The sequence below is a fragment of the Bufo gargarizans genome, chromosome 4, assembly GCF_014858855.1.
Source record: "Bufo gargarizans isolate SCDJY-AF-19 chromosome 4, ASM1485885v1, whole genome shotgun sequence".
NCBI lineage: Eukaryota > Metazoa > Chordata > Amphibia > Anura > Bufonidae > Bufo > Bufo gargarizans.
In genome coordinates this window covers 66,155,085-66,294,059 of record NC_058083.1, presented here as the reverse complement: position 1 = coordinate 66,294,059, position 138,975 = coordinate 66,155,085, and the positions used below count along the sequence as shown (strand labels likewise).

General features: G+C 49.5%; 3 protein-coding genes across 4 annotated transcripts; 2 read left to right on the top strand and 1 right to left on the bottom strand.

The window, feature by feature from the left end:
* Positions 1-149: 149 nt before the first annotated feature.
* LOC122935044 (protein phosphatase 1G-like) lies at positions 150-3,991 on the top strand. The gene is made up of 6 exons (XM_044290765.1): positions 150-731; positions 1,054-1,185; positions 1,361-1,595; positions 1,672-1,801; positions 1,870-1,972; positions 3,392-3,991. The coding sequence occupies exons 1-6, from the start codon at positions 165-167 to the stop codon at positions 3,578-3,580; spliced, it is 1,356 nt and encodes a 451-aa protein (XP_044146700.1). The 5' UTR covers positions 150-164; the 3' UTR covers positions 3,581-3,991.
* A 14,128-nt stretch (positions 3,992-18,119) lies between these two features.
* LOC122935332 (zinc finger protein 513-like) lies at positions 18,120-89,849 on the top strand. Of its 2 annotated transcripts, XM_044291098.1 has the most exons (4): positions 18,120-18,242; positions 45,237-45,359; positions 69,520-70,224; positions 88,688-89,849. In XM_044291098.1, the coding sequence occupies exons 1-4, from the start codon at positions 18,203-18,205 to the stop codon at positions 89,464-89,466; spliced, it is 1,647 nt and encodes a 548-aa protein (XP_044147033.1). In that variant the 5' UTR covers positions 18,120-18,202; the 3' UTR covers positions 89,467-89,849. The 2 variants fall into 2 exon arrangements, with proteins under 2 accessions (XP_044147033.1, XP_044147034.1); XM_044291099.1 differs by lacking the exon at positions 45,237-45,359.
* An 11,531-nt stretch (positions 89,850-101,380) lies between these two features.
* On the bottom strand, positions 101,381-117,782 carry SNX17 (sorting nexin 17). The gene is made up of 16 exons (XM_044289479.1): positions 117,655-117,782; positions 116,156-116,263; positions 113,339-113,413; positions 112,859-112,976; positions 111,280-111,344; positions 107,578-107,688; positions 107,409-107,499; positions 107,191-107,278; positions 104,468-104,537; positions 104,271-104,363; positions 103,968-104,171; positions 103,326-103,442; positions 102,974-103,051; positions 102,672-102,746; positions 102,508-102,549; positions 101,381-102,262 (listed from the first exon to the last, which is right to left on the bottom strand). Exons 2-16 carry the CDS (start codon positions 116,213-116,215, stop codon positions 102,143-102,145), a joined length of 1,407 nt encoding a protein of 468 aa, XP_044145414.1. The 5' UTR covers positions 116,216-116,263; positions 117,655-117,782; the 3' UTR covers positions 101,381-102,142.
* Positions 117,783-138,975: the final 21,193 nt, after the last annotated feature.

The window sequence follows — 138,975 nt, the reverse complement described above, 5'->3', positions numbered from 1 at the left end:
TAACAGCAGTAAACCCAGCGCGGTCTGATCGTGTAGTCGCGCGTTCTTCCTCTACTCCCCGCTGTACTTAACAATTCCCACCATGCCCTGCTGTAGGCTGATGCCGGGAGTTGTAGTTTTGCAACATCTGGAGAGCCTCAGGTTGGCCATCCCTGGCCTAGGGAATGTTGTGTTACCATGGAGACACATCGTTCTGCGTTGGAGCTGCAGACCCAAAACGACATTTTCTAATGATAATCTGTGACCGTTTGGTTTACGACTCATTGTGGAGGGTTCTTCTCATGTTCTCTCTGCCGTCTTCTATGCCAGTGGACAACGAGGAAGCCGTGCTGCTTCATGAGGAGGCCACCATGACCATCGAGGAGCTGCTCACACGTTATGGCCAGAACTGCGGGAAGGGGGCTCGGAATAAGTTGTGTCCACATAATGCAGATAAGACGGACACTGACGACAAGACCACAACTGTTAACGGGGACCTGGAACCAGATGTTAAGTGCAAGAACGGCGAGAAAGAAACCTCCGTGGCAGCAGTCTCCTCATCGGATGAAGGAGGCAGCGGCTCTGGAAGCTCCTCACACCGCAAGGCAGCCAGCGAGGCAGTGTCTTCTTCCACCGGTGAGGCTGGACCTTCCTGTTCCTCCTGCCCCACACAGCCACCAGCTACAGAAAAGTCCAAGTTCTTTGAGGACAGTGAAGAGTCTGAGGCTGAAGATGAGGAGGACGACAGTGAGGTGAGGTTTGGAGAGGGGCAAAATGGGAGGACGGTGGTGATTTGTATGACTGCCGTTGCTGCCGTTCATCCCCAGGAACATGCTGCTGTCCATGGAGAGTAGTGACCCCTTCATCACACTTCCTTCCAACATACATATGACATCAGTTCCAACACGTTTCATGCTCACATTCCACATCTCTGTCTGGATACTGGACGCTTGGAGCCCCCATTAATTAATTTGCCATCTTGCCATGCTTTGTGGTGTCAGCCATGAATATAAAGTGTGGCCCCAGGGCCACGACACTGCCTGGCTTTTTGACTGATCTTGTCTTGTCCCTCAGGAGTGCAGCGAAGAGGAATACAGCAGCGAGGAGGCGGAGAATGAGGAAGACAGCGAGGCTGAGGAGGAGGAGGAGGAGGAGGAAGAGGATGAGGAAGATGAAATGCTTCCTGGCATGGACGGGAAAGAGGAGGTTGGTGGCCGCTTATATTTTATTCACACTGCGTGCTTTACCTTCTCAATGACTAATAGTCGTTAGTGTGGCGCCAGTATAAGCCACACCCCTAGTCATTTTCAGAAACCGCCATCATGTTACATTTATATGGTGGTCAACATTCATAGAGCTCCACGTGTCTGTCTCCCCGCAGCCCGGCTCTGACAGTGGCACCACGGCTGTTGTCGCCCTGATCAGGGGGAAGCAGCTGATTGTGGCTAATGCCGGTGACTCCCGATGTGTTGTGTCTGAGGGAGGCAAAGCCGTGGACATGTCCTACGACCATAAACCAGAGGATGAGCTGGAGCTGGCACGGATTAAGAATGCTGGTGGGAAAGTTACCATGGACGGCAGAGTGAACGGAGGCCTGAACCTGTCAAGGGCCATAGGTAGGCATTGTCCATGGCTATCAGCATGTGGGATACTGACATCAAAACCAGTACAACGGGTCCATGTTACTTCTAGGTGATCACTTCTACAAGAGGAACAGGAACCTCCCCCCGGAGGAGCAGATGATATCCGCTTTACCTGACATCAAGGTGCTGACTTTGAATGAGGAGCACGAGTTCATGGTGATCGCCTGTGATGGAATCTGGTAGGTGCTCAGATTCCAGGAGACATTCAATCAGGCATTGGCCGACACTAATGTGTTCTTCATTTCAGGAATGTCATGAGCAGCCAGGAAGTTGTGGACTTCATCCATGAGAGGATCAGCCAGCATGATCAGAGTGGGGAACCAGTGAACCTCTCGTCTATAGTGGAAGAGGTGAGGGATCCGAGAGGAGCTATGTTCCTGGAGTGACTCTAGATCACTGGTCAGGACACGGATTTGTCTGTACTTTGTGGATGACATAATGGTGGATTATGGGTCAGATCATGGAGTTTGCTATACTATGTGGATGGATTGATGGGGTTGGATCATGGAGTTGGCTCTGCTATGTGGACAAGATGATGGGTGATTGGTCAGATCATGGAGTTAGGTGTACTGTGTGTGCTGGATGGTGGTTAATGATGGGTCAGATCATGCAGTCGGCTGTACTGTGTGGACAGGATAATGGTAGATGATGGGTGGAGTCACTGAGATGGCTGTACTGTTTTGGACTTGGTTGATGACAGGTTAGATCATAAAGTTAGCTGTACTGTGTGGGCAGGATGGTGGTTGATAGGTTGGGTCATGGAATTAGCTGTACTGTGTGAACAGATGGTGGTTGGTGATGAGTCAGATGATTGATTTGGCTGTACTGTGTGGAAAGGATGATTGTAGATGATGGGTTGTCATAAGATGGCTGTATTCTGTGGACAGGATGATTTTTATAGTGTTTTTATTTTTTTTTCTATGTTTCATTTAATTATTGATGATCGATGTACAAACCAGTTGTAGCCGCCGGATGGTGCTCATGTGCAGGGGAGCAATTACTTTATGTATAGTTTTGTAATCATTGGTTAATGGAGTTGGTTGTGCTATGTGGACTTGATGATGGTTGATGGGTCAGATCGTGGACTTGGCTGTGCTATGTGGACTTGATGATGGTTGATGGGTCAGATCGTGGACTTGGCTGTGCTATGTGGACGTGATGATGGTTGATGGGTCGGATCATGGACTTGGCTGTGCTATGTGGACTTGATGATGGTTGATGGGTCGAATCATGGACTTGGCTGTGCTATGTGGACTTGATGATGGTTGATGGGTCAGATCGTGGACTTGGCTGTGCTATGTGGACTTGATGATGGTTGATGGGTCAGATCGTGGACTTGGCTGTGCTATGTGGACTTGATGATGGTTGATGGGTCAGATCGTGGACTTGGCTGTGCTATGTGGACGTGATGATGGTTGATGGGTCGGATCGTGGACTTGGCTGTGCTATGTGGACTTGATGATTGTTGATGGGTCAGATCGTGGACTTGGCTGTGCTATGTGGACGTGATGATGGTTGATGGGTCGGATCATGGACTTGGCTGTGCTATGTGGACGTGATGATGGTTGATGGGTCGGATCATGGACTTGGCTGTGCTACGTGGACGTGATGATGGTTGATGGGTCGGATCATGAAGTTGGTTGTGCTATGTGGATGTGATGATGGTTGATGGACAGATATATCACAGACTTCACTGTAATATGTTTGGGGTAAAGGCTGCACTGGAAGAACATGTGTATTTAGGTTATTGATGGGAGTCTCGTTTCCAGCTCTTGGACCAGTGCTTGGCTCCAGACACCTCTGGGGATGGAACAGGATGTGACAACATGACCTGCATCATTGTCCGCTTCCAGCCGTATTCTCACAGTAGTGCCGAAGGCAGCAAGCGAAAACTGGAAGTTGTGGAGGCAGTGACTGAGAACTGCAATGACGGCAGCAAGAAGGCAAAGACAGACTAGTCGCCGACCCACTGCTGCCCACATTGGACTTTGACCTAACGATCTTCAGACTTTTACGAGTATTGTCAGTTTTGTTTTTTTGTTCTTTTTTTTTTTTTATTATTGATGATCGATGTACAAACCTGTTGAGTTGTAGCTGCCGGATGGTGCTCGTGTGTGGGGTGGGGGAGGGGGGGGGGGGGGGGAGAAGCTATCACTTTGTGTATAATTTTGTAATCATTCCATGACCCCTGTTCCTTCAGCCCCTGGAACCTGTGGAAGAATTTTAACAAGGCTTTTTATAAATGAGTGTGTTGCCTGGCTCACTGTGGTTGGGTGGAGCAGTCACTGGGGTTGGTTTGCACTATATACAGTCCGTCTGATTTTGGGTGTCATCTCCCGGGTAGGGACTATGGCAAATATTAAATGGTTAATCAGACCTGTGTGTTTACAACCGTTCATAACCTAAAAACTGCAGACTCTAAAATACAACTGCACACAACCATTTGATATACGAGGGGATGAGAGAGCTACACCATTGACATGGAGTGCTCTGCTCCTCTATAGTGTCACCTCCAGCCTCACTGCTGCCTCTCCTGACCTTCATGTACCCCTGTATGTGACCTCCACCCTCACCGCTGCTTCTCCTGACCTTCATGTACTCCTGTATGTGACCTCCACCCTCACCGCTGCTTCTCCTGACCTTCATGTACTCCTGTATGTGACCTCCACCCTCACTGCTGCTTCTCCTAACCTCCATGTACTCCTGTATGTGACCTCCACCCTCACCGCTGCTTCTCCTAACCTCCCATGTACTCCTGTATGTGACCTCCACCCTCACCGCTGCTTCTCCTAACCTCACATATGCCTCTGCCTTCATTACTGCTTGGCCTCACTGCCGCCTCTCCCGACCACCCTATATTCCTCCTGGCCTCACTGCCGCCTCTCCCGACCACCCTATATTCCTCCTGGCCTCACTGCCGCCTCTCCCGACCACCCTATATTCCTCCTGGCCTCACTGCCGCCTCTCCCGACCACCCTATATTCCTCCTGGCCTCACCGCCACCTGTCCTGACCGCCCTATCTTTCTCTGGCCTCACCGCCACCTGTCCTGACCGCCCTATCTTTCTCTGGCCTCACCGCCACCTGTCCTGACCGCCCTATCTTTCTCTGGCCTCACCGCCACCTGTCCTGACCGCCCTATCTTTCTCTGGCCTCACCGCCACCTGTCCTGACCGCCCTAACCACCTTGTATTCCTGATCACTCACTTTGTGGTTAATTTTCTCCCTAGGTGTTTTTTATATATTCATGCGCCAGGATTTTGCTAGTCCTCTTGGCTCACAGATACAGAATTCCACTGTGTGACTGATACCGAAGGGACATTTCCCAGAGAGCCGATTACTGCTGACCGTAACACTCAGTCTCTGTGCCTCCATAGATGTGAGCATTTTATAGTCTTGGATAACCCCTTTAAGCCAAAACATTTTTTCCACTTCACCACCATGATGGCCCAGAGAGATTGACCCCTGACCTCTGTAGGGGCAGGAACAGAGATAGGTTTAAAAGGACCCCTCCCACCACCCATTCACCAGTGTGTTCCTGCCCCTATAGCGGCCAGGACAGAGAAAAGTCCTCTCTGGCTTCAGGGAGGTGAAGTGGACCTCGTTTTTTATTTTCAAAAGTACCTGGGTGACCGCATTGGCGGTCCTTGTGGCCTCCCTTACGGGTCCATCATCCTAGGTAAGCGTCCCCTGCTCTCCGGCGGACTAGTTCCAAAGCTGGCAGGGTGACGCCGGGGTCACGCTCCCTACATGTGGGAAGCCTGCCCTGAGCTGCCGCAGGTCGCCTACCTCCTTGTGGGGGAGCCGACCGGAAGGACGCTCTGCATAGTCGCGCGCGTCTGACGTCACTTCCGGGTTGCCGGCGAAACCCGGAAGTAGACGGGGCCTCTCAATAAAGCGCTCCCAGCACTCTTTCCCGCGGCGTTCTCTGCATCGATCGCTCACCAGACATGTCGGACCAGGAGAGGGAGAAAGAGCCGCAGCAAAAGGAGCCACAGCTGAAGGAGCAGACCGCTTCAGAGCGCCCCTGCGTGAGTAGCCCACCTGGGCAGCTGGCAGCTTCACAGACGAGGGGGGGGGTCCTGTATGTGTGCACACCCTTGTGTATTCACTGTTCCTTCTCCCTGGGGGTCTGCGGGTATACTGCACTAAGTTATGCTCCTATACCTGACTGGCATAATTAATGGGCTGCCTCTCTCACTTTAGGCCAAACTACCTTTAAAAAAGTCAAAGAAGACCGCCAGATGCCTCCAGTGCTCCGTCCGGCTTCCTGAGGGCTATACAAAAAAACTTTGCTTGGATTGCATCGCTAAAATAGTGAGAGAGGAACAGCCCTCAATTATGCAGGAGTTCAGATCCATGATTCAGGAAGAGGTTAAGTCTTCCCTGACCTCCCTCCGCGAGGATATCCGGGGGTCTCGCCCCTCTAAACGACCCAGAATGGTGGATATTTCTGACTCAGAGGATTTAGAGGACAATGCCTCATCCCCTAGAAAAGAGGACGAGGACCCCCTATCTGAGGGCGAGATCGTTGAGGACACTAAGAAATATTTCTTTACCTCCAGCGAGATGAGTGACCTTTTTAAAGGCCGTCAGGGATACCATGGGGGTGGAGGATATCCAGCAACCCCATACAATTCAGGAGGAGATGTTTGGTGGATTGAAGGTCAAACGCTCCAGGGTCTTCCCCATAAACGAAAACGTTAAGGAAATGGTGATGGATGAATGGGCCCATCCTGAAAAGAAACTGGGAATTTCCAAGGAGTTCAGGAACCGCCTTGTGTTTGACCCGTCAGATTCTAAGATTTTTGATGAGGTTCCTAGAATTGATGTCCAGGTAGCCAAGGTTAATAAAAAAACCTCACTTCCATTTGAGGATTCCTGTCAGTTAAGGGACACTATGGAAAGGAAGGCTGACAGTTTGTTAAAAAAGTCTTGGGAGGCAGCAATGTTTAGCGTCAGGACTAACATAGCTGCTACTTCAGTCGCCAGGTCTATGTACCTATGGCTGAATGAACTAGAAAATCATCTAGTTAACAGGACATCTAGGGACCAGATTCTCGATACTATTCCCCTACTAAAATCTGCCACAGGCTTTCTGGCGGATGCCTCCGCAGAGACTATTAGGTTCTCAGCCAAGGACGCCGCTTTGTCCAATGCTGCCCGACGGGCACTTTGGATGAAATCTTGGTCGGGGGACATCTCTTCCAAGATGAAGTTATGTTCTATAGCCTTCTCAGGGGAATACGTGTTCGGTCCTGTTCTGGACAGGATCCTTGAGAAGGCTACAGATAAAAAAAGGGGTTCCCTGAAGAGAAGACCGCTAAAAGGAAGACTTCCTTTCGTGGTCAATTTTCCCAGAATAGCTCCTTTCGTGGCAGGGGTAAAACCGGACGTTGGAGTTTCCCAAAAGGGGGGAGGGGTAGAGGTTTCCTCCTTAATCCCCAAAACAAGGGAGGTGAGAAGCAGTGACGCCAGGATAGGGGGAAGACTATCCCAGTTTTTTGCTCAGTGGCAACAGACTTCTTCCAGCCCCTGGGCTCAAAATCTTGTCAGAATCGGTTACAGGATAGAGTTATCTTCCCCCCCTCCAAATGTGTTTCTGGTTTCTCACCACCCATCTCCTTGTCAGCTCAGCCAGATCTGGAAGGAGGTTCAGAATCTCCGGGACTTAGGAGTGGTGATTCCTGTTCCCGAGCTTCAGCGGGGGCAGGGTTTCTACTCCAGCCTTTTCTTGGTAAAGAAACCCGGGGGTTCCTTCCGTATGATCATAAACCTCAAAAGGCTAAACAAATTCGTTACCTACAAAAAATTCAAGATGGAATCCCTAAATTCCACCATTCCTTTAATTCAAAAAAATGCGTCCCTCTGTACAATCGACTTAAAGGACGCATACTATCATGTTCCTATTCACCTCCAGTCTCAAAGATTCCTGCGATTCGCAATAAGGGATCACAGAGGGTCTGTTCACCACTTCCAGTTCGTGGCTCTCCCCTTTGGGCTGGCATCAGCCCCAAGGATTTTCACGAAACTGGTGGTGGAGATGGTCGCCTCCCTGAGACCTCAGGGGGTGACGGTCGTCCCGTATTTAGACGATTTTCTACTAATTTCCAACTCTGTGGATCAGTCCATAGCAGACCGAGACATCTTCTGCTCCCTTCTGACATCCCTGGGGTGGGTGATAAACCTAAAAAAGTCATCCCTAGTTCCAAATACCAGGGTAAAATTCCTGGGGGTCCTGTTAGATTCAGAAAAACTAACAACCTTTCTCCCAGCAGAAAGAATCCAGAACCTGCAGTCGGCTATCAGAGCCTTCCTAGGACGTCGATCCTTCTCGTGCAGAGAAGCGATGAGTCTCTTAGGTCAGATGACAGCCTGCATAGTAGCAGTCCCTTGGTGCCAGGCCCATTACAGAACCCTTCAGTCCTGGCTTCTCAGGAAGTGGGACAGGAACCTATCTTCTTTGGACAAGAAAATCCTGATCCCGGGCCACATAAAATCCTCAGTACGGTGGTGGCTTCAAACAAAAAACCTAACGAAGGGCATGGCCTGGTTCAGAACCCCAGCAGTGCTTATCCATACCGACGCCAGCGTAAAGGGGTGGGGCGCAAAAATTGCTTCCGACCTCTACCAGGGAGACTGGCCTCAAAGTATTGCAGCCCAGTCTTCAAACTACAGGGAGCTCAGGGCAGTTTGGGAGACAATACAGGTAGCCGCTCCAAAATTAAGAAACCAACATATAAAGGTCTATTCAGACAATGTAACGACCGTGTCCTACCTCAAACATCAGGGGGGCACACGATCTCAGAAGCTAGAAAGTCTGTCCAAAAAGATATTCCTCTGGGGGGAAAAGAACGTAAAGTCGATATCTGCAATTCATTTAAAAGGAAGCCTAAACTGTGCAGCAGACTTCCTCAGCAGGACTACCATAGACCAGGGGGAATGGTCTTTAAACAGGGACGTCTTCAATCTGATTGTCCAGAGGTGGGGCCTCCCTCTGGTAGACCTATTTGCTACAAGAATAAACGCAAAGGTATCAACCTTTTGCTCCCTAAACCCAAGGGACAGGCCCCTAGCGATCGACGCCTTCTCCCTACACTGGAACTGGGACATTGCATATGCCTTCCCTCCGTTCCCATTAATCCCAAAAGTCCTCCAGAAAATCATCAGGGACAGAGCCAGAGTAATCTTGGTCACTCCGTACTGGCCCAAGAGGAGCTGGTTCTCAATTCTAACCAAACTCTCCTCTCAGGAAGCTTTTATTCTCCCAAGGAGGAAGGATATCCTGATCCAGGGGCCGGTTCTCCATCCCCATCCGGAAATCTTCAGTCTCTCGGCTTGGATCCTGAGTCCAACCTTCTAAGACGTAGAGGTCTCTCTGAGGGGGTTATTTCTACCTTGAAAGCCAGCAGAAAGAAGGTGACAAACGCCATTTATTTAAAGATCTGGAAGAGGTTCTGCACCTGGTCGGGCGACAAAGCCCCAGATCAAACCAGACCGAATATACTGAAGATTTTGGATTTCCTGCAGAAGGGCCTAGAGTCGGGGTTAAGTCCTTCTACCCTTAGAGTCCAGGTCTCAGCACTTAGTGCATATTTTGATTCCGAACTAGCCAACCATAGATGGATCCAAAGATTCCTGAGATCTGCAGCCAGACTAAGACCTTCTCTCAAATCAAAGGTGCCTACCTGGGACTTAAACACCGTCCTTAACGGACTCACAGGTCCGCCTTACGAACCCCTGGACTCAAGTTCTCTGAAGCATCTTTCCCAGAAGGCGGCCTTTCTTATTGCTATAACATCAGCAAAAAGATTGAGCGAGATCCAAGCATTGTCAATAAGACAACCATACCTCACAATTCAGGACGACCGTGTCACCTTGAGGCTAGACCCGACGTTTTTACCAAAAGTAGTAACCGACTTCCATAGGAACCAGGAGATCATTCTTCCCTCCTTCTGTGAAAACCCTAAGAATTCTGGAGAAGAACGCTTCCATACCCTGGACGTTAAACGAACAGTGCTAAAGTACCTAGAGGTCACTAGAAACCTGAGGAAAGTGGACAACTTACTAGTGCTATTTTGCGGTAAAAATAAGGGGAAGGCAGCTTCCAGATCTACCATTGCCCGGATGGGTAAAACAGACTATTACAGACTGCTACAGGATCGAGGGCATCAGTTGTCCAGAGGTCATTCGGGCTCACTCTACGAGAGCCATGTCGGCCTCTTTTGCTGAAAGAGCAGGAGCTTCCCTAGACCAAATATGCCGGGCTGCAACCTGGTCTAGTGTAAATACCTTCACTAAACATTACAGACTTGAGTTATCAAGGTCCTCTGACCTGGCTTTTGGTCGCAAGGTCCTTCAGGCCGTTGCCCCACCCTAAGACGTATATAATTTGTTATGTCTCTCTGGGCCGTCATGGTGGTGAAGTGGAAAGCCGGAATTAGACTTACCGGTAATTCATTTTCCACGAATCCACCATGACGGCATGATATCCCACCCTGAAAATACATTTTACTCCAAAATTTGGTATGAACTTAATACCAAAAAAAAAACAAAAAAACAAAAAACACTTTGTGATTTTTCACTCATTAACTGGTGATTGTGGCACTATAATCTGGAACTCACTGGTGAATGGTGGTGGGAGGGGTCCTTTTAAACCTATCTCTGTTCCTGCCCCTACAGAGGTCAGGGGTCAATCTCTCTGGGCCGTCATGGTGGATTCGTGGAAAATGAATTACCGGTAAGTCTAATTCCGGCTTTTCTTTTCATCTTTTACATTTACAAAATTATAAAATGGGAAAAGGGCCTGAAGCAAAACTTTTGGCCCCTGCATGGTTAGTGCTTAGTAACACCCTCTTTTAACAAGCTTCTAAATGCTTTTTGTAGCAGGCAAGAGTCTTTCAGTTCTTGTTTGAGGGACTTTTCCCCCATTCTTCTTGCAGACATCTTCCAGTTGTGTGAGATTCCTGGGCTGTCTTGCATTCCCTGCTCTTCTGGGGTCTATCCACAGATTTTCAATGAAGTTCAGATCAGGGGGCTGTGAGGGCCACGGTAAAACCTTCAGCAGATGAAGGGACTGTGAGGGCCAAGGTAAAAGCTTCAGCAGATCAGGGGACTGTGAGGGCCACGGTAAAAGCTTCAGCAGATCAGGGGACTGTGAGGGCCTAGGTAAAAGCTTCAGCAGATCAGGGGACTGTGAGGGCCACGGTAAAAGCTTCAGCAGATCAGGGGACTGTGAGGGCCACGGTAAAAGCTTCAGCAGATCAGGGGACTGTGAGGGCCACGGTAAAAGCTTCAGCAGATCAGGGGACTGTGAGGGCCAAGGTAAAAGCTTCTGCAGATCAGGGGATTGTGAGGGCCACGGTAAAAGCTTCAGCTTGCGCCTTTTGAGGTTGTCTATTGTGGATTTTGAGGTGGGTTTAGGATCTATCCGTTTGTAGAAGCCATCCTCTTTTCACCTTCACCTTTTTTTATAAGCTGGTGTTATGTTTTCTTCCAGAATGTGGTGGAATTTCATTGGATCCATTTTTCCCATGGCTGCAAGACAACCCCAATGCATGATTGATCCACCCCATGCTTAATGGTTGGAGAGGGGTTCTTTTCATGAAATTCTGTGCCTTTTTTTCTCCAAACATACCTTTGCTTATTGTGGACAAAGAGTTCTCTTTTATCCTCATCGGTTCACAGGATTTGTTTCCAAAATACATCGGGCTTGTTTAGACGTTCTTTTGCAAACTTCTGATGCGGAGTTTTGTGGTGAGGACACAAGAAAAGTTTTCTTCTGATGACTGTTCTGTGAAGGCCACATTTGTCAAGGTGTAGCTGAACAGCAGAACAATGTACCAAAACTCTAGACTCTGCTAAATCTTCCTGAAGGTCTTTTATAGTCAAGCGGGGGTTCTGATTTGACTTTCTAGCAATCTTACGTGCAGCTGTCTCTGAAATTTGTCTTGATCTTCCAGACCTTCTCTTGACCTCCACTGTTCCTGGTAACTGCCATTTCTTATTTACATTCCGAACTTATGAAAATGAAACTTGAGAACGCTTTATTCCCTAAACGGCAGCACAACTGCGGTATTACTGCCCCTGCGGACAATCAGGACAGGTGGAAATGTTATTAATTAAATCAAATAAAGTGGTAATTACCAGATAGGCCCCTATAAAGCCCTCCTCCAACACACATCCTGTGCGATTTTCTTTTCTTTCCCCTCTTGCGGACAGAAGGGACGGGTGGTGGTCTCTGAGACCAGGATCTCTACTTTTTTTATTTTTTTTATTTATCCTGCAGCGCGGTTCCTCTCGCTACGTTCTCCCCCCCCCCCACTTTTACCTTTAGCTGTCCGTTCCAGTAACAGACAAGCTCTTAGGTACAGCCTTAGTGCAGTAGAGGAAATTACCTTCCTGCGCCTCTGTCGTCGGTGTATCCAGCTTCCAGGAGAAGCTTCACTTCTGCGCTCTGCGCCCCCTGCTGGTCGGAGGAGGCTGCACTTAACCGGCCGCTCTCAGCGGCGCGAGGGGGAGAGGGTTTAGGAAACTGCCAAACTTCTGGTCCAGCTTTGGACCGGAAGCATTGCTGTAGAATTAGTTAGATTTTTCCTGGTAGAAAACACTGTTTTCTGTACTTTCACTCCGTTTTACAACATAAGAGTCTCTTTCTCCTATTACTCGGATGTATTAAAAAAAAAAAAAAAGGGGGGTGTAAGAATTAGGTCCCCTCCCCTCTTGGCTATGTAAGAAGCGCTTTTCCTTCGGCTGTCTCTCTGGTCTGAGAGTTGCTGACACTGTACTGCTAACACGGTTGCGCACGCGCAGGATCCTCAGATGTCGCTACCTGCGATTTCTTCAGCCGCCGCGGCTACTGCTGCTAACCACTTCAGCCTGAGACGTCTTCTCCGGGCTCCGGGAAGGTGTCCTCTTCTGGAAGGATGTCCGCCTCCAAGCGCAGGCACTTGTCATGTTGGGGCTGTGGCACCCTGCTGCCTGACGACCATCTTTATTATTATAGGGGCAGTGTATGGGGTGTTATTATTATAGGGGCAGTGTATGGGGTGTTATTATTATAGGGGCAGTGTATGGGGTGTTATTATTATAGGGGCAGTGTATGGGGTGTTATTATAGGGGCAGTGTATGGGGTGTTAGTGTTAGTACAGGGGCAGTGTATGGGGTGTTAGTGTCATTACAGGGGCAGTGTATGGGGTGTTATTATTATAGGGGCAGTGTATGGGGTGTTATTATTATAGGGGCAGTGTATGGTGTGTTATTATTATAGGGGCAGTGTATGGGGTGTTATTATTATAGGGGCAGTGTATGGGGTGTTATTATTATAGGGCAGTGTATGGGGTGTTATTATAGGGGCAGTGTATGGGGTGTTATTATAGGGGCAGTGTATGGAGTGTTAGTGTTATTATAGGGGCAGTGTATGGGGTGTTATTATTATAGGGGCAGTGTATGGGGTGTTATTATTATAGGGGCAGTGTATGGGGTGTTATTATTATAGGGGCAGTGTATGGGGTGTTATTATTATAGGGGCAGTGTATGGGGTGTTATTATTATAGGGGCAGTGTATGGGGTATTATTACAGGGGCAGTGTATGGGGTGTTATTACAGGGGCATTGTATGGGGTGTTATTACAGGGGCAGTGTATGGAGTGTTATTACAGGGGCAGTGTATGGAGTGTTATTACAGGGGCAGTGTATGGAGTGTTATTACAGGGGCAGTGTATGGAGTGTTATTACAGGGGCAGTGTATGGAGTGTTATTACAGGGGCAGTGTATGGAGTGTTATTACAGGGGCAGTGTATGGAGTGTTAGTGTTATTATAGGGGCAGTGTATGGAGTGTTAGTGTTATTATAGGGGCAGTGTATGGGGTGTTATTACAGGGGCAGTGTATGGGGTGTTAGTGTTATTACAGGGGCAGTGTATGGAGTGTTAGTGTTATTACAGGGGCAGTGTATGGGGTGTTATTACAGGGGCAGTGTATGGGGTGTTATTACAGGGGCAGTGTATGGGGTGTTATTACAGGGGCAGTGTATGGGGTGTTATTACAGGGGCAGTGTATGGGGTGTTATTACAGGGGCAGTGTATGGGGTATTATTATAGGGGCAGTGTATGGGGTGTTGGTGGTATTACAGGGGCAGTGTATGGGGTGTTGGTGGTATTACAGGGGCAGTGTATGGGGTTTTGGTGGTATTACAGGGGCAGTGTATGGGGTGTTGGTGGTATTACAGGGGCAGTGTATGGGGTGTTGGTGGTATTACAGGGGCAGTGTATGGGGTGTTGGTGGTATTACAGGGGCAGTGTATGGGGTGTTGTTATTACAGGGGCAGCGTATGGGGTGTTATTACAGGGGCAGTGTATGGGGTGTTATTATTACAGGGGCAGCGTATGGGGTGTTAGTGTTATTACAGGGGCAGCGTATGGGGTGTTAGTGTTATTACAGGGGCAGCGTATGGGGTGTTATTACAGGGGCAGTGTATGGGGTGTTAGTGTTATTACAGGGGCAGTGTATGGAGTGTTAGTGTTATTACAGGGGCAGCGTATGGGGTGTTATTACAGGGGCAGTGTATGGGGTGTTATTACAGGGGCAGTGTATGGAGTGTTAGTGTTATTACAGGGGCAGTGTATGGGGTGTTATTACAGGGGCAGTGTATGGAGTGTTAGTGTTATTACAGGGGCAGTGTATGGGGTGTTATTATTACAGGGGCAGTGTATGGGGTGTTATTATTACAGTGGCAGCGTATGGGGTGTTATTATTACAGGGGCAGCGTATGGGGTGTTGTTATTACAGGGGCAGCGTATGGGTGTTATTACAGGGGCAGCGTATGGGGTGTTATTACAGGGAAAGTGTATGGAGTGTTAGTGTTATTACAGGGGCAGTGTATGGGGTGTTATTACAGGGGCAGTGTATGGAGTGTTAGTGTTATTACAGGGGCAGTGTATGGGGTGTTATTACAGGGGCAGTGTATGGAGTGTTAGTGTTATCACAGGGGCAGTGTATGGGGTGTTATCACAGGGGCAGTGTATGGGGTGTTGGTGTTATCACAGGGGCAGTGTATGGGGTGTTGTTATTACAGGGGCAGTGTATGGGGTGTTGGTGTTATTACAGTGGCAGCGTATGGGGTGTTATTATTACAGGGGCAGCGTATGGGGTGTTATTATTACAGTGGCAGCGTATGGGGTGTTATTATTACAGGGGCAGCGTATGGGGTGTTATTATTACAGTGGCAGCGTATGGGGTGTTGTTATTACAGGGGCAGCGTATGGGGTGTTGTTATTACAGGGGCAGTGTATGGGGGGGGGCAGTGTATGGGGTGTTAGTGTTATTACAGGGGCAGCGTATGGGGTGTTGTTATTACAGGGGCAGCGTATGGGGTGTTGTTATTACAGGGGCAGCGTATGGGGTGTTGTTATTACAGGGGCAGCGTATGGGGTGTTGTTATTACAGGGGCAGCGTATGGGGTGTTTGTTATTACAGGGGCAGCGTATGGGGTGTTGTTATTACAGGGGCAGCGTATGGGGTGTTATTACAGGGGCAGCGTATGGGGTGTTATTACAGGGGCAGCGTATGGGGTGTTATTACAGGGGCAGTGTATGGGGTGTTAGTGTTATTACAGGGGCAGCGTATGGGGTGTTGTTATTACAGGGGCAGCGTAAGGGGTGTTATTACAGGGGCAGCGTATGGGGTGTTATTACAGGGGCAGCGTATGGGGTGTTATTACAGGGGCAGTGTATGGGGTGTTATTACAGGGGCAGTGTATGGAGTGTTAGTGTTATTACAGGGGCAGTGTATGGGGTGTTATTATTACAGGGGCAGCGTATGGGGTGTTATTATTACAGGGGCAGCGTATGGGGTGTTATTATTACAGTGGCAGCGTATGGGGTGTTATTATTACAGGGGCAGCGTATGGGGTGTTATCACAGGGGCAGTGTATGGGGTGTTATCACAGGGGCAGTGTATGGGGTGTTGGTGTTATCACAGGGGCAGTGTATGGGGTGTTGTTATTACAGGGGCAGTGTATGGGGTGTTGGTGTTATTACAGTGGCAGCGTATGGGGTGTTATTATTACAGGGGCAGCGTATGGGGTGTTATTATTACAGTGGCAGCGTATGGGGTGTTATTATTACAGTGGCAGCGTATGGGGTGTTATTATTACAGGGGCAGCGTATGGGGTGTTATTATTACAGTGGCAGCGTATGGGGTGTTGTTATTACAGGGGCAGCGTATGGGGTGTTATTACAGGGGCAGCGTATGGGGTGTTATTACAGGGGCAGTGTATGGGGTGTTATCACAGGGGCAGTGTATGGGGTGTTGGTGTTATCACAGGGGCAGTGTATGGGGTGTTGGTGTTATCACAGGGGCAGTGTATGGGGTGTTGGTGTTATCACAGGGGCAGTGTATGGGGTGTTATTATTACAGGGGCAGCGTATGGGGTGTTATTATTACAGGGGCAGCGTATGGGGTGTTATTATTACAGTGGCAGCGTATGGGGTGTTATTATTACAGTGGCAGCGTATGGGGTGTTGTTATTACCGGGGCAGCGTATGGGGTGTTGTTATTACAGGGGCAGTGTATGGGGGGGGGCAGTGTATGGGGTGTTAGTGTTATTACAGGGGCAGCGTATGGGGTGTTGTTTTTACAGGGGCAGTGTATGGGGTGTTGTCATTACAGGGGCAGTGTATGGGGTGTTGTCATTACAGGGGCAGTGTATGGGGTGTTATTATTACAGGGGCAGCGTATGGGGTGTTATTATTACAGGGGCAGCGTATGGGGTGTTATTATTACAGGGGCAGCGTATGGGGTGTTATCACAGGGGCAGTGTATGGGGTGTTGGTGTTATCACAGGGGCAGTGTATGGGGTGTTGGTGTTATCACAGGGGCAGTGTATGGGGTGTTGGTGTTATTACAGGGGCAGTGTATGGGGTGTTATTATTACAGGGGCAGCGTATGGGGTGTTATTATTACAGGGGCAGCGTATGGGGTGTTGTTATTACAGGGGCAGCGTATGGGGTGTTGTTATTACAGGGGCAGCGTATGGGGTGTTGTTATTACAGGGGCAGCGTATGGGGTGTTGTTATTACAGGGGCAGCGTATGGGGTGTTGTTATTACAGGGGCAGCGTATGGGGTGTTGTTATTACAGGGGCAGCGTATGGGGTGTTGTTATTACAGGGGCAGTGTATGGGGGGGGGGCAGTGTATGGGGGGGGGGGCAGTGTATGGGGGGGGGGCAGTGTATGGGGGGGGGGCAGTGTATGGGGTGTTGTTATTACAGGGGCAGTGTATGGGGGGGGGGGCAGTGTATGGGGTGTTAGTGTTATTACAGGGGCAGCGTATGGGGTGTTGTTTTTACAGGGGCAGTGTATGGGGTGTTGTCATTACAGGGGCAGCGTATGGGGTGTTGTCATTACAGGGGCAGTGTATGGGGTGTTATTATTACAGGGGCAGTGTATGGGGTGTTATTATTACAGGGGCAGCGTATGGGGTGTTATTATTACAGGGGCAGCGTATGGGGTGTTATCACAGGGGCAGTGTATGGGGTGTTGGTGTTATCACAGGGGCAGTGTATGGGGGGTGTTATTATAGGGGCAGTGTATGGGGTGTTGGTGTTATCACAGGGGCAGTGTATGGGGTGTTGGTGTTATTACAGGGGCAGTGTATGGGGTGTTATTATTACAGGGGCAGCGTATGGGGTGTTATTATTACAGGGGCAGCGTATGGGGTGTTGTTATTACAGGGGCAGCGTATGGGGTGTTGTTATTACAGGGGCAGCGTATGGGGTGTTGTTATTACAGGGCAGCGTATGGGGTGTTGTTATTACAGGGGCAGCGTATGGGGTGTTTGTTATTACAGGGGCAGCGTATGGGGTGTTGTTATTACAGGGGCAGTGTATGGGGGGGGGGCAGTGTATGGGGGGGGGGCAGTGTATGGGGGGGGGCAGTGTATGGGGGGGGGGCAGTGTATGGGGGGGGGCAGTGTATGGGGTGTTAGTGTTATTACAGGGGCAGCGTATGGGGTGTTGTTTTTACAGGGGCAGCGTATGGGGTGTTGTTTTTACAGGGGCAGTGTATGGGGTGTTGTCATTACAGGGGCAGTGTATGGGGTGTTGTCATTACAGGGGCAGTGTATGGGGTGTTGTCATTACAGGGGCAGTGTATGGGGTGTTATTATATGAGCCCCTAGACTCATATAACCTTTGTGCATTGCTATTTCGTCACTCTTGAATCATCATGACGTCACTGCTATAAGGGGCGGAGCTTCATATAGACCGTTGTACAGCGCTAAAGAGAGGTTGTGGCCTCAGCCACCAATCACGTCACAGTTCTGTTGGTTACCAGGGTGATGAGCCGGTTGCTATGGCATCTAGTGCCTCTGTTCGTACTCGCCAGGGGGGCAGCCATTACCGGGTGTGGAGCCCTAAGGAACTACATCTCCCAGCATTCCTCGGGCCAGCACCGGAAGTCAGCGCTACGCAGCGGAAGTGACGAGAATACTCTTTCCGGCCGGAAACATGAGGGTGCCCAACTGAAGACTGCACACCGGAAATACCGAGAGCGGCGCCGGAAGTACCGGGGGAGGGAGGAGCCATGCCGAGGAGAAAGCAGTCCAACCCCCAGCCGGTGAAATGTGAGGGCCCCGCCGGTGTCTGTGTGTGGAAGTGTGCAGCCCGTGCCCTGCCGTGTACCCCAAAATATACTCCCCATATCCGGCTGTGTACCCCAAAATATACTGCCCCCTTTCCTGCTGTGTACCCCCATATATACACCCGTCCTGTGTACCCCCATATATACACCCCCTGTCCTGCCGTGTACCCCCATATATACACCCGTCCTGTGTACCCCCATATATACACCCCCTGTCCTGCTGTGTACCCCCATATATACGCCCCCTGGCCTGCTGTGTACCCCCATATATACACCCGTCCTGTGTACCCCCATATATACACCCCCTGTCCTGCCGTGTACCCCCATATATACACCCCCTGTCCTGCCGTGTACCCCCATATATACACCCGTCCTGTGTACCCCCATATATACGCCCCCTGTCCTGCTGTGTACCCCCATATATACACCCTGTGTCCTGCTGTGTACCCCCATATATACACCCCGTGTCCTGCTGTGTACCCCCATATATACACCCCGTGTCCTGCTGTGTACCCCCATTTATACACCCCGTGTCCTGCTGTGTACCCCCATTTATACACCCTGTGTCCTGCTGTGTACCCCCATTTATACACCCCGTGTCCTGCTGTGTACCCCCATTTATACACCCCCTGTCCTGCTGTGTACCCCCATATATACTCCCCGTGTCCTGCTGTGTACCCCCGTATATACACCCCCTGTCCTGCTGTGTACCCCCATATATATACACCCCGTGTCCTGCTGTGTACCCCCGTATATATATATATATATATATATATACACACCCCCTGTCCTGCTGTGTACCCCCATATATACTCCCCGTGTCCTGCTGTGTACCCCCATATATACACCCCGTTGTCCTGCTGTGTACCCCCATATATACTCCCCGTGTCCTGCTGTGTACCCCCGTATATATATATACACCCCCTGTCCTGCCGTGTACCCCCATATATACACCCCTGTCCTGTGTACCCCCATATATACACCCGTGTCCTGCTGTGTACCCCCATATATACACCCCGTGTCCTGCTGTGTACCCCCATTTATACACCCCCTGTCCTGCTGTGTACCCCCATATATACACCCCGTGTCCTGCTGTGTACCCCCGTATATACACCCCCTGTCCTGCTGTGTACCCACATATATACACCCCGTGTCCTGCTGTGTACCCCCATATATACACCCCGTGTCCTGCTGTGTACCCCCATATATACACCCCCTGTCCTGCTGTGTACCTCCATATATACACCCCCTGTCCTGCTGTGTACCCCCATATATACACCCCCATCTCCTGTGTACCCCCATATATATACACCCCCTGTCCTGCTGTGTACCCCCATATATACACCCCCTGTCCTGCTGTGTACCCCCATATACACACCCCCTGCCCTGCTGTGTACCTCCATATATACACCCCCTGTCCTGCTGTGTACCTCCATATATACACCCCCTGTCCTGCTGTGTACCCCCATATATACACCCCCATCTCCTGTGTACCCCCATATATATACACCCCCTGTCCTGCCGTGTACCCCCATATATACACCCCTGTCCTGTGTACCCCCATATATACACCCGTGTCCTGCTGTGTACCCCCATATATACACCCCGTGTCCTGCTGTGTACCCCCATTTATACACCCCCTGTCCTGCTGTGTACCCCCATATATACACCCCGTGTCCTGCTGTGTACCCCCGTATATACACCCCCTGTCCTGCTGTGTACCCACATATATACACCCCGTGTCCTGCTGTGTACCCCCGTATATATACACCCCCTGCCCTGCTGTGTACCCCCATATATACACCCCCTGCCCTGCTGTGTACCCCAAATATACACCCCCTGTCCTGCTGTGTACCCCTATTTATATACACCCCATGTCCTGTGTACCCCCGTATATATACACCCCGTGTCCTGCTGTGTACCCCCGTATATATACACCCCGTGTCCTGCTGTGTACCCCCGTATATATACACCCCCTGCCCTGCTGTGTACCCCCATATATACACCCCGTGTCCTGCTGTGTACCCCAAATATACACCCCCTGTCCTGCTGTGTACCCCTTTTTATATACACCCCCTGTCCTGTGTACCCCCATATATACACCCCCTGCCCTGCTGTGTACCCCTATATATACACCCCGTGTCCTGCTGTGTACCCCCATATATACACCCCGTGTCCTGCTGTGTACCCCCATATATACACCCCGTGTCCTGCTGTGTACCCCTATTTATATACACCCCATGTCCTGTGTACCCCCATATATACACCCCGTGTCCTGTGTACCCTGCGGTGCTCTTCCTCCTCGGTGTTCCCGCTGCTGGTCCTGGATTGAGTGGTTCCTGTGTCTCCATCACGTCCTCTGGTAGCGGCTTTGTCATCCTCCACCAATACTCACCTATCAGGCGCCGTCCTCTGTCCGTTCTTCATCTCCCTTGAACCCATATACTCTTGTGTGGGACATGTCTGGATGCTGTCACTGATGTGTTACTGTTTTTATCAATGAACAAAATGCAAAGAGAAGGAAATGTAAATCCCTTCAGTGTCTGGGGTGACCGCCTAGGGACACCTGCACAGTTTCTGAAGGCGCAGAGGTTGTTGTGAACATCTTGGAGAACTAAGCCCAGATCTTCTGGATGTAGGCCTGCTCAGATCCTTCTGTCTCTTCATGTAATGACAGGCTGGATGTTGCTGAGGTCAGGGCTCTGTGGGGGACATATCATCACCTCCTTGTTCTTCTTTACACTGAAGATAGTTCTTAATGACATTGGCTGGATGTTTAGGGTTGTTGTCCTGCTGCAGAATACATCTGGAACCAATCAGAAGCCTCCCTGATCTCAGCATCGTCCAGTCTGTCTGGGATTACATGGAGAGACAAAGGTATGAGCAAGCCTACATCCACAGAAGATTTGGAGTTCTCCAAAGTACCTTCTGATGTCTACCCCAATATACAGATATATGCGCCCCATGTCCTGTGCCGCCACAGTGAGAACAGAAGTATTTGAACACCCTGAGATTTTGCAAGCTCTCCGACTTAGAAATCATGGAGGGGTCTGACATTCACATTGTAGGTGCATTCCCATCTGAGAGACAGAATTAAAAAATTATTCAGGAAATTGCATTGTATGATTTTTGAAGAATGTACTTGTCTTGCACTGCTGAACAGAAGTATCCGAACACCTGAGAATCAGCAAGAATTCTGCCTCTCAATTACCTGTTACTGCGCCTTTAAAAAGTCCACCTCTACTCCACTCATTAATCTAACTTAGTAGCACCTGTCTGAGCTCTTTAACCACCTCCCGACCGCCTAACGCACATGTGCGTTCCGGAGGTGGCAGGCTGACGCACAGTCACGCATATATGCGTCATCTCGCGAGACGCGAGATTTCCTGTGAACGCGCGCACACAGGCGCGCGCGCTCACAGGAACGGAAGGTAAGCGAGTGGATCTCCAGCATGCCAGCGGCGATCACTCGCTGGCAGGCTGGAGATCCGAATTTTTTAACCCCTAACAGGTATATTAGACGCTGTTTTGATAACAGCGTCTAATATACCTCCTACCTGGTCCTCTGGTGGTCCCTTTTGTTAGGATCGACCACCAGAGGACTCAGGTAGGTCAGTACAGTCACACCAAACACTACACTACACTACACTACACCCCCCCCCCCCCCCGTCACTTATTAACCCCTTATAAACCCCTGATCACCCATGATCACCCCATATAAACTCCCTGATCACCGCCCTGTCATTGATCACCGCCCTGTCATTGATCACCGCCCTGTCATTGATCACCCCCCTGTCATTGATCGCCCCCCTGTCAGGCTCCGTTCAGACGTCCGTATGATTTTTACGGATCCACGGATACATGGATCGGATCCGCAAAACGCATACGGACGTCTAAATGGAGCCTTACAGGGGGGTTATCAATGACAGGGGGGTAATCACCCATATACACTCCCTGATCACCCCCTGTCATTGATCACCCCCCTGTAAGGCTCCATTCAGACGTCCGCATGTGTTTTGCGGATCCGATCCATGGATCCGTAAAAATTATACGGACGTCTGAATGGAGCCTTACAGGGGGGTTATCAATGACAGGGGGGTGATCCGGGAGTCTATATGGGTGATTACCCCCCTGTCATTGATCACCCCCCTGTCATTGATCACCCCCCTGTCATTGATCACCCCCCCCTGTAAGGCTCCATTCAGACATTTTTTTGGGCACAAGTTAGCGGAAATTTTTTGTTTGTTTTTGTTTTTTCTTACAAAGTCTCATATTCTACTAACTTGTGTCAAAAAATAAAATCTCCCATGAACTCACCATACCCCTCACGGAATCCAAATGCGTAAACATTTTTAGACATTCATATTCCAGACTTCTTCTCACGCTTTAGGGCCCCTAAAAAGCCAGGGCAGTATAAATACCCCACATGTGACCCCATGCTGGGTGAGAAAAATATCTTGGTCAAATGCCAACTTTGTATAAAAAAATAGGAAAAGTTGTCTTTTGCCAAGATATTTCTCTCACCCAGCATGGGTATATGTAAAATGACACCCCAAAACACATTCCCCAACTTCTCCTGAGTACGGCGATACCAGATGTGTGACACTTTTTTGCTGCCAAGGTGGGCAAAGGGGCACATATTCCAAAGTGCACCTTTCAGATTTTGCAGGGCATTTTTTACACATTTTGATTGCAAAGTTCTTCTCACACATTTGGGCCCCTAAATTGCCAGGGCAGTATAACTACGCCACAAGTGACCCCATTTTGGAAAGAAGACACCCCAATGTATTCCGTGAGCGGCATGGCGAGTTCCTAGAATTTTTTATTTTTTGTCGCAAGTTAGTGGAATATGAGACTTTGTAAGGAAAAAAGAGAAAAAAAAAAAGATCATCATTTTCCGCTAACTTGTGACAAAAAATAAAAAATTCTAGGAACTCGCCGTGCCCCTCACGGAATACCTTGGGGTGTCTTCTTTCCAAAATGGGGTCACTTGTGGGGTAGTTATACTGCCCTGGCAATTTAGGGGCCCAAATGTGTGAGAAGTACCTTGCAATCAAAATCTGTAAAAAATGGCCTGCAAAATCTGAAAGGTGCACTTTGGAATATGTGCCCCTTTGCCCACCTTGGCAGCAAAAAAGTGTGACACATCTGGTATCGCCGTACTCAGGAGAAGTTGGGGAATGTGTTTTGGGGTGTCATTTTACATATACCCATGCTGGGTGAGAGAAATATCTTGGCAAAAGACAACTTTTCCCATTTTTTTATACAAAGTTGGCATTTGACCAAGATATTTTTCTCACCCAGCATGGGTATATGTAAAATGACACCCCAAAACACATTCCCCAACTTCTCCTGAGTACGACGATACCACATGTGTGACACTTTTTTGCTGCCAAGGTGGGCAAAGGGGCACATATTCCAAAGTGCACCTTTTGGATTTCACCGGTCATTTTTTACAGATTTTGATTGCAAAGTTCTTCTCACACATTAGGGCCCCTAAATTGCCAGGGCAGTATAACTACCCCACAAGTGACCCCATTTCGGAAAGAAGACCCCCCAAGGTATTCCGTGAGGGGCATGGCGAGTTCCTAGAATTTTTTATTTTTTTGTCGCAAGTTAGTGGAATATGAGACTTTGTAAGAAAAAATAAAAAATAAAAAATCATCATCATTTTCCGCTAACTTGTGACAAAAAATAAAAAGTTCTATGAACTCACTATGCCCATCAGCGAATACCTTAGGGTGTCTACTTTCCGAAATGGGGTCATTTGTGGGGGTTTTCTACTGTCTGGGCATTGTAGAACCTCAGGAAACATGACAGGTGCTCAGAAAGTCAGAGCTGTTTCAAAAAGCGGAAATTCACATTTTTGTACCATAGTTTGTAAATGCTATAACTTTTACCCAAACCATTTTTTTTTTTGCCCAAACATTTTTTTTTTTATCAAAGACATGTAGAACTATAAATTTGGCGAAAAATTTATATATGGATGTCGTTTTTTTTGCAAAATTTTACAGCTGAAAGTGAAAAATGTCATTTTTTTGCAAAAAAATCGTTACATTTTGATTAATAACAAAAAAAGTAAAAATGTCAGCAGCAATGAAATACCACCAAATGAAAGCTCCATTAGTGAGAAGAAAAGGAGGTAAAATTCATTTGGGTGGTAAGTTGCATGACCGAGCGATAAACGGTGAAAGTAGTGTAGTGCAGAAGTGTAAAAAGTGGCCTGGTCATGAAGGGGGTTTCACCTAGCGGGGCTGAAGTGGTTAAAGACCCCCTGTCCACCCCACAGTCCGTCAGACGCCAACTACTACCATGGGCAAGACCAAATAGTTGTCAAAAGACACCAGAGACAAAATTGTGGACCTGCACAAGGCTAGAAAGGGCTACGGGGCAATTGCCGAGCAGCTTGGTGAAAATAGATCAACCGTTGGAGCAATTGTTAGAAAATGGAAGAGGCTAAAGACGACTGTCAGTCTCGCTCGGACAGGGGCTCCATGCAAGATCTCACCTCGTGGGGTATCACTGATGATAAGAAAGGTGAGGAATCAGCCCAGAACTACAAGGGAGGAGCTGGTCAATGACATGAAGAGAGCTGGGACCATAGTTTCTAAGGTCACTGTCGGTAGAACACTACGCCGTCATGGTTTCAAATCATGCGTTGCATGGAAGGTTCCCCTGCTCAAGTTATCACATGTCCAGGCCCGTCTGAAGTTTGCCAATGACCATCTGGATGATCCAGAGGAGGCCGGGGAGAAAGTCATGTGTCAGATGAGACCAAAGTAGAACTTTTTGGTCTAAACTTGGAGGAAAAAGAAGGATGAGTTGCATCCCAAGAACACCATCCCTACTGTGAAGCATGGGGGGGGGGGGGGGTAGCATCATGCTTTGGGTGGGCTTTTCTGCGAAGGAGACAGGACAACTGTGATGAGGCCATTTATTGTGAGATTTTGAGCAACAACCTCCTTCCCTCAGTCAGAGCATTAAAGATGGGTCGTGGCTGGGTCTTCCAACATGACAAGGACCCGAAGCACACAGCCAGGATAACCAAGGAGCGGCCCATAAGAAGCATATCAAGGTTCTGGAGTGGCCTAGCCAGTCTCTAGACCTGAATCCAATAGAACATCTTTGGAGGGAGCTGAAACTCAATGTAGCCCAGTGACTGCCCCGAAACCTGAAAGATCTGGAGAAGATCTGTGTGGAGGAGTGGGCCAAAATCCCTGCTGCAGTGTGTGCAAACCTGGTCAAGAACTACAGGAGACGTCTGACCAAAGGCTTCTGGACCAAATATTAACACAGATTTTCTCAGGTGTTCAGATACTTCTGTTCAGCCGTGCAAGACAGATACATTCTGGAAAAATCTTACAATGTGATTTCCTGAATATTTTTTTTTTATTCTGTCTCTCAGATGGGAATGCACCTACAATGTGAACGTCAGACCCTCCATGATTTCTAAGTAGGAGAACTTGCAAAATGGCAGGGTGTTCAGATACTTCTGTTCCCCACTGTACGTGTGATGTAAAACTATATGAACCGTATACGCCACTGTGATATCTTTTACGGCAGACTTGCCCCCCTTGGTGCATGCAGGATATTATATATTATACATACAGGTGACAGGGCGCGCCCGTATGAGAGCTCGGCTGCAGCCAGTCCGTGTCCGTGGAACAGCAGCCAGTCTGCCAGGTGCACCCCGGTGGCGAGGAGAGACATTCAGGTTCCCACCTCAGAAGCTTGTGGCCGTGACCAGCCCTGTGGCTAGTAAATGGTTTTCAGTCTACAAGGCCCACACATGCCGGGGGTGCCGCAGCTTATATATTGATTAAATGGCCAAAGAGAAAGGGGGAGAAGGCGCTCCTAGGTGGTGGTGGACAAGATATGTTGTTATTTGCTCCTAGCCAGGGTGAGTGGTTGCTACTCACCTTGGTTTGGTTGTACTTCATGTAGTACAATTCTGGTGGAGGTAAAATCGTAGGGGTGATCTGGGTTGGTGCAGCCGAATATCGTCCAAGTTGACCATGGGCGGGAGCCAAGCCGCCACTTTGGTGCGTATTGTGGTATATGGGGGGGAGCTCGTCTGCACTTGGTTCGTGCGGTGAGCGGATGGACACAATGCACAATTCACAACCCAGTTGAGGATACAAAGTATTTTTTATTTTATAACCAAAAAATAAAAAATACTTTGTGTCCGCAGCTCATATATGGCTGGATGCTGTATACACTCACTGACAGAAATACACTGCCCCCAGACTGGAAGGTTGGATTGCTGCAGTTCTGTCTCAGGTGTATGATTAGACACTGGGTCTTACCACAAGGGGAAGTAAAAGTGCTCCCCCCACTGCCCTTTTGAAAGGCTCCCAGAGGCCACTTTTGGGTAGTGTACCTCTTGGTGGGAGATCATTGGACTGAAAGAAGCCGAATGGTTGTTTTGACAAATTTCCTGCCCTCTAGGCTGCCCTGCCGAAGCTGTTGGGAGCAGTGGTAATGTGACGGCAGGCACACACGGTGAACAGGATCTGAACGCCTCAGACAGACCTCCCGTAGAGAGGATCTGCTGACAAGCACAAGCAGCTCCCATTGTTTTATTGTCCGCCATCCAGACACAGGTAGCCCCTTCATTACACACCCGTCTCTGCCCGGACCATCTCCAGGAGCATAGCAGAAGGAAATTTGGTGCCATGACACCCATTAAATGTCCTGTCATTGACCACCAGCCACCGTCATCTTCATTTGCAGTGGTACAGACTGGAACCATATCATCTTTAGTGATGAATCCAGGTTCTGTTTGGGATCCCAGATTGGTCAGGTTGGAGAATGGAGGCCTCGGGGTGAGCGCTTCAATCCTGCATTTGCTTCCTCTTGTATCTGGGCTAGAGGTCATATTTCATCCTGTATCCAGGCTGGAGACAGTATCTCATCTTGTATCCAGGCTAGAGGCCGTATCTCATCTTGTATCCAGGCTAGAGGCCGTATCTAATCTCGTGTCCAGGCTGGAAACCGTATCTCATGTTTTATCCAGGCTGGAGACCGTATCTCATGTTCTATCCAGGCTAGAGGCCGTATCTCATCTCGTATCCAGGCTGGAGACCGTATCTCATGTTCTATCTAGGCTGGAGGCCGTATCCCATCTTGTATCCAGGCTAGAGAGCGTATCTCATCTTGTATCCAGGCTAGAGGTCATATCTCATCTTCTATCCAGGCTAGAGGCTGTATCTCATCTTCTATCCGGGCTAGAGGTCATATCTCATCTTCTATCCAGGCTAGAGGCCGTATCTCATCTTGTATCCGAGCTAGAGGTCATATCTCATCTTCTATCCAGGCTAGAGGTCATATCTCATCCTGTATCCAGGCTGGAGGCCGTATCTCATGTTCTATCCAGGCTGGAGACCATATCTCATGTTCTATCCAGGCTAGAGGCCGTGTCTCATCTTGTATCCAGGGTAGAGGCCGTGTCTCATCTTGTATCCAGGGTAGAGGCCGTGTCTCATCTTGTATCCAGGGTAGAGGCCGTGTCTCATCTTGTATCCAGGGTAGAGGCCGTGTCTCATCTTGTATCCAGGGTAGAGGCCGTGTCTCATCTTGTATCCAGGGTAGAGGCCGTGTCTCATCTTGTATCCAGGGTAGAGGCCGTGTCTCATCTTGTATCCAGGGTAGAGGCCGTGTCTCATCTTGTATCCAGGGTAGAGGCCGTGTCTCATCTTGTATCCAGGGTAGAGGCCGTGTCTCATCTTGTATCCAGGGTAGAGGCCGTGTCTCATCTTGTATCCAGGGTAGAGGCCGTGTCTCATCTTGTATCCAGGGTAGAGGCCGTGTCTCATCTTGTATCCAGGGTAGAGGCCGTGTCTCATCTTGTATCCAGGGTAGAGGCCGTATCTCATCTTGTATCCAGGCTAGAGGCCGTGTCTCATCTTGTATCCAGGGTAGAGGCCGTGTCTCATCTTGTATCTGGGCTAGAGGCCGTGTATCTCATCTTGTATCCAGGGTAGAGGCCGTGTCTCATCTTGTATCCAGGGTAGAGGCCGTGTCTCATCTTGTATCCAGGGTAGAGGCCGTGTCTCATCTTGTATCCAGGGTAGAGGCCGTGTCTCATCTTGTATCCAGGGTAGAGGCCGTGTCTCATCTTGTATCCAGGGTAGAGGCCGTATCTCATCTTGTATCCAGGGTAGAGGCCGTGTCTCATCTTGTATCCAGGGTAGAGGCCGTGTCTCATCTTGTATCCAGGGTAGAGGCCGTGTCTCATCTTGTATCCAGGGTAGAGGCCGTGTCTCATCTTGTATCCAGGGTAGAGGCCGTATCTCATCTTGTATCCAGGGTAGAGGCCGTGTCTCATCTTGTATCCAGGGTAGAGGCCGTGTCTCATCTTGTATCCAGGGTAGAGGCCGTGTCTCATCTTGTATCCAGGGTAGAGGCCGTATCTCATCTTGTATCCAGGGTAGAGGCCGTATCTCATCTTGTATCCAGGGTAGAGGCCGTATCTCATCTTGTATCCAGGGTAGAGGCCGTGTCTCATCTTGTATCCAGGCTAGAGGCCGTATCTCATCTTGTATCTAGGCTAGAGGCCGTATCTTATCCTGTGTCCAAGCTAGAGCTGACCAGTTGGGTCCTATACCTTTCTCTCAGTTGTACAGTGTTTCCAGTAATCTTCTCCTGTCCTCTATAATCTCTTACGTTTCTCATCGTTACAGTCACATCCAAGATACACGTTTGTAAGCCATATTCAGGACATCAAAAAAAGAGGTCCTTCAATAGAGGGTGGGCACAAATCTATGTGTGATAAATGATAATAAAGTTTTGTTTGCATTCAAGGCTATTAACCCGTTCGCTACCAGCGCCGTACATGTACAGCGCTGGAGCGATGTGTAAATATGGTGCCCGCTTGCACGTACAACGGGCGCCTTGGCCGGCAGATCTCTGCTGTTTCAAAGAGTAGAGACCTGCGGCTAATTACCGTGACCGGCAATAATGCTGATCGCGGTAATTAAATTTTTTAGATGCCGTGACCAAGTAAGATCACGGTATCTAAATGCACAAAAACCCAGAAGCTCGCTTTCAGGCTTCCTACCGATGCCCCGTGTGGCCAATTGGGGCCTCGGTAGTTGTGCCGAACACTTTCAGCTTAGCATTTTTTCATTGCTTCTCTTACCCCCAAAAATTGGATCAAAAAGTCACGCACACTCCAAAATGGTATCAATAAAAACTACAGATTGTTCCGCAAAAAATGAGCCTCTAAACAGCTCAGTAGACATAAGTATAAAAAAGTTATGGAGGTCAGAATATGGTGATTAAAAAATGTCAATGTATTTTTTACACTATTTATGACCAAAGAAACCAACCAATAACCCGAAAGGGAATGAAGAGAACACTCATATAAAATATATGCAGATTTATTAATACATGAAATATACACAAAATGACATAAGGCACAAGGTCATGGGAGGACGGGACCCCCTGTGTATCGGGGCAACAATCCCCACCCTCGCATGTACCGTACTAACAGGGAAACAAAGCAGAGAATCCAAGGATACTAAACCACACACTGGCGGGTCTAATGTAAGTTACCCAGAATAACATATGACTAGATGCAAATCCAAAATGTGCATAGTAGACATACTGGAAAACTAATACATATAGACACTAGCAGCAAACATAGGAGTGCGTCAATTACTCATAACGTGTGGAAGCACCGGATGTCTGCACAGAGCTGTACCTCGACGCGCGTTTCGCCAGGAGGTGGAAAATGTACACAGGTGTCCATCTTATATAGTGAGGTCCACACCAGGTATTATTAGTGCGCATGGTGAATCCGACATCATAGGAGCGCGTCACCAGAGAACCACGTACAGCGCACTCCAGCCGCGGGGTGAGGCCACGCACAAACAATGCTCGGCACAATACCCTCTAGCTCGATCGCACAGCCCCGGAGCGCGCATCACCCGGCTCCCCTGGAGACCAGCAAAATGGAGCGCTCCCGCGATATCACACCGCAGCGCACCAATGCGCTTATAGCTGATGGAGATAATAAGAGCAGAACAAGTAAAGGGGCAATTGTCACAATGTCATCTCGGCAGGGGTATAGATAGGGTTCAACGCTGGATTTCCATCTAGTCATATGTTATTCTGGGTAACTTACATTAGACCCGCCAGTGTGTGGTTTAGTATCCTTGGATTCTCTGCTTTGTTTCCCTGTACGGTACATGCGAGGGTGGGGATTGTTGCCCCGATACACAGGGCGTCCCGTCCTCCCATGACCTTGTGCCTTATGTCATTTTGTGTATATTTTATGTATTAATAAAACGGCATATATTTTATTTGAGTGTTCTCTTCATTCCCTTTGGGGTTTCTAATTGGTTTCTTTGGTCACAGTATTGCATGCTAGACCCCAGTGTTTTGTATGTACTATATTGGAGTTCTCTTATTGCTTGTTCTAACTATATGTTTTTACACTATTTAGACATAAATAACCTTTACATATGGGGTATCATTGTAATCGTACTGACCCAGAGAATGAAGGGCATGGGTCAGTTTTGCCATAAACAAATTGCCGTGGGAACAAAACCTGTAAAACTGGAGGAAATGCGTTTTCTTTCCAATTCCACCCCATTTAGATTTTTTTTACCGCTTCCCACTACATTTTATGCCATAATTAGTATTGGCATTAGAAAGTACAACCGCTCCCGCAAAGAATAAGCCCTAATACAGCTATGTGACCGGAAATATAACAGTTATGGCTCAAGGAAAATAGGAAAGAAAAATTAAAATGCAAAAACGAAAAAACCTACGGTAGCCTAAGGGTTAAAGGCTTATAAAATAAAAACCTCTGAGGCTGCTGAGATGTTGGAGTCCTAGTGTTTCAGCATCTAGGTCTGGGGAGTCCAAGTGTTTAATCCTCTGAGTCTGCTGAGTCCTAGTGTCTGCTGTGTCCAAGTGTTTCATCCTCTGAGTCTACTAAGTCCTAGTGTTTTATCCTCTGAGTCTGCTGAGTCCTAGTGTTTCAGCCTCTGAGTTTGCTGAGTCCTAGTGTTTCAGCCTCTGAGTCTGCTGAGTCCTAGTGTTTCAGCCTCTGAGTCTGCTGAGTCTAAGTGTTTCAGCCTCTGAGTCTGCTGAGTACAAGTGTTTCATCCTCTGAGTCTGGTGAGTCCTAGTGTTTCAGCCTCTGAGTCTGCTGAGTCCTAGTGTTTCAGCCTCTGAGTCTGCTGAGTCCTAGTGTTTCAGCCTCTGAGTCTGCTGAGTCCTAGTGTTTCAGCCTCTGAGTCTGCTGAGTCCTAGTGTTTCAGCCTCTGAGTCTGCTGAGTCCTAGTGTTTCAGCCTCTGAGTCTGCTGAGTCCTAGTGTTTCAGCCTCTGAGTCTGCTGAGTCCTAGTGTTTCAGCCTCTGAGTCTGCTGAGTCCAAGTGTTTCAGCCTCTGAGTCTGCTGAGCCCAAGTGTTTCAGCCTCTGAGTCTGCTGAGCCCAAGTGTTTCAGCCTCTGAGTCTGCTGAGTCCAAGTGTTTCTTCAAAAATCTCTTTATTGGATTGAGAAATCAGTTGTACAGCATTGGATATCAAACAATACAATACAGAAAATTTGCATCAAAGCATATTTGTGCAGGCAGGTTTGAAAATATGATTCCTCAATACACATTTTATCATGTTATTCCCCAACTCCCCTCCCCCCACCCCTGAACACCAATCTAAGACTTTCGGACTTGACGTGGCTTCAATGCAGTACCTCGTCCCCCGCCCTGAATGATCCACTTGCCTACCAGCCGAATTAAAGGGCCAATCTCCCCAACCTATCTGCCAGCTGAGCCTCTAAATACCACCCAGTGAGTTTGAATGGGGCCATGAGTTCCTGAATTTCAATAACAGAAAGTTGTTTCTCTATGAACCTCCTCCATTTTTTAATAAACTTCTCGACCAAGCGTTCCTTATCCTGTTCTACCTCCAGCCTTTCTAAATAAAGAACATTCTTCATCATCCCTATGACCTCCTCCCACACTGGAACTTCCTTTTCTAGCCAGTGTCGTAGGAGAGACTTCTTAACCGACATCAGCAGAAGATGTATACATGGCTTCGCAACCAACGCTCCTATTTCCCCCTCCTGGTTTTTAGGTATGTAATGGAATATGCATTGCTGCGGTGTGGCACCCACCGTATCCCCCCAAATGTCATCTATAGATTCTATGGCCTGCTTCCACAACGGTTGCACTTTCGGGCATTCCCATATGGCATGTAATAGACCTGCCTTCTGGAGGCTACACTTAGGACATTCACGAAGATAATGAGCAGGGGCATCCTGATAGGACAAATTGAAGGCATACGTCGCTCTATGCATGAGTCTTAATTGTGTCTCTCTCCACTGCTCATTATATGTCGCCCGTCTGACCAATTCCATGCCTTCCCTCATCTTTTTTGTTATGTTCGGGTCAGATTACTCTCCCAGGGTTTGTAGGCCTCTTTTACCAAGCCAATTGTCTGAATACTATGGAGCCTGCGTTGTAATTCAGAAAGGGGCATGTGAGAGCCATCATTGCCTAGCAAGGCCGCAAACCATGCTAACCTATCAGAATCCCCGACGGAAGATGCCTGAGCATTACAATAACTTTTAATTTGCTGATAGGGAAGATAGTGGGCATCTTGAAAGTCAAATTGTACCTTGACCTGGTCCCAATCTAACCAGTGGAGACCAGAAGTATGAAGCAGGTCTTTGAGTCTCAATATATTTTTTTCCCTCCACGTCTGGAACATACTATTCTCCCTACCTTGGGGAAACGCAGGCAGCGACCATAATGGTAATCTGGGTGACAGGTAGTAAGGGAGACCATAGATTTTCCTAATCGCCTTCCACGCCATTATGGTGTCCTTCAATAGAATGCACTGTCTTATTGACACCGGTATGTCTTTTATCTTAGTATGTAATAGGGCCTCCAGGTTTTCTCCATCAGCTAACTCCCTTTCGAATATAATCGCCGAGTAATACCCCGTACCCCACACCCAATAACGCACATGCCTGAAGAGCGCCGCCAAGTTATAGTGGCGAATATTCGGCAGTTGCAACCCCCCTTCATCTTTCAGCATCGTTAATTTAGCATAGGCAATGCGAGGTCTCTTAGTTTTCCAGAGGAAACGGTTAAACGCCCTTTGCATCCTAACTACATCCATGTGCTTTACCAACAATGGAATAGTCTGAAGCGGGTAAAGAAGCTTCGGGAAGCTTACCATTTTGATTAAGTGAGCCCTCCCACACACCGACAAGGGTAAGTCCTGCCATTTCTCTAATTCATTCTCTATTTTAAGGAAGAGAGGGGGATAATTCAGAGTATATAATGACGCAGGGGTGCGACCTATCTTAATGCCCAAATAGGTCAGATAATCCCTCCGAACCTCCACTCTATTCTGTAGATGTTTAGTTGCCGGAGACCGATGATCTAGAAACAGTAACTGGCTTTTTTCCACGTTGACCCTATATCCTGTGGCCCTGCCATAGATATTCAAAGCCTCTAGAGTCCTCTCTAAGTGGAGCTCCGGGGAGCCAAAATATAAGCATGTCGTCTGCGAAGCAACTAACCTTCAGCACCTTGCCCCCTAGCTTAACACCTTCAAAAGTGTCTGACTCAATTAGCCATCTCGCCAAGGGCTCCATTGCTAAATTGAAAAGTAACGGGGACAAGGGACAACCCTGCCTCGTACCCTTCTCCAGCGTAATTGGTTTGGATAAGAAGCCCGGTACATTCACTCGTGCCTGGGGGTTGTTATAGAGTGCGGTCAAGAAGTTCCGGAAGCGTCCCGTAATATTAACCCTATCCAGTACCATATCCAACCATTGCCAATTGACATTATCGAATGCCTTCTCGGCGTCTACTGCCAACAACGCCGGAGAAGGCTTGCTTTTGGGATCTCTATATCTGCTAAGAACGGTTAGGACCTTGCGTACATTAGTCACTGCCGACCTACCTTTAATGAACCCTACCTGATGTGAACCAATTAGATTCGGTATGCAAATGGCTAACCTATTGGCCAAAAGTTTTGCCAGAATTTTAATATCCTGATTGATCAGGGAGATCGGTCTATATGCGCTGGGCTGAGTCAAGTCTCTGCCCGGTTTCAGGAGAATTTTAATGTGTGCCATTTTGCCCGAGTCCGGTAAATTACCCCCGGCCATTATGTTATTAAACAGACTAGTCAACGTCGGGGAGAGTTCTGGGATCATGGCCTTGTAAAACTCCGCCGGGAATCCATCGGGTCCCGGGGCTTTACAATTTGATAGCGATTAAATTGTTATCCCTAACTCTTCATCGCTAACGTCTTGACATAACGTTTCCACCGCCTCAGTAGAAAGACGCGGCAAATCCACCCTGTCTAAAAGATCTCTTGCCTCCTGGGGGCGGGGGGGATCCCCTGAATATAATGTTTGGAAATACTCTCCTAATATCTCCACTATGTCCTTCGGCTGAGAGCACAATTTTCCCGAACTATCCTTCAGGGGATGCAAGGCCGTTTGTTTAACAAATGGGCGCGTTAGATTAGCTAATAGCCGACCCGCTTTGTTACCTACACGAAAAAACTTAGCTTTTTGGTAGTCTCCAAACCACTTTTCCTTTCTTTCCTGACAGTAGTCAAAACTATGCTTGGCCGTGACCCATAAAACCTTATTGGGAGCTGAGGGGTTTTGCAAAAATTGAGTGTACATCTCCCGCACCTTTTGGGTAGCTTCCTCAAACTTTTTACTAGCTTCCCTCTTCTTTCCTATCGAATATGATATTATTCGACCCCTCAGGACTGCCTTGGCCGCGTCCCAGAATAAATTCTGGTTCGACGCCTGTTCCACATTATCCTGAGAGTATTCCCACCACCACCCTTTTAGCTTATCCAGGAATTCCCTATCTTTGGATAAGTGCTGCGGCATTCTCCACGTAACATCCTGTCCCCTAGGAACTGAATCCATCATTTCCATAACCACTGGGGCATGGTCTGAGACTAACAAGTCCGAAATTTCTACTAGCTTGACTTTAGACAGCATCCTCTGAGATGTCAGGAGATAGTCAATCCGGGACCATGACCCCCGGGCATGGGAAAAATGAGTATATTCGCGATCCTCTGGATGGTGGTATCGCCAGGTATCACAAAGACCTGTATTTTGTATCCGAGGGAGCAACGTCTGGGCCTGTTTCTGCGGGGTAACATTTTCCAAAGCCCCTCGCTTCCTATCTTCCTGTTCGTTATGTACCCTATTAAAATCACCCGCCACCAGCAGCATCTGTGAGTCTTCTCCCAAAATGTCTTTCTCCAACGTAAAAGTCAGTCTGAGAGGTGTTGGGGGCATAGACATTTTGTAGAACTATCTGACCGGAGAATCAAGGCTTATTCGCATCCACCTCCCCTGGGTGTCAGTGGACATGGAGCGAATCTCGTATTGCAAGCGTTTGTGAAACAAGACCATAATACCCGCCTTTTTGCCCACTGAGGGTGAACCTACTACTTGACCCACCCATAGTCTACGCATCCTAAAAAAATCAACCTCTTCTAAATGGGTCTCCTGCAGGAGCGCCACATCTACTTTGAGTTTTTTGAGATGACGCATCACCGCCATACGTTTAGTGGGGGATCGTAGGCCCTTGACGTTCCACGTGACTACACGCATAGTAATTTCACTATATACTCGTTCTCTGCAGGAGAAGCCACCAAGAACTGGTCAACACTGAATATCACATATTGGTACCAAGGTATCTGCACCCTAACCACATCCAACTTAGTGTTCACCCCCATCCCTCCCTCCCACCCATAACCCCCCACCCAGCCCCACAACATAGATAAAGCAATTGTCGACTTCACTTTTTTCGCACATCTAACAGTGTAGTAGTTGTCACTACCTACTTCAAACATCATTAGCTATCCCTTAATATACACCGTTCCCCGGCCCATAGTATTCGGCATAATCAATGGGTTTTAACACATTAACAAAAATGAACCAAAAGTCCAATGCTATCTCACGTGACTCTCCAGGACGACCTAATCATATTTCAACGATATCCGGTGCTGTCCATATTCAACTTGGATTCGCTCCCAGGTGTTCTGGCTCCGTAGATCTGGGCCCCAATCTCTACCCGACTTCTGGGTAGCTCCTCTCCCTCTGGCCGAGGAAGTTGATCGCTGGGAGGATGGATGCATCAAATCAGAAAATAAGGGATCCGAGTCCAGCGACCCCAATGCTTCTCCCGGCGAAAGGAACATGTCAACTGTCCCATCTGGACGAAAAATCCTCAGGGTTGCAGGGTAAAGTAAGGCGAACTTGACCTTGTTGCGAGCAAGAGCCGAGCATACTTGCGAAAATTCACTCCTGCGCTTAGCCACTTCTGCTGAGTAATCGCTAAATAGGAGGATCTTATAGCTGCTCTAGGCCTCATGTTGTTGGAACGCGAACCTGCTGGCAACGACGGCCCCAAACGGTGCGCCCTCTCCACTGTACAAGTGCCACGCAGCCCCAGTGCTTGTGGGATCTCTACCTCACAAATATCAACCAATTGGGTCGGAGAAATCGATTCCGGAAGGCCGATGATCCGTAGATTACTTCTCCTGGATCGGTTCTCCAGGTCGTCTAACTTCTCCTTCAGGTACTGGTTATCTCGCAGGAGGTCGCTGACACTCTTCTGAGTCTTCTCCAGATCCTCCTCCACTACTGCCACTCTTTGTTCCACCTCAGCTATCTGAGAGGTATGTTGCGCCACATCAGACTGCAGTTGTTGCAGGGCCGAGGAGACCGTGGCTTCCAGGGAGGCTTTAATGTCCGGAGCTAGCAGTTTAGCCACTTCTATGGCTATAGATTTACAAGAGGCTGTTAATTCATCAGCCGAGGTTAGACAGCTCTCTCCTTCTTCCTCCTCTGAACCCGATGCCTCCGCACTTCTCTGGGTCGACTGCGAGGATGAGCGGGTAAGCCTGTGCCGCTTTTCAGCCACCGGCGCCATTTTGCCCCTGGCCTTCAGGTCGTCACCCGCCGAGAGTGGTGTCCGCGGTTCTTTCTGAGAGCCGCCTCTGACAACGAACTTCTCCATAGGTGCTCCCCACAATACACGGGAGGTCTGAGGGTACCTTTCGGTCCCGGGATGCGGCGGCTCTCTAGGTTATTGGGCCGATCGAACGGAGAGCCTCTCACTCACGTCTCTCCATGTGCGCCGGAACCGGAAGTCCGAGTCCAAGTGTTTCATCCTCTGAGTCTGCTAAGTCCTAGTGTTTCATCCTCTGAGTCTGCTGAGTCCAAGTGTTTCATCCTCTGAGTCTGCTAAATCCAAGTGTTTCATCCTCTGAGTCTGCTGAGTCCAAGTGTTTCATCCTCTGAGTCTGCTGAGTCATAGTGTTTCATCCTCTGAGTCTGCTGAGTCCAAGTGTTTCATCCTCTGAGTCAGCTGAGTCCAAGTGTTTCATCCTCTGAGTCTGCTGAGTCATAGTGTTTCATCCTCTGAGTCTGCTGAGTCCAAGTGTTTCATCCTCTGAGTCTGCTGAGTCCTAGTGTTTCATCCTCTGAGTCTGCTGAGTCCTAGTGTTTCATCCTCTGAGTCTGCTGAGTCCAAGTGTTTCATCCTCTGAGTCTGCTGAGTCATAGTGTTTCATCCTTTGAGTCTGCTGAGTCCAAGTGTTTCATCCTCTGAGTCTGCTAAGTCATAGTGTTTCAGCCTCCGAGGCTCCTTTCCCCCGACTTTATCACACATAAGGGTTAGTATGGACTTGTCTTTGACTGGTGAGGTTCTAGTGGGAGTTATGACTCGCCGGAAGCCATCGACTTTTCATTTTTACTAAGGTTGCTTGTTCCGTAATTCATTAGAGCCTGGCTTAGTGCACAGATCTTCCTTTCTGGTGCCTATTACCTGCTCTTCGCTGTATCTTCAGTTTCGTAGAAATCCTGTTGTCACCCCTATGTTGTATGACAAGGGTGACGAGCGGTGGCATGGAGAATGGCATTAGCAGTGGAGGCTTTTACCATTAACCTTGTAAAGAGTGGGTCAGTTTTCATTTTTTTTCTCACTGCTTTTCATGACCTATAAATTGAAAAAAAAAAAACATTTCTATCATGGTTTTCTGTTTATGGCGTTCACTGTGCCCTCAAAATGACATGCCGACCTTGTTCTGTGGGTCGATACCATTACGGCAATACCACATTTATATAGTTTCTATAAGGGTTTACTACTGCCAAAAAAAAATAAAAATGTTTAAAAAATGTTTTCTTTTCATCACCGTATCCTGACAACCATAACTTTTTTTTATATTTTTGTCTACAGAGATTTGTGATGGCTTATTTTTTGTCAGGCGGACTTTAGTTTTTATTGTTACCATATTAGGGTACATACTACTTTTTGATCACTTTTTATAAATTTTTCTTTTGATGGGAGGTCAACTTGACCCAACAACATTGTGGTGTTCACTGCACCCAATAAATAATTTGTATATATTTGGAAGTGGTGGTACCTATTATGTTTAATTTTGTAGTATAGTTTTTTATGTACATTTAGGAAAGGATTTACATTATTTTAAATTTTATGCCTCTTTTTAAACTTTTTCTATATATTTTTTGCTGTATTGTACTGCAATATAACATGCAATTGTTGCCGGCTGCCTGTCAGGTCGTGCCTTGGACACAGCTTTTCGGGCAGTTCACTATGAAAGCAGCGGGGGCCTTCCGGTTGGTCATGGAGGGTTAAGGGGTTAATATCGTCATCTCACGGTCAAATCCCGAGAAACTATTTCCTGGGGGTTGAAAGAGAAAGTAAAATGATGCCCCAAGGAATTAGGATTAATACTGTCTTCAGTCTGGTGTGGTCGCTACTCTGTCCCTCCAAATCTTAAAGGGATAATCTGGGTTCAGAGCTGAACCCAGACATATCCCCGTCTTTCCACACTCAGCCCCTCTGACTGAATCGCCCAGGACAAGGGCTTTTTCTGCAGATCAGGTGACGTCCCAGGCTCTCCATGGGTAAGCTAGGTGGAGACTTCCGCCTAGCAATGAGCCCGGTGACGTCACCGGCACTACTGGGCGGGCTTTAGCACTGCCCTAGCCTGTAAAACGGCTAGGGCAGCACTAAAGCCTGCCCATCAGTGCCAGTGATGTCACCAGGAACAAGCCTCCGTCTAGCAGTGCAAAATGTAACTCTGCCCCATCGCGGGCAAAAAAAAAGGTGGGTGTGAGTACGTTCAGACCAGAAGGTGAGATGGGGGTAGCCTGAGGTGCTTCTCTCACCCTCAGTCAGCCACAGGGAGCCATGTCTGCCGACTCTAGTGACTGACTGGGGGTGAGAGAAGCCTTTAGTCAGTTTGTGCTGGCAGCTCACTCTCAGACAGCGCAGTGCCCCCTTAGGGACGCATGGCGGCGGGGGTTAATCGGAACAGGATGCCCGTCATTCAGCGGGCATCCTGTCAGAACGACGGGGGGTTTATGTGACCCCCCCGTATCGGCGATCGCCGCAAACCGCAGGTCAATTCAGTTTGCGGTTTTACCTGCGGTTCCGGCGGCGATCGGCGGTGCCATCGGGTCCCCATGCGGCTGTGGGGGGGACCCGATGTCATGGAAGGCAGCGCGATGTCTAAGGAAGGCATTGCGCTGCCTTCCGGTGAAGAGCCTGTGAGATCCAGCCCCCTGGATCTCACAGGCCGGAAGCTGTATGAGTAATACACACGGTATTACTCATACAGCCAATGCATTCCAATACAGAAGTATTGGAATGCATTGTAAAGGAATATACCCCCCAAAGTTCAAGTCCCAAAGTTGGACAAAAAATAAAGTGAAAAAAAAGTTGAAAAAATAAAGTTTCCCCCCCCCAAAAATTTAAGTTTTAAGTAAAAATAAACAAAAACTTCATTTTCCCCAAATAAAGTTAAAAAAAATTGGTAAAAAATAGGGGGGAAAAAAAGTATACATATTAGGTATCGCCGCGTCCGTATCGACCGGCTCTATAAACATATCACATGACCTAACCCCTCAGATGTCACCTTACATCACAAAAAGTACAACAGCTAGCGATCAAAAAGGCGTTTGCCCACCAAAATAGTACCAATCTAACCGTCACCTCATCCTGCAAAAAATGAGCCCCTACTTGAGACAATCGCTCAAAAAATTAAAAAACTATGGCTCAGAATATGAAGACACTAAAACACCATTGTTATTGTGTAAAACTTACATAAATAAAAAAAAAAGTATACATATTTGGTATTGCCGCGTTCGTATCGACCGGCTCTATAAAAATATGTCATGACCTAACCTCTCAGATGAACACCGTAAAAAATTAAAATTGTGCTAAATAAACCATTTTTTGTCACCTTACATCACAAAAAGTGTAATAGCAAGCGATCAAAAAGTCGCACGCACCCCAAATCAGTGCCAATAAAACCATCAACTCATCCCGCAAAAAGCATACCCTACCCAAGGTAATCACCCAAAAACTGAAAAAATTATGGCTCTCAGACTATGGAAACACTAAAACATGATTTTTTTTGCTTCAAAAATGAAATCATTGTGTAAAACTTACATTAAAAAAAAAAAGTATACATATTAGGTATCACCGCATCCGTGACAACCTGGTCTATAAAAATACCACATGATCTAACCTGTCAGATGAATGTTGTAAATAACAAAAAATAAAAACGGTGCCAAAACAGCTATTTCTTGTTATCTTGCCTCACAAAAAGAGTAATATAGAGCAACCAAAAATCATATGTACCCTAAACTAGTACCAACAATACTGCCACCCTATCCCGTAGTTTCTAAAATGGGGTCACTATTTTGGGAGTTTCTACTCTAGGAGTGCATCAGGGGGGCTTCAAATGGGACCTGGTGTCAAAAAAACCAGTCCAGCAAAACCTGCCTTCCAAAAACCGTATGGCATTCCTTTCCTTCTACGCCCTGCTGTGTGCCTGTACAGCAGTTTACGACCACATATGAGGTGTTTCTGTAAAATACAGAATCAGGGCCATAAATATTGAGTTTGGTTTGGCTGTTAACCCTTGCTTTGTAACCGGAAAAAAATTATTAAAATGGAAAATCTGCCAAAAAAGTGAAATTTTGAAATTGTATCTCTATTTTCCATTAATTTATGTGGAACACCTAAGGGGTTAACGACGTTTGTAAAATCAGTTTTGAATACCTTGAGGGGTGTAGTTTCTAGAATGGGGGTAGTTTCTAGTTATGTAAGCCTCGCAAAGTGACTTCAGACCTGAACTGGTCCCTAAAAATTTGGTTTTTAAAAATTTCAGAAAATTTTCAAGATTTACTTCTAAGCCTTGTAACATCCCCAAAAAATAAAATATCATTCCCAAAATGACCCAAACATGAAGTAGACATATGGGAAATGTAAAGTAATAACTATTTTTGGAGGTATTACTATGTATTATAGAAGTAGAGAAATTGAAACTTGGAAATTTGCAATTTTTTACAAATATTATTATAGAGATCCGCTCACCCCTGCTCTCTCAAGGTAGGTGCACCAACCAAATTTGAGACACCCCTCAAAATTGGATTAAATATAAAAAAAGAAATATGGATGGGCACTCGTATATGGAATTAAAGGACAGGATTTATTGAAACATACAAAAAAGACAGCAATAAAACAATAATAAAAGATATATAAAATATAGAAATTATTTTCTAAGCAGAGGCTATCCAATCCAGTTGATCTCACTGGAATATGTTCCAGTACTAGGTGTATAGAAGAGGTCACACTGGATAGGCGGCCTCTACCAGAAAAAACAACTTATTCAATCTTCTATACCCTTAAAAATGCATTAAACATTGTAATCCTATGTCCAAATAAAATGCACTTGAGTATTCTACGTTGATGTATTAACCTAAGTGAATAGACTATTATGAGAACACAGATATATCAACTATGTTTCCTATTATGAATACACAATAACACTGTGTGTGTCAATTTGTATCCTATTAAGTAAGCGCAGGTATCGCTAATGTCCCGGTAACTTCTCCTGTGAGACTGGCAATCTTTGTAAAGAGTGTGAGTCTCTATATATTTCCAATGCAGTTCAAGCGGAGGGGTTAAGATGAAATGGCCAAATATAGATCGTCAGTTTCTTCGGTCTTATTAACCTACTGCCTCTTGATTCTTTACCCACTATGTGGGCTTACCTTTTGCCTGATTTTCTACTTTCCTGGGAGTAAAAAGACGGTCTCTGCTCCGTGCTGTAAGCCGGCGTCCCGGCTATAGAGTCCGTCACGCCCCACGTGTGTTGCGCAGCTACTTCCAACAGCTGACTTGGTATAGGAGCTGCGTGCTTGTAATCTCAGGCGCAGGTTAGATGACGTATTGGAGATCTTTTCCAAAATAGTGGCAGTTGTTCCTCTTTAAAGTGCACTTTTCTTTCATGAAGAGCGGGGTATTCTTCTAATTAATCACCAAACGCGTTTCGGGGAGACGCTGTCCCCTTCCTCAGTGTGCCACTGAGGAAGGGGACAGCGTCTCCCCGAAACGCGTTTGGTGATTAATTAGAAGAATACCCCGCTCTTCATGAAAGAAAAGTGCACTTTAAAGAGGAACAACTGCCACTATTTTGGAAAAGATCTCCAATACGTCATCTAACCTGCGCCTGAGATTACAAGCACGCAGCTCCTATACCAAGTCAGCTGTTGGAAGTAGTTGCGCAACACACGTGGGACGTGACGGACTCTATAGCCGGGACGCCGGCGTACAGCACGGAGCAGAGACCGTCTTTTTACTCCCAGGAAAGTTGAAAATCAGGCAAAAGGTAAGCCCACATAGTGGGTAAAGAATCAAGAGGCAGTAGGTTAATAAGACCGAAGAAATTGACGATCTATATTTGGCCATTTCATCTTAACCCCTCCGCTTGAACTGCATTGGAAATATATAGAGACTCACACTCTTTACAAAGATTGCCAGTCTCACAGGAGAAGTTACCGGGACATTAGCGATACCTGCGCTTACTTAATAGGATACAAATTGACACACACAGTGTTATTGTGTATTCACAATAGAAAACATAGTTGATATATCTGTGTTCTCATAATAGTCTATTCACTTAGGTTAAAACATCAACGTAGAATACTCAAGTGCATTTTATTTGGACATAGGATTACAATGTTTAATGCATTTTTAAGGGTATAGAAGATTGAATAAGTTGTTTTTTCTGGTAGAGGCCGCCTATCCAGTGTGACCTCTTCTATACACCTAGTACTGGAACATATTCCAGTGAGATCAACTGGATTGGATAGCCTCTGCTTAGAAAATAATTTCTATATTTTATATATCTTTTATTATTGTTTTATTGCTGTCTTTTTTGTATGTTTCAATAAATCCTGTCCTTTAATTCCATATACGAGTGCCCATCCATATTTCTTTTTTTAATTTTTTACAAATCTTTGCTAAATTTGGTATTTTTTTTATAAATAAAAATGAATTATTTTTACTTCATTTTACCAGTGTCATAAAGTACAATATGTGACGGAAAAACAATCTCAGAATGGCCTGGATAAGTCAAAGCATTTTAAAGTTATCAGCACTTAAAGTGACACTGGTCAGATTTGCAAAAAAATGGCCAAGTCCTTAAGGTGAAATAGGTCTGAGTCCTTAAGGGGTTAAGGAAGTCTGTGTAGTGACCGGGCCAAACAATGGGCGGCACAAAGGGATTGGTCTGACCAGATAAATTACTGTTCTTATAGATGTTGGCTTAAAGGGGTTATCCAATATCATAAACAGACCCCCTTGTGCCGGGCCCCTTTAGAGTAAATGTACTTACCTGGATCCCCCGCTCCTTCTGCTTCTCCCTGTACACGGGGATGAGCCTTCCTAGCGTCACCCCCGATGCTAGGGAGGCTGGTCCCTGTCCCCGCCTGCCATTGGCTGGTCCCCCCCCGACACCGGATGTTTTCATCCGTGTACAGGGAGAAGCAGCGGTGCAGGGGCCCGGAGCGGGGTAAGTATGTTCCCTGTGAGGGGCCGGGCACATGGGGGGCTGTTTATGATATTGGATAACCCCTTTAAGATGGGGAGAACATACTTCTGGAGCCCCAGTGATGCTCCAGAAATCTGGAGACTAAATTATTGAACAGGGCAGCATTATGTTTTTGTAAATGGTTCATAGGTGTCAGGGATTGGCTGCAGCGTCGACGCCAAAAAAGCAGAGACGTACTTAGTTGTGACAGATTGGGTGTTGGTTACCTTTCATATTCCAGACTGGTTATCTTCCATATTGTTCTCGGGACTGATTGGTTGTACCTGAGCTTTTATATAAGGCACACCATGTCACCTGTATGCTAACAGGACCTAATATATGTACACATGTCCTGCTTATGTGTACCCCGATATATCTACACCACATTTCCTGCTTATGTGTGCCCTTATAGATTGGGAAGAAAGGGATGTAAATGAGCTCTTAACAAGCTCCGCTTCTGATGCCACCAGATGTAAGGCAGCTATCCTTTAAGTCCAGAGGCCTTGAGACATGACTCAGATATTTAATAAGCCAGCACCTTATCTTAGATGTTTTGGGGTGATTGCCCCTCATCAGAGCAGAGAGAATTGGCTTAACTAGGTGAGAGGCCTGTCTCAAGGCCTATTTATAGGGTCGAACATTGACTTCTAGGATAGCTGCCTTACCTCTTTAGCATCAGAGGCGGAGCTTATTAAGAGCTCATTTGCATACCCTTTTCCCAGAATTCCAGAGGAGCATGTATAGCCTATAAGTCTCTAAGACTAAGGCACTCTCTCCCCAAGGAGAGATAGTACAAGCCTCCTACCAAACCCTTGAGATTTACACTGTATGTCCTGCTTATGTATACACCAATATATCTACCCGCATGTCATGGTTATCTCAACTCCAACATATCTTCACCCCATGTCCGTCTTACGTGTACACAGATACATACATAATGAATACATTGCGTCCTTCTGCTTATATGACCCTAGTTACATACCTGGGCCGCGAGCAGTGACAGGCGGCAGGTGTGCCATCTCGTATTGCCTAGGAAGTAATAGGCTCTCTCTATATCAGGGGGAAGTGAGGAGCCTCTGGATCCCAGCAGTCTAGTACTTGAGTCCGATCTCTTACTTGTTGATGAACTGGAGCTGTCAGACAGCAGCGAGCAGCTCCTCTCCTTCTCCAAAGACTCTGAAGGTGAGTGATGTCTGGGTCTAGAGCTCAGGGTTTAGAGGTACCACTCAAAACAACAGGGACAATGACCATGGCACCAAGCTGACTGGCTCCAATGAGGAGAGAGCTGACAGTGCTTACAATAAGAACTTGCACTCTACAGGAGAGAGGACCCCACTGACCATAAATGCTAAAAGGCTGTGGAGGTGGACACAGGTTCTGGTCAGAAGTGCTAATATTTTGGAAGATAGTTATCAAAACTAATACAATATAAATTTTCAGAGGACTTCTTAAAATAAAGCAGCAACCTTTGGCTTCTTTTAGACAAGTGTGATGTGGCTCAGGAGAAGCCTTACAGACAGGAGCGCAGATCATAGACATGGTTCAGGAGAAGCCTCGCAGACAGGAGCGCAGATCATAGACATGGCTCAGAAGAAGCCTCGCAGACAGGAGTGCAGATCATAGACATGGCTCAGGAGAAGCCTCGCAGACAGTAGCGCAGATCATAGACAGCCAGGAGAAGCCTCGCAGATAGGAGCGCAGATCATAGACACAACTCAGGAGAAGCCTCGCAGACAGGAGCGCAGATCATAGACACAACTCAGGAGAAGCCTCGCAGACAGGAGCGTAGATCATAGACACAACTCAGGAGAAACCTCGCAGACAGGAGCGCAGATCATAGACACAACTCAGGAGAAGCCTCGCAGACAGGAGCGCAGATCATAGACATGGCTCAGGAGAAGCCTCGCAGACAGGAGCGTAGATCATAGACACGGCTCAGGAGAAGCCTCGCAGACAGGAGCGCAGATCATAGACATGGCTCAGGAGAAGCCTCGCAGACAGGAGCGTAGATCATAGACACGGCTCAGGAGAAGCCTCGCAGACAGGAGCGCAGATCATAGACACAACTCAGGAGAAGCCTCGCAGACAGGAGCGCAGATCATAGACATGGCTCAGGAGAAGCCTCGCAGACAGGAGCGCAGATCATAGACACAACTCAGGAGAAGCCTCGCAGACAGGAGCGTAGATCATAGACAAGGCTCAGGAGAAGCCTCGCAGACAGGAGCGTAGATCATAGACACGGCTCAGGAGAAGCCTCGCAGACAGGAGCGCAGATCATAGACACAACTCAGGAGAAGCCTCGCAGACAGGAGCGTAGATCATAGACACGGCTCAGGAGAAGCCTCGCAGACAGGAGCGCAGATCATAGACACAACTCAGGAGAAGCCCCCAGACAGGAGCGCAGATCATAGACACAACTCAGGAGAAGCCTCGCAGACAGGAGCGCAGATCATAGACACGGCTCAGGAGAAGCCTCGCAGACAGGAGCGCAGATCATAGACATGGCTCAGGAGAAGCCTCGCAGACAGGAGCGCAGATCATAGACATAACTCAGGAGAAGCCCCCAGACAGGAGCGCAGATCATAGACATGGCTCAGGAGAAGCCTCGCAGACAGGAGCGCAGATCATAGACACGGCTCAGGAGAAGCCTCGCAGACAGGAGCGCAGATCATAGACATGGTTCAGGAGAATTCTCGCAGACAGAAGTGCAGATCATAGACACAGCCAGGAGAAGCCCCCAGACAGGAGCGCAGATCATAGACATGGCTCAGGAGAAAACTCGCAGACAGGAGCGCAGATCATAGACATGGCTCAGAAGAAGATTCCAGACAGGAGCGCAGATCATAGACATGGCTCAGAAGAAGATTCCAGACAGGAGCGCAGATCATAGACACAACTCATGAGAAGCCTCGCAGACAGGAGCGCAGATCATAGACACGGCTCAGGAGAAGCCTCGCAGACAGGAGCGCAGATCATAGACATGGCTCAGGAGAATTCTCGCAGATAGAAGTGCAGATCATAGACACAGCCAGGAGAAGCCCCCAGACGGGAGCGCAGATCATAGACATGGCTCAGGAGAAACCTCGCAGACAGGAGTGCAGATCATAGACATGGCTCAGGAGAAGCCTTGCAGACAGGAGCGCAGATCATAGACACAACTCAGGAGAAGCCTTGCAGACAGAAGCGCAGATCATAGACATGGCTCAGGAGAAACCCCCAGACAGGAGCGCAGATCATAGACAAGGCTCAGGAGAAGCCTCGCAGATAGGAGCGCAGATCATAGACATAACTCAGGAGAAGCCTCGCAGACAGGAGCGCAGATCATAGACACAGCCAGGAGAATCCTTACAGACAGGAGTGCAGATCATAGACATAACTCGGGAGAAGCCTCGCAGATAGAAGCGCAGATCATAGACACAGCCAGGAGAAGCCTTGCAGACAGGAGCGCAGATCATAGACATGGCTCAGGAGAAGCCTCGCAGACAGAAGTGCAGATCATAGACACGGCTCAGGAGAAGACTCCAGACAGGAGCGCAGATCATAGACACAGCCAGAGGAAGCCTTACAGACAGGAATGCAGATCATAGACACGGCTCAGGAGAAGCCTACAGACAGGAGCGCAGATCATAGACACTGCTCAGGAGGATCTCGCAGACAAGAGTGCAGATCATAGACATGGCTCAGGAGAAGCCTCGCAGACAGGAGCGCAGATCATAGACATGGCTCAGGAGAAGACTCCAGACAGGAGCGCAGATCATAGACACAGCCAGAGGATGCCTTACAGACAGGAGTGCAGATCATAGACACAGCCAGAGGATGCCTTACAGACAGGAATGCAGATCATAGACACGGCTCAGGAGAAGCCTACAGACAGGAGCGCAGATCATAGACACTGCTCAGGAGGAGCCTCGCAGACAGGAGCGCAGATCATAGATACTGCTCAGGAGGAGCCTCGCAGACAGGAGGGCAGATCATAGACATGGCTCAGGAGAAGCCTCGCAGACAGGAGTGCAGATCATAGACATGGCTCAGGAGAAGCCTCGCAGACAGGAGCGCAGATCATAGACACGGCTCAGGAGAATCCTCGCAGACAGGAGTGCAGATCATAGACATGGCTCAGGAGAAGCCTCGCAGACAGGAGCGCAGATCATAGACATGGCTCAGGAGAAGCCTCGCAGACAGGAGCGCAGATCATAGACATGGCTCAGAAGAAGATTCCAGACAGGAGCGCAGATCATAGACATGGCTCAGGAGAATCCTCGCAGACAGGAGTGCAGATCATAGACATGGCTCAGGAGAAACCCCCAGACAGGAGCGCAGATCATAGACAAGGCTCAGGAGAAGCCTCGCAGATAGGAGCGCAGATCATAGACATAACTCAGGAGAAGCCTCGCAGACAGGAGCGCAGATCATAGACACAGCCAGGAGAAGCCTTACAGACAGGAGTGCAGATCATAGACATAACTCGGGAGAAGCCTCGCAGATAGAAGCGCAGATCATAGACACAGCCAGGAGAAGCCTTGCAGACAGGAGCGCAGATCATAGACATGGCTCAGGAGAAGCCTCGCAGACAGAAGTGCAGATCATAGACACGGCTCAGGAGAAGACTCCAGACAGGAGCGCAGATCATAGACACAGCCAGAGGAAGCCTTACAGACAGGAATGCAGATCATAGACACGGCTCAGGAGAAGCCTACAGACAGGAGCGCAGATCATAGACACTGCTCAGGAGGATCTCGCAGACAAGAGTGCAGATCATAGACATGGCTCAGGAGAAGCCTCGCAGACAGGAGCGCAGATCATAGACATGGCTCAGGAGAAGACTCCAGACAGGAGCGCAGATCATAGACACAGCCAGAGGATGCCTTACAGACAGGAGTGCAGATCATAGACACAGCCAGAGGATGCCTTACAGACAGGAATGCAGATCATAGACACGGCTCAGGAGAAGCCTACAGACAGGAGCGCAGATCATAGACACTGCTCAGGAGGAGCCTCGCAGACAGGAGCGCAGATCATAGATACTGCTCAGGAGGAGCCTCGCAGACAGGAGGGCAGATCATAGACATGGCTCAGGAGAAGCCTCGCAGACAGGAGTGCAGATCATAGACATGGCTCAGGAGAAGCCTCGCAGACAGGAGCGCAGATCATAGACACGGCTCAGGAGAATCCTCGCAGACAGGAGTGCAGATCATAGACATGGCTCAGGAGAAGCCTCGCAGACAGGAGCGCAGATCATAGACATGGCTCAGGAGAAGCCTCGCAGACAGGAGCGCAGATCATAGACATGGCTCAGAAGAAGATTCCAGACAGGAGCGCAGATCATAGACATGGCTCAGGAGAATCCTCGCAGACAGGAGTGCAGATCATAGACATGGCTCAGGAGAAGCCTCGCAGACAGGAGCGCAGATCATACACATGGCTCAGAAAAAGCCTCAAAGACAGGAGTGCAGATCATAGACATGGCTCAGGAGAAGCCTCGCAGACAGGAGTGCAGAGCATAGACATGGCTCAGAAGAAGATTCCAGACAGGAGCGCAGATCATAGACATGGCTCAGGAGAAGCCTCACAGACAGGAATACAGATCATAGACATGGTTCAGGAGAAGCCTCGCAGACAGGAGCGCAGATCATAGACATGGCTCAGGAAAAGCCTCAGACAGGAGTGCAGATCATAGACACGGCTCAGGAGAAGCCTCCAGACAGGAGTGCAGATCATAGACATGGCTCAGGAGAAGCCTCGCAGACAGGAGTGTAGATCATAGACACGGCTCAGGAGAAGCCCCCAGACAGGAGCGCAGATCATAGACATAACTCAGGAGAAGCCTCAGACAGGAGTGCAGATCATAGACACGGCTCAGGAGAAGCCTTGCAGACAGGAGTGCAGATTATAGACATGGCTCAGGAAAAGCCTCAGACAGGAGCGCAGATCATAGACACGGCTCAGGAGAAGCCTCCAGACAGGAGCGCAGATCATAGACATAACTCAGGAGAAGCCTCCAGACAGGAGCGCAGATCATAGACACAGCCAGAGGAAGCCTTACAGACAGGAATGCAGATCATAGACATGGCTCAGGAGAAGTCTCGCAGACCAGAGCGCAGATCATAGACAGCCAGAAGAAGCCTTACAGACAGGAGGGCAGATCATAGACACGGCTCAGGAGAAACCTTGCAGACAGGAGCGCAGATCATAGACACAGCCAGAAGAAGCCTTAGAGACAGGAATGCAGATCATAGACACGGCTCAGGAGAAGCCTACAGACAGGAGCGCAGATCATGGACAAGACTCAGGAGAAGCCTCGCAGACAGGAGTGCAGATCATAGACATGGCTCAGGAGAAGCCTCCAGACAGGAGGGCAGATCATAGACATAACTCAGGAGAAGCCTCCAGACAGGAGTGCAGATCATAGACATAACTCAGGAGAAGCCTCCAGACAGGAGGGCAGATCATAGACATAACTCAGGAGAAGCCTCCAGACTGGAGTGCAGATCATAGACACGGCTCAGGAGAAGCCTCACAGACAGAAGGGCAGATCATAGACATAACTCAGGAGAAGCCTCCAGACAGAAGTGCAGATCATACACATGGCTCAGGGGAAGTCTTACAGACAGGAGTGTAGATCATAGACATGGCTCAGGAGAAGCCTCCAGACAGGAATGCAGATCATAGACATGGCTCAGGAGAAGCCTCCTAGACAGGAGCGCAGATCATAGACACGGCTCAGGAGAAGCCCCCAGACAGGAGCGCAGATCATAGACACAGCCAGAGGAAGCCTTACAGACAGGAGTGCAGATCATAGACACAACCAGAAGATGCCTTACAGACAGGAGCACAGATCATAGACACGGCTCAGGAGAGGCCTTACAGACAGGAGTGCAGATCATAGACAGCCAGGAGAAGCCTCCAGACAGGAGCGCAGATCATACACACAGCCAGAGGAAGCCTTACAGACAGGAGTGCAGATCATAGACATGGCTCAGGAGAAGCCTCACAGACAGGAGCGCAGATCATAGACAAGGCTCAGGAGAAGCCTCGCAGATAGGAGCGCAGATCATAGACATAACTCAGGAGAAGCCTCGCAGACAGGAGCGCAGATCATAGACACAGCCAGGAGAAGCCTTACAGACAGGAGTGCAGATCATAGACATAACTCGGGAGAAGCCTCGCAGATAGAAGCGCAGATCATAGACACAGCCAGGAGAAGCCTTGCAGACAGGAGCGCAGATCATAGACATGGCTCAGGAGAAGCCTCGCAGACAGAAGTGCAGATCATAGACACGGCTCAGTAGAAGACTCCAGACAGGAGCGCAGATCATAGACACAGCCAGAGGAAGCCTTACAGACAGGAATGCAGATCATAGACACGGCTCAGGAGAAGCCTACAGACAGGAGCGCAGATCATAGACACTGCTCAGGAGGATCTCGCAGACAAGAGTGCAGATCATAGACATGGCTCAGGAGAAGCCTCGCAGACAGGAGCGCAGATCATAGACATGGCTCAGGAGAAGACTCCAGACAGGAGCGCAGATCATAGACACAGCCAGAGGATGCCTTACAGACAGGAGTGCAGATCATAGACACAGCCAGAGGATGCCTTACAGACAGGAATGCAGATCATAGACACGGCTCAGGAGAAGCCTACAGACAGGAGCGCAGATCATAGACACTGCTCAGGAGGAGCCTCGCAGACAGGAGCGCAGATCATAGATACTGCTCAGGAGGAGGCTCGCAGACAGGAGGGCAGATCATAGACATGGCTCAGGAGAAGCCTCGCAGACAGGAGTGCAGATCATAGACATGGCTCAGGAGAAGCCTCGCAGACAGGAGCGCAGATCATAGACACGGCTCAGGAGAAGCCTCGCAGACAGGAGCGCAGATCATAGACATGGCTCAGAAGAAGATTCCAGACAGGAGCGCAGATCATACACATGGCTCAGGAAAAGCCTCAAAGACAGGAGTGCAGATCATAGACATGGCTCAGGAGAAGCCTCGCAGACAGGAGTGCAGAGCATAGACATGGCTCAGAAGAAGATTCCAGACAGGAGCGCAGATCATAGACATGGCTCAGGAGAAGCCTCACAGACAGGAATACAGATCATAGACATGGTTCAGGAGAAGCCTCGCAGACAGGAGCGCAGATCATAGACATGGCTCAGGAAAAGCCTCAGACAGGAGTGCAGATCATAGACACGGCTCAGGAGAAGCCTCCAGACAGGAGTGCAGATCATAGACATGGCTCAGGAGAAGCCTCCAGACAGGAGTGCAGATCATAGACATGGCTCAGGAGAAGCCTCGCAGACAGTAGCGCAGATCATAGACATGGCTCAGAAGAAGCCTCGCAGACAGGAGTGCAGATCATAGACATGGCTCAGGAGAAGCCTCGCAGACAGTAGCGCAGATCATAGACAGCCAGGAGAAGCCTCGCAGATAGGAGCGCAGATCATAGACACAACTCAGGAGAAGCCTCGCAGACAGGAGCGCAGATCATAGACACAACTCAGGAGAAGCCTCGCAGACAGGAGCGTAGATCATAGACACAACTCAGGAGAAACCTCGCAGACAGGAGCGCAGATCATAGACACAACTCAGGAGAAGCCTCGCAGACAGGAGCGCAGATCATAGACATGGCTCAGGAGAAGCCTCGCAGACAGGAGCGTAGATCATAGACACGGCTCAGGAGAAGCCTCGCAGACAGGAGCGCAGATCATAGACATGGCTCAGGAGAAGCCTCGCAGACAGGAGCGTAGATCATAGACACGGCTCAGGAGAAGCCTCGCAGACAGGAGCGCAGATCATAGACACAACTCAGGAGAAGCCTCGCAGACAGGAGCGCAGATCATAGACATGGCTCAGGAGAAGCCTCGCAGACAGGAGCGCAGATCATAGACACAACTCAGGAGAAGCCTCGCAGACAGGAGCGTAGATCATAGACATGGCTCAGGAGAAGCCTCGCAGACAGGAGCGTAGATCATAGACACGGCTCAGGAGAAGCCTCGCAGACAGGAGCGCAGATCATAGACACAACTCAGGAGAAGCCTCGCAGACAGGAGCGTAGATCATAGACACGGCTCAGGAGAAGCCTCGCAGACAGGAGCGCAGATCATAGACACAACTCAGGAGAAGCCCCCAGACAGGAGCGCAGATCATAGACACAACTCAGGAGAAGCCTCGCAGACAGGAGCGCAGATCATAGACACGGCTCAGGAGAAGCCTCGCAGACAGGAGCGCAGATCATAGACATGGCTCAGGAGAAGCCTCGCAGACAGGAGCGCAGATCATAGACATAACTCAGGAGAAGCCCCCAGACAGGAGCGCAGATCATAGACATGGCTCAGGAGAAGCCTCGCAGACAGGAGCGCAGATCATAGACACGGCTCAGGAGAAGCCTCGCAGACAGGAGCGCAGATCATAGACATGGTTCAGGAGAATTCTCGCAGACAGAAGTGCAGATCATAGACACAGCCAGGAGAAGCCCCCAGACAGGAGCGCAGATCATAGACATGGCTCAGGAGAAAACTCGCAGACAGGAGCGCAGATCATAGACATGGCTCAGAAGAAGATTCCAGACAGGAGCGCAGATCATAGACATGGCTCAGAAGAAGATTCCAGACAGGAGCGCAGATCATAGACACAACTCATGAGAAGCCTCGCAGACAGGAGCGCAGATCATAGACACGGCTCAGGAGAAGCCTCGCAGACAGGAGCGCAGATCATAGACATGGCTCAGGAGAATCCTCGCAGATAGAAGTGCAGATCATAGACACAGCCAGGAGAAGCCCCCAGACGGGAGCGCAGATCATAGACATGGCTCAGGAGAAACCTCGCAGACAGGAGTGCAGATCATAGACATGGCTCAGGAGAAGCCTTGCAGACAGGAGCGCAGATCATAGACACAACTCAGGAGAAGCCTTGCAGACAGAAGCGCAGATCATAGACATGGCTCAGGAGAAACCCCCAGACAGGAGCGCAGATCATAGACAAGGCTCAGGAGAAGCCTCGCAGATAGGAGCGCAGATCATAGACATAACTCAGGAGAAGCCTCGCAGACAGGAGCGCAGATCATAGACACAGCCAGGAGAATCCTTACAGACAGGAGTGCAGATCATAGACATAACTCGGGAGAAGCCTCGCAGATAGAAGCGCAGATCATAGACACAGCCAGGAGAAGCCTTGCAGACAGGAGCGCAGATCATAGACATGGCTCAGGAGAAGCCTCGCAGACAGAAGTGCAGATCATAGACACGGCTCAGGAGAAGACTCCAGACAGGAGCGCAGATCATAGACACAGCCAGAGGAAGCCTTACAGACAGGAATGCAGATCATAGACACGGCTCAGGAGAAGCCTACAGACAGGAGCGCAGATCATAGACACTGCTCAGGAGGATCTCGCAGACAAGAGTGCAGATCATAGACATGGCTCAGGAGAAGCCTCGCAGACAGGAGCGCAGATCATAGACATGGCTCAGGAGAAGACTCCAGACAGGAGCGCAGATCATAGACACAGCCAGAGGATGCCTTACAGACAGGAGTGCAGATCATAGACACAGCCAGAGGATGCCTTACAGACAGGAATGCAGATCATAGACACGGCTCAGGAGAAGCCTACAGACAGGAGCGCAGATCATAGACACTGCTCAGGAGGAGCCTCGCAGACAGGAGCGCAGATCATAGATACTGCTCAGGAGGAGCCTCGCAGACAGGAGGGCAGATCATAGACATGGCTCAGGAGAAGCCTCGCAGACAGGAGTGCAGATCATAGACATGGCTCAGGAGAAGCCTCGCAGACAGGAGCGCAGATCATAGACACGGCTCAGGAGAATCCTCGCAGACAGGAGTGCAGATCATAGACATGGCTCAGGAGAAGCCTCGCAGACAGGAGCGCAGATCATAGACATGGCTCAGGAGAAGCCTCGCAGACAGGAGCGCAGATCATAGACATGGCTCAGAAGAAGATTCCAGACAGGAGCGCAGATCATAGACATGGCTCAGGAGAATCCTCGCAGACAGGAGTGCAGATCATAGACATGGCTCAGGAGAAACCCCCAGACAGGAGCGCAGATCATAGACAAGGCTCAGGAGAAGCCTCGCAGATAGGAGCGCAGATCATAGACATAACTCAGGAGAAGCCTCGCAGACAGGAGCGCAGATCATAGACACAGCCAGGAGAAGCCTTACAGACAGGAGTGCAGATCATAGACATAACTCGGGAGAAGCCTCGCAGATAGAAGCGCAGATCATAGACACAGCCAGGAGAAGCCTTGCAGACAGGAGCGCAGATCATAGACATGGCTCAGGAGAAGCCTCGCAGACAGAAGTGCAGATCATAGACACGGCTCAGGAGAAGACTCCAGACAGGAGCGCAGATCATAGACACAGCCAGAGGAAGCCTTACAGACAGGAATGCAGATCATAGACACGGCTCAGGAGAAGCCTACAGACAGGAGCGCAGATCATAGACACTGCTCAGGAGGATCTCGCAGACAAGAGTGCAGATCATAGACATGGCTCAGGAGAAGCCTCGCAGACAGGAGCGCAGATCATAGACATGGCTCAGGAGAAGACTCCAGACAGGAGCGCAGATCATAGACACAGCCAGAGGATGCCTTACAGACAGGAGTGCAGATCATAGACACAGCCAGAGGATGCCTTACAGACAGGAATGCAGATCATAGACACGGCTCAGGAGAAGCCTACAGACAGGAGCGCAGATCATAGACACTGCTCAGGAGGAGCCTCGCAGACAGGAGCGCAGATCATAGATACTGCTCAGGAGGAGCCTCGCAGACAGGAGGGCAGATCATAGACATGGCTCAGGAGAAGCCTCGCAGACAGGAGTGCAGATCATAGACATGGCTCAGGAGAAGCCTCGCAGACAGGAGCGCAGATCATAGACACGGCTCAGGAGAATCCTCGCAGACAGGAGTGCAGATCATAGACATGGCTCAGGAGAAGCCTCGCAGACAGGAGCGCAGATCATAGACATGGCTCAGGAGAAGCCTCGCAGACAGGAGCGCAGATCATAGACATGGCTCAGAAGAAGATTCCAGACAGGAGCGCAGATCATAGACATGGCTCAGGAGAATCCTCGCAGACAGGAGTGCAGATCATAGACATGGCTCAGGAGAAGCCTCGCAGACAGGAGCGCAGATCATACACATGGCTCAGAAAAAGCCTCAAAGACAGGAGTGCAGATCATAGACATGGCTCAGGAGAAGCCTCGCAGACAGGAGTGCAGAGCATAGACATGGCTCAGAAGAAGATTCCAGACAGGAGCGCAGATCATAGACATGGCTCAGGAGAAGCCTCACAGACAGGAATACAGATCATAGACATGGTTCAGGAGAAGCCTCGCAGACAGGAGCGCAGATCATAGACATGGCTCAGGAAAAGCCTCAGACAGGAGTGCAGATCATAGACACGGCTCAGGAGAAGCCTCCAGACAGGAGTGCAGATCATAGACATGGCTCAGGAGAAGCCTCGCAGACAGGAGTGTAGATCATAGACACGGCTCAGGAGAAGCCCCCAGACAGGAGCGCAGATCATAGACATAACTCAGGAGAAGCCTCAGACAGGAGTGCAGATCATAGACACGGCTCAGGAGAAGCCTTGCAGACAGGAGTGCAGATTATAGACATGGCTCAGGAAAAGCCTCAGACAGGAGCGCAGATCATAGACACGGCTCAGGAGAAGCCTCCAGACAGGAGCGCAGATCATAGACATAACTCAGGAGAAGCCTCCAGACAGGAGCGCAGATCATAGACACAGCCAGAGGAAGCCTTACAGACAGGAATGCAGATCATAGACATGGCTCAGGAGAAGTCTCGCAGACCAGAGCGCAGATCATAGACAGCCAGAAGAAGCCTTACAGACAGGAGGGCAGATCATAGACACGGCTCAGGAGAAACCTTGCAGACAGGAGCGCAGATCATAGACACAGCCAGAAGAAGCCTTAGAGACAGGAATGCAGATCATAGACACGGCTCAGGAGAAGCCTACAGACAGGAGCGCAGATCATGGACAAGACTCAGGAGAAGCCTCGCAGACAGGAGTGCAGATCATAGACATGGCTCAGGAGAAGCCTCCAGACAGGAGGGCAGATCATAGACATAACTCAGGAGAAGCCTCCAGACAGGAGTGCAGATCATAGACATAACTCAGGAGAAGCCTCCAGACAGGAGGGCAGATCATAGACATAACTCAGGAGAAGCCTCCAGACTGGAGTGCAGATCATAGACACGGCTCAGGAGAAGCCTCACAGACAGAAGGGCAGATCATAGACATAACTCAGGAGAAGCCTCCAGACAGAAGTGCAGATCATACACATGGCTCAGGGGAAGTCTTACAGACAGGAGTGTAGATCATAGACATGGCTCAGGAGAAGCCTCCAGACAGGAATGCAGATCATAGACATGGCTCAGGAGAAGCCTCCTAGACAGGAGCGCAGATCATAGACACGGCTCAGGAGAAGCCCCCAGACAGGAGCGCAGATCATAGACACAGCCAGAGGAAGCCTTACAGACAGGAGTGCAGATCATAGACACAACCAGAAGATGCCTTACAGACAGGAGCACAGATCATAGACACGGCTCAGGAGAGGCCTTACAGACAGGAGTGCAGATCATAGACAGCCAGGAGAAGCCTCCAGACAGGAGCGCAGATCATACACACAGCCAGAGGAAGCCTTACAGACAGGAGTGCAGATCATAGACATGGCTCAGGAGAAGCCTCACAGACAGGAGCGCAGATCATAGACAAGGCTCAGGAGAAGCCTCGCAGATAGGAGCGCAGATCATAGACATAACTCAGGAGAAGCCTCGCAGACAGGAGCGCAGATCATAGACACAGCCAGGAGAAGCCTTACAGACAGGAGTGCAGATCATAGACATAACTCGGGAGAAGCCTCGCAGATAGAAGCGCAGATCATAGACACAGCCAGGAGAAGCCTTGCAGACAGGAGCGCAGATCATAGACATGGCTCAGGAGAAGCCTCGCAGACAGAAGTGCAGATCATAGACACGGCTCAGTAGAAGACTCCAGACAGGAGCGCAGATCATAGACACAGCCAGAGGAAGCCTTACAGACAGGAATGCAGATCATAGACACGGCTCAGGAGAAGCCTACAGACAGGAGCGCAGATCATAGACACTGCTCAGGAGGATCTCGCAGACAAGAGTGCAGATCATAGACATGGCTCAGGAGAAGCCTCGCAGACAGGAGCGCAGATCATAGACATGGCTCAGGAGAAGACTCCAGACAGGAGCGCAGATCATAGACACAGCCAGAGGATGCCTTACAGACAGGAGTGCAGATCATAGACACAGCCAGAGGATGCCTTACAGACAGGAATGCAGATCATAGACACGGCTCAGGAGAAGCCTACAGACAGGAGCGCAGATCATAGACACTGCTCAGGAGGAGCCTCGCAGACAGGAGCGCAGATCATAGATACTGCTCAGGAGGAGCCTCGCAGACAGGAGGGCAGATCATAGACATGGCTCAGGAGAAGCCTCGCAGACAGGAGTGCAGATCATAGACATGGCTCAGGAGAAGCCTCGCAGACAGGAGCGCAGATCATAGACACGGCTCAGGAGAAGCCTCGCAGACAGGAGCGCAGATCATAGACATGGCTCAGAAGAAGATTCCAGACAGGAGCGCAGATCATACACATGGCTCAGGAAAAGCCTCAAAGACAGGAGTGCAGATCATAGACATGGCTCAGGAGAAGCCTCGCAGACAGGAGTGCAGAGCATAGACATGGCTCAGAAGAAGATTCCAGACAGGAGCGCAGATCATAGACATGGCTCAGGAGAAGCCTCACAGACAGGAATACAGATCATAGACATGGTTCAGGAGAAGCCTCGCAGACAGGAGCGCAGATCATAGACATGGCTCAGGAAAAGCCTCAGACAGGAGTGCAGATCATAGACACGGCTCAGGAGAAGCCTCCAGACAGGAGTGCAGATCATAGACATGGCTCAGGAGAAGCCTCCAGACAGGAGTGCAGATCATAGACATGGCTCAGGAGAAGCCTCGCAGACAGGAGTGTAGATCATAGACACGGCTCAGGAGAAGCCCCCAGACAGGAGCGCAGATCATAGACATAACTCAGGAGAAGCCTCAGACAGGAGTGCAGATCATAGACACGGCTCAGGAGAAGCCTTGCAGACAGGAGTGCAGATTATAGACATGGCTCAGGAAAAGCCTCAGACAGGAGCGCAGATCATAGACACGGCTCAGGAGAAGCCTCCAGACAGGAGCGCAGATCATAGACATAACTCAGGAGAAGCCTCCAGACAGGAGCGCAGATCATAGACACAGCCAGAGGAAGCCTTACAGACAGGAATGCAGATCATAGACATGGCTCAGGAGAAGTCTCGCAGACCAGAGCGCAGATCATAGACAGCCAGAAGAAGCCTTACAGACAGGAGGGCAGATCATAGACACGGCTCAGGAGAAACCTTGCAGACAGGAGCGCAGATCATAGACACAGCCAGAAGAAGCCTTAGAGACAGGAATGCAGATCATAGACACGGCTCAGGAGAAGCCTACAGACAGGAGCGCAGATCATGGACAAGACTCAGGAGAAGCCTCGCAGACAGGAGTGCAGATCATAGACATGGCTCAGGAGAAGCCTCCAGACAGGAGGGCAGATCATAGACATAACTCAGGAGAAGCCTCCAGACAGGAGTGCAGATCATAGACATAACTCAGGAGAAGCCTCCAGACAGGAGGGCAGATCATAGACATAACTCAGGAGAAGCCTCCAGACTGGAGTGCAGATCATAGACACGGCTCAGGAGAAGCCTCACAGACAGAAGGGCAGATCATAGACATAACTCAGGAGAAGCCTCCAGACAGAAGTGCAGATCATACACATGGCTCAGGGGAAGTCTTACAGACAGGAGTGTAGATCATAGACATGGCTCAGGAGAAGCCTCCAGACAGGAATGCAGATCATAGACATGGCTCAGGAGAAGCCTCCTAGACAGGAGCGCAGATCATAGACACGGCTCAGGAGAAGCCCCCAGACAGGAGCGCAGATCATAGACACAGCCAGAGGAAGCCTTACAGACAGGAGTGCAGATCATAGACACAACCAGAAGATGCCTTACAGACAGGAGCACAGATCATAGACACGGCTCAGGAGAGGCCTTACAGACAGGAGTGCAGATCATAGACAGCCAGGAGAAGCCTCCAGACAGGAGCGCAGATCATACACACAGCCAGAGGAAGCCTTACAGACAGGAGTGCAGATCATAGACATGGCTCAGGAGAAGCCTCACAGACAGGAGCGCAGATCATAGACAAGGCTCAGGAGAAGCCTCGCAGATAGGAGCGCAGATCATAGACATAACTCAGGAGAAGCCTCGCAGACAGGAGCGCAGATCATAGACACAGCCAGGAGAAGCCTTACAGACAGGAGTGCAGATCATAGACATAACTCGGGAGAAGCCTCGCAGATAGAAGCGCAGATCATAGACACAGCCAGGAGAAGCCTTGCAGACAGGAGCGCAGATCATAGACATGGCTCAGGAGAAGCCTCGCAGACAGAAGTGCAGATCATAGACACGGCTCAGTAGAAGACTCCAGACAGGAGCGCAGATCATAGACACAGCCAGAGGAAGCCTTACAGACAGGAATGCAGATCATAGACACGGCTCAGGAGAAGCCTACAGACAGGAGCGCAGATCATAGACACTGCTCAGGAGGATCTCGCAGACAAGAGTGCAGATCATAGACATGGCTCAGGAGAAGCCTCGCAGACAGGAGCGCAGATCATAGACATGGCTCAGGAGAAGACTCCAGACAGGAGCGCAGATCATAGACACAGCCAGAGGATGCCTTACAGACAGGAGTGCAGATCATAGACACAGCCAGAGGATGCCTTACAGACAGGAATGCAGATCATAGACACGGCTCAGGAGAAGCCTACAGACAGGAGCGCAGATCATAGACACTGCTCAGGAGGAGCCTCGCAGACAGGAGCGCAGATCATAGATACTGCTCAGGAGGAGCCTCGCAGACAGGAGGGCAGATCATAGACATGGCTCAGGAGAAGCCTCGCAGACAGGAGTGCAGATCATAGACATGGCTCAGGAGAAGCCTCGCAGACAGGAGCGCAGATCATAGACACGGCTCAGGAGAAGCCTCGCAGACAGGAGCGCAGATCATAGACATGGCTCAGAAGAAGATTCCAGACAGGAGCGCAGATCATACACATGGCTCAGGAAAAGCCTCAAAGACAGGAGTGCAGATCATAGACATGGCTCAGGAGAAGCCTCGCAGACAGGAGTGCAGAGCATAGACATGGCTCAGAAGAAGATTCCAGACAGGAGCGCAGATCATAGACATGGCTCAGGAGAAGCCTCACAGACAGGAATACAGATCATAGACATGGTTCAGGAGAAGCCTCGCAGACAGGAGCGCAGATCATAGACATGGCTCAGGAAAAGCCTCAGACAGGAGTGCAGATCATAGACACGGCTCAGGAGAAGCCTCCAGACAGGAGTGCAGATCATAGACATGGCTCAGGAGAAGCCTCCAGACAGGAGTGCAGATCATAGACATGGCTCAGGAGAAGCCTCGCAGACAGGAGTGTAGATCATAGACACGGCTCAGGAGAAGCCCCCAGACAGGAGCGCAGATCATAGACATAACTCAGGAGAAGCCTCAGACAGGAGTGCAGATCATAGACACGGCTCAGGAGAAGCCTTGCAGACAGGAGTGCAGATTATAGACATGGCTCAGGAAAAGCCTCAGACAGGAGCGCAGATCATAGACACGGCTCAGGAGAAGCCTCCAGACAGGAGCGCAGATCATAGACATAACTCAGGAGAAGCCTCCAGACAGGAGCGCAGATCATAGAAACAGCCAGAGGAAGCCTTACAGACAGGAATGCAGATCATAGACATGGCTCAGGAGAAGTCTCGCAGACCAGAGCGCAGATCATAGACAGCCAGAAGAAGCCTTACAGACAGGAGGGCAGATCATAGACACGGCTCAGGAGAAACCTTGCAGACAGGAGCGCAGATCATAGACATGGCTCAGGAGAAGCCTCGCAGACAGGAGCGCAGATCATAGACATGGCTCAGGAGAAGCCTCGCAGACAGGAGCGCAGATCATAGACATGGCTCAGAAGAAGATTCCAGACAGGAGCGCAGATCATAGACATGGCTCAGGAGAATCCTCGCAGACAGGAGTGCAGATCATAGACATGGCTCAGGAGAAGCCTCGCAGACAGGAGCGCAGATCATAGACATGGCTCAGAAGAAGATTCCAGACAGGAGCGCAGATCATACACATGGCTCAGGAAAAGCCTCAAAGACAGGAGTGCAGATCATAGACATGGCTCAGGAGAAGCCTCGCAGACAGGAGTGCAGAGCATAGACATGGCTCAGAAGAAGATTCCAGACAGGAGCGCAGATCATAGACATGGCTCAGGAGAAGCCTCACAGACAGGAATACAGATCATAGACATGGTTCAGGAGAAGCCTCGCAGACAGGAGCGCAGATCATAGACATGGCTCAGGAAAAGCCTCAGACAGGAGTGCAGATCATAGACACGGCTCAGGAGAAGCCTCCAGACAGGAGTGCAGATCATAGACATGGCTCAGGAGAAGCCTCCAGACAGGAGTGCAGATCATAGACATGGCTCAGGAGAAGCCTCGCAGACAGGAGTGTAGATCATAGACACGGCTCAGGAGAAGCCCCCAGACAGGAGCGCAGATCATAGACATAACTCAGGAGAAGCCTCAGACAGGAGTGCAGATCATAGACACGGCTCAGGAGAAGCCTTGCAGACAGGAGTGCAGATTATAGACATGGCTCAGGAAAAGCCTCAGACAGGAGCGCAGATCATAGACACGGCTCAGGAGAAGCCTCCAGACAGGAGCGCAGATCATAGACATAACTCAGGAGAAGCCTCCAGACAGGAGCGCAGATCATAGAAACAGCCAGAGGAAGCCTTACAGACAGGAATGCAGATCATAGACATGGCTCAGGAGAAGTCTCGCAGACCAGAGCGCAGATCATAGACAGCCAGAAGAAGCCTTACAGACAGGAGGGCAGATCATAGACACGGCTCAGGAGAAACCTTGCAGACAGGAGCGCAGATCATAGACACAGCCAGAAGAAGCCTTAGAGACAGGAATGCAGATCATAGACATGGCTCAGGAGAAGCCTCCAGACAGGAGGGCAGATCATAGACATAACTCAGGAGAAGCCTCGCAGACAGGAGCGCAGATCATAGATACGGCTCGGAAGAAGATTCCAGACAGGAGCGCAGATCATACACATGGCTCAGGAAAAGCCTCAAAGACAGGAGTGCAGATCATAGACATGGCTCAGAAGAAGATTCCAGACAGGAGCGCAGATCATAGACATGGCTCAGGAGAAGCCTCACAGACAGGAATACAGATCATAGACATGGTTCAGGAGAAGCCTCGCAGACAGGAGCGCAGATCATAGACACGGCTCAGGAAAAGCCTCAGACAGGAGCGCAGATCATAGACATGGCTCAGGAGAAGCCTCCAGACAGGAGTGCAGATCATAGACATGGCTCAGGAGAAGCCTCGCAGACAGGAGTGTAGATCATAGACACGGCTCAGGAGAAGCCCCCAGACAGGAGCGCAGATCATAGACATAACTCAGGAGAAGCCTCAGACAGGAGTGCAGATCATAGACACGGCTCAGGAGAAGCCTCGCAGACAGGAGTGCAGATTATAGACATGGCTCAGGAAAAGCCTCAGACAGGAGAGCAGATCATAGACACGGCTCAGGAGAAGCCTCCAGACAGGAGTGCAGATCATAGACATAACTCAGGAGAAGCCTCCAGACAGGAGCGCAGATCATAGACACAGCCAGAGGAAGCCTTACAGACAGGAATGCAGATCATAGACATGGCTCAGGAGAAGTCTCGCAGACCAGAGCGCAGATCATAGACAGCCAGAAGAAGCCTTACAGACAGGAGGGCAGATCATAGACACGGCTCAGGAGAAACCTTGCAGACAGGAGCGCAGATCATAGACACAGCCAGAAGAAGCCTTACAGACAGGAGCGCAGATCATGGACAAGGCTCAGGAGAAGCCTCGCAGACAGGAGCGCAGATCATAGACATGGCTCAGGAGAAGCCTCGCAGACAGGAGTGCAGATCATAGACACTGCTCAGGAGAAGCCTCACAGACAGGAGGGCAGATCATAGACATGGCTCAGAAGAAGCCTACAGATAGGAGTGCAGATCATAGACATAACTCAGGAGAAGCCTCCAGACAGGAGTGTAGATCATAGACATGGCTCAGGAGAAGCCTCCAGACAGGAATGCAGATCATAGACATGGCTCAGGAGAAGCCTCGCAGACAGGAGCGCAGATCATAGACACGGCTCAGGAGAAGCCCCAGACAGGAGCGCAGATCATAGACACAGCCAGAGGAAGCCTTACAGACAGGAGTGCAGATCATAGACACAACCAGAAGATGCCTTACAGACAGGAGCGCAGATCATAGACATGGCTCAGGAGAAGCCTTACAGACAGGAGCGCAGATCATAGACACGGCTCAGAAGAAGATTCCAGACAGGAGTGCAGATCATAGACATGGCTCAGGAGAGGCCTTACATACAGGAGTGCAGATCATAGACAGCCAGGAGAAGCCTCCAGACAGGAGCGCAGATCATACACACAGCCAGAGGAAGCCTTACAGACAGGAGTGCAGATCATAGACATGGCTCAGGAGAAGCCTCACAGACAGGAGCGCAGCTCATAGACATGGGTTAGAAGAAGCCTTGCAGACAGGAGTGCAGATCATAAACATGGCTCAGGAGAAGCCTCGCAGACAGGAGCGCAGATCATAGACATGGCTCAGGAGAAGCTTTGCAGATAGGAATGCAGATCATAGACATGACTCAGGAGAAGCCTTGCAGACAGGAATGCAGATCATAGACACTGCTCAGGAGAAGCCTCGCAGACAGGAGCGCAGATCATAGACATGGCTCAGGAGAAGCCTCGCAGAGAGGAGCGCAGATCATAGATACTGCTCAGGAGAAGCCTCGCAGACAGGAGCGCAGATCATAGACATGGTTCAGGAGAAGCCTCGCAGACAGGAGCATAGATCATAGACATGGAGCAGGAGAAGCCTCAGACAGGAGTGCAGATCATAGACACGGCTCAGGAGAAGCCTCCAGACAGGAGTGCAGATCATAGACATGGCTCAGGAGAAGCCTCGCAGACAGGAGCGCAGATCATAGACATAACTCAGGAGAAGCCTCGCTGACAGGAGTGCAGATCATAGACATGGCTCAGGAGAGGCCTTACAGACAGGAGTGCAGATCATAGACAGCCAGGAGAAGCCTCCAGACAGGAGCGCAGATCATAGACACAGCCAGAGGAAGCCTCACAGACAGGAGCGCAGCTCATAGACACGGCTCAGGAGAAGCCTCGCAGACAGGAATGCAGATCATAGACATGGCTCAGGAGAAGCCTCGCAGATAGGAGCGCAGATCATAAACATGGCTCAGGAGAAGCCTCGCAGACAGGAGCGCAGATCATAGACACAACTCAGGAGAAGCCTCGCAGACAGGAGCGCAGATCATAGACATGGCTCAGGAGAAGCCTCGCAGACAGGAGCGCAGATCATAGATACTGCTCAGGAGAAGCCCCCAGACAGGAGCGTAGATCATAGACAAGGCTCAGGAGAAGCCTCACTGATAGGAGCGCAGATCATAGATACTGCTCAGGAGAAGCCCCCAGACAGGAGCGCAGATCATAGACATGGTTCAGGAGAAGCCTCGCAGACAGGAGCGCAGATCATAGACAAGGCTCAGGAGAAGCCTCACAGACAGGAACGCAGATCATAGACCTGGTTAGGAGAAGCCTCGCAGACAGGAGTGCAGATCATAGACATGGCTCAGGAGAAGCCTCGCAGACAGGAACGCAGATCATAGACCTGGTTAGGAGAAGCCTCGCAGACAGGAGCGTAGATCATAGACATGGCTCAGGAGAAGCCTTGCAGACAGGAGCGCAGATCATAGACATAACTCAGAAGAAGCCTTGCAGACAGGAGCGCAGATCATAGACATGGCTCAGGAGAAGCCTTGCAGACAGGAGTGCAGATATAGACACTGCTCAGGAGAAACCTCGCAGACAGAAGCGCAGATCATAGACATGGCTCAGGAGAAGCCTTGCAGACAGGAGCGCAGATCATAGATACTGCTCAGGAGAAGCCTCGCAGACAGGAGCGCAGATCATAGACATAACTCAGGAGAAGCCTCGCAGACAGGAGCGCAGATCATAGACATGGCTCAGGAGAAGCCTCGCAGACAGGAGTGCAGATCATAGACATGGCTCAGGAGAAGCCTCCAGACAGGAGCGCAGATCATAGACATGGCTCAGGAGAAGTTTTGCAGACAGGAGTGCAGATCATAGACATGGCTCAGGAGAAGCCTTGCAGACAGGAATGCAGATCATAGATACTGCTCAGGAGAAGCCTCGCAGACAGGAATGCAGATCATAGATACTGCTCAGGAGAAGCCTCGCAGACAGGAGCGCAGATCATAGACATGGCTCAGGAGAAGCCTCGCAGACAGGAGCGTAGATCATAGACATGGAGCAGGAGAAGCCTCGCTGATAGGAGCGCAGATCATAGACATGGTTCAGGAGAAGCCTCGCAGACAGGAGCATAGATCATAGACATGGAGCAGGAGAAGCCTCAGACAGGAGTGCAGATCATAGACACGGCTCAGGAGAAGCCTCCAGACAGGAGTGCAGATCATATACATGGCTCAGGAGAAGCCTCGCAGACAGGAGCGCAGATCATAGACATAACTCAGGAGAAGCCTCGCAGACAGGAGTGCAGATCATAGACATGGCTCAGGAGAAGCCTCCAGACAGGAGCGCAGATCATAGACACAGCCAGAGGAAGCCTCACAGACAGGAGCGCAGCTCATAGACACGGCTCAGGAGAAGCCTCGCAGACAGGAATGCAGATCATAGACATGGCTCAGGAGAAGCCTCGCAGACAGGAATGCAGATCATAGACATGGCTCAGGAGAAGCCTCCAGACAGGAGCGCAGATCATAGACATGGCTCAGGAGAAGCCTCGCAGACAGGAATGCAGATCATAGACATGGCTCAGGAGAAGCCTCGCAGATTGTAGCGCAGATCATAAACATGGCTCAGGAGAAGCCTCGCAGACAGGAGCGCAGATCATAGACACAACTCAGGAGAAGCCTCGCAGACAGGAGCGCAGATCATAGACATGGCTCAGGAGAAGCCTCGCAGACAGGAGCGCAGATCATAGATACTGCTCAGGAGAAGCCCCCAGACAGGAGCGTAGATCATAGACAAGGCTCAGGAGAAGCCTCGCTGATAGGAGCGCAGATCATAGATACTGCTCAGGAGAAGCCCCCAGACAGGAGCGCAGATCATAGACATGGTTCAGGAGAAGCCTCGCAGACAGGAGCGTAGATCATAGACATGGTTCAGGAGAAGCCTCGCTGATAGGAGCGCAGATCATAGACATGGTTCAGGAGAAGCCTCGCAGACAGGAGCGTAGATCATAGACATGGTTCAGGAGAAGCCTCGCTGATAGGAGCACAGATCATAGACATGGCTCAGGAGAAGCCTCGCAGACAGGAGCGCAGATCATAAACATGGCTCAGGAGAAGCCTCGCAGACAGGAGCGCAGATCATAGACACAACTCAGGAGAAGCCTCGCAGACAGGAGCGCAGATCATAGACATGGCTCAGGAGAAGCCTCGCAGACAGGAGCGCAGATCATAGATACTGCTCAGGAGAAGCCCCAGACAGGAGCGTAGATCATAGACAAGGCTCAGGAGAAGCCTCGCTGATAGGAGCGCAGATCATAGACACTGCTCAGGAGAAGCCCCCAGACAGGAGCGCAGATCATAGACATGGTTCAGGAGAAGCCTCGCAGACAGGAGCGTAGATCATAGACATGGTTCAGGAGAAGCCTCGCTGATAGGAGCGCAGATCATAGACATGGTTCAGGAGAAGCCTCGCAGACAGGAGCGTAGATCATAGACATGGTTCAGGAGAAGCCTCGCTGATAGGAGCACAGATCATAGACATGGCTCAGGAGAAGCCTCGCAGACAGGAGCGCAGATCATAGACAAGGCTCAGGAGAAGCCTCACAGACAGGAACGCAGATCATAGACCTGGTTAGGAGAAGCCTCGCAGACAGGAGTGCAGATCATAGACATGGCTCAGGAGAAGCCTCGCAGACAGGAACGCAGATCATAGACCTGGTTAGGAGAAGCCTCGCAGACAGGAGCGTAGATCATAGACATGGCTCAGGAGAAGCCTTGCAGACAGGAGTGCAGATATAGACACTGCTCAGGAGAAGCCTTGCAGACAGGAGCGCAGATCATAGACATGGCTCAGGAGAAGCCTCGCAGACAGGAGTGCAGATCATAGATACTGCTCAGGAGAAGCCTCGCAGACAGGAGCGCAGATCATAGACATAACTCAGGAGAAGCCTCGCAGACAGGAGCGCAGATCATAGATACTGCTCAGGAGAAGCCTCGCAGACAGGAGCGCAGATCATAGACACTGCTCAGAAGAAGCCTCGCAGACAGGAGCGCAGATCATAGACATGGCTCAGGAGAAGCCTCGCAGACAGGAGTGCAGATCATAGACATGGCTCAGGAGAAGCCTCCAGACAGGAGCGCAGATCATAGACATGGCTCAGGAGAAGCCTTGCAGACAGGAATGCAGATCATAGATACTGCTCAGGAGAAGCCTCGCAGACAGGAGCGCAGATCATAGACATGGCTCAGGAGAAGCCGTGCAGACAGGAATGCAGATCATAGATACTGCTCAGGAGAAGCCTCGCAGACAGGAGCGCAGATCATAGACAAGGCTCAGGAGAAGCCTCACAGACAGGAACGCAGATCATAGACCTGGTTTAGGAGAAGCCTCGCAGACAGGAGCGCAGATCATAGACCTGGTTAGGAGAAGCCTCGCAGACAGGAGCGCAGATCATAGACATGGCTCAGGAGAAGCCTTGCAGACAGGAGCGCAGATCATAGACCTGGTTTAGGAGAAGCCTCGCAGACAGGAGCGTAGATCATAGACAAGGCTCAGGAGAAGCCTCACAGACAGGAACGCAGATCATAGACCTGGTTTAGGAGAAGCCTCGCAGACAGGAGTGCAGATCAGTACAGACATGTATAAGAGGCCGAGGAATCCGTAGAAGGCTGAGCGGCATGTGGGGGGTTAAATGTTTGCAGTAGCAGAATTAAGATGACCTAAGATAATGTTTGATGTTCCCATGCGTGATGCTCTGTGTCCCTGTGTCTATCAACACTCTTTCTTTTCTTATCTCTGCAGACAATGTTGTTGGCAAGATGGACATAACCTGTTACTCCTTGAGTGAAGATGAATACTCGGGGTACCAGCCTCTTAGTGCCGACAGTGATCCAGAGGAGGCAGCAATAATGTCTACATCCTCTCCTTGTGAACAGTGTGACCCCCATAGCCGCTGCATGTTTCTTGCACACCAGTGTTTACCCTGCTTGTCATCCTCTTCTGTGGCCCAAAGTCCAGCACCTCTCCAAATCAGTCATCCATCCCTGAACACAGAGGCACAGAAGGATAGGATGCTCTATCCCTGCCGTCTGTGCCCCTTCTCCACCCATTACTCCAGCCACCTTAAGCGTCATATGAAGACTCACAATGGAGAGAAACCTTTCCGGTGCCCTCATTGCCTTTATGCGTCTGCACAGTTAGTTAACCTAAAGCGCCATTTACGCACCCACACGGGAGAGAAGCCCTTCCGCTGTGATCACTGCAGCTTCTCCTGCAGCAGTCCAGGAAACCTCAAGAGGCACCAGCGGGTCCATACCCAGGAGAAACCGTTCATCTGCAATTTATGCACTTACCGCTGCAACCAGAGCCGTAACCTCAAACGCCACCTTCTAGCGCATCGCAGGAGAGGACTAGAGAGGCAGCACCAAGGTATTAAGAAGGAAGAAGATGAAGATGATGGAGATGACGATGGGGAAGAAAAAGGCAGTGGAAACAGTCCCCCCAACGGTTGGTTTTCAGACTCATCCTTCACTCCTCTATTATTATTTATTTGAAGGCGCAATTCCATGGTGCTGTATATCTGAAAGGGGTATACGTACATGATATAAAACAACATAAATACAATGACATGGAACATAGTAACAGACTGGTACAGAGGAACCTGCCCCTGAGGGATTGCAATCTACAAGGGAAGGACACAGTAGGTGAGGGTAAAAGCATCCCCATCTGGCTGTGTGGTGGCAGCATGCTTATTGCAGGTGGTAGACTTTCCTGAAGAGGGGGTTTTCAGGTTACTTTTGAAGGTTTGGATGTTGAGAGTTTGATGTGCTGGGGTGGTGAGTTCCAGAGTGTAGGAGATGCACAAGAGAATTCTTGTTGACTATGTGAAGAACAGACGAGAGGAGAACATAGACGAAGGTCTTGTGAGGATTGGAGATTACATGTGGGGATGTATTGGTAAAGCAGGTCAGAGATGTAAAAAGACAAGTTGTGGACAGCTTTATAGATGGTTAGTATTTTGAACTGCATTCGCTGGGCAATGGGAGAGTTGGAGTAACCGGGCAGTGTTGTTGAGGATAGATTAAATTGGTTTAAGATAGGAGGCCACAGAGGAGAATGTTGCACTAGTCCAGGTGGGAGATGACGAGGGCATGCACAACCATTGTGGTTGACTCTGGGCTGAGGAAAGAGCAAATACGAGAGATGTCCTTGAGTTGGAAACCTCAGGTGGAGGTGAGGGTGTGTGTGTGTTTTCGCCAGGCAGTGGACCTGTCGGAAAGCATTGTGCAGCTCTGGTAGGGCGGCTGAGTGACATGGGGGAAGATGACAAATTCTGTTTTCTACATGAAGAATAACATGACTCAGAAGTAATAAGATGAGTCAAGCCATCACCTTCTCTGCACTTTGTGAAGTCATTCATAGTCTGTCAGTATGTGTAACGAAAAGAGATGACTTCTAACATGGTAATACGAGCAGACACTGATACCGCTCCAGTGTAATCTCCTCTCTCCTCTGCAGACACTGATACCGCTCCAGTGTGATCTCCTCCCCCCTCTGCAGACACTGATACCGCTCCAGTGTAATCTCCTCCCCCCTCTGCAGACACTGATACCGCTCCAGTGTGATCTCCTCCCCCCTCTGCAGACACTGATACCGCTCCAGTGTGATCTCCTCTCTCCTCTGCAGACACTGATACCGCTCCAGTGTGATCTCCTCCCCCCTCTGCAGACACTGATACCGCTCCAGTGTGATCTCCTCCCCCCTCTGCAGACACTGATACTGCTCCAGTGTGATCTCCTCTGCAGACACTGATACTGCTCCAGTGTGATCTCCTCCCCCCTCTGCAGACACCGATACAGCTCCAGTGTGATCTCCTCTGCAGACACTGATACTGCTCCAGTGTGATCTCCTCTGCAGACACTGATACCGCTCCAGTGTGATCTCCTCTCTCCTCTGCAGACACTGATACAGCTCCAGTGTGATCTCCTCTGCAGACACTGATACCGCTCTAGTGTGATCTCCTCCCCCTCTGCAGACACCGATACAGCTCCAATGTGATCTCCTCTCTCCTCTGCAGACACTGATACCGCTCCAGTGTGATCTCCTCTGCAGACACTGATACCGCTCCAGTGTGATCTCCTCCCCCCTCTGCAGACACTGATACCGCTCCAGTGTGATCTCCTCCCCCCTCTGCAGACACTGATACCGCTCCAGTGTGATCTCCTCTCTCCTCTGCAGACACTGATACCGCTCCAGTGTGATCTCCTCCCCCCTCTGCAGACACTGATACTGCTCCAGTGTGATCTCCTCTGCAGACACTGATACTGCTCCAGTGTGATCTCCTCCCCCCTCTGCAGACACCGATACAGCTCCAGTGTGATCTCCTCTGCAGACACTGATACTGCTCCAGTGTGATCTCCTCTGCAGACACTGATACCGCTCCAGTGTGATCTCCTCTCTCCTCTGCAGACACTGATACTGCTCCAGTGTGATCTCCTCTGCAGACACTGATACCGCTCTAGTGTGATCTCCTCCCCCTCTGCAGACACCGATACAGCTCCAATGTGATCTCCTCTCTCCTCTGCAGACACTGATACCGCTCCAGTGTGATCTCCTCTGCAGACACTGATACCGCTCCAGTGTGATCTCCTCCCCCCTCTGCAGACACTGATACCGCTCCAGTGTGATCTCCTCCCCCCTCTGCAGACACTGATACCGCTCCAGTGTGATCTCCTCTGCAGACACTGATACCGCTCCAGTGTGATCTCCTCCCCCCTCTGCAGACACCGATACAGCTCCAGTGTGATCTCCTCTGCAGACACTGATACTGCTCCAGTGTGATCTCCTCTGCAGACACTGATACTGCTCCAGTGTGATCTCCTCCCCCTCTGCAGACACTGATACAGCTCCAGTGTGATCTCCTCCCCCTCTGCAGACACTGATACAGCTCCAGTGTGATCTCCTCTGCAGACACTGATACAGCTCCAGTGTGATCTCCTCTGCAGACACTGATACATCTCTAGTGTGATCTCCTCTGCAGACACTGATACTGCTCCAGTGTAATCTCCTCTCTCCTCTGCAGACACTGATACTGCTCCAGTGTGATCTCCTCCCCCCCTCTGCAGACACTGATACAGCTCCAGTGTAATCTCCTTTCTCCTCTACAGACACTGATACATCTCCAGTGTGATCTCCTCTCTCCTCTGCAGACACTGATACAGCTCCAGTGTGATCTCCTCTGCAGACACTGATACATCTCTAGTGTGATCTCCTCTGCAGACACTGATACTGCTCCAGTGTAATCTCCTCTCTCCTCTGCAGACACTGATACTGCTCCAGTGTGATCTCCTCCCCCCCTCTGCAGACACTGATACAGCTCCAGTGTAATCTCCTTTCTCCTCTACAGACACTGATACATCTCCAGTGTGATCTCCTCTACAGACACTGATACAGCTCCAGTGTGATCTCCTCTGCAGACACTGATACATCTCCAGTGTGATCTCCTCTGCAGACACTGATACATCTCCAGTTTGATCCCCTCTCTCCTCTGCAGACACTGATACATCTCCAGTGTGATCTCCTCTACAGACACTGATACATCTCCAGTGTGATCTCCTCTGCAGACACTGATACAGCTCCAGTGTGATCTCCTCTGCAGACACTGATACAGCTTCAGTGTAATTTCCTCTGCAGACACTGATACATCTCCAGTGTGATCTCCTCCCCCCTCTGCAGACACTGATACATCTCCAGTGTGATCTCCTCTGCAGACCCTGACACATCTCCAGTGTGATCTCCTCTGCAGACACTGATACTGCTCCAGTGTAATCTCCTTTCTCCTCTACAGACATTGATACATCTCCAGTGTGATCTCCTCTCTCCTCTACAGACACTGATACCGCTCCAGTGTGATCTCCTCTGCAGACACTGATACTGCTCCAGTGTGATCTCCTCCCCCCTCTGCAGACACTGATAAAGCTCCAATGTGATCTCCTTTCTCCTCTGTAGACACTGACACATCTCCAGTGTGATCTCCTCTACAGACACTGATACATCTCCAGTCTGATCTCCTCTCCCCTCTGCAGACACTAATACATCTCCAGTGTGATCTCCTCTGCAGACACTGATACATCTCCAGTGTGATCTTCTTTGCAGACACTGATACATCTCCAGTGTGATCTTCTCTGCAGACCCTGATACAGCTCCAGTGTGATCTACTCTCTCCTCTGTAGACACTGATACTGCTCCAGTGTGATCTCCTCTGCAGACACTGATACATCTCCAGTGTGATCTCCTCTACAAACACTGATACATCTCCAGTGTGATCTCTCTCCTCTGTAGTTACTGATACATCTCCAGTGTGATCTCCTCTGCAGACACTGATACCGCTCCAGTGTGATCTCCTCCCCCTCTGCAGACACTGATACAGCTCCAGTGTGATCTCCTCTGCAGACACTGATACAGCTCCAGTGTGATCTCCTCTGCAGACACTGATACATCTCCAGTGTGATCTCCTCTGCAGACACTGATACTGCTCCAGTGTGATCTCCTCTGCAGACACTGATACATCTCCAGTGTGATCTCCTCTGTAGACACTGATACATCTCCAGAGTGATCTCCTCTGCAGACACTGATACCGCTCCAGTGTGATCTCCTCTGTAGACACTGATACTGCTCCAGTGTGATCTCCTCTGCAGACACTGATACATCTCCAGTGTGATCTCCTCTACAAACACTGATACATCTCCAGTGTGATCTCTCTCCTCTGTAGTTACTGATACATCTCCAGTGTGATCTCCTCTGCAGACACTGATACCGCTCCAGTGTGATCTCCTCCCCCTCTGCAGACACTGATACAGCTCCAGTGTGATCTCCTCTGCAGACACTGATACAGCTCCAGTGTGATCTCCTCTGCAGACACTGATACATCTCCAGTGTGATCTCCTCTGCAGACACTGATACTGCTCCAGTGTGATCTCCTCTGCAGACACTGATACATCTCCAGTGTGATCTCCTCTGCAGACACTGATACATCTCCAGAGTGATCTCCTCTGCAGACACTGATACCGCTCCAGTGTGATCTCCTCTGCAGACACTGATGCTGCTCCAGTGTGATCTCCTCTGCAGACACTGATACATCTCCAGTGTGATCTCCTCTGCAGACACTGATACTGCTCCAGTGTGATCTCCTCTGCAGGACACTGATACATCTCCAGTGTGATCTCCTCTGCAGACACTGATACATCTCCAGTGTGATCTCCTCTACAGACACTGATACATCTCCAGTGTGATCTCCTCCCCCCTCTGCAGACACTGATACTGCTCCAGTGTGATCTCCTCTACAGACACTGATATAGCTCCAGTGTGATCTCTCTCCTCTGTAGTTACTGATACATCTCCAGTGTGATCTCCTCTGCAGACACTGACACATCTCCAGTGTGATCTCCTCTACAGACACTGATACATCTCCAGTGTGATCTCCTCTGCAGACACTGACACATCTCCAGTGTGATCTCCTCTCTCCTCTGCAGACACTGATACCGCTCCAGTGTGATCTCCTCTACAGACACTGATACATCTCCAGTGTGATCTCCTCTGCAGACACTGACACATCTCCAGTGTGATCTCCTCTGCAGACACTGATACATCTCCAGTGTGATCTCCTCTACAGACACTGATACATCTCCAGTGTGATCTCCTCTGCAGACACTGACACATCTCCAGTGGGATCTCCTCTGCAGACACTGATACCGCTCCAGTGTGATCTCCTCTGCAGACACTGACACATCTCTAGTGTGATCTCCTCTACAGACACTGATACTGCTCCAGTGTGATCTCCTCTGCAGACACTGATACAGCTCCAGTGTGATCTCCTCTGCAGACACTGATACAGCTCCAGTGTGATCTCCTCTGTAGACACTGATACATCTCCAGTGTGATCTCCTCTGCAGACACTGATACCGCTCCAGTGTGATCTCCTCTGCAGACACTGATACTGCTCCAGTGTGATCTCCTCTGCAGACACTGATACATCTCCAGTGTGATCTCCTCTGCAGACACTGATACATCTCCAGTGTGATCTCCTCTGCAGACACTGATACTGCTCCAGTGTGATCTCCTCTGCAGACACTGATACATCTCCAGTGTGATCTCCTCTGTAGACACTGATACATCTCCAGTGTGATCTCCTCTGCAGACACTGATACTGCTCCAGTGTGATCTCCTCTGCAGACACTGATACATCTCCAGTGTGATCTCCTCTGCAGACACTGATACCGCTCCAGTGTGATCTCCTCTGCAGACACTGATACAGCTCCAGTGTGATCTCCTCTGCAGACACTGATACATCTCCAGTGTGATCTCCTCTGCAGACACTGATACATCTCCAGTGTGATCTCCTCTGCAGACACTGATACATCTCCAGTGTGATCTCCTCTGCAGACACTGATACTGCTCCAGTGTGATCTCCTCTGCAGACACTGATACATCTCCAGTGTGATCTCCTCTGTAGACACTGATACATCTCCAGAGTGATCTCCTCTGCAGACACTGATACCGCTCCAGTGTGATCTCCTCTGCAGACACTGATACTGCTCCAGTGTGATCTCCTCTGCAGACACTGATACATCTCCAGTGTGATCTCCTCTGCAGACACTGATACATCTCCAGTGTGATCTCCTCTGCAGACACTGATACATCTCCAGTGTGATCTCCTCCCCCCTCTGCAGACACTGATACATCTCCAGTGTGATCTCCTCTACAGACACTGATACATCTCCAGTGTGATCTCCTCCCCCCTCTGCAGACACTGATACTGCTCCAGTGTGATCTCCTCTACAGACACTGATACATCTCCAGTGTGATCTCTCTCCTCTGTAGTTACTGATACATCTCCAGTGTGATCTCCTCTGCAGACACTGACACATCTCCAGTGTGATCTCCTCTACAGACACTGATACATCTCCAGTGTGATCTCCTCTGCAGACACTGACACATCTCCAGTGTGATCTCCTCTGCAGACACTGATACATCTCCAGTGTGATCTCCTCTGCAGACACTGATACTGCTCCAGTGTGATCTCCTCTGTAGACACTGATACATCTCCAGTGTGATCTCCTCTGCAGACACTGATACATCTCCAGTGTGATCTCCTCCCCCCTCTGCAGACACTGATACTGCTCCAGTGTGATCTCCTCTACAGACACTGATATAGCTCCAGTGTGATCTCCTCTGCAGACACTGATACCGCTCCAGTGTGATCTCCTCTACAGACACTGATACATCTCCAGTGTGATCTCCTCTACAGACACTGATACATCTCCAGTGTGATCTCCTCTCTCCTCTGCAGACACTGATACATCTCCAGTGTGATCTCCTCTACAGACACTGATACATCTCCAGTGTAATCTCCTTTCTCCTCTACAGACACTGATACAGCTCCAGTGTGATCTCCTCTACAGACACTGATACTGCTCCAGTGTGATCTCCTCTGCAGACACTGATACATCTCGAGTGTGATCTCCTCTGCAGACACTGATACATCTCCAGTGTGATCTCCTCTGCAGACACTGACACATCTCCAGTGTGATCTCCTCTGCAGACACTGATACCGCTCCAGTGTGATCTCCTCTGCAGACACTGATACATCTCCAGAGTGATCTCCTCTGCAGACACTGATACAGCTCCAGTGGGATCTCCTCTGCAGACACTGATACCGCTCCAGTGTGATCTCCTCTGCAGACACTGATACAGCTCCAGTGTGATCTCCTCTACAGACACTGATACTGCTCCAGTGTGATCTCCTCTGCAGACACTGATACATCTCGAGTGTGATCTCCTCTGCAGACACTGATACATCTCCAGTGTGATCTCCTCTGCAGACACTGACACATCTCCAGTGTGATCTCCTCTGCAGACACTGATACCGCTCCAGTGTGATCTCCTCTGCAGACACTGATACATCTCCAGAGTGATCTCCTCTGCAGACACTGATACAGCTCCAGTGGGATCTCCTCTGCAGACACTGATACCGCTCCAGTGTGATCTCCTCTGCAGACACTGATACATCTCCAGAGTGATCTCCTCTGCAGACACTGATACATCTCCAGTGTGATCTCCTCTGCAGACACTGATACATCTCCAGAGTGATCTCCTCTGCAGACACTGATACAGCTCCAGTGGGATCTCCTCTGCAGACACTGATACCGCTCCAGTGTGATCTCCTCTGCAGACACTGATACATCTCCAGAGTGATCTCCTCTGCAGACACTGATACATCTCCAGTGTGATCTCCTCTGCAGACACTGATACATCTCTAGTGTGATCTCCTCTGCAGACACTGATACATCTCCAGTGTGATCTCCTCTGCAGACACTGATACATCTCCAGTGTGATCTCCTCTGCAGACACTGATACTGCTCCAGTTTGATCCCCTCTCTCCTCTGCAGACACTGATACATCTCCAGTGTGATCTCCTCTACAGACACTGATACATCTCTAGTGTAATCTCCTTTCTCCTCTACAGACACTGATACAGCTCCAGTGTGATCTCCTCTACAGACACTGATACTGCTCCAGTGTGATCTCCTCTGCAGACACTGATACATCTCGAGTGTGATCTCCTCTGCAGACACTGATACATCTCCAGTGTGATCTCCTCTGCAGACACTGACACATCTCCAGTGTGATCTCCTCTGCAGACACTGATACCGCTCCAGTGTGATCTCCTCTGCAGACACTGATACATCTCCAGAGTGATCTCCTCTGCAGACACTGATACAGCTCCAGTGGGATCTCCTCTGCAGACACTGATACAGCTCCAGTGTGATCTCCTCTACAGACACTGATACTGCTCCAGTGTGATCTCCTCTGCAGACACTGATACATCTCGAGTGTGATCTCCTCTGCAGACACTGATACATCTCCAGTGTGATCTCCTCTGCAGACACTGACACATCTCCAGTGTGATCTCCTCTGCAGACACTGATACCGCTCCAGTGTGATCTCCTCTGCAGACACTGATACATCTCCAGAGTGATCTCCTCTGCAGACACTGATACAGCTCCAGTGGGATCTCCTCTGCAGACACTGATACCGCTCCAGTGTGATCTCCTCTGCAGACACTGATACATCTCCAGAGTGATCTCCTCTGCAGACACTGATACATCTCCAGTGTGATCTCCTCTGCAGACACTGATACATCTCCAGAGTGATCTCCTCTCCAGACACTGATACATCTCCAGTGTGATCTCCTCTGCAGACACTGATACATCTCTAGTGTGATCTCCTCTGCAGACACTGATACATCTCCAGTGTGATCTCCTCTGCAGACACTGATACATCTCCAGTGTGATCTCCTCTGCAGACCCTGACACATCTCCAGTGTGATCTCCTCTACAGCCACTGATACATCTCCAGTGTGATCTCCTCTCCAGCTAGGTCAGAATGCATAGATGTCAGGCAGTTTGTCAAAGCAACCATTTGCTTTTCTCAGTCCAATCATGTGCCCCTCTCATAGTCTGTTATCTGGGCAAAATGTCTTCTAGTGCGCCATAGAGGCATGTCTAGCAGTCATCTGCTACCAAGAGGTACACTACCCAAAAGTAACATCTGAGAACCATATAATAGGACAGCTGGAGAAGTACTATTATTCCGTCTTGTGGCACGATCCAGTGTCTAATCAGACCACATCTGTAATCGTTTGCATATCTGCTTGAGATTGCAGGATCCCCACATATCTGCTTGAGATTGCAGGATCCCCACATATCTGCTTGAGATTGCAGGATCCCCACATATCTGCTTGAGATTGCAGCATCCCCACATATCTGCTTGAGATTGCAGCATCCCCACATATCTGCTTGAGATTGCAACATCCCCACATATCTGCTTGAGATTGCAGCATCCCCACATATCTGCTTGAGATTGCAGCAATGATTGTTTAACCAAGGTGTTTTAGAAAGCTGCTTAATTTTACATTGACTGCAAGTCCTGGCACCTGTACTCACAGAATCAGGGACACGAATGATTTTTTAGGTCAGGTCGGTAGAGAGGTAACGAGCAGTTACAGCCATCTGAATGAGGCCTACAGATGTCAGATGACCGTTTCATTGATATTAACTCTACAGTTATACTGAGTTTACTATGAAGAAGAATCCTTCGAGCTGCACATCTGGATGGTGTAATTCTCTGCAATATTTTGCCGTAGGCAGATGCTGATCTGTTATACCAATGTCAGGCTATATACAGTGGTCATCTGACAGAACATCCACATGTAGATACCTTCTGTACACGTGTAACATTTAGACCTTGTAGAAATGGATGCATGAACTGCTCCACAGAATAGCTCCGGATATTTCTGTGTTCTCCGTACAAGAGGTTGCACGGTTTGGATAACGTACAAGCCTCCAGTGTTTGTACTTCTACAGCCCCTGAGAATTATGGCATCTATGCACTTAGAAAATATCACCTGGCAAATCCACAAATCATAGCTAACAGCTCAAAATGTTGATTACTGAAACCTCAGAGCTCAAACTAAATAATTGTAATTAAAGGGGTTGTTATTTGAAGAGAAGGCAGAGCTTGTACGAGTGCTGCCTTCTCTGCCCTGTTTATCTGCTTGCTGCAGCAGTTGCACTGGTGAGAAAAGTATGAAGTCCCCATTCACTTCTATGGGACTGCTCTGTAGTATGCACTTGAACAGACAGAGCTGTCCAATAGAAGTGAATGTGGACGCCATACTTGTAATTACTCTGCATTACTGCAGCGAGCAGGTAAACAGAGCAGAGAAGGCAGCTGTCACGAGTGAAGTTTGCAGATAGCTGGAACTTATGAATAAACGAGCGACTGGCTTGATCCCAAACTAAGGAGCATATAGGTGAACCCTATAAAACCCTAAGAGCTCTCCCTGACTGCTATGCACATGCAAGGGTCTCGATGGTAGACGATTGCATGCCCACGTACCTAAGTCTGTGTGACACCTGAAAACCCTATCATAGTGAGGGGACACGACCACCGGCTCCCTGCACTTAATACGGATGGAGTCAGGGTCACCTAGAATGAAGCCAGCAAGGAAACACAATAAAGTAAAGGACTTATCTGAGCAAACAGCAGAAGCAGCCTCCAGCAGTGAACACTTCATCCAAGAAGTAGTATAAACCGCAAAGTGAGGCAGTATGGGAGGGAATATAAAGGAAGACGATTAGTCTAAATAAGTGACACCTGGCAGAAGCAAAGGAGTTGAGAAAGTGAAACCAAAACAAAGAACAACATACAAGAGGTAGAGAAGAACGTCTGCCAGACCTTCTCACAGAACTGGCGGTGACAGTACCCCTCCCTCTACGGGTGGACTCCGGACACTCAGAGCCAACCTTGCCAGGATGAGACCTATGGAAAGCCCTGATGAGACGAGTGGCCTTAATGTCCACCACTGGGACCCACATCCTCTCCTCAGGACCATAACCCTCCCAATGAACGAGGTACTGAAGAGAACCGCGGATAATGCGAGAATCCACAAACCTAGAGAACTGAAATTCAAGATTACCATCAACAATAATCGGAGGAGGAGGCAAAAAGGAGGGTACAGTGGGTTGGACATAAGGTTTTAATAGGGACTTGTGAAAATCATTATGAATCTTCCAAGTCTGAAGAAGATCAAGACGGAAGGCAACGGGATTGATGACGGACAAGATCTTGTAAGGCCCAATAAACTTAGGACCCAACTTCCAGGAGGGAACCTTCAGTTTGATATTCTTTGTAGACAACCACACCAGATCACCCACAATCAGGTCCGGACCAGGCACACGTCTCTTATCCGCCACACGCTTATAACTCTCATACATCCTCTTCAGATTACCCTGAAAATTTCTCCTCATCAGGTAAACCAGAAGACCCCTCTCCAGAGAATGTCCCAAACTGCGGATGAAACCCATATGCACCAAAAAATGGTGACTTATCAGAGGACTCCTGGCGACGGTTATTTAAAGCAAACTCAGCAAGGGACAAAAAATAATACCAATCCTCCTGATTCTCCGCCACAAAACAGCGCAGATATGTCTCCAGATTATGATTGACGCGTTCGGTCTGACCATTCGACTGCGGGTGAAAAGCAGAAGAGAATGACAACCGAGCCCCCAAGCGTGAACAGAAGGCCTTCCAGAATCTGGAAACAAATTGCATGCCCCTATCAGAAACGATGTCTGAAGGAATGCCATGCAATTTGACAATATGGTGAACAAACGCTTGCGCCAGTGTCTTAGCTTTGGGTAACCCAGGAAAGGGAATGAAATGTGCCATTTTGCTAAAACGGTCCACTACCACCAGAATCACAGTCTTCCCCGAGGAACGAGGCAGGTCCGTAATGAAGTCCATGGACAGATGCATCCAAGGACGGGAAAGAATGGGTAACAGGAGGAGAGAACCCAATGGCCGTGAATGGGGGACCTTGGCATGAGCGCAGGTCTCGCAGGCTGCCACAAAACCCTCAACCGTCTTACGAAGAGCCGGCCACCAGACTCTCCGAGCAATGAGATCCACTGTGGCTCTAGTCCCCGGGTGTCCAGCAAGAACAGTATCGTGGTGCTCCTTAAAAACCTTGTGTCGTAAAGCGAGAGGCACTGGGCTGCCTGAACCTCTGCCTCCAAATCAGGATAAAGAGCAGAGACGACCACCCCTTCAGCCAAAATGGGATCTGGGTCTTCAAAGTTCGCCCCTCCCGGAAAACAACATGACAGGGCATCCGCCTTCACATTTTTAACCCCAGGGCGGAACGTAACAACAAAATTAAACCTAGAAAAGAACAAAGACCATCTGGCCTGTCTCGGGTTCAGACACTTGGCCGATTCCAAGTAGGCCAGATTCTTATGGTTTGTAAACATGGTAATAGGGTGTCTGGCTCCCTCTAACCAATGGTGCTATTCCTCAAAAGCTAATTTGATGGCCAACAACTCCCTATCTCCCACATCGTAATTTCTCTCTGCAGAGTTTCCTTGAGAAAAATGCACACGGTCGCTATTTGACAGGAGAGGCACCCTGAGATAAGATCGCACCCACCTCAGAAGCATCCACCTCAACAATAAAAGGTAGAGAGACGTCAGGTTGTACCAAAATGGGAGCGGAAACAAAACTCTCTTTAATACTAGAAAAGGCTTTAAGCGCATCTACCGACCACGAGGATAAATCCACCCCCTCTTTAGTCATATCAGTGAGTGGCTTAATAACAGAGGAATAATTCAAAATGAACTTTCTGTAATAATTGGTAAAACCTCATCAGCGCCTTCTGATTCTCAGGAAGCTCCCAATCAAGCACAGCGCGGACCTTCTTAGGGTCCATCCAAAAACCAGAAGCGGAGAGAAGAAAACCAAGAAATTGAATCTCCGGAACCGCAAACACACATTTTTCCAGTTTAGCGTACAATTTATTCTCCCGCAAAATCAGCAAAACCTGACATAGGTGGTCCCGATGAGTCTTGAAATCAGGAGAAAAAATCTAAATGTCATCTAGATACACCAGTACACATTTCCCCATTAAATGATAAAAAATGCTGTTCACAAAATGCTGAAAGACGGCCGGAGCATTCATCAAACCAAAGGGCATAACCAAATTCTCGAAATGACCCTCAGGGGTATTGAAGGCCGTCTTCCATTCGTCCCCTTCCCTGACCCTGACTAGGTTGTATGCCCCTCTTAAATCCAACTTAGAAAAAACTTTAGCCCCAACAATCTGGTTAAACAGGTCCAGGATCAGAGGAAGCGGATATGGGTCACGAATTGTGATACGGTTCAGCTCCCTGAAATCCAGACAAGTTTTTAAAGAAGCATCTTTTTATTTAACAAAAAAAAAAAATCAGCGGCAACAGGTGACTTTGAGGGTCGGATGTGTCCCTTTCTCAGGCTCTCAGAGATATAAGTACGCATAGTGACTCTTTCAGGTTGGGAGAGATTGTATAAACGTGATTTTGGCAGCTTGGCGCCTGGGTTGAGATTAATAGGGCAGTCGTACTCCCGGTGCGCGGGCAACTCCTGGTCACCACTTTCGGAAAACACATCTGAAAATTCAGAGAGAAAAGATGGCACAGTCTTGGTAGAAACCTCTGAATGAGACGCCGTGAAGCAATTCTCTCTGCAAAACTCACTCCAACCATTTATTTGCCTTGCTTGCCAATCAATGGTGGGGTTATGTTTAGTGAGCCAGGGTAGCCCCAACACTAGCAGAATAGGTAATCCGCTTAAGAGGAAGCATGACATATCCTCAACATGAGCGTCACCCACAGTCAAACGGATATTGTGAACTATGCCCTTTAACTATCTTTGAGAAAGTGGAGCAGAATCAATAGCAAAAAAAGGTATATCCTTTTCCAAAGTGCACACCTGGAAACCATGCATTGTTGCAAATTGATTATCAATGAGATTGACAGCTGCTCCACTATCTACAAAAATCTCACAATGTTCTTCCTGTCTAGCGCCACCCTGGTAGGTAGGAGAAAACAGGAACTACAAGCAAACGGCAAACCTTCAATTTCCGCATCAACCTTGCCAATAGTAGCAGATGGAAAGGTTTTAGAGGTTTTTTTTGTTTTGTTTTTATTACCCTCAAAATTCTCCCTGAATCTCCTGGAGGGGCAAACATTGGCAAAATTGACTTCGGAGTGCAGCATCATTCCAACCAGTATCAGCTGCCCATCTCTGAAATTCAGAACAATATATCTCTGCGGAGTGTTTACCCTGGCATAAAAAACACAGTTTAGATTCAGCCAGAGCAATACGATCCGGGTCATCATATATGTGCCCCAGGGCTACAAAAAATTCTTCCACCGATTGGAGGGACCGTGCCCCCACCGGCAGCGGAGAGGCCCAAGACTGAGCGCTATCCCTGAGCAGCGAGATGATGATCCCCACCCTCTGCTCATCATCACCAGAGGAATGGGGAAGTAGGCGAAAATGGAGTTTGCAAGCCTCTCTAAAGCGAACAAAATTCTCACTACCCCAGGAGAACGTATCCGGAAGCGAGATCTTAGGCTCGGAACAAACTCCATGAACGCCAGCAGAAGCGGTCACCTGAAACTGAGACACAGTTTTACGGAGATCTGCTACCTCCAGCGAAAGACCATGCATGCGGTCAATCAAGGCTGAAACCTGATCAATGCTTAAGACGGTTATGGCGGTTTATAATGTCACGAGGGAAGTTTGCAGATAGCTGGAACTTATGAATAAACAAGCGACTGGCTTGATCCCAAACTAAGGAGCTTATAGGTGAGCCCTATAAAACCCTAAGAGCTCTCCCTGACTGCTATGCACATGCAAGGGTCTCGATGGTAGACTATTGCATGCCCACGTACCTAAGTCTGTGTGACACCTGAAAACCCTATCATAGTGAGGGGACACGACCACCGGCTCCCTGCACTTAATACGGATGGAGTCAGGGTCACCTAGAATCAAGCCAGCAAGGAAACACAATACAGTAAAGGAGTTATCTGAGCAAACAGATAAACCGCAAAGTGAGGCAGTATGGGAGGGAATATAAAGGAAGACGATTAGTCTAAATAAGTGACACGTGGCAGAAGGAAAAGAGATGAGAAAGTGAAACTAAAACAAAGAACATCATACAAGAGGTAGAGAAGAACGTCTGCCAACCTTCTCACAGAACTGGCGGTGACAGCAGCACTCATGAGCACTACTTTCTCTTCAAACAGCCGATCGGCTGGGGTGTCGGGAGTTCGACCCCACTGATCTGATATTGATGAGTGGACAACCCCTTTAGTAGTGTAGGTGAAGTGGAGGAAAAGTTATTGAGTGAGCTTGCAATTTGCCTTAAAAAAAAAAAAAAAATGGTCTAGAGTACAAACACAAATTAGTCTACAGTTTTCAGGGATCTTATCGAGCTCCTGGACATGGCAGCTATCAGGGATCTTACCGAACTCCAGGACATGGCAGTTATCGGGGATCTTACTGAGCTCCTGGACATGGCAGTTATCCGGGATCTTACCGAACTCCTGGACATGGCAGTTATCGGGAATCTTACCGAGCTCCTGGACATGGCAGCTATCAGGGATCTTACCGAGCTCCTGGTCATGGCAGTTATCGGGGATCTTACCGAGCTCCTGGACATGGCAGTTATCGGGGATCTTACTGAGCTCCTGGACATGGCAGTTATCCGGGATCTTACCGAGCTCCTGGACAAGGCAGTTATCCGGGATCTTACCGAACTCCTGGACATGGCAGTTATCAGGAATCTTACCGAGCTCCTGGACATGGCAGCTATCAGGGATCTTACCGAGCTCCTGGTCATGGCAGTTATCGGGGATCTTACCGAGCTCCTGGACATGGCAGTTATCAGGGATCTTACCGAGCTCCTGGACATGTCAGTTATCGGGGATCTTACTGAACTCCTGGATATGGCAATTATCGGGGATCTTACCGAGCTCCTGGACATGGCAATTATCAGGGATCTTACCGAGCTTCTGGACATGGCAGTTATCGGGGATCTTACCGAGTTCCTGGACATGGCAGTTATCGGGGATCTTACCGAGGTCCCGGACATGGCAGTTATCGGGGATCTTACCGAGTTCCTGGACATGGCAGTTATCAGGGATTTTACCGAGCTCCTGGACACATCATACTTTGGAGGTGCTTCACCGTATTGAAGGGAGGATGGATGAAGCCATGTATCGTGAGATTTTGACCAACAACTTCCTTCCCTCAGTAACAGCATTGAAGATGGGTCGTAGCTGGGACTTCTAGCATGACAATGACCCGAAACACACAGCTAGGGCAACTAAGGAATGGCTCCATAAGAAGCATTTCAAGGTCCTGGAGTGGCCTAGCCAGTCTCCAGATTTTAACCCAATCGAAAATCTTTGAAGGGAGTTGAAACTCAATGTAGCCCAGTGACAGCCCCGACACCTGAAAGATCTGGAGAAGATCTGTGTTGGAGGAGTGGGCCAAAATCCATGCTGCAGTGTGTGCAAACCTAGTCAAGAACTGCAGGAAACGTCTGACCTCTGTAACCGCAAAGGTTTCTGTACCAAATATTAAGTTCTGTTTTTCTATTGTATAAAATACTTATTTCATTCAATAAAATGCAAATTAATTATTAAAAAAATCAAACAATGTGATTTTCTGGAATTGTTTTTTAGATTCCGTCTCTCACAGTTGAAGTGTACCTACGATAAAAATTACAGACATCTCCATTCTTTGTAGGTGGGAAAACGTGAAAAATCACCAGTGTATCAAATACTTATTTTCTCCACTGTAACTGTAAGAATTTGGCTGATGAAAACCACCACTAACAGAAGAAAAGTGGACAGCGGAATAAACAGAAGTAATCATAGACTGTGGATGATGGGAGTGATAGTCATACTTAGTGATCACTCAGCAATCTGCAGACACAATTTCTTCCTCTACTTGATTTGGAGAAACATCTTTAATCGTTACTATTTTCTCTCATTAGTTTCAGGTCTAAAGTTTAATGAAGAAGAAGTTCAGCTATTAAAGGTATTGTGCCACCAATATAAATGTATCCCGCCCCAACAATTATCGCTGTATCTTTTTCCCCAAATATTACCATTTATCAAAACCGCCTTATTCTAATATTAGCCCACCTAGGTTGTGCCCTGCGTTGGAGCCTTGTAATGTAAGACATAGGAAGTGTCATTGGTAAGAACAAGGGGCGTGGATAGTGTCACATGATCTGCTGGTCCGGGCACATCTCACTGCCCTAAAGCATGATGGGAGAGCAGGCACATGACCAACCAGGAAGTAGGATTCAAGCACGGGGGATAAGAGAAAACTCCAAACAAGGTAAATGTGAAAACAATAATCCAAAAAGGAATGGGAGCTAGGGTAATTGATGAAAAGTCGTTTATGGCACAACCCTTTTTAAAGATTAGTTCACATTTACTAATGTGATTGGGCCTAGACTTTGTCATAAAATGTGTAATATATTTGGGCCTTGACTTATCATAAAATGTGCACATCTAGTTTTAGAAAAATCCACTGCATATGGTTTTCCAAGGAAGCGGGGGAAATGGCTGTGACGTAGAGGGAATTGGGTCATGGCCTGTTAAAAATTCGATATAAAATAATGATGCAAAATGAGCCAACTCTTAGGTACAATGAAATTTGACGTAAGTATCTAAGAGGGACCAAATGTATTATCCTGCATGAGCCACTGTGATAAGATTGGTGCGTCCTTAGATGGTCGATCTGAAGGTCCTCATACACACTGTTGTCAGCCTACCTGCCATATTTATTGGGGCCGCCAACAATCTAATGTGTATGGGGAGCTCTTGACTCTCCCCCTACAGAGAATGGCAGGGGAGAAAAGTATTGTGCACATTGAATTTGAACTGGGAGGTAAGCTACTGCGAGAGGGGTCTGGAGACGGGTGTCTGGAAGGGACAGAGGAGTCCTGAGGGGACAGAGGAGTGTAGAGGCATACAGAGACATCCGACAGCAGCTCTCTTTCCTTTTCCCCATTTAAAACACATACAGTACATGTTCGCCTGAAACGCGGTTAGAAGTATGTGGCTCATCCAACAGCTATTGGAGGTGAACACTATTATTTCACGCTGTCTACAGGATAAGTAAGTCTGCCCCATTGCATTGTGTCATATCTATGATTTGTGGATTTGCTATGAAGTAAAAAAGCCACATGACCATCCCTCATTCTTGACAAGGTTTGTACTGTCAGTGTTTTTGACATATGGCCATCAGAGAGAGGCCGACTCGTATAGCATTGTTGCCTGCTGTAGTATTCTCCTGTTATGGGGGCACTGTGGTAGGACTTCCTGTTTGTGTGTGTTCTAGAAAATTATCTGGAAAGGTTTCAGTTTTTAATTCTGATTTTAGCTAGATATATGGTGAAAGCACAAAACTGTATAAGACAAGTTTGAGGCTACCACAGTTTATTGGGTTGACCACCACTGAGCTACTGCCAGTTCCCCATCTCACCTGTAATACCTTCTCTTTCTTGCAGATGTTTCTGTCGCAGTCCTGTCTCTTCCTGTGACATCCAATGACCTTGATATCTTCTTGCCAACTTGTGCTCTCTTAAGTCACGCTCCCCCACCTCGTCCTCCTCCCTCTGCAGGTGGTCTACCAGAGCTGCTCTTTCCTTTCACCTGTCGTTCGTGTGGTATGGTCCTGAATGAAGGCTGTCCGCAGGATGAAGATGAGGAGGATAATGTGACTGAAGGACATTACTGCTCTCGTTGTAACGCCCCTCCACCATCTGGTAGTCCAGGAAAAGGCTTCTCTTGTGTCCTCTGTTCATTTGTGACTCATTACCCAAATCATTTGTCCCGACACATGAAGACTCACAGTGGGGAGAAGCCTTACAAGTGCCAGTTGTGTTCTTACGCCTCTGCTCATTATGACAACCTGAAGCGACACCAAAGGGTCCATACTGGTGAGAAACCATATAAGTGCCAGCTATGTGACTATGCCTGCGGCAACCTTGCCAACCTGAAGAGACATGGACGTATTCATTCGGGGGACAAACCATTTCGCTGCGGTTTATGTAATTATAGCTGCAACCAGAGTATGAACCTTAAGCGCCATATGCTGAGACATACGGGGGAGAAACCATTCCGTTGTTCACAATGCCACTACACTACAGGACACTGGGACAACTACAAGCGCCACCAGAAGACCCATGGTCACTGTGATGGCTTAAGCGAGTCCCACGCTCCCCTACATGGCAGCATTTTTAACAAATGCTCTACTCTGTCTGCTGCTTCCGAAACGGCAGCATAACTGTCCTTGTTCATTGTCAGCACCCCGGTTATATATGTCCCTATGCATAGTGTGTGAATACGGTGTATTGCATGGCTGACCTATGTGCCTGTCCCGATTAGTGCTAGACTTTCCATGATGCGGACCACAACACTCATCCTCTGCCATGCTGGAGAAACAAGCAGTCAATAAGGTTGATTCCCTGATGGATGTAGGAGGTGTACCTATTATTTTAGGGTAGGGCCCGTTGTACTTTTGGAAAACTGGAGCATATTTAAGAGCTTCGATGACATCAAGGACTTTGTGATCAGATGTAACTACCTAAACTGTACAGAATGTGGACCTTCCCCTTGTGTTAATACCTATTTATTCAGTAAATATTCCCATTGTCTTCATTGAGCTGAGGCTGTGTGATGTCCATCTTCTTGATATGCTGGTACTGGCTATGCGTTACCCTCCCATCTTTTTGTCTTACCCTACACGTATCAGTATTAAGAAGAGTGCTCTGGTGAGGAGTACAATGCATGGTAGGTCATATGTCCATGTGAGAAATGTTATTTTGAAGAAATTAGGAAGTAAAGTCAATTTAATGACTCAGGGAGGGATAAGGAGGTAACAATTCCCACCTTGATTACCATGAAGGACCCCTGAACAAGGCGTCCAGCTGCCGGGAACCCCATTTCTAGCATAGTGTGTGCTTTAGACTGCAATATTAGGGGAATATTATACTTGAGATAATGATTGGCCTCAGTGCAGAAGATCGTCCATTTTAGGGATTGTGTGTGCGATGTGCCAGACTAAATCTAAACGAAAAACTGACTTCCTGGTCCTTGAGTAAAATGACAAATGATCAGCCGACTTTGCATGACATTTTCTTACCTGGCAGGTAGGAGACTGCTGTCCTCACCACTGTGAATGATCATTCATGCTAATTTGTCAAATCATAGTCATCTGAGAGCAGTTGTCTTGGCCGGCTGTTATCTTATGCATATGGCCACCCAAACATGAGTTCTAAGGATAAACACTACAATATCCCATACACAAGAGAATATACTATGGCAGCATGCAGCAGTGCTTATCTGGTCCCCGGTTCTCTGGATATGTGCTAGAATAGTCTGTCTTCTGTAATAAGTAAACCTGTATGAACGGCAGCACCCACACAAATGCAGTCCTGGAATAAGAAGAGATTACGGCATGAAGACCCTGAGGACCTTTCCTCTTCGCAACTTCTCAGTCTAGTCCTACTTCAGCATCCTGGTCGGATAGAAGAGAATAGGACATCTGCACTCAGCAGAAGAACCTGGATATGATATTAAGACACGTTATATGATGAGAACATATGGAAAACTAGAAAGGAAAGATTCTCCATGGTAATCAAAAATGTATTCATGGAAGATCTGAATCCCAGTACAATACTGTTGCATCAGATGAAATCCATAGCAAATTGCAGCAAAACCTGTTTCCTGGTATTTTTATGGCAGCGTACTGATAGTTCTCCTGACTACAACCAGGAGTCACTATTAATGAAAAGCTGTGTGGTGGGAGTTTTCCATTATATTGGGCTTCCTGCAGCCTATAAAAACATCAGGTAAAAATCCAACGGTTCTCACCCTACAACAGCACAGTAGGGGTTCTCTCCTGTGACGGAACAGGAATACTGAGCATTCAGCGCTGAAGTGAACCTGGACTTACAGGGGAAGATTTCTGCCCATTAACAAGCGCCAGTCGACAACATAGCGTGACCATCGATGCTCGTTAGCTGCTGTATACATGCCGTGGTCTTTGTAAGTATGAGGATGAATGATCCTGTTTATACAGGGCATTGATCGGAGAGGACGTTAATTCATGATTGTGTAAATGAGCTCGTTATGTCGGCAACTCATGCCCACTGCTGCTCCACTCTCCCAGGTGGGCAGCGGCGCTGCTCCACTCATCTTCTGTCTTCTCCCATGGCTCAGACCCTCTGACTTCAAGCAGCTTCCTTGCTCCACTGGGATCTGCTGTTCAGTCTTTTTCTGCACCGTGGGATATTTTTTGCACCTTACCCTGTGAGACGTTGCATGATCAATAGGCTTTTCTAGATTGCTAGTTGCGAAACTGTGCTCTTCAATTTATCTGTCCGTTTCCTGACTCTTATTCTCCACTGCCTGACCTGTTTCTCATAATTACCCTTTGCTGCCTGCCCAGACCTTGGACTGTTCTTCCGATTGCCTGCCCTGACCTTGGACTGTCTCTATGTGTTTTGACTAACCCTAGGTGCTCTGCATTGGTGTCTCTGGCCCCCGTGGGTCAGCTTCTAACTACACAGAGACTACTCCAGGAGGTAGCAGCCTGACGGTTTCCCTGCAGCGAAGTCCAGATCCCTGTATATAGGTGTTATAGGGTGAAAACCAGAGGACTGCCAGTATAACTCCCTTAGGTTTTGCCCAAAGTCAAATCTAGTTTAACACCCGCTGCCATACCAGCCCTAAAGGACCCTAAATCACACAACCCGTATTTTTTATGAAAAATTTGTGACTACTGTATAAGTTGCAAGCAAATGAGTGACGATAGGTGAATATCAACCCTATAATATTTATTAAAAGTACATGAGGATGACCAAGAGGCCACTCTTTATGATTGCCCTAAGGTAACTTGACCAAGTTCTGCCCATGAGGTAGCTGTGGAACATGTTGAACATACCATCATATGTATAAGAGATTGTAGCCAGGCCCAATTATTTGTGTGAAAGCTCATTCCCGATAATTGTAAAGGTGCCACCAATTGTCCGATGATCGAGCATGAATGAATGCCTGTTCATTGGATGAAAGCGCCTGTGATGCTGCACCCAAAATAATTTTCTTTGGGCAGATCTCTCTGTGCAAACATTGATCTCCTGCCCAGAAACAATACATCTGAGGATGAACAATTGCAGTAGCAACCATTCGCCCACATACAGACAATTCTTGGGACTGAAAGCGTTCTTAAATCTGGCCATACACTTTAGATGTATGCCAACCAAACCCAGCGATTTCAGTTAACCATCTTATAAATGAGGGCCTCCCAACTCTCCCCTGACATCTGACAGATTTTGCCCAATCCTATTGTTCTTTTGGAGATAAGCTGCCCTCAGAGGTGTCTGGCAGTGGCTTTCTCCTCCTTCCTATTCACATGCATGCTGAATATTCAACCTTTTGGTCTTCTCAACTGTAGTCCCTTATTAAAACCCTCTTGTAGAAACTGAAGAGTGGATGTGAGTGATTCTGTCACGGTGTCAGGATTCGAACCCGTGGCCAGTCATGTCCCAGGCAGTAGCTCTACCCACTAGGCTACCGTCTCTCCTTGGAGCTCACCCTCAAGGGTGTCCTCTGACTCAGGTGAGCCTCGATTGACACTACCATCCTTAACACACAGCATGTTGTAGGTTTTCCAGACCCTGTTATGGACAGATAGTTCCAGATAACTTCTGCGCCTTGAGTTCTTTATACTTTCCACTCATGCCATTAGGTGTAACTTCTGGAGATCTGGGTGAAGCAGACCCTTCTGTAACAGCAACTGCCCACCATTTCAATGTGTCTAGATCTCCTATTACTTACATCTGAGGATACCCCAAGAACTAGAGTGTTTGGTGAAGATACTATTAATTACACTATCAACAACTACCTTTTTCTTCTGGATCGATTTCCTCTGGATCCGTATATTACCCAGAAGTGGACAAAGTCCAGACATACAAGTGCTTCTTAATAAATTAGAATATCATCGAAAAGTTAATTTAGTTTAGTAATTCAATTCAAAAAGTGAAACTCATATATTCTATGGATTTATTACACAAGGAGTGATCTATATCAAGTGTTTATTTCTATTACTGTTGATGATTATGGCCCACAGCTAATGAAAACGTAAAGGTCAGGATCTCAGAAAACTTGAATATTGTGAAAAACATCAATCTTGTAGACTCACAGTGTCACACTCTAATCAGCTAATCAAAACAAAACACCTACAAATGTTTCCTAAGCCTTTAAAGGGTCCCTCAGTCTGGTTCAGTAGGCTACACAATAATAGTAAAGACTGCTGACTTGACAATTATCCAGAAGACAGTCATTGACACCTTCCACAAGGACAGTAACCACAAAAGATCTTAACTAAAGGAGCTGTCAGTTCACAGAGTGCTGTATACAAGCATATTAATGGAAGGAAAAAGTGTGGTAGAAAAAGCTGCACAAGTAACAGGGATAACCGCAGCCTTGGAAGGATTGTCACGAAAAGATTCACAAGGAGTGGACTGTGGCTGGAGTCAGTGCTTCAAGAGCCACCACACACACATATCCAGAACATGGGCTACAACTGTCACATTCCTTATGTCAAGCCACTCATGATTCTGAGACGTCAGAAGCGTCTTACCTGGGCTAAGGAAATAAAGGACTGGACTGTTGATCAGTGGTCTAAAGTCCTGTTTTCAAATGAAATAAATTTTGCATTTCATTTGGAAATCAAGGTCCCAGAGTCTGGAGGAAGTGTGGAGAGGCACACAATTCAAGTTGCTTGAGGTCCAGTGTGAAGTTTACCCAGTCAGCGATGGCTTGGGGAGCCAAGTTATCTGCTGGTGTTGGTCCACTGTGTTATACAGTCCTGATCAAGTTTAAGACCACTTGAAAAATGGGAAAAAAAATTGGGGTGCACCGAAATGAAAATTCTGGTCCGAAACCGAAAATTCAGGATGCCCTTGACCGAAAACCGAAACCGAAACTGCCTTTTTCCCAAATACTTTTAAAATACTTTTTTTTTTAATGATATTTATAACAGTGCCATCCACAGACCCCCACCCACCCCATAACAGTGCCATCCAGACCCCCCCACCCCATAACAGTGCCATCCACAGACCCCCCACCCCATAACAGTGCCATCCACAGACCCCCCACCTCATAACAGTGCCATCCACAGACCCCCCCACCTCATAACAGTGCCATCCACAGACCCCCACCCACCCCATAACAGTGCCATCCACAGACCCCCACCCACCCCATAACAGTGCCATCCACAGACCCCCCCCCTTGCCGCTCCAGTACAGACTAGTTATAAAATGTGTACAATTAATAAGGATTCTATTCATGAGGCCCCCTCTGCAGTAGAACATTCAATATAGCCACATCCTACTCACAGGGCTGTTATCTTAATGCTGGCCGGCCGGGCAGACGAGCGGCAGCGTCACGACTGACGTCACATGCCTGCGCCGCCTCCTTCATTCAGAAAGTAGGCCGGGCACATGACGTCAGTCGTGACGCTGCCGCTCGTCTGCCCGGCCGGCCAGCATTAAGATAACAGCCCTGTGAGTAGGATGTGGCTATATTGAATGTTCTACTGCAGAGGGGGCCTCATGAATAGAATCCTTATTAATTGTACACATTTTATAACTACTGGAGCTGGGGGCCGGAGCAAAGTGAACGCACCGGCCCCCAGCTCCTCCTCCCAGTCCCTCCCCGCTATTTTCTGCCGATATGTACCAATATCGGCCGAAATGGATTAGGCCCATTTTCGGGCGATATTTTCAGCCGCCGGAATTTCGGTGCACCCCTACAAAAAATCATATTTTACATTGTTGGATCTTAACAAGGTTCCAAGTAGAGCTTCAACATGCAACAAGAAGAAATGAGAGTGAGACAAAACATTTTTTGAGCATTCAATTAATTGAAAATAACGATTAAACTAAAACAGGCTGTTTTTAAGCTGATCCATATTTTAGGACCACATGCCTTTAAAAGGCCAAATCTGTGCAAAGATGTGGATTCATTGTCATTTTCTGTCAGGTAGTCACACGTTGTGATGGCAAAGGCAAAAAAAACCTCCCCTTTTGAACGTGGTCGGGTTGTTGAACTGCATATGCAGGGTCTCTCACAGCTCGCCATCGCTGCTGAGGTGGGACGCAGTAAGACAGTCATTTGGAATTTCTTAAATGATCCTGAAGGTTATGGAACAAAAAAGTCAAGTGGAAGACCCCAAAAAATTTCACCAGCACTGAGCCGGAGGATCCAGCAGGAGGATCCAATTGGCTGTCCGTCAAGACACTGGACGATCCTCGACCCAAATTAAGGCCCTTACTGGTGCTGACTGCAGCCCCATAACCATCAGACAGCATCTGAGACTGAAGGGCTTCAAAAACAAAAAACGTCTTCAAAGACCTCGTCTCCTTGAACGCCACAGAACTGCTCGCTTGGACTTTGCAAGAGAGCACCAAACATGGGACATTCAAAGGTGGAAGAAAGCTTTATTCTCTGATGAGAAAAAATGTAACCTTGATGGTCCTGATGGTTTCCAACATTACTGGCATGACAAGCAGATCCCACCTGAGATGTTTTCTACGCGCCACAGTGGAGGGGGCGCCATAATGGTCTGGGGTGCTTTCTCCTTCAGTGGAACAATGGAGCTTCAGGAAGTGCAGGGACATCAAACGGCCGCTGGCTATGTCCAGATGTTGCAGAGAGCATTCCTCATGACTGAGGGCCCTCGTCTGTGTGGTAACGACTGGGTTTTACAACAGGACAACGCTACAGTACACAATGCCCGCAGGACAAGGGACTTCTTCCAGGAGAATAACATCACTCTTTTGGCCCATCCTGCGTGTTCCCCTGATCTAAATCCAATTGAGAACCTTTGGGGATGGATGGCAAGGGAAGTTTACAAAAATGGACAACAGTTCCAGACAGTAGATGGCCTTCGTGCGGCCGTCTTCACCACTTGGAGAAATGTTCCCACTCACCTCATGGAAACGCATGTATCAAGCATGCCGAAACAAATTTTTTAAGTGATAAACAATAATGGCGGAGCTACTCAGTACTGAGTTCATGTTTGGAAGTTGGATTTCTGTTTTGGGGGAGTTTAGTTTTTTTGGAGGTGTGGTCCTAAACTTTTGATCAGCTGAAAAACAGCCTGTTTCAGTTTATTCGTTGTCTCACTCCCATTTCCTCTTGTTGCATGTTGAAGCTCTACTTGGAACCTTGTTAAGATCCAGCCATGCTAAATAGGATTTTTTTGCCATTTTTCAAGCGGTCTTAAACTTTGGATCAGGACTGTATCAAGTCCAAGGTCAGAGCAGCCATCTACCAGGAAATCTTAGAGCACTTCATACTTCCCTCTTCTGACCAGCTTCATAGAGATGCTGATTTCATTTTCCAGCAGGACTTGGCACCTGCCCACATTGCCAAATCTACCAATATCTGGTTTAATACCCACCGTATCACTATGCTTTATTGGCCAGCAAACTCGCCTGACCTAAACCCCATAGAGAATCTATGGTGTAGTTTCAAGAGGAAGATGATGGACACCAGACACAACAATGCAGACGATCTGAAGGCCACTATCAACACGCATCTGTATACATTGTGAAGAATAAGCACGGGGAGAAATTTATCTGAAGTTATCCATCGTTGAGGGCTTCTGGAATGGAAGGTCTTACTACTACAGTACACTATAAAAATAAATCCTGTACCAAGAAGGAGCTGTTAGATTGGAATGAAATATTTTTTGTGCATATAATGATATATGTAAGTGATTTCAATATTTGATCGAAAAAAGGTAAACTGTACAATTGAAAGGAGGCTCTAGGACCTTGTTGGGCCACCTCTAGCCTGGATACAAGATGAGATACGAAGACATACAGGTTCGGTATGGTACAGTATTCTGCAGAACATTTGCCTACAGATGTAGCTGGGCCTGTAGATCCTGCACATTCATAGGTTGCCAAAACTGGTGTCCCAGTTGCTATCAATGCTTGATTGGCGATAAATCTGGTGACCGGGCGGCCAAGGAAGTGTTGTTTTCTGGTGGACATTACTAAGGGAACCCTTGCGGTGTGCAGGCGAGCATTATCTTGCTAAAAAAATGCCAGTTGGAAGCCCTGCCATGAAAGCAACATGAGGCTGCAAGATGTCCTGCACCTGTTGCTGAGCTGTTATTGTCCCTCATATCACTACTAGAGGTGACCGCCTGTTGTATGCGATGTCCCTTCAGTTCATCACACTAGCAGGGGGGCATTGTGTTGCTCCACAGCAGGGATGCTCAACCTGCGGCCCTCCAGCAGTTGTAAAACTACAACTCCCACCATGCCCTTCTGTAGGCTGATAGGTGTAGGCTGTTGTAGTTTTGCAACAGCTGGAGGGCCGCAGGTTGAGCATCCCTGCTCCACAGCAAAGGCAGGATTGAAGTGCTCACCACAGGGCCTCCATCCTCCAACCCGACCATTGTCAGATCCTCACCACAAGGCCTCCATCCTCCAACCCGACCATTGTCAGATCCTGGATTCATGGCTGAAGACAACATGGTTCCAGTCTGTGGCAGTCCAGGATTCTCGTTCATGACACTACTGCAAACAAAAGCGATAGTGGCTGTCTTTCAATGGTTGGACACGTAGTGGGCACCATTACCCCAAATTTCTTTCTGCTAGGCCCCTGGAAATGGTCCAGGCAGAGACATGGGTGTGTAATGGATGGGCCACCTGTGTCTGTATGGTAGACAATAAAAATTGCGAGAAATGCTCATGCTTGTTGGAGGTTCAAATGATCTTCTCTACTGGTGGCCTGTCTAGGCTGGCCTGAGCCTTTTCACCGTGTGCGTGCCCTCACATAACCACTGCTCCCAACTCCTCTTAACAATGGCATAAAGTTAAAGATGCAACACACTTACTATATTTTAAGCAATATCAATGGATTATTTTGGTTTTTGTCGGGTTTCTTAGAGTGAAGAAAGGAAAGGAGTACCTTGCAAAAGGTATGGGAAGGAGATTTGAGCGCTCAGATGGATTGAGGTCTCAGACCTTAAATAGCCTGTTACGATTAAAGCTTGTTCACAGGTGATGCAAATTTCAAAGCTTTATAAATACCCAGACTCCTCTAACCTTGTCCTAAAAAACAGCAGCCATGGGATCTTCAAAGTAGCTGCCTAACACTCTGAAAATGGTTGAGGCCCACAAAGAAGATAGCAAAGGGTTTTCAAGTTGCCATTTCCTCAGTTCAAAATGTAATTAAGAAATGGCAGTTAACACGAACAGTGGAGGTCAAGAGAAGATCTAAATTTTCAGCTGCTCGTGGAACTGCTAGAAAGGCAAATCAGAACTCCCCCTTGACTGCAAAAGACCTTCAGGAAGGATTTAGCAGACTCTGGAGTTTTGGTACATTGCTCTACTGTTCAGCGACACCTGCACAAATATGGCTTTCATGGAGGAGTCATCAGAACAAAACCTCTCCTGTGTCCTCACTACAAAATTCTGCATCAGAAATTTGCAAAAGAACATCTAAACAAATCCTGTGGACCAATGAGGATAAACTAGAACTCTTTGGCCATAATGAGCAAAGATATGTTTGTAGAAAAAAAGGCACAGAATTTCATGAAAAGAGCCATTAAGCATGGGGGTGGACCTATCATGCTTTGGGGTTGTGTTGCAGCCAATGACATGAGGAACAATTCACAATTACAAGGAAGAATGGATTCAACAAAATTTTAGCAAATTCTGGAAGCAAACATAACACCAACTGTAACAAATGTGAAGTTTAAAAGAGAATGGCTTCTACAAATGGATAATGATCCTAAACACACCTCAAATCCACAATAGACCAACTCAAAAAGCACAAGCTGAAGGTTTTACCATGGCCTCACAGTCCACTGATCTGAACATCGTTGAAAATATGTGAAAAGACCTCAAAAGTACAAGGAATGCAAGACGGCCCAGGAATCTCACAGAACTGGGAGGCGTCTGCAAGGAAGAATGGATGAAAGACCCTCAAACAAGAACTGAAAGACTCCTGGCTGCTACAAAAAGTGTTTACAAGCTGTGATACTTGCCAAAGGGGGTGTTACTAAGTACTAACTATGCTAAACGTTGGACCCTTCTCCTTTTTTGTTATTTTTGAAATGTACAAATAAAAAAGTTTTTGCTTAAAATACAAAGGGAATGTATCATCTGTAATCTTCTGCCTTTTAGAGATCATTTTATCTTCAACTTGCTTGACTGTTCACAGGAACAGTAATGTTGACCATGGGTGCCCAGACATTTGCAGAACAGACTAGTCAGAACGGACTAGATGGTGGCAATGACCATCCTGCTCTTAGTCCCTTGATGTTCCCCCTCTCAACAGAATGTCTTCGAATGTGTCATAGAGGCATGTCCAGCAGTCAACAATCTCTCACCAAGAGGTACACTACCAAAAAGTAGCCTTTTTACAGGACAGCGGGGAAGCACTTTTATCCCGTCTTGTGCCTGAGACATGACTGCATGCCACGTTTTGAAGCAATGCAACATTTCTGTTTGCAGTATTTTTTGGTCAACAATTAGTGTATATTTTGACTTATTTCAGCATTGAAGAGACGGAATAAGCCCAAAAGAGCTGCTGAAGTTAGAAGACATTGGATCACTCTGCAGACTGGGCAGTGAGGTGGCTCTATGTTCTAACCCTCTTTCTGGAGATAACCTGATGTCTTGTGAGTAATCAGAATGAATCCAGATTAGGTTTTTAGCGGCGATTGTGTGCTTTGTGATTTTAGTGGAGTCAATATCCTGTGAAAGCCATAATTTTACCCTCCTTTGCCCTGTTGCTCCAGGATTTATACACTGCGTGCCACCCGATGTCAAGACAAATCCACATAGCAGTCCGTTCCCTTTGTATACGGATTTCATTTACCCGCCCCAGCATCATGCGCGCTCCCAAGCCTACGCAGACTCCTCTCCGATGAGCGCTCAAGTAGGCTGCGGTGAGGAGGGCGAGCTCCTTAGGCCTAAAGAAGTGATCATTACCGAAGCTTCTGAGATGCTACAGTGTCATCCTGCCCCCAGCAGAGACCAAGCCGAAATAAAAACTGGAGAAAGAGGGAGGATGCAGGGCAGTAAGAGTTTGACGCGCTCCGAGGGTTGTTTGCATTGACATGTTTTTTTACGATAAAATGAGGACATAAAGGAATTTTATTTTTTTTGCCAGTTAAAAACACATCCTTTTTTCTAATGTCAGATTTATTTATTCGGTTTCCTAAACATAATTATGGGGGGGGGGGGCGCGCATCTTGTCTGAGCTGTTCTTACCAGCATTAAGAAAACTGCTTTACCACAACCCCTCTGGGAGAGTCTTCTAGGCATGCTCTGTGACCTGTGCCGAGGTCATTGTGCAGGGAGGTAGAGTAGATAAGCTCTGAACATCACCTATTGTGAACGGTGTATACTGTGTTATCTGTAATTCTAACCCTGCCTGTAATGATATCACCTCGGTGTATAGATGAGCAGATAACTGCAGTAAAGTTATCTGTACAGACCAATTTTCTGATGACACAGTCCCTTTAAATGATGAATGTGCTGCTGACCCCTATACTGGGGAAAGGCAGAAGTACCGGAGGTCCATTCACATCCTGCAAGCCTCATCCATCACATCCTCGACCAGGGAAACCGCAGGAATAAGGAATGAATGCTGAGCTCTGATTGGCTGTCATACACCGCGTCCGCTTTTCCTGCTAGGAAGTCAGGGGGAATCAGGCCTCCATGGCCGTCGTCTCCATTCTGATTTATAAAGGGCTAGCTCGCTCTTCTGTGAGTGAATTCCTCATGTTTCAATACCTGTGCTTGCTGTTACTAAATGCAAACATTGTTGTTTAAATCCAAACTTGTTACAATGTATCAGTGAAGGAGTCGAGGAGATAGACTTGTCCAGCTCATGATTATCTACACTGAGACATTGTAACGAGGTGTGTGCTTCAACCGGGACAACTTCAGTTCAACTTCAGCAAGCAAAGATCTTGAAAATTGGAGTCAACTGAAGCATGCGATTAAAACTTATTTTTACGAGTCCTCGATGGTCCAATGTGCTGGGTTTTCACCCGTGTAAATTCAGACGGTGAGAAGTCGCTGCGTACGGGACACCAGCACAAAGCCCCTTCCATGCAGGCGATGGACTGATCTACGTGCAAGGACGGACGCGATGAGGCGTTAATGTAAACAGGTCATTTATTATTGGAAGATAATCGATCGGCTCGATGTGTAAACAGCAAAGTACAAGCGTCTGATTGTGAGACCTCTCCTCGCCATTCATTCCGTATGTATACCGTCAGCTGCTCCTAAGGTGGCAGCTCAAAAGCAGGCGCCGCGTCCATTGGCCCTTGTGACGCAGCGCATACGACCCTCGCGTTCTGTACAAATAGTCACTATCCAGTCACGTGGCCGGAGCCAATCCTACAATGCGAAGCAGGCGTCTGTCGCCGGCGTACAAAAGCTTATGACACGTGGTGTGATTGGCACTTGAGCGTCTCGGCTGACTCACGGCTCCTAATCAAAAGTTCATTTGGTCAGAATTTGGCACCATGACTGTACGGTTACATATAAGATATGTGTGTGCAGATAGCTATACATATTAACCCTTATGGTCCTGCGTTATATATGGAATATTGCTAATCCAACATTCATTCACTGAGCAGCAGAGGGAGCTGGTAAAGGGTTAAATTCATTAGAAATACTGGGGTGTGGCCCCCGATCCTGTGCAAATCTCGGAATTATAAGTGCAAGCTGAGCGCTACATAGGAGTATTAGTGTCGGTAGCGGGGACCCAGCGCAGGAGAGCTCTTCCCCTTTATTCTGCTGGTGGAGAGCGCGTCTCCATCGACCCTTGTCTGAGATGAAGCCTCAGCCTCGCTGACAATCATGATGGAGGAGAAAGTCCCAACAAAGGCAACTCCTGGGTGGAGGCTTGAAGCCTCACAAGTCGTCGTCGCCGATGCCCTCGAAGGCGTAGTTTCCATGGAAGTCCTCAGCGCTGACATCGTTGTTGGAGCTGGAGTTGCTGATTCCACGGAGACTGACGGAGCTGAGCTTACTCTGCAGAAAAACATGAGATACGCCGGGTAAACGAGCAGCCACCAGGAAACCAAGCGGCTCGTGGGAGAAGAGCCGCGGCAGACGACGGACCTCCCTTCTCACAAAGCTCAGCTGTGAGGGGCTGCCCCGCCAGCCACTGCTTACAATGGGTGAAGTGGCTGAGGACGAGGCCCCGGGCGGCAGCAGCATGGAGTCCTGGGAGTAAGACCATAGGGAAGCTTCGGAGCAGACAAGTTAACACTTACCGACAACTTGGCGATGGGCTCTCTGCTCCCATCCGGAGAATCCTGCGGACAGAAGAGGGAAACCTTCAGGTCTATAGGATAAGATGGAGGAGGTGAGGAAAAAGAAAATGGAGTCAGGTGGGTATGGAGGGGTAAGGAAGAAGATGGAAACACTCAGTTCTCACCAACATCGGCGGCGATTTCACTGCCTGCTGACTGTCTGACCTCCTAACCAAACAGGACTGTCTCTTCCGTGACAACTGTCAAGAGACAGAGGTATAGTTCAGAGCATACCCCCACTTACCGATAGGACAGGCCAAACCGAACATTCACAGGACACCCTCACCCACTGGGTGGAGGACCCTTTTATTGTCTCCCCAGTAAAGTACACATCTCATCTCGGACATACAGGTAAGCCTCCGGCACAGTGCCACAGGCGTGGCCTCCACCTCACGTGCACACCACAGGCCGCTCCTCCTCGTTTTACCTTTTTTATGCTGCCTCCGGATTTTTTGACCATGAGTTCGTCCACCATTGACTGCAGGCAGATGCTCATCATGATGGCCTGAGGAGGGGGATGGACAGACACTGGTTAGACAGAGGTGATGACAGGTCCCCGACTGGTCCTCAATGTCTTATTTCAACATTGAGAAGGTCATTACTCCCAGCGGAGCCTGAGGCAGCGGGTGATTCCCATTGTGACAGCGCTGACTGACGTGATGAGACGTGGACGTGTTGCTTTGTGTAAAATGCAGTCTGAGGCCTCGGCCGTAAAGCTTCTTCGTGTCTGACACCATGTGTACCGGTGTCTCACCCTGCCGTAACTAACAAGCAGTCACCTGTGGGCTGGAGATGGTGATCCACTGCAGGCGGTCTTTACTCATCAGGTACTCGAAGGCCAGCTCCAGCCGCGCCTCTGACTTGTTGGGACTTCCTGTACCATTGCTGAACGGGACCTGGTTAGGAACGGTTCATGTGAGTGTGGATGGAGAACATGCCTGCTCATCAGCTACACGCGTGACAACAGCGGAGTGGGCCTGTACTGTGTCACATGACATCACCGGCGCACTGATCAGTGTCATACAATGTAGATTTGTCTGGACCAATCACTGAGGAGACACCGCACCATGTGATAGCTGTTGCATGGACTACAGATAATGATGTCCCCAATCGGGGTCACATGGGACAACCTTATTCACGGACTACGGGTAATGTCACCGATCGGGGTCATCATATGGACAACCTCCTTATTCAAGGATTACAGATAAGGACATCACTGATCTGGGGTCACATGGACGACAGATAATGATGTCGCTGTTCAGGGGTCACATGGACAACCTCCCTATTAAGTACCTGGTCACACCGACACTACTGTACCATGGATCTGACCTCAGAAGAGAATCGCTGATGATGTGACATGCCAGCACCTCATCCCCTCATCACCTCTCGCTGGAACCGGTCTGACCACAGAAGCCACTCACCGATGACGTGACGCGCCAGCACCTCATCCGTGTCACTTTGAAGCTGCCTTCCTTTATCTGCTCGCTGGGAAGCTTCACCTGGAAGTTGAGCTCGTTGTTCCCGGCGCTCACGATCACCTGGCAGCCCTTCTCCGGGAAGTCTGTGATGCACGGCTCAAACTTCAGATAACCGTAATACTTCAGGGTCTGTGCCAGCTGGATGAACTGTATGAGATCAGACCCTGTCAGTATCACTACATACACAGCCATAAGTAGGCTACAGCTCATGGACTGCATCATCCACCGCACAGCCGAGGGACTTACCTCTTTCTTAGAGACTTTCTCCTGCAGAGACTTGAGTTGCTGCAGCTGCTCTTTGCTGACTTGCAGCCAGCCACGCTCAATATCGCTGACAGTCTGCAGTGAAGAACGTAGACATGAGACCCTCACACAGATCCTTCTAGAATCTCCACAATTCAGTCTAATGACTCATAACACACGGGTACATGTATGTCCCTCACCTGAGCGTACAGGAGGTTAAGGCCCACCCTCTTCTCCATGACGTCATCATCATACGAAGAGTCCCAGTAACTGTGGAATGGAAAACCTCAAACATAACGACAAGCCCAAAGGAAGATCAAAAGTATTATCATCCTGGTCCTTCATCATCCTCCATTATTCTCAATTCACCTTCCATCCCTTATCATCACCGCCGACCATCCCTCCTCATCATCATCATCATCACCACCTCCGACCATCCCTCCTCATCATCATCATCATCACCACCGACCAGCCCTCCTCCTCATCATCAACATCATCACCACCGCCGACCAGCCCTCCTCCTCCTCATCATCATCATCATCATCACCACCACCACCGACCAGCCCTCCTCCTCCTCATCATCATCATCATCACCGCCGGCCATCCCTCCTCCTCATCATCATCACCACCAATGTGAGAGATAGGATTTATTCCTCTATACATATATAATGTGAACATTCTGTAGTACACATTTTGTCCACTAGATGGCCGCACACCAGATGTATGAGCCATGTGTGCATTAAAGGGAGTCTGTCACCACATTTTAGCATGTTAGACCGTTAAAATAGGGTTATGTGATCCACCCAGAACATAAAACCGGTACCTTTGTGGTACAAAACTGACTTTTCAATTTGCAGAAAACGAACTTATAAGATTATCTTCTGAGCCCTCTCAAGTGCCCAGGGCGGTCTCTCAATCCTCGGAGCCCCAGGCAGGCACCTCCTAAACGGCTGATAACTCCGCCCTCCGTGCGCCTCTGCCCGCCCGTTTACTCCCCTCCTCTGTCCCTTTCCACTGCGGCTGTGCGGTACAAATCGTAGCGGGCGCATGCGCAATAGGTATTGCGATGCCCTGCCAGGAGCGGGCATCGCACTGCGCATGCGCCCGCTACGATTTGTACCGCACAGCCGCAGTGGAAAGGTGACAGACTCCCTTTAAGGTCACTAGGGGAGTTGGAAGGGGGGGGGGGGGGAAATAGGTTGCAGTTTTCAAATCTACCTATGAACTCAGAGTTGAAGTTGCTGAAACCACTTCTATCAGGTTAAGGAGCCAATAGTCTCTTCTTAAGGAACAGCCTTTTGTGATGTCATGTCTGCTATTTAAGGGAATGTAACTCGAATAAAGCTCTCTTCTACCATGGCTCAGGGGGATGAGAAGATGCTTTCAAGAAACCAACTTGTGTGTCTGGTCTCATTATGAAAGCAGTATGATACGTACATACTTCTAATTAATTTGGCACCACACAAAGAAGACGAGAATCGCATGAATTGCAATGACATTTTGGCGTCCCTGGGTGGGCAGACAGCTTGCGTAATTTCCGATTCAAACGCACAAGAGGACTTGCGCAAAACCATCAGACGAGGTCACAAGCTGCAGCAAAAGGTAAGAAAGCTTTATTTCTTCCAAAACCTTCTCTGAGCCTTTTTCCCAAGTAGATTCTCAAGAGTTGAATTGGTGTTATCGCGATAGAAGGGTTCAAATTACAGCTGATCTGTCCTTTAGAACGAAAGAACCCATTTGAATATTCCTTCTTTGTGTGGCTTTTCATGTGGTAGGACGTGCTGAAACTAAGCGGGAATTGATAGATAGATGATAGAGTCGGAAATCCATGACATAGAATTGGATCCCAGCCAAGCTCTGATGAGAGAGTCTTGGACCAAGCTCTGACGAGAGTTTGAAGACTCATGACTAGTGACCAGGGGTCCTCATGAGTGTGTAGGATTAACACCAATTCGATTGGAAGTCATTAAGATTGTGCATCCCTACAGAGGTGAATTGGACCAGGGGTCTTCACCAAAGGGCTCGGTGGTGATTAGATATCATTTGATCTTCATGCAACTGCTCTTAGCTAGCGGGTTCGATAGTAATCAGACACGGTTTGATCTGTGTGTAACCACAAAAAGGGGCAATTCTAATGTTATAGGATAAAGTGAGGAGAAGTTAACAGCGGCTCAGCAAATGCAGGAGAGGAAAATGTTTCAGTTAAGAAATAAAAGTTGAAAGCATTCTGTCATACTAAGTAGCAGCGATTTCCGGTATTATCCGGAAATACGTAGTATTGTGTAAGAGTTCCCCCTAGAGGCTGCATATCGAAACAAAAGTTTTTGTTATTAAGTTAAAATCGTTCATGTGTGCAATGGATATGCCATAAACCGGTATCATCATCACCACCAATAATTTCTCATCAACACTACCGACCTTACCTAATCATCATCCGTCAACATCAGCACCGACCATCCGTCAACATCAGCACCGACCATCCGTCAACATCAGCACCGACCATCCGTCAACATCAGCACCACCAGCCGCCCCTCATCATTACAACCACGACCATCCTTCATCATCATCGACCATCCTTCATCGTCAGCACCACCAACCATTACTCATCATTACCACCACCACCACCGACCATCACTCATCAGCACCACCGACCATCCCACATCATCACCACCACCCATCCCACATCATCACCACGACGACTACCGCCCATTCCTCATCATTATTACCAGCTCGTCATCATCACCACCACATCTGCCCATAGCTTGTCATCACCACCGGCACCAACCATCCCTCATCGTCAGCACCACTACCGCTGATCCCTCAACTTCATTACCATCCATCCTTCATCATCACCATCCATCACTCACCCCCTCCAGGCACACATCCTCAGTTGCACCATATAGCGGTAGTACTCAGAGCTGACCTTTTCCGTAGGATGATCTTGTAGTCTCTGTTTCGCAGACTGGTGACTGACACATAAGGGAGCTCAAACTCCTGCAGCTTCCTGACAACTGCAAGAAAACAATCCGTGTCATAGGAAGGATGTGGAGGAGGGGAGCAAGCGCAGGAGGTGGGAACAACACAAAACAGTGTTACCTAGGAGAAGTACTACTGCACACAGACGTACTCCGGACTACTCACATGAGAAGGATCCGTCTACTCCGTCCTTTATCAGGTAGAGGCTGAAGTATCCAATCAGCTCCTCCGGGAGGTCCAGCTTAGCGGCTACAGCCTGCGGACACAGAAGGAGATGAGGCCTGGTATGGAGGAGGTCACCATGATGTCACCGCAGACAGGAGGGGTCTCTTACCTCCAGCACGTCCTCCGTCTGGTCAGATGTCAGAATAGACACTTTCACCTTCTGACCATTGGAAAGGAAAACCTCCAGCTGCGCCTCCTCTGTGGGGATCTGCTGGGTCTCCTGGGAACAGAGAAGATGGTGGACACCGAGGACACGAATAGGACCAAAAACCCAGCCACAGAGCAGAAATGGGGAGACAAGAGAAACAGGAAGACAGGTCCTTTTACTTGCAGTCTACAGGCTCCTTGCAGCGCACAGGACTGAAGGCTGCCTCATCTAGATTCCCAGTAGAGAGACACACTGACCGCCAGACCACTGACCGCAGGTGATCAGGTCAGGGAGCGGGCTGTAGCAGGTAGCACTGACCGCCAGGTATCGGGTCAGGGAGCGGGCTGTAGCAGGTAGCACTGACCGCCAGGTATCGGGTCAGGGAGCGGGCTGTAGCAGGTATGACTGACCGCCAGGTATCGGGTCAGGGAGCGGGCTGTAGCAGGTAGCACTGACCACCAGGTATCAGGTCAGGGAGCGGGCTGTAGCAGGTAGCACTGACCGCCAGGTATCGGGTCAGGGAGCGGGCTGTAGCAGGTAGCACTGAGCGCCAGGTATCAGGTCAGGGAGCGGGCTGTAGCAGGTAGCACTGAGCGCCAGGTATCAGGTCAGGGAGCGGGCTGTAGCAGGTAGCACTGAGCGCCAGGTATCAGGTCAGGGAGCGGGCTGTAGCAGGTAGCACTGAGCGCCAGGTATCAGGTCAGGGAGCGGGCTGTAGCAGGTAGCACTGAGCGCCAGGTATCAGGTCAGGGAGCGGGCTGTAGCAGGTAGCACTGACCGCCAGGTATCGGGTCAGGGAGTGGCCTGTAGCAGGTAGCACTGACCGCCAGGTATCGGGTCAGGGAGCGGGCTGTAGCAGGTAGCACAGACCGCCAGGTATCGGGTCAGGGAGCGGGCTGTAGAAGGTAGCACTGACCGCCAGGTATCAGGTCAGGGAGCGGCCTGTAGCAGGTAGCACTGACCGCAAGGTATCAGGTCAGGGAGTGGCCTGTAGCAGGTAGCACTGACCGCCAGGTATCAGGTCAGGGAGCGGGCTGTAGCAGGTAGCACTGAGCGCCAGGTATCAGGTCAGGGAGCGGGCTGTAGCAGGTAGCACTGACCGCCAGGTATCAGGTCAGGGAGCGGGCTGTAGCAGGTAGCACTGACCGCCAGGTATCAGGTCAGGGAGCGGGCTGTAGCAGGTAGCACTGACCGCCAGGTATCAGGTCAGGGAGCGGGCTGTAGCAGGTAGCACTGAGCGCCAGGTATCAGGTCAGGGAGCGGGCTGTAGCAGGTAGCACTGAGCGCCAGGTATCAGGTCAGGGAGCGGGCTGTAGCAGGTAGCACTGAGCGCCAGGTATCAGGTCAGGGAGCGGGCTGTAGCAGGTAGCACTGAGCGCCAGGTATCAGGTCAGGGAGCGGGCTGTAGCAGGTAGCGGGCTGTAGCAGGTAGCACTGAGCGCCAGGTATCAGGTCAGGGAGCGGGCTGTAGCAGGTAGCACTGAGCGCCAGGTATCAGGTCAGGGAGCGGGCTGTAGCAGGTAGCACTGAGCGCCAGGTATCAGGTCAGGGAGCGGGCTGTAGCAGGTAGCACTGAGCGCCAGGTATCAGGTCAGGGAGCGGGCTGTAGCAGGTAGCACTGACCGCCAGGTATCAGGTCAGGGAGCGGGCTGTAGCAGGTAGCACTGAGCGCCAGGTATCAGGTCAGGGAGCGGGCTGTAGCAGGTAGCACTGAGCGCCAGGTATCAGGTCAGGGAGCGGGCTGTAGCAGGTAGCACTGAGCGCCAGGTATCAGGTCAGGGAGCGGGCTGTAGCAGGTAGCACTGAGCGCCAGGTATCAGGTCAGGGAGCGGGCTGTAGCAGGTAGCGGGCTGTAGCAGGTAGCACTGAGCGCCAGGTATCAGGTCAGGGAGCGGGCTGTAGCAGGTAGCACTGAGCGCCAGGTATCAGGTCAGGGAGCGGGCTGTAGCAGGTAGCACTGAGCGCCAGGTATCAGGTCAGGGAGCGGGCTGTAGCAGGTAGCACTGACCGCCAGGTATCAGGTCAGGGAGCGGGCTGTAGCAGGTAGCACTGACCGCCAGGTATCAGGTCAGGGAGCGGGCTGTAGCAGGTCAGGGAGCAGGCGGTAGCAGGTAGCACTGACCGCCAGGTATCAGGTCAGGGAGTGGGCTGTAGCAGGTAGTACTGACTGCCAGGTATCAGGTCAGTAAGCAGGGAGCGGGCTCTAGCAGGTAGTACTGACCGCCAGGTATCAGGTCAGTAAGCAGGGAGTGGGCTGTAGCAGGTAGTACTGACCGCCAGGTATCAGGTCAGGGAGCGGGCTGTAGCAGGTAGCACTGACCGCCAGGTATCGGGTCAGGGAGCGGGCTGTAGCAGGTAGCACTGACCGCCAGGTATCAGGTCAGGGAGCGGGCTGTAGAAGGTAGCACAGACCGCCAGGTATCAGGTCAGGGAGCGGGCTGTAGCAGGTAGCACAGACCGCCAGGTATCGGGTCAGGGAGCGGGCTGTAGCAGGTAGCACAGACCGCCAGGTATCGGGTCAGGGAGCGGGCTGTAGCAGGTAGCACAGACCGCCAGGTATCAGGTCAGGGAGCGGGCTGTAGCAGGTAGCACAGACCGCCAGGTATCGGGTCAGGGAGCGGGCTGTAGCAGGTAGCACTGACCGCCAGGTATCGGGTCAGGGAGCGGGCTGTAGCAGGTAGCACTGACCGCCAGGTATCAGGTCAGGGAGCGGGCTGTAGCAGGTAGCACTGACCGCCAGGTATCAGGTCAGGGAGCGGGCTGTAGCAGGTAGCACTGAGCGCCAGGTATCAGGTCAGGGAGCGGGCTGTAGCAGGTAGCACTGAGCGCCAGGTATCAGGTCAGGGAGCGGGCTGTAGCAGGTAGCACTGAGCGCCAGGTATCAGGTCAGGGAGCGGGCTGTAGCAGGTAGCACTGAGCGCCAGGTATCAGGTCAGGGAGCGGGCTGTAGCAGGTAGCACTGAGCGCCAGGTATCAGGTCAGGGAGCGGGCTGTAGCAGGTAGCACTGAGCGCCAGGTATCAGGTCAGGGAGCGGGCTGTAGCAGGTAGCACTGAGCGCCAGGTATCAGGTCAGGGAGCGGGCTGTAGCAGGTAGCACTGAGCGCCAGGTATCAGGTCAGGGAGCGGGCTGTAGCAGGTAGCACTGACCGCCAGGTATCAGGTCAGGGAGCGGGCTGTAGCAGGTAGCACTGACCGCCAGGTATCAGGTCAGGGAGCGGGCTGTAGCAGGTAGCACTGAGCGCCAGGTATCAGGTCAGGGAGCGGGCTGTAGCAGGTAGCACTGACCGCCAGGTATCAGGTCAGGGAGTGGGCTGTAGCAGGTAGCACTGACCGCCAGGTATCGGGTCAGGGAGCGGGCTGTAGAAGGTAGCACTGAGCGCCAGGTATCGGGTCAGGGAGCGGGCTGTAGCAGGTAGCACTGACCGCCAGGTATCAGGTCAGGGAGCGGGCTGTAGCAGGTAGCACTGACCGCCAGGTATCAGGTCAGGGAGCGGGCTGTAGCAGGTAGCACTGAGCGCCAGGTATCAGGTCAGGGAGCGGACTGTAGCAGGTAGCACTGACCGCCAGATTGTACGTCTGAGTAGCGGCGGAGGGGGGGAGAGGGGAGGGGACGCTCAGTGTGACACTAATGACCTGCAGTCAGGCGATGGGACAGAACTGACCTGTTGAGAGCGTCGCAGGAAGCTGTTAAAGGTCTCGCTGGATCCCAGCACCGGGTCCTGCCGCACTGTGAAGACAAGCAGAACCAACACTCAATGTGGCTGAGATGGGGACAACTACTCTCATCTGTGTGACTACTCTACCACAGGAGAGGCTTTCCAATTATACCAGTCTGCTTCCTTACAAGCCTCAGTATAACCAGACTGCTGACTAGCTCCACGGAGGTCGTCAACTTGTGAGTATAATGAGATGTCTTGTAATACAATTAGCGACTGATCTAGAACACCCAGCAGAAGGCACAGCAATATCTGTGACCAATCTAGATGATCAACTGATCTAGAACCTCCAGAAAACAACACACTATTCTCTGTAACCAAGCTAAGACCTTCATGGCTAATCTAGAACCTTTAGCACAACAACCTTATCAATTAATCTAGAACCTCATCAGGTGTTCTAGAACTCTAGAAAGTCCAGCAGAAGGCACAGCAATCTGTGACTGATCTAGAACCTCCAGCAGAAGGCACAGCAATCTCTGTGACTGATCTAGAACCTCCAGCAGAAGGCACAGCAATCTCTGTGACTGATCTAGAACCTCCAGCAGAAGGCACGGCAATCTCTGTGACTGATCTAGGATCTCCAGCAGAAGATGCTTTGATCTCTGTGACTCATCTAGAAACTCTAGCAGAAGACGCTGTGATCTCTGTGACTGATCTAGAACCTCCAGCAGAAGACACTGTGAACTCTGTGACTGATCTAGAACCTCCAGCAGAAGACACTGTGATCTCTGTGACTGATCTAGAACCTCCAGCAGAAGACACTGTGAACTCTGTGACTGATCTAGAACCTCCAGCAGAAGGCACAGCAATCTGTTACTCATCTAGGACCTCCAGCAGAAGGCACAGCAATCTCTGTGACTCATCTAGGACCTCCAGCAGAAGATGCTGTGATCTCTGTGACTGATCTAGAACCTCCAGCAGAAGGCACGGCAATCTCTGTGACTGATCTAGAACCTCTAGCAGAAGGCACAGCATCTCTGTGACTGATCTAGAACCTCCAGCAGAAGATGCTTTGATCTCTGTGACTCATCTAGAAACTCCAGCAGAAGGCGCTGTGATCTCTGTGACTGATCTAGAACCTCCAGCAGAAGGCGCTGTGATCTCTGTGACTGATCTAGAACCTCCAGCAGAAGGCGCTGTGATCTCTGTGACTGATCTAGAACCTCCAGCAGAAGGCGCTGTGATCTCTGTGACTGATCTAGAACCTCCAGCAGAAGGCGCTGTGATCTCTGTGACTCATCTAGGACCTCCAGCAGAAGGCGCTGTGATCTCTGTGACTGATCTAGAACCTCCAGCAGAAGGCGCTGTGATCTCTGTGACTAGAACCTCCAGCAGAAGGCGCTGTGATCTCTGTGACTGATCTAGAACCTCCAGCAGAAGGCGCTGTGATCTCTGTGACTGATCTAGAACCTCCAGCAGAAGACGCTGTGATCTGTGACTGATCTAGAACCTCCAGCAGAAGACGCTGTGAGTAGCAGATACATGAGTGGCTTCTTGTGTAGTGTCCTGTCCAGACGTCACTCACCGGCCTGCATGTACTTCTCCAGCTGCTCCCGCCTCTGCTCCACCTCAGATGGGGTCAGTGTGAAGAGCTTTTTTGGTGGAAAGACGGGAACTACATTGTTCCCATATTCCTTCTTCAGCTGTGACACCGAGAACAGAAGAGGAGAAACCGGAATAAGGAAGCGGAAAATACAAGAGGAAGAAAAGGGCGGAGAGGGATGAAATCTGCAGGGGGTAGAGGGATGGGGGCAGGAATTTAGGGCATCGATCATAAGGGGAGGGGCAAAAACCTGCAGCGGGTAAAGGGATGGGGGGGGGGACGGACGAAACGAAACCCAGCAGTGAGAAAGGAGGGGGCATCAAGCAGAGGGGGAGAAACTGGTCAGTAAAGCGGAGGGTCTGACATAAGCTGCACAGGACGTGCCATGGACTGGGCGGGGTCACTATGGCGGGCACAGTTGGTGGTTGCGCTCATCTTGCCGCCCCCCCTGCCGCTCCTCACCTGCTCGTGGAGACCAAACAGCTGGCTGTAGCGCACCCGGCAGTGTAGCACCCCGTTCACATGAATGCTGTACGCCTGAAAGAGGAAACCAGAGAATGGTTGCGGCACTCAGCACACGTCACCTGGGGGGGGGGGGGGGGTTATGGAGCGGTGATGAGGACGGGGCCCCAGTGCTGGGCACTAGAGGAGGGGCCCGGGTAAGAAGCAGCTGGTACAGTGAGATGTGGGACAGTGCCCATACTCTGCGCCTTCTCCCCGGACCGACTGCGGACGGCTCAACGACAAGAGGAACGTGAGAGAGGCAGGAGGCACCCCGACTACCCGCCATATAGCGAGAGAGAGGCGGGAGGCACCCCGACTACCCGCCATATAGCGAGAGAGAGGCGGGAGGCACCCCGACTACCCGCCATATAGCGAGAGAGAGGCGGGAGGCACCCCGACTACCCGCCATATAGCGAGAGAGAGGCGGGAGGCACCCCGACTACCAGCCATATAGCGAGAGAGAGGCGGGAGGCACCCCGACTACCCGCCATATAGCGAGAGAGAGGCGGGAGGCACCCCGACTACCAGCCATCTAGCGAGAGAGAGGCGGGAGGCACCCCGACTACCCGCCATATAGCGAGAGAGAGGCGGGAGGCACCCCGACTACTACCCGCCATATAGCGAGAGAGAGGCGGGAGGCACCCCGACTACCCGCCATATAGCGAGAGAGAGGCGGGAGTCACCCCCACTACCCGCCATATAGCGAGAGAGAGGCGGGAGGCACCCCGACTACCCGCCATATAGCGAGAGAGAGGCGGGAGGCACCCCGACTACCCGCCATATAGCGAGAGAGAGGCGGGAGGCACCCCGACTACCCGCCATATAGCGAGAGAGAGGCGGGAGTCACCCCGACTACCCGCCATATAGCGAGAGAGAGGCGGGAGTCACCCCGACTACCCGCCATATAGCGAGAGAGAGGCGGGAGTCACCCCGACTACCCGCCATATAGCGAGAGAGAGGCGGGAGTCACCCCGACTACCCGCCATATAGCGAGAGAGAGGCGGGAGACACCCCGACTACCCGCCATATAGCGAGAGAGAGGCGGGAGACACCCCGACTACCCGCCATATAGCGAGAGAGAGGCGGGAGTCACCCCGACTACCCGCCATATAGCGAGAGAGAGGCGGGAGACACCCCGACTACCCGCCATATAGCGAGAGAGAGGCGGGAGTCACCCCGACTACCCGCCATATAGCGAGAGAGAGGCGGGAGTCACCCCGACTACCCGCCATATAGCGAGAGAGAGGCGGGAGACACCCCGACTACCCGCCATATAGCGAGAGAGGCGGGAGACACCCCGACTACCCGCCATATAGCGAGAGAGCCGGGAGGCACACCGACTACCCGCCATATAGTGAGAGCAGAGTACCAGCCGCCACGACACTGAATACGTGTAGAGCCGCTCTCTCTCTATGATCCTGTACACGTGTAGAGCCGCTCTCTCTCTATGATCCTGTACACGTGTAGAGCCGCTCTCTCTCTATGATCCTGTACACGTGTAGAGCCGCTCTCTCTCTATGATCCTGTACACGTGTAGAGCCGCTCTCTCTCTATGATCCTGTACACGTGTAGAGCCGCTCTCTCTCTATGATCCTGTACACGTGTAGAGCCGCTCTCTATAATCCTGTACACGTGTAGAGCTACTCTCTCTATAATCCTGTACACATGTAGAGCCGCTCTCTATAATCCTGTACACTTGTAGAGCCGCTCTCTCTCTATGATCCTGTACACGTGTAGAGCCGCTCTCTCTCTATGATCCTGTACACGTGTAGAGCCGCTCTCTCTCGCTATAATCCTGTACACGTGTAGAGCCGCTCTCTCTCTATAATCCTGTACACGTGTAGAGCCGCTCTCTCTCTATGATCCTGTACACATGTAGAGCCGCTCTCTATAATCCTGTACACGTGTAGAGCCGCTCTCTCTCTATGATCCTGTACACGTGTAGAGCCGCTCTCTCTCTATGATCCTGTACACATGTAGAGCCGCTCTCTATGATCCTGTACACGTGTAGAGCCGCTCTCTCTCTATGATCCTGTACACGTGTAGAGCCGCTCTCTATAATCCTGTACACGTGTAGAGCCGCTCTCTCTCTATGATCCTGTACACATGTAGAGCCGCTCTCTATAATCCTGTACACGTGTAGAGCCGCTCTCTCTCTATGATCCTGTACACGTGTAGAGCCGCTCTCTATAATCCTGTACACGTGTAGAGCCGCTCTCTATAATCCTGTACACATGTAGAGCCGCTCTCTATGATCCTGTACACATGTAGAGCCGCTCTCTCTATGATCCTGTACACATGTAGAGCCGCTCTCTCTATGATCCTGTACACGTGTAGAGCCGCTCTCTCTCTATGATCCTGTACACGTGTAGAGCCGCTCTCTATGATCCTGTACACGTGTAGAGCCGCTCTCTCTCTATGATCCTGTACACGTGTAGAGCCGCTCTCTATAATCCTGTACACGTGTAGAGCCGCTCTCTATAATCCTGTACACATGTAGAGCCGCTCTCTATGATCCTGTACACATGTAGAGCCGCTCTCTCTATGATCCTGTACACATGACGTCACCTGCAGCTCTATAATCAGGATTTAATTGTCTGCTGGGGGTTATTGTCCGGACTGTGGATACACAGGAAGCAGATAACGCGGAAGAACAATGGGAAATCCGGAGGAATACTGAGGAGCGATGTCCACGCTGCGACCTCCAGACTATCGAGCAGTAGTAGTACCTGCACCATCACACCCATCATCCTCGCCGCCCCAGCTGTCACTCACCACATACTGACCACCGGAATCCGAGTTACACGTCTCAGTCTCAGGGATGGAGAAGTGCATGATGGGAGGTCTGGGGATCACACGTGACTCAGCGAGAGCGCTGACAACCTGGGGATGAGAGGTCATGTAAAGAAGGGAGGACAAGAGACAGTTCAGAAAGAGAGAATCAGTTTGGAAAGTAGGAGAGAGACAAAGACAGTCCGAAGAGGTAAAAAAAAAAAGACAGTCCAGGGAGGTTGGGAGAGAGAAAGAAAGACAGGAGGGATAGAGATGGGAGGGAGAGAGAGACAGTCCAGGGAGGTTGGGAGAGAGACAGTCCAGGGAGGTTGGGAGAGAGACAGTCCAGGGAGGTTGGGAGAGAGACAGTCCAGGGAGGTTGGGAGAGAGAAAGAAAGACAGGAGGGATAGAGATGGGAGGGAGAGAGAGACAGTCCAGGGAGGTTGGGAGAGAGACAGTCCAGGGAGGTTGGGAGAGAGAAAGAAAGACAGGAGGGATAGAGATGGGAGGGAGAGAGAGACAGTCCAGGGAGGTTGGGAGAGAGACAGTCCAGGGAGGTTGGGAGAGAGAAAGAAAGACAGGAGGGATAGAGATGGGAGGGAGAGAGCGACACTCCAGGGAGGGAGAGCGACAGTCCAGGGAGGGAGAGAGACAGTCCAGGGAGGTTGGGAGAGAGAAAGAGAGGAGAGATAGATAGAGATGGAGGGAGAGCGCGACACTCCGGGGAGGGAGAGCGCGACACTCCGGGGAGGGAGAGCGCGACACTCCGGGGAGGTAGAGCGCGACACTCCGGGGAGGGAGAGCGCGACACTCCGGGGAGGGAGAGCGCGACACTCCGGGGAGGGAGAGCGCGACACTCCGGGGAGGGAGAGCGCGACACTCCGGGGAGGGAGAGCGCGACACTCCGGGGAGGGAGAGCGCGACACTCCGGGGAGGGAGAGCGCGACACTCCGGGGAGGGAGAGCGCGACACTCCGGGGAGGGAGAGCGCGACACTCCGGGGAGGGAGAGCGCGACACTCCGGGGAGGGAGAGCGCGACACTCCGGGGAGGGAGAGCGCGACACTCCGGGGAGGGAGAGCGCGACAGTCAGTCAGGGGAGGGTGACAGACAGTCCAGGGAGGGGGAGAGAGAGAGGCGGTCCAGGGAGGGAAAGAGGAGGAGAGAGACAGTCCAGGGATGGAGAGAAGAGAGACAGAAATTCCAGGGAGGGAAAGAGAGACAGAAATTCCAGGGAGGGAAAGAGAGACAGTCCAGGGAGGGAGAGAAGAGAGAGACAGAAATTCCAGGGAGGGAGAGAAGAGAGAGACAGAAATTCCAGGGAGGGAGAGAGAGAGACAGTCCAGGGATGGAGAGAAGAGAGACAGAAATTCCAGGGAGGTAAACAGTAGAGAGAGACAGGAGAAGGAAGAGGGAGAAATGAGTGTCGGGTATTAGACAGTCCCCTGGGAGGAGGAGACGGCCAGTAGCGGTCTCACTGTCAGGATACTGCCGCCCTCTCACCCGCTACACCGTCCAGGGTCACCGAATCCTCCGCCCGGATCCTACTCCCACCCGGCAGTTCCGTTACACTGCTCCGGTCCGCATGAAAAACTGTCCGACCGCAACATGAACCTAACAGAACGTTCCTGGGAACAGCGAGGGGGAGGGTAATAGAGGTGACACATAGAAGGAGGAGGATAATAGAGGTGACACAGGAGGAGGAGGGTAATAGAAGTGACACAGGAGGAGGATAAGACAACCGTGATCCATGTACCTTACTAGTAACAGACCTCTCCAATAGTAATCCCTGTGGTAGTAACAGACCTCTCCAATACTGACCCCTGTGGTAGTAACAGACCTCTCTAATACTGACCCCCTGTGGTAGTAACAGACCTCTCCAATAGTAATCCCTGTGGTAGTAACAGACCTCTCCAATACTGACCCCTGTGGTAGTAACAGACCTCTCCAATACTGACCCCAGTGGTAGTAACAGACCTCTCCAATACTGACCCCTGTGGTAGTAACAGACCTCTCTAATACTGACCCCCTGTGGTAGTAACAGACCTCTCCAATAGTAATCCCTGTGGTAGTAACAGACCTCTCCAATACTGACCCCTGTGGTAGTAACAGACCTCTCTAATACTGACCCCTGTGGTAGTAACAGACCTCTCTAATACTGACCCCTGTGGTAGTAACAGACCTCTCTAATACTGACCCCTGTGGTAGTAACAGACCTCTCCAATAGTAATCCCTGTGGTAGTAACAGACCTCTCTAATACTGACCCCTGTGGTAGTAACAGACCTCCCTAATACTGATCCCTGTGGTAGTAACAGACCTCTCTAATACTGATCCCTGTGGTAGTAACAGACCTCTCCAATAGTAATCCCTGTGGTAGTAACAGACCTCTCTAATACTGACCCCTGTGGTAGTAACAGACCTCTCTAATACTGACCCCTGTGGTAGTAACAGACCTCTCCAATAGTAATCCCTGTGGTAGTAACAGACCTCTCCAATACTGACCCCTGTGGTAGTAACAGACCTCTCTAATACTGACCCCCTGTGGTAGTAACAGACCTCTCCAATAGTAATCCCTGTGGTAGTAACAGACCTCTCCAATACTGACCCCTGTGGTAGTAACAGACCTCTCCAATACTGACCCCAGTGGTAGTAACAGACCTCTCCAATACTGACCCCTGTGGTAGTAACAGACCTCTCTAATACTGACCCCCTGTGGTAGTAACAGACCTCTCCAATAGTAATCCCTGTGGTAGTAACAGACCTCTCCAATACTGACCCCTGTGGTAGTAACAGACCTCTCTAATACTGACCCCTGTGGTAGTAACAGACCTCTCTAATACTGACCCCTGTGGTAGTAACAGACCTCTCTAATACTGACCCCTGTGGTAGTAACAGACCTCTCCAATAGTAATCCCTGTGGTAGTAACAGACCTCTCTAATACTGACCCCTGTGGTAGTAACAGACCTCCCTAATACTGATCCCTGTGGTAGTAACAGACCTCTCTAATACTGACCCCTGTGGTAGTAACAGACCTCCCTAATACTGATCCCTGTGGTAGTAACAGACCTCTCTAATACTGATCCCTGTGGTAGTAACAGACCTCTCCAATAGTAATCCCTGTGGTAGTAACAGACCTCTCTAATACTGACCCCTGTGGTAGTAACAGACCTCTCTAATACTGACCCCTGTGGTAGTAACAGACCTCCCTAATACTGATCCCTGTGGTAGTAACAGACCTCTCCAATACTGACCCCTGTGGTAGTAACAGACCTCTCCAATACTGACCCCTGTGGTAGTAACAGACCTCTCCAATACTGACCCCTGTGGTAGTAACAGACCTCTCCAATAGTAATCCCTGTGGTAGTAACATACCTCTCTAATACTGACCCCTGTGGTAGTAACAGACCTCTCTAATACTGACCCCTGTGGTAGTAACAGACCTCCCTAATACTGATCCCTGTGGTAGTAACAGACCTCTCTAATACTGACCCCTGTGGTAGTAACAGACCTCTCCAATAGTAATCCCTGTGGTAGTAACATACCTCTCCAATACTGACCCCTGTGGTAGTAACAGACCTCTCCAATACTGACCCCTGTGGTAGTAACAGACCTCCCTAATACTGACCCCTGTGGTAGTAACAGACCTCTCTAATACTGACCCCTGTGGTAGTAACAGACCTCTCCAATACTGACCCCTGTGGTAGTAACAGACCTCTCCAATACTGACCCCTGTGGTAGTAACAGACCTCTCTAATACTGACCCCTGTGGTAGTAACAGACCTCTCCAATACTGACCCCTGTGGTAGTAACAGACCTCTCTAATACTGACCCCTGTGGTAGTAACAGACCTCTCTAATACTGACCCCTGTGGTAGTAACAGACCTCTCCAATACCGACCCCTGTGGTAGTAACAGACCTCTCCAATACCGACCCCTGTGGTAGTAACAGACCTCTCTAATACTGACCCCTGTGGTAGTAACAGACCTCTCTAATACTGACCCCATGTGGTAGTAACAGACCTCTCCAATACTGACCCCAGTGGTAGTAACAGACCTCTCCAATACTGACCCCAGTGGTAGTAACAGACCTCTCTAATACTGACCCCCTGTGGTAGTAACAGACCTCTCCAATACTGACCCCAGTGGTAGTAACAGACCTCTCCAATACTGACCCCAGTGGTAGTAACAGACCTCTCTAATACTGACCCCTGTGGTAGTAACAGACCTCTCTAATACTGACCCCAGTGGTAGTAACAGACCTCTCTAATACTGACCCCTGTGGTAGTAACAGACCTCTCTAATACTGACCCCTGTGGTAGTAACAGACCTCTCTAATACTGACCCCTGTGGTAGTAACAGACCTCTCTAATACTGACCCCAGTGGTAGTAACAGACCTCTCTAATACTGACCCCTGTGGTAGTAACAGACCTCTCTAATACTGACCCCTGTGGTAGTAACAGACCTCTCCAATACTGACCCCAGTGGTAGTAACAGACCTCTCCAATACTGACCCCAGTGGTAGTAACAGACCTCTCTAATACTGACCCCCTGTGGTAGTAACAGACCTCTCCAATACTGACCCCAGTGGTAGTAACAGACCTCTCTAATACTGACCCCTGTGGTAGTAACAGACCTCTCCAATACTGACCCCTGTGGTAGTAACAGACCTCTCCAATAGTAATCCCTGTGGTAGTAACAGACCTCTCTAATACTGACCCCTGTGGTAGTAACAGACCTCTCCAATACTGACCCCTGTGGTAGTAACAGACCTCTCTAATACTGACCCCTGTGGTAGTAACAGACCTCTCTAATACTGACCCCCTGTGGTAGTAACAGACCTCTCCAATACTGACCCCAGTGGTAGTAACAGACCTCTCCAATACTGACCCCAGTGGTAGTAACAGACCTCTCTAATACTGACCCCCTGTGGTAGTAACAGACCTCTCCAATACTGACCCCAGTGGTAGTAACAGACCTCTCCAATACTGACCCCAGTGGTAGTAACAGACCTCTCTAATACTGACCCCTGTGGTAGTAACAGACCTCTCTAATACTGACCCCTGTGGTAGTAACAGACCTCTCCAATACTGACCCCAGTGGTAGTAACAGACCTCTCTAATACTGACCCCAGTGGTAGTAACAGACCTCTCTAATACTGACCCCTGTGGTAGTAACAGACCTCTCTAATACTGACCCCTGTGGTAGTAACAGACCTCTCCAATACTGACCCCTGTGGTAGTAACAGACCTCTCCAATACTGACCCCTGTGGTAGTAACAGACCTCTCTAATACTGACCCCAGTGGTAGTAACAGACCTCTCTAATACTGACCCCTGTGGTAGTAACAGACCTCTCTAATACTGACCCCAGTGGTAGTAACAGACCTCTCCAATACTGACCCCTGTGGTACATGTGAATGGATCCTAACACAGTGTATAACATCCAGCCTCTAGCCATGCAGTCTACCATTACCACAGTGTATAACATCCAGCCTCTAGCCGTGCAGTCTACCATTACCACAGTGTATAACATCCAGCCTCTAGCCGTGCAGTCTACCATTACCACAGTGTATAACATCCAGCCTCTAGCCATGCAGTCTACCATTACCACAGTGTATAACATCCAGCCTCTGCCGTGCAGTCTACTATTACCACAGTGTATAACATCCAGCCTCTAGCCATGCAGTCTACCATTACCACAGTGTATAGCATCCAGCCTCTAGCCATGCAGTCTACCATTACCACAGTGTATAACATCCATCCTCTAGCCATGCAGTCTGCCATTACCAGTGTATAACATCCAGCCTCTAGCCATGCAGCCTACCATTACCACAGTGTATAACATCCAGCCTCTGCCGTGCAGTCTACTATTACCACAGTGTATAACATCCAGCCTCTAGCCATGCAGTCTACTATTACCACAGTGTATAACATCCAGCCTCTAGCCATGCAGTCTACCATTACCACAGTGTATAACATCCAGCCTCTAGCCGTGCAGTCTGCCATTACCACAGTGTATCACATCCTGTGGGAGGAGCTGTGTTTCTTCCTCTGTGCTGCACTGTGAGAGGAGCAGGAGCCTGACATCGTGTGCTGTGGGATACGCTGCCCTTTCCCCAGGGGGTGGCGTGTTCTCCCGGTATGGATCCTCGGGCCTCTGACTGCCGCCGTTTATCTACACGTGCCGGCAGCCATAGTGGAACCCCGCGTGCGGCAGGAAGACCTCCTGAAACTGGAGACTTACCTCCTGATTCTCCAGCATCGAGAAACAGCGGCAAGGTGACACCGGCGGCCGGTGGTAAGCCTCAGAGAACCCCGCAGCGTGCGGCTGCAAAGCCGCAGGGAGCAGATGACAGCCCCGCTCAGACTGCGGGCAGGAGAGGAGCAGCAGCCAGGAAGCAGCAGAGATCCACTGCAGGAATCCCTGTGTGACTCCAGCAATGCACCGGGTGTGGTCAGGAGATGTCCTGGGAGGAAAACAAGCCTAGGATCCTCTCTGTGCTCCTCTTCAGAACAGATAACTCTGCACCCGGGAAAGCTGGATGGGAAAGAAAGGCCGGCTGCTGAGCAGGCAGCGGGTGAACAGAGAGCAGAGCCGGCGGGTCAGGTTGCTGAACAAGCAGCCTGTGAAGTCTCTGGACCAGCTGCAGGAATGGAGCCTGGAACCCCAAAGGGTGAGGTATGTGAGGCTGGGAGTAGTGATTCTGTGCCTCAGCCCAGAGGGGGTGCTTCAGGTGTAACTAGCAGTGACTTAGCTCCTGGTGTGGTTGCTGGTGTTTCTGGTTCTCCTGGTATCTCCTCTGGTGTACAAGCTGCAGAGGCCAGGAGACTGTTTAATTGGGGGGTCATGAGCCCCACTGAAACCCCCTCATTGTACTCATCAAGGGTGGCGTATTTTCTAAATCAGCTTGAGGAAGTAAAGAAGAAATTAAAACAATTTAAATTGGAACAGAGGAATGTGAAAGCTCAGGCCATGCTACCAAAAAGTAAGAGAGCGGTCCTGTCCTCCAGGCTGGAGAAGCTGGAGGAGGAGATCGCGACTTTGGAGGAAAAGAGGGCCTCCATAGTGAAAAATGGAGGGCCGTTTATGGAGAAATTCAAGAATGACTGTCGCTTTGAAAGCATGTCTGGATCCAGTCCGTCAGGGCTGCGGTCTGGAAGCCAGAGGAAGGTGAAGGAGTTGGTGGAGTCAGAGGTGGACTCATTACCGGGTGGCCAAGGGGACCCCTCTGAACCAGTTATGTCATCCTCTGGGGATGAAGGCAGGTCTAGGGGGAGACTAATGGTGGAGATCAGGCAGCTGGAATCCCCAGTGGGCAAATTGTATTTCGGTGACGAGGAGGTCCCGGAAGATGAGGTGGTAAGAGAAAAGAAAAAGAAGATCATAAAGGAAGAAGTGTTACGTTTTGTGCCTTCTGAACCCATTGCTGAGCCCAGCGCGGTTCCTGTAGTGGAATCGGGCCAAACGGCATGGGAGAATGAATCTGAGATGGTGGCAGCAGGTGTCCCCCTTTCCTGCAGTGGAAAGGAGAACACAGGAGCAGACAGGGTTAAAACCCCTGACAGTGTTGCGGACAAAGTGAAGGATGGAATGGCTGCGGACAAGGATCAGAAAAAGACAGTTGAAAGGGCCAGAGCAAAATCTGGAAGGTTTATAAAAAAACCTGTAAATAAACCATTAAAGTCTGTGGAGGTTGCAGAATCTTCGGGGGCTCTGCGGGCTGCAGAGAGGGTGAGGGGTGTGGGGGATAGGAAGTCCTCCGCAGTTCCTGAAATGGGGGGCCCTTCAGACCCTGCCCCCAATGACGCCAGTACTCCTCTAGGGAACCCGACCAGTCTGAGGGGAGTGAAGAGCGATGGGATTGTAAGTATGGTAAATGATGTTGCGAGTGGTAACTTAGGAAGAGACGCAAATGAGAGTATGAATGAGAGTATGAATGAGAGTATGAATGAGGACGTTGTTGCAAATAAGGATGTAAATAGTGAAATGAATGGTGAGGCAAATGAAGATATAACTGGTGAGAGTATGAATGAGGAATTGGTAGCTGCTTATGCAGCAGATACGGAAGTCGAGGAGGAAGAGGCTGACGGGAGGAGGCAGGTTGCAAGGGAAGCAGGGGATTGTGTAAATAGGAGATCATATGCTAGTGTGGCTGCAGGTGACTCTTTGCCCAGGGAATCAGGTAATGGTAACTTGCAACGGCGCCTCTTGGAGGCTCTGAGGAAGGGGAAAGAGACTTCCATGCAGGTGGAGGGTGAACCGGTTAAACTGTCTTTTTGGACAGAGAGACATGGTCTGAGAACCTTCCGAGAGGAAAGAGCGGGAGAGACCGTTTGGTCTCTCCCTACATCCGGGGGGAGCCGTAGGAATGTGGCCCGTCTCTCTTGGAGGAGTGAAGAAGCAACGCCTTCTAGGAAAGACGTTGTGGACCTTCTCCTGGGGATGGGCTTTGTGGCAAATGACATCTTTGCCCTAATCCATCCCTACGGCACCAAGAGTTTCGATGTTAGTTTTGTTAGACCAGAGGGGCTTGAGCTCTTCTGGTCTAAATATGAACTGGCAAAGAACACCCCGGCCTGGCGGGGATTTTCTGTCCAGGCTATAACCCGCCAGACGATGGTCAAGAAAGTGACGGTATTAACCTGTAACGAATCACTTTCTAGCGTGGACATTATGACATGGCTCAGTCGTTATGGCGAGGTTGGACAATTCCCCGCCAAAGTTTTGGATGATCACGGCATCTGGTCAGGTGCCTGGACCTTCAGCGTAAAGCTGAGGGCACAGGGCAACTCAGTTGCTCATATCCCCTCCTCTGCTTTCTTGGGTCGAGATAGAATTATGGTTTTCTATCAGGGACAGCCGAAGGTCTGCTATAGGTGTGGTAGTCCCACTCACTTTAGCGCACAATGCGATGTTCGCAAGTGTGCAAAGTGTGGTGACATTGGCCATCTTGCCGCATCCTGTAGGCGGATTCGGTGTAACCTGTGTGGGGACCTGGGTCATCCCTTCAGTCGTTGTCCGCTTGCCTTTTCCAACAAGGCTCAGGGCCGGGCCCGGACTCAAGCGGATGCTAGGCCATGAAGCTGGGTCTGTTGTTGAAGAAGGGCCTGCTGCCGGGACTGGGCCGGTTGGTGAAGGGACGAGTGCCGGTGATACCAGCACTGGAAGAAGCAGACAGGGTACAGTTAAGAACTTAAGGCCTTCCAGGATTAAACGGCAAGAAAAACGCCGTAGGGATAGGGAGCAGGCGGCAGCTGGTCCCTTAGTTGATTCTCCGGCAGGCCTTTTAGTTGGGGATCCAGGTTGTAGCGACCCAGGGTACAGCGATGAGGAGGGAGGACCTGGGGTTCAGCCTGAGGAAGCCAACCCCTCTGCTACATCCGCATCCTCGTACGGCGAAAGCATGGACGAGGATTACAGGAGGTGGTTGGGGGATAGGAGGAACAAACGGAGCAGGAGGAAAAAGAAAGGAGAGGGTCGCAAGCCCTCTCTGGAGTGGGATTCATCTGTCCCACTCACCCTTGACCAGATGCCAGAGGAAGAATTAGTCGGGGCCCCTCCTGTGGATCTCTCCAACCGGTATCAGGTCCTTGACGAGGATCCCCCAACTCCAGTTGGGGAGGAGGAGGAGGATGTGGTACCGGAGGGCGCAAAGGCCTCCTCGCAGGTTGCCGGGCCCTGCCCTCCTTCTTCTGGAGGGGGGTCTAAGCCTGATTCCGTGGGCAAACAGAACGGTATGGATGTATCAGTGTGTCTGAAAAGGCAAAAGGAAAATGAAGGATCAGGAGATAATGATGAGGAGAGTGGTGGTGGAGGGGGGAAAAAGAAAGCTATCCAACTCGATCATGTATGATGGCGGAACTCACCCTGTTGACGCTGGCAAGTATTAATGTTGCTAGCATTAAGTCAGACGTGGCCCGTTTTATGGCCTTTGATTTTTTCAGCCGTATTGATGCTGATATTTTATTTTTGCAAGAGACCTGGTTAACAAGTGTTGAGTTGCTGGCGAAAGCCAAGCAGGAATGGCGGCTCGGTCCGTCATTCTGGTCTCTTGCGGCCGAGCCACGTAGCGGGGTGGCGGTCCTTTTTAAAACCGCCGAAAGAGTAGAATGCAGGAGGATTATCGAGTTGGAAATGGGAAGGTGCCTGATTCTAGATGTCCTCATGGGAAGACAAGAATTAAGATTAATCAACATCTATGGACCACAAAGTAGGTGGGACCGTAAATGTCTTCTTATGAGGATTAAGCCTTTTCTTTTTACCAGCCGACAAGTGATCTTTGGAGGAGACTTTAACAATGTGACTAGAGTCTGTGATAGGGGGGTCCCCAGAGGTGGGCTGGATACTGATGGCGTCGTCTTGAGTAGAATAGTTGAGGAAGCTCGTCTGGTGGATGCTCATTTACGGCACAAACCGGATCACGTGGATTTCACCTTTAATAAGGGAAATCGTAGGTCTAGAATAGATAGGTTTTATTTGAAGGAGGAGGCTGTTTTTTCGGCTTTACAAGCTGAGGAAGTGGAATTCTCCGATCACTGTTTAATTAGTTTCTCTCTGAATGTTACAGAGACTCCCCGCATGGGAAAAGGAATATGGAAGTTGAATTCGTCTCTCCTGGAAGAAGCGATGGTAAGACAATCCTTTGAGGATTTCCTTCAGAGCCAGGAACCTTTGGTGGACATGTGCAACAGTAAGTCGGAGTGGTGGGAGATGTTTAAAAAAAGGACGGCGAGGTTTTTCCGAAAGCTCTCTAACCTCAGGAGCTGGGACAGATACCGTCTGTACCAGGAACTGAGGAAGAAACTTGAAAGACTTGTGTCGACGGGAGATAGCCGCGAGGATATCTCTCGTGTAAAATCCTTGCTCAAGAGGTGTCAGTATGATAGGTACGCCTCTTTGGTTGCCGAGAGGGATTTCGGGAAATACCGCTCGCCCGACCCTTACGGGAACTGTAAGATGGCAGTAAGAAGTAAACTAGTGATGGGCCTGGTTGACAGTACAGGCTCCCTGAATAGGTCCAAATCAGGGATCCTGGAGGTCGTCAGGTCCTTCTACTCTCACCTCTTTGGTAGGAAAGAACTGAATCGGGACAGTCTTTCAGCTTTCTTGGCTGGGGCGATTCCCGGGGCGGGAATGGACCCCTCTCTTGATATTTTGACAGAACCTATCAGGGAAGAGGAAGTGAGACTGGCCATTGATGGGCTCAGGCCCAAAAAATCGCCAGGTCCGGATGGCTTAACATCCGAGTGGTATAAGACTTTTAGGGAACAATTAGTTCCTCTCTTGACTGAGGTGTATAACGAGTGTCTTTCCTCGGGCAATCTGCCAAGGTCAATGGGAAAGTCCGTCCTGATTCTTCTGACAAAGGGTAGGGATCCATCCCGCATTGAGAATTGGAGACCCATATCGCTTCTCAATGTGGACAGAAAGATTTTGGCAAAAATACTCTTCTGCAGACTGGCGAAATTTGCGCCGAAGCTCCTTTCGGGGTCCCAGCATTGTTCAGTTCCCGGGCGGAGCGCTTTTAGCGCCGTTCTCAGTGTCCGGGAGGCCGTGGAACGGGGCAGGGCGGGTCTTTGGAAGGGGCTTTTGTTATCCCTGGATCAGGCTAAGGCTTTTGACCGAGTGAATCACGAATACCTGTGGTCTGTCCTCTTGTGGTATGGTCTACCCGGGAGGTTTGTAGATTGGCTAAAAACCTTGTACAAAGGGGCCGAGAGTTTCCCGTTGGTTAATGGTTGGCTGGGTCGTCCTTTTGAGGTGGCTTCCGGTGTCCGCCAGGGATGTCCTTTAAGCCCTCTGCTGTACGTGTTTGCGATCGATCCTTTCATCAGAAGGGTAGATCGCGGACCGTTGGCGGGGGTGAGGATGGAACTGGCGGTGGGGGGGGCCATCTCTGAAGGTGGTAGCGTACGCTGATGATGTCTCTATTTTTACCTCTTCGGAAGAGGAGGTGGGATGGGTGATGTCGGAGGTGAATCGCTATTCGGAAGTTTCCGGGTCCCAGATTAACCGGGACAAATGTGAGACTCTCTGGCTGGGGGAAGGGGATCCTGTCTTCGATCTCCAGGGCACTCTTCCAGAACCCCAGAAATCAGTAAAGATCTTAGGCATCAACTTTGGCCAAGATGAGGATTATCATCAACAAAATTGGGAGGGTAGACTGAAAGATGTCGCCCAAAGGGTGGACCGCTGGAAGGGGTGGTCTTTATCCCTCAGGGAAAGGGTTCACTTGTGCAAAGCTTACCTGATTCCTGTGCTTTTATATCTGAGCAGTGTTTGTGTCTTGCCAGGCTCTCTCTGGGCAACGGTCTACAGCCTCTTTTTCCAGATGTTATGGGGAAATAGGCTGAACCTAATCAGGAGAGAGGTGACTTACCGCACAAGGAGACTAGGCGGGTTGGATATGGTCAACCCAGTGGTATTTTTAACAAATACCTTCTTGAAAATAAACATTGCAAACCTCTGGAAAGAGAGGGCTCCTTTGTGGGTAATTTCCTGTAGGGAATGGTTCCGGCCCTTCTTCCAGGAATGGGAGACAGGAGGGCGTGTGAAAGACCTGCGTGCGTCACATGGACATCTCCCGGCTTACGTTGCTCCGGTTCTGAAGATCATAAGGCGGTGGGGCCTGAGAAGGACTGAGATAGAGACCATGTCGAGGGGTTCCCTTGACAGGGGGGTCCTGTCTTCTTTCTTCCAGGCGCCGCTGGCCTTGAAGGATTGCCCAAGTCAGGATCTGGAGGGTGGGCTACTTTTGCTTAATTAGAAAGGATCCCTAAGAAGGTTTGGGATGTGACTTGGCGCTGCTTTCATGGAAAGCTATATGTAAGGGATAATATGAAGTGCAGGAACTCAGAGGAAAGGGGTTGTCCCCGGGAGGAGTGTGGGGGCGTGCTAGAAAGCATGGACCACTTCCTGCTTCACTGTCCCTTTAATATAGAGGTGTACAAAAGGGTGGGGTCTTCCATCGGTTGGCCCAGGCTGGCCACCTTGTCTTATGCGGAATGGGCCTATGGCGCATTCAAAGACCTTGGTGGCAGGGACCGTCGCACTTTATTTTTAGTTAGTGCAGTGGTTAGGCATCACATCTGGTGTGCACGGTGTCTAGTTTCGACGAGTCGTAAAATCCTCCCAGTGGAAACGGTACATAGGAACATTATGGGTGACCTGGTGAAGGTGCGCTCTCTGGAGTATGAAAAGTGGGGGGACCCCAAGGCCTCTCGCCTGTGGAGGGGCTTTTGTTTTGGGGTTCCCTGACTGAGTAATACTCCTTGTCCTGGTGGTGGGCTGATCTAGAAGACACAGTTAGAGTTTTTGTTTTGTTTTGTATAAGAATAGGATGAAAAGGCTTACGGGCTACTGAACCATAGCCGACAAGTTGTGGGAAGTGTTCGGTGTTGTAGATTTTGGAAAGTAGTAAATTTGTACCGTATTATATCATATTATATTATGTTATGTTGTATTATATTAGTAAAGGTGTAGTGGGGCTTAGTTAGGTTGGGAGGGGGGTGTGGGGGGAGGAGGGGGATATATGTATATATGTGTATATAAGGGGGGATATGTATATATATAAAAATAAAAGTTAAATAAAAGGTAAATATATAAAAAAAATATAAAAAAATAAAAAAAAATAAAAAAAAAATTGTGTGTGATACAAACTGGTCGACCCCAGTCCAACTGGGGATGAACTTACGGACTGACAGAGCTCAGGGTTTTCTTTTCCCTTTGAACTTTGAGGGTGATCAGTTTGTCTGTTTGCAGTGGGGGTTGGTGAAGGGTTTAATAGTTAGTATTTAAGTTAAGGTTTCTGTTTGTGTTTTGTATATTTGTTTTTTATATACGGCTGGCATATAATTATTACATGTGTATATATGTTTGTATAAATGGATTTTAGATGAGCATGAAAGCATTTTAATATGTAAATATGTAAAATAGGGGGTTTTGGGGTGGGAGACTGGTCGGGTAAGGGAATAGTATTTTTGCTAGACTCTGTGTTATGTCACTTGTTTGGTTTATTGCTATGTTTGGATACGTTTTCCATTATGTAAGTTATTTATTTATATTTTAATAAAAAAGTCCAGCCTCTAGCCGTGCAGTCTACCATTACCACAGTGTATAACATCCAGCCTCTAGCCATGCAGTCTACCATTACCACAGTGTATAACATCCAGCCTCTAGCCGTGCAGTCTGCCATTACCACAGTGTATAACATCCTGTGGGAGGAGCTGTGTTTCTTCCTCTGTGCTGCACTGTGAGAGGAGCAGGAGCCTGACATCGTGTGCTGGGGGATACGCTGCCCTTTCCCCAGGGGGTGGCGTGTTCTCCAGGCATGGATCCTCGAGCCCCTGACTGCCGCCGTTTATCTACACGTGCCGGCAGCCATAGTGGAACCCCGCGTGCGGCAGGAAGACCTCCTGAAACTGGAGACTTACCTCCTGATTCTCCAGCATCGAGAAACAGCGGCAAGGTGACACCGGCGGCCGGTGGTAAGCCTCAGAGAACCCCGCAGCGTGCGGCTGCAAAGCCGCAGGGAGCAGATGACAGCCCCGCTCAGACTGCGGGCAGGAGAGGAGCAGCAACCAGGAGCAGCAGAGATCCACTGCAGGAATCCCTGTGTGACTCCAGCAATGCACCGGGTGTGGTCAGGAGATGTCCTGGGAGGAAAACAAGCCTGGGATCCTCTCTGAGCTCCTCTTCAGAGCAGATAACTCTGCACCCAGGAAAGCTGGATGGGAAAGAAAGGCCGGCTGCTGAGCAGGCAGCGGGTGAACAGAGAGCAGAGCCGGCGGGTCAGGTTGCTGAACAAGCAGCCTGTGAAGTCTCTGGATCAGCTGCAGGAATGGAGCCTGGAACCCCAAAGGGTGAGGTATGTGAGGCTGGGAGTAGTGATTCTGTGCCTCAGCCCAGAGGGGGTGCTTCAGGTGTAACTAGCAGTGACTTAGCTCCTGGTGTGGTTGCTGGTGTTTCTGGTTCTCCTGGTATCTCCTCTGGTGTACAAGCTGCAGAGGCCAGGAGACTGTTTAATTGGGGGGTCATGAGCCCCACTGAAACCCCCTCATTGTACTCATCAAGGGTGGCGTATTTTCTAAATCAGCTTGAGGAAGTAAAGAAGAAATTAAAACAATTTAAATTGGAACAGAGGAATGTGAAAGCTCAGGCCATGTTACCAAAAAGTAAGAGAGCGGTCCTCTCCTCCAGGCTGGAGAAGCTGGAGGAGGAGATCGCGACTTTGGAGGAAAAGAGGGCCTCTATAGTGAAAAATGGAGGGCCATTTATGGAGAAATTCAAGAATGACTGTCGCTTTGAAAGCATGTCTGGCTCCAGTCCGTCAGGGCTGCGGTCTGGAAGCCAGAGGAAGGTGAAGGAGTTGGTGGAGTCAGAGGTGGACTCATTACCGGGTGGCCAAGGGGACCCCTCTGAACCAGTTATGTCATCCTCTGGGGATGAAGGCAGGTCTGGGGGGAGACTAATGGTGGAGATCAGACAGCTGGAATCCCCAGTGGGCAAATTGTATTTCGGTGACGAGGAGGTCCCGGAAGATGAGGTGGTAAGAGAAAAGAAAAAGAAGATCATAAAGGAAGAAGTGTTACGTTTTGTGCCTTCTGAACCCATTGCTGAGCCCAGCGCGGTTCCTGTAGTGGAATCGGGCCAAACAGCATGGGAGAATGAATCTGAGATGGTGGCAGCAGGTGTCCCCCTTTCCTGCAGTGGAAAGGAGAACACAGGGGCAGACAGGGTTAAAACCCCTGACAGTGTTGCGGACAAGGTGAAGGATGGAATGGCTGCGGACAAGGATCAGAAAAAGACAGTTGAAAGGGCCAGAGCAAAATCTGGAAGGTTTATAAAGAAACCAGCAAATAAACCATTAAAGTCTGTGGAGGTTGCAGAATCTTCGGGGCTCTGCGGGCTGCAGAGAGGGTGAGGGGTGTGGGGGATAGGAAGTCCTCCGCAGTTCCTGAAATGGGGGGCCCTTCAGACCCTGCCCCCAATGACGCCAGTACTCCTCTAGGGAACCCGACCAGTCTGAGGGGAGTGAAGAGCGATGGGATTGTAAGTATGGTAAATGATGTTGCGAGTGGTAACTTAGGAAGAGACGCAAATGAGAGTATGAATGAGAGTATGAATGAGAGTATGAATGAGGACGTTGTTACAAATAAGGATGTAAATAGTGAAATGAATGGTGAGGCAAATGAAGATATAACTGGTGAGAGTATGAATGAGGAATTGGTAGCTGCTTATGCAGCAGATACGGAAGTCGAGGAGGAAGAGGCTGACGGGAGGAGGCAGGTTGCAAGGGAAGCAGGGGATTGTAGTCAAATAGGAGATCATATGCTAGTGTGGCTGCAGGTGACTCTTTGCCCAGGGAATCAGGTAATGGTAACTTGCAACGGCGCCTCTTGGAGGCTCTGAGGAAGGGGAAAGAGACTTCCATGCAGGTGGAGGGTGAACCGGTTAAACTGTCTTTTTGGACAGAGAGACATGGTCTGAGAACCTTCCGAGAGGAAAGAGCGGGAGAGACCGTTTGGTCTCTCCCTACATCCGGGGGGAGCCGTAGGAATGTGGCCCGTCTCTCTTGGAGGAGTGAAGAAGCAACGCCTTCTAGGAAAGACGTTGTGGAGCTTCTCCTGGGGATGGGCTTTGTGGCAAATGACATCTTTGCCCTAATCCATCCCTACGGCACCAAGAGTTTCGATGTTAGTTTTGTTAGACCAGAGGGGCTTGAGCTCTTCTGGTCTAAATATGAACTGGCAAAGAACACCCCGGCCTGGCGGGGATTTTCTGTCCAGGCTATAACCCGCCAGACGATGGTCAAGAAAGTGACGGTATTAACCTGTAACGAATCACTTTCTAGCGTGGACATTATGACATGGCTCAGTCGTTATGGCGAGGTTGGACAATTCCCCGCCAAAGTTTTGGATGATCACGGCATCTGGTCAGGTGCCTGGACCTTCAGCGTAAAGCTGAGGGCACAGGGCAACTCAGTTGCTCATATCCCCTCCTCTGCTTTCTTGGGTCGAGATAGAATTATGGTTTTCTATCAGGGACAGCCGAAGGTCTGCTATAGGTGTGGTAGTCCCACTCACTTTAGCGCACAATGCGATGTTCGCAAGTGTGCAAAGTGTGGTGACATTGGCCATCTTGCCGCATCCTGTAGGCGGATTCGGTGTAACCTGTGTGGGGACCTGGGTCATCCCTTCAGTCGTTGTCCGCTTGCCTTTTCCAACAAGGCTCAGGGCCGGGCCCGGACTCAAGCGGATGCTGGCCATGAAGCTGGGTCTGTTGTTGAAGAAGGGCCTGCTGCCGGGACTGGGCCGGTTGGTGAAGGGACGAGTGCCGGTGATACCAGCACTGGAAGAAGCAGACAGGGTACAGTTAAGAACTTAAGGCCTTCCAGGATTAAACGGCAAGAAAAACGCCGTAGGGATAGGGAGCAGGCGGCAGCTGGTCCCTTAGTTGATTCTCCGGCAGGCCTTTTAGTTGGGGATCCAGGTTGTAGCGACCCAGGGTACAGCGATGAGGAGGGAGGACCTGGGGTTCAGCCTGAGGAAGCCAACCCCTCTGCTACATCCGCATCCTCGTACGGCGAAAGCATGGACGAGGATTACAGGAGGTGGTTGGGGGATAGGAGGAACAAACGGAGCAGGAGGAAAAAGAAAGGAGAGGGTCGCAAGCCCTCTCTGGAGTGGGATTCATCTGTCCCACTCACCCTTGACCAGATGCCAGAGGAAGAATTAGTCGGGGCCCCTCCTGTGGATCTCTCCAACCGGTATCAGGTCCTTGACGAGGATCCCCCAACTCCAGTTGGGGAGGAGGAGGATGTGGTACCGGAGGGCGCAAAGGCCTCCTCGCAGGTTGCCGGGCCCTGCCCTCCTTCTTCTGGAGGGGGGGGCTAAGCCTGATTCCGTGGGCAAACAGAACGGTATGGATGTATCAGTGTGTCTGAAAAGGCAAAAGGAAAATGAAGGATCAGGAGATAATGATGAGGAGAGTGGTGGTGGAGGGGGGAAAAAGAAAGCTATCCAACTCGATCATGTATGATGGCGGAACTCACCCTGTTGACGCTGGCAAGTATTAATGTTGCTAGCATTAAGTCAGACGTGGCCCGTTTTATGGCCTTTGATTTTTTCAGCCGTATTGATGCTGATATTTTATTTTTGCAAGAGACCTGGTTAACAAGTGTTGAGTTGCTGGCGAAAGCCAAGCAGGAATGGCGGCTCGGTCCGTCATTCTGGTCTCTTGCGGCCGAGCCACGTAGCGGGGTGGCGGTCCTTTTTAAAACCGCCGAAAGAGTAGAATGCAGGAGGATTATCGAGTTGGAAATGGGAAGGTGCCTGATTCTAGATGTCCTCATGGGAAGACAAGAATTAAGATTAATCAACATCTATGGACCACAAAGTAGGTGGGACCGTAAATGTCTTCTTATGAGGATTAAGCCTTTTCTTTTTACCAGCCGACAAGTGATCTTTGGAGGAGACTTTAACAATGTGACTAGAGTCTGTGATAGGGGGGTCCCCAGAGGTGGGCTGGATACTGATGGCGTCGTCTTGAGTAGAATAGTTGAGGAAGCTCGTCTGGTGGATGCTCATTTACGGCACAAACCGGATCACGTGGATTTCACCTTTAATAAGGGAAATCGTAGGTCTAGAATAGATAGGTTTTATTTGAAGGAGGAGGCTGTTTTTTCGGCTTTACAAGCTGAGGAAGTGGAATTCTCCGATCACTGTTTAATTAGTTTCTCTCTGAATGTTACAGAGACTCCCCGCATGGGAAAAGGAATATGGAAGTTGAATTCGTCTCTCCTGGAAGAAGCGATGGTAAGACAATCCTTTGAGGATTTCCTTCAGAGCCAGGAACCTTTGGTGGACATGTGCAACAGTAAGTCGGAGTGGTGGGAGATGTTTAAAAAAAGGACGGCGAGGTTTTTCCGAAAGCTCTCTAACCTCAGGAGCTGGGACAGATACCGTCTGTACCAGGAACTGAGGAAGAAACTTGAAAGACTTGTGTCGACGGGAGATAGCCGCGAGGATATCTCTCGTGTAAAATCCTTGCTCAAGAGGTGTCAGTATGATAGGTACGCCTCTTTGGTTGCCGAGAGGGATTTCGGGAAATACCGCTCGCCCGACCCTTACGGGAACTGTAAGATGGCAGTAAGAAGTAAACTAGTGATGGGCCTGGTTGACAGTACAGGCTCCCTGAATAGGTCCAAATCAGGGATCCTGGAGGTCGTCAGGTCCTTCTACTCTCACCTCTTTGGTAGGAAAGAACTGAATCGGGACAGTCTTTCAGCTTTCTTGGCTGGGGCGATTCCCGGGGCGGGAATGGACCCCTCTCTTGATATTTTGACAGAACCTATCAGGGAAGAGGAAGTGAGACTGGCCATTGATGGGCTCAGGCCCAAAAAATCGCCAGGTCCGGATGGCTTAACATCCGAGTGGTATAAGACTTTTAGGGAACAATTAGTTCCTCTCTTGACCGAGGTGTATAACGAGTGTCTTTCCTCGGGCAATCTGCCAAGGTCAATGGGAAAGTCCGTCCTGATTCTTCTGACAAAGGGTAGGGATCCATCCCGCATTGAGAATTGGAGACCCATATCGCTTCTCAATGTGGACAGAAAGATTTTGGCAAAAATACTCTTCTGCAGACTGGCGAAATTTGCGCCGAAGCTCCTTTCGGGGTCCCAGCATTGTTCAGTTCCCGGGCGGAGCGCTTTTAGCGCCGTTCTCAGTGTCCGGGAGGCCGTGGAACGGGGCAGGGCGGGTCTTTGGAAGGGGCTTTTGTTATCCCTGGATCAGGCTAAGGCTTTTGACCGAGTGAATCACGAATACCTGTGGTCTGTCCTCTTGTGGTATGGTCTACCCGGGAGGTTTGTAGATTGGCTAAAAACCTTGTACAAAGGGGCCGAGAGTTTCCCGTTGGTTAATGGTTGGCTGGGTCGTCCTTTTGAGGTGGCTTCCGGTGTCCGCCAGGGATGTCCTTTAAGCCCTCTGCTGTACGTGTTTGCGATCGATCCTTTCATCAGAAGGGTAGATCGCGGACCGTTGGCGGGGGTGAGGATGGAACTGGCGGTGGGGGGGCCATCTCTGAAGGTGGTAGCGTACGCTGATGATGTCTCTATTTTTACCTCTTCGGAAGAGGAGGTGGGATGGGTGATGTCGGAGGTGAATCGCTATTCGGAAGTTTCCGGGTCCCAGATTAACCGGGACAAATGTGAGACTCTCTGGCTGGGGGAAGGGGATCCTGTCTTCGATCTCCAGGGCACTCTTCCAGAACCCCAGAAATCAGTAAAGATCTTAGGCATCAACTTTGGCCAAGATGAGGATTATCATCAACAAAATTGGGAGGGTAGACTGAAAGATGTCGCCCAAAGGGTGGACCGCTGGAAGGGGTGGTCTTTATCCCTCAGGGAAAGGGTTCACTTGTGCAAAGCTTACCTGATTCCTGTGCTTTTATATCTGAGCAGTGTTTGTGTCTTGCCAGGCTCTCTCTGGGCAACGGTCTACAGCCTCTTTTTCCAGATGTTATGGGGAAATAGGCTGAACCTAATCAGGAGAGAGGTGACTTACCGCACAAGGAGACTAGGCGGGTTGGATATGGTCAACCCAGTGGTATTTTTAACAAATACCTTCTTGAAAATAAACATTGCAAACCTCTGGAAAGAGAGGGCTCCTTTGTGGGTAATTTCCTGTAGGGAATGGTTCCGGCCCTTCTTCCAGGAATGGGAGACAGGAGGGCGTGTGAAAGACCTGCGTGCGTCACATGGACATCTCCCGGCTTACGTTGCTCCGGTTCTGAAGATCATAAGGCGGTGGGGCCTGAGAAGGACTGAGATAGAGACCATGTCGAGGGGTTCCCTTGACAGGGGGGTCCTGTCTTCTTTCTTCCAGGCGCCGCTGGCCTTGAAGGATTGCCCAAGTCAGGATCTGGAGGGTGGGCTACTTTTGCTTAATTTAGAAAGGATCCCTAAGAAGGTTTGGGATGTGACTTGGCGCTGCTTTCATGGAAAGCTATATGTAAGGGATAATATGAAGTGCAGGAACTCCGAGGAAAGGGGTTGTCCCCGGGAGGAGTGTGGGGGCGTGCTAGAAAGCATGGACCACTTCCTGCTTCACTGTCCCTTTAATATAGAGGTGTACAAAAAGGTGGGGTCTTCCATCGGTTGGCCCAGGCTGGCCACCTTGTCTTATGCGGAATGGGCCTATGGCGCATTCAAAGACCTTGGTGGCAGGGACCGTCGCACTTTTTTTTAGTTAGTGCAGTGGTTAGGCATCACATCTGGTGTGCACGGTGTCTAGTTTCGACGAGTCGTAAAATCCTCCCAGTGGAAACGGTACATAGGAACATTATGGGTGACCTGGTGAAGGTGCGCTCTCTGGAGTATGAAAAGTGGGGGGACCCCAAGGCCTCTCGCCTGTGGAGGGGCTTTTGTTTTGGGGTTCCCTGACTGAGTAATACTCCTTGTCCTGGTGGTGGGCTGATCTAGAAGACACAGTTAGAGTTTTTGTTTTGTTTTGTATAAGAATAGGATGAAAAGGCTTACGGGCTACTGAACCATAGCCGACAAGTTGTGGGAAGTGTTCGGTGTTGTAGATTTTGGAAAGTAGTAAATTTGTACCGTATTATATCATATTATATTATGTTATGTTGTATTATATTAGTAAAGGTGTAGTGGGGCTTAGTTAGGTTGGGAGGGGGTGTGGGGGAGGAGGGGGATATATGTATATATGTGTATATAAGGGGGGATGTGGTGTATATATATATATATATTAAAAAAAAAATATAAAAAAGTTAAATAAAAGGTAAATATATAAAAAAAATATAAAAAATAAAAATAAAAAAAATTGTGTGTGATACAAACTGGTCGACCCCAGTCCAACTGGGGATGAACTTACGGACTGACAGAGCTCAGGGTTTTCTTTTCCCTTTGAACTTTGAGGGTGATCAGTTTGTCTGTTTGCAGTGGGGGTTGGTGAAGGGTTTAATAGTTAGTATTTAAGTTAAGGTTTCTGTTTGTGTTTTGTATATTTGTTTTTTATATACGGCTGGCATATAATTATTACATTTGTATATATGTTTGTATATATGTTTTGTATAAATGGATTTTAGATGAGCATGAAAGCATTTTAATATGTAAATATGTAAAATAGGGGGTTTTGGGGTGGGAGACTGGTCGGGTAAGGGAATAGTATTTTTGCTAGACTCTGTGTTATGTCACTTGTTTTGGTTTATTGCTATGTTTGGATACGTTTTCCATTATGTAAGTTATTTATTTATATTTTAATAAAAAAGTCCAGCCTCTAGCCGTGCAGTCTACCATTACCACAGTGTATAACATCCAGCCTCTAGCCATGCAGTCTACCATTACCACAGTGTATAACATCCAGCCTCTAGCCGTGCAGTCTGCCATTACCACAGTGTATCACATCCTGTGGGAGGAGCTGTGTTTCTTCCTCTGTGCTGCACTGTGAGAGGAGCAGGAGCCTGACATCGTGTGCTGGGGGATACGCTGCCCTTTCCCCAGGGGGTGGCGTGTTCTCCAGGCATGGATCCTCGAGCCCCTGACTGCCGCCGTTTATCTACACGTGCCGGCAGCCATAGTGGAACCCCGCGTGCGGCAGGAAGACCTCCTGAAACTGGAGACTTACCTCCTGATTCTCCAGCATCGAGAAACAGCGGCAAGGTGACACCGGCGGCCGGTGGTAAGCCTCAGAGAACCCCGCAGCGTGCGGCTGCAAAGCCGCAGGGAGCAGATGACAGCCCCGCTCAGACTGCGGGCAGGAGAGGAGCAGCAACCAGGAGCAGCAGAGATCCACTGCAGGAATCCC

Excerpts from the sequence above, each read along its gene's own strand:
- LOC122935332 (XM_044291098.1), top strand. The coding sequence starts at position 18,203 with ATGCCGAGGAGAAAGCAGTCCAACCCCCAGCCGGTGAAAT. Across the intron at positions 18,243-45,236 it reads CAACCCCCAGCCGGTGAAAT|GGGGAAGTGAGGAGCCTCTG; the intron begins GTGAGGGCCCCG and ends TCTCTATATCAG. Across the intron at positions 45,360-69,519 it reads CTTCTCCAAAGACTCTGAAG|ACAATGTTGTTGGCAAGATG; the intron begins GTGAGTGATGTC and ends TTATCTCTGCAG.
- SNX17 (XM_044289479.1), bottom strand. The coding sequence starts at position 116,215 with ATGCACTTCTCCATCCCTGAGACTGAGACGTGTAACTCGGATTCCGGT. Across the intron at positions 104,172-104,270 it reads AGAAAGTCTCTAAGAAAGAG|TTCATCCAGCTGGCACAGAC; the intron begins GTAAGTCCCTCG and ends GATCTCATACAG. Across the intron at positions 102,550-102,671 it reads TGAAATCGCCGCCGATGTTG|GATTCTCCGGATGGGAGCAG; the intron begins GTGAGAACTGAG and ends TTCTGTCCGCAG.
- LOC122935044 (XM_044290765.1), top strand. The coding sequence starts at position 165 with ATGTTGTGTTACCATGGAGACACATCGTTCTGCGTTGGAGCTGCAGAC. Across the intron at positions 1,596-1,671 it reads GAACCTGTCAAGGGCCATAG|GTGATCACTTCTACAAGAGG; the intron begins GTAGGCATTGTC and ends TGTTACTTCTAG. Across the intron at positions 1,802-1,869 it reads ATCGCCTGTGATGGAATCTG|GAATGTCATGAGCAGCCAGG; the intron begins GTAGGTGCTCAG and ends TCTTCATTTCAG.